This window comes from Aedes albopictus, chromosome 1 (assembly GCF_035046485.1).
Source record: "Aedes albopictus strain Foshan chromosome 1, AalbF5, whole genome shotgun sequence".
Lineage (NCBI taxonomy): Eukaryota > Metazoa > Arthropoda > Insecta > Diptera > Culicidae > Aedes > Aedes albopictus.
The window spans coordinates 59,644,214-59,788,392 of NC_085136.1; the positions used below are offsets into that span (position 1 = coordinate 59,644,214).

General features: G+C 40.9%; 4 protein-coding genes across 13 annotated transcripts in view; 1 reads left to right on the top strand and 3 right to left on the bottom strand.

Moving 5' to 3' along the window:
• The first annotated feature begins 754 nt into the window (after positions 1-754).
• Positions 755-32,016, top strand: LOC115269132 (syndetin). Its single transcript, XM_029877539.2, has 6 exons — positions 755-1,169; positions 1,250-1,555; positions 1,621-2,418; positions 18,882-20,333; positions 20,404-20,522; positions 31,381-32,016. The coding sequence occupies exons 1-6, from the start codon at positions 1,113-1,115 to the stop codon at positions 31,721-31,723; spliced, it is 3,075 nt and encodes a 1,024-aa protein (XP_029733399.2). The 5' UTR covers positions 755-1,112; the 3' UTR covers positions 31,724-32,016.
• Positions 32,017-32,034: 18 nt separating this feature from the next.
• LOC109427469 (doublesex- and mab-3-related transcription factor 2) lies at positions 32,035-72,818 on the bottom strand. The gene is made up of 2 exons (XM_019703022.3): positions 72,344-72,818; positions 32,035-32,387 (listed from the first exon to the last, which is right to left on the bottom strand). Exons 1-2 carry the CDS (start codon positions 72,816-72,818, stop codon positions 32,035-32,037), a joined length of 828 nt encoding a protein of 275 aa, XP_019558567.3.
• An 8,878-nt stretch (positions 72,819-81,696) lies between these two features.
• Positions 81,697-111,371, bottom strand: LOC109427532 (uncharacterized). The gene is made up of 8 exons (XM_019703085.3): positions 110,793-111,371; positions 109,787-110,093; positions 91,169-91,395; positions 89,841-91,112; positions 89,634-89,775; positions 89,443-89,569; positions 83,454-83,770; positions 81,697-83,391 (listed from the first exon to the last, which is right to left on the bottom strand). Exons 2-8 carry the CDS (start codon positions 109,955-109,957, stop codon positions 82,924-82,926), a joined length of 2,724 nt encoding a protein of 907 aa, XP_019558630.3. The 5' UTR covers positions 109,958-110,093; positions 110,793-111,371; the 3' UTR covers positions 81,697-82,923.
• A 9,352-nt stretch (positions 111,372-120,723) lies between these two features.
• Positions 120,724-144,179, bottom strand: part of LOC115253670 (troponin I) — a 25,482-nt gene continuing 2,026 nt past the window's right edge. Inside the window, exons 2-9 of one of the 10 annotated variants that reach the window (XM_029855619.2) lie at positions 131,314-131,488; positions 131,122-131,245; positions 127,962-128,062; positions 123,556-123,599; positions 123,344-123,485; positions 121,993-122,025; positions 121,377-121,448; positions 120,724-121,267 (exon numbers count right to left, since the gene is read on the bottom strand). In XM_029855619.2, coding sequence (XP_029711479.1) covers positions 121,425-121,448; positions 121,993-122,025; positions 123,344-123,485; positions 123,556-123,599; positions 127,962-128,062; positions 131,122-131,245; positions 131,314-131,457 — 612 coding nt within the window. In that variant the 5' untranslated portion in view covers positions 131,458-131,488 and the 3' untranslated portion in view covers positions 120,724-121,267; positions 121,377-121,424. Of the gene's footprint in view, positions 121,268-121,376; positions 121,449-121,531; positions 122,026-122,528; positions 122,942-123,343; positions 123,486-123,555; positions 123,600-127,961; positions 128,063-128,950; positions 129,052-129,847; positions 129,949-130,624; positions 130,726-131,121; positions 131,246-131,313; positions 131,489-144,179 lie in introns of those variants that run through there. The other 9 variants (XM_029855620.2, XM_019703086.3, XM_029855615.2 and 6 more) reach the window with 9 other exon arrangements.

Consider the following 144,179-nt stretch of genomic DNA (forward strand, 5'->3'; position numbering starts at 1 on the left):
GACTGAATATTAACACCAGACATGTTTTAAAGAAAGAATTACGTACTTACCTCTGAAAATATCCATCGAAATATCCATTATTCTGGCTGACCGATGGATTTCAGCGACACGCTCTCGTGCAAAACAATCGTCTTCTGTGCGCGCCATTGTGGTTCCTTGTTGTTTGGCTTGTTTTTAAGTTTTATGTACAGCAGGTTACTTATTATGCGGTTACACTTGGAATATATTCTAGTAATAGTATAAATCATATATCTTATAAGTATATATACATATATCTTATAAGTATATATACAATAAGTATATATACTTATAGATTTTATAACTTGCACATGAACGAGTGATTCTCTCTCTCGCCAGCAATCTATGTGGTTAGCGCACATACAATTTATCAGTCAATTAATTTGAGTGAATAGAGCTTGCTGACGTTCATTTACTTCTCTCTTTCAAGCATGCAGGCGGGATAGGATTTGTTTTCATCGGGAAACCTTTCCTGATGGCAACAAATCCTATTCCTCCTGCATGTTTGAAAGAGAAAGGTGAATAAACGTCAGCAAGCTCTTTAAAATCCATGGTATTTTTATCAGGGTTAACATTCATGATGCAAATTTCAACATGAGGTAGAATCATTTTCATTTTTTGTATCAGCTGCATACCTCCCTTCCGATTTCCAAGCCCACAGGGCACCCGAACAACGAGCTGTCAAATTTCGTCAACAAACACTCCTCCGCACTCTTTGCTTCGACTGGCCGATGCGCTGCGATGCATTCCGTGTGTGACCTTTCCCTTTTGTGCTCCCAGAAACTTCTTGTGTAAATTTTTTACTTCTGATGGTGGATTTTTTCGCTTTTGTGAAACCGCAACAAAAACATCAATTTGTCGATAATTCAATTCGTGACAACCGATTGGACGTTGGTGTTATTAGTGCTGTTCTGTGCGAGTAGTGATTAGCAGAGTGCGAAATGTCTTTCTAGCCAAGCGTAGTGGGTGGTGGTGGAGGTGATTCGTGATTCATGTCATCATCGTTCCGAAACGCGTAACTTTCTCTTCCGAGTTTGATCGATCCGCTGCGAGCAGCTGTGCAGAGCAGAAACCTGTGCTGAAGAGAACGAACAATGGATCGCAAAGTGGAAGAGATCAAGTACAAGGTGCTGGATCTGATCAACAAGAAGGTGAGTTTTTTTTCCATTGTTTTGGTGATAGGGAAGGGGGCGCGATTTACTAATGTGGCTTGTTTTTTCGATTCTTGCAGAAGGATGTGAAAATCCCCAAGATGGGCTTCACGGATTACTATGTGCAGCATAGTAGCGTGCAGCCCCAGCCGAAGCATTCCTCGGTTCCGGGGTCGGGTTCGTCCGGGCGGAACTCGGCCGCCTCCGGATCCAAGTATGATCAATTTTCCTTCTACGATGCGGCGGAGGATGAGCAGGATGGTGGAAAGGAGACTGTGGACGGAGGAAGCAAGGACTCGCATCGGCTGTCGGATCAGGAAATTCTCGAATCCACGGAAGCGATCTACTTCGATAGCGGCAGCAACACTGGCCTTCACGAGTTGAAGGTAAGTGATTCGATGTGGTCCGGTTGTGCTCAATAATAAAGCTTTTTTCTTTATACTTTTTGCAGAAACTTTCAGAAACCGATGAACTGCTGAATTGCCAGTGCATCGAAAAAGCGATGGGCACACTAAAGCAGCAACACAAGGTAATCTCTAAAAAAGTGCTTCAGCTGATTCTGGAACAACGTCCGGCATGCAGCGAAGAATTCCAACGAATCCAAGAAACTGAATCCCTACTCAGGGAAACGATTGCCAAATGCCGTACTACCAGGAGCCACTTGGATGGGTCCCGAAAGCTGTTGACCACCACGAATTTGGAAATTCTGGCCGCGTACAAGAAGCGCCAAACGCTGATCAATCTCCTCAAAACGCTGAACGCTCTAAAAAGCATGCGGTCGATCGATCAACGACTGCAGAAGCGTCTCTCGGAAGCCGACTACAGCGGAGCGATTTCCATCCTGTTGGAGAACAAGAATCTCTCGGAGCGATTCCAGCAGTACAACTGTATCGAGTCACTCTCGACGAAGCTCCAGGACACGCTAATGATGAGCGAAATCCAACTGGAGGCGGTCCTCAACGAAGTCCCGGTCGGGTTCGATGCCAAGAAGTACAGTAAGCTACAAGAAGCTTATAAACTGCTGGAGAAGCAGCTGATCGCCATGGATCAGCTGCATATGAACTTCATCTCGTCGATTCACACGGCGGCTTTTACCGTGCTGAAGCAGCACGCCGAGGCGAGTTTGGAGGAAAGCCGGCAGAAGCTGACGTTCGAGCAGATGTGCGAAAACGTTCCCTGTGAGGAGTACATCCACTGCTTGACGGATCTGTGCAGGGCGTTTTGGAAGATTCTGGTTTCGTACTATCAGGTGAGTTATGATGCTTTCGGGGGGTTTTCTTAAACAGTTTTTTCCTGTATTGCTCCCAGAGTCTCGCAAGGGATTTCTCCCGAAGTTTTTCATCTATTTTTTTTCAAGAATTTCCCGTGAGATGTCTCTTTGGGACTGCTAAAGTTGTTTCTCCCGAGAAATTTAATAAACGTTCTTGCTAGAAATCAGCAGTTTCATCAGAGATTTCTCTCGGAGTTTCTCCCGTTACTTCTCTTGATAGATTCCTGCTGTTGTTGCTCCCGGTGTGTCTCTCATAGTTTTTCAGGGTTTATTGTTTCCATGATTTATAATTTTGATTATTGAGTTGAGTGACTCGTCACGCGGGCAGTAGTTTATTAGCCGTATTCCCGGGATAATTATCCTAAACCAAGTGTTGCGACGGTATCGCGTGTATTTGGAGTGAAACTGGCAACTGTATTGTCCAATAGGAATTAATTAATTAGAATATTTAGTGTTAAGTTGTGCGTCGATTGACAGTTCGTTAGAGATTAAGAAACTATCATGTAAGTTATTCATAGGTACTAAAAATGAATTCTATTTAATATAGCATTGAAGCTGCCGTGAAATACGCTGCTTTCAGTATGTGTTTCCCTGATCCCGAAAAAACTCGCGCCAACAAACTTCAATGATGATAACTCATCAAAACAAAGAGGTCGGTATGGCTACCCGACTGGATACCCTCAAATAGCAGCTCGAGGAGTTGAAAGAGAGGAAAGCGCTTTGGCGAAAACAGTGCCAGGATGAAGAAAGACGCATGGCACTGGAATTCGAGCGCGAGCTTGCGGAGATGGATGAAAAGTTCTCCAAAGCGATGGAGAGAATTGAATTGGAGTACACGGTGAAAAAAGAGGCATTAATGTGCAAATATAGTGGGAAAGGTGTCCGAGTACAATCGACAACAGTAAGGTCCGATTCGTGCAACGACAAAACCCAATTACAGTTTGCCTGCTCCAATGCTCCAGCTCCAATGACAACGACATCCCAAATTAATTTCGTTGCTCCGCGAACGCAACTTACCCAGCCGCATTCAGCTGTATGTGATGACAACAATGGTACCCCGCACACGGTTCCCTTCGTATCGACGACGACGACGACCAACCGTTCTAACAGGAATCAATCAGCACACAGCGTGCGCCTATCTTCTGATCCAACAGAGATAGAAGTGAAACAATCGACGGTGAATATGAGAGAAGAATGTGCACCTGTGGAGAAGGCCCTCGTAGTCGTCGTCAGTGTTGAACGCAACGCTGTTTCTGAATGTATTGTTTTCGACCCCGGTGGAGCTGCTTTGTAAAGACTACCACACCGCCTGCATTGCACAGTGGTACAGAGAGATGTTATTGAGGAAATTTAATGCAAGAATTAAAATGTAGATTCTAAAAGTGATAAGATAGTTAGTTACCAGTTTCACTCGGTGAGTTCAGTACAGACAAACTGTTTTCGTGTGCAGGTGAAAAAACTATATTTTTTGCAGTGGTCTACCGTGCTGTAGTCTTTCGACACGTTGTCGGGGACCGATCCCTTCCCCAATAAGGATGCGGGTCCGTCAACCCGCCATGATGGAGAATTCGCCGGACCTCTTTTTCCTGAATGGGAAACTGAAACCACGGGCAACTAGTGATACTACGCATGGAAGCTGCGAAAGGGAGGCTTGTCCAACGCTCCTTTTCTCCTGCGAAAGTCAGTATAAGCCTACTTAGGAGTGAAACTAAACGGAGCATACCTCGAATCACGAGGAGCATCATACGCTTTAAAGCTACGAAATAAAAAGCTCATGTCGAAAAGCTGAAGAGGATGTCGAAACTCGCTGATGGATTTCCAGTTGCAGTGAAGCGCGCGTGTATTCTGATGAAGAGCTGGTCACTGAGCTGCAGTCCCAAGGTGTTAGCAGTTGCGTCGGATAACCCGGCGTGATGGAGACTACCATCAGCACACCAACCATCGTTCTTACCATTAACGGTACAACAACCGCTCCCGAAAGTATCTTCATAAGATGGATCCGATGCCATACCCGACCATTATATCCCTCGCTCATGCTCTGCTACTGCTGTTGACAGTTCGGACATACCCGTACCGCTGTTAAAAAACGTCCAACCCAACTTGCGGTCATTAATCTAGAATGCACGATCGACAGCGAACATCCGTGTACCGCTGCTGCCTTCTGTAATCGTTGCAATTCCACGAACCACGGCCTCTCAAGTCGACAATGTCCTACGTACATAAAGAAATAAGAAATTGAACATCTTCGGGTCGACATGGGAATTTCGTACCCAGCAGCCAAGCGGCAGTTCGAACTAAGGCACAACCCGCAATCAATGGCCTCCGTTGTGACTGCTAGCAACGCTCAGCGTTTCACTGAGCTTTCCACCAAGCAGGACAACGTCCTGCAGGAAATGAAGCACAAGAACGAAAGAATAGAAGCTCTACTGATAGGAATTCAGAACAAAGACGCTCACACCGAGAGACTGGAAGCAGCACTAAAACACCAACCGCAAGAAAGGATTACTCCAGCCAATGAGCACGGAACATTGAATGATCTCGTTCAGAAGATACGCTCCCTGGAAGCTGAGTTACCCAGAAAAGGTAAAGAAGTCGCAGTAATCAGAGACATTTACGTTCCCAAGAAACCCATTGATCTAAACTCACGTACTGGATGCCTTAATACGGTAAACTTGGAAGCCGTTGATCCACCCGATCGGAGTAAATCCTAGACAGCGAATAATATTTAAAAAAAATTGGTTCTAAAAAGAAGGTTGCCAAAACTACGCCACAAATGCTCCAAGAATTGCATCTTACCAACAACTGATACGGAAGATATGGACATGACGTTGGATTCGCAACCCGAATCAGATGACATCAAAATCCCCTTTGGAAATAATCCGATGCTAAACGCATCCGGTTACATATCAGATACTTAAACGACTCTGCCTGTCTAGTCTTCTAGAAGGTCCGGAAAGTGCCCTCTGTTATAAACAGCAAGATCTGATGCAACATTATACGATATACTCCAACTCCAAAAGGGTATTCCCATTCCTGCAGCAGTAGGCCTGTCCAGCTTTTCAAAAATGTTCTCTGATTCTCAAGTCCACCCCCATATTTTGATTGGCATCCTAAAAGAAGTAACTGGTCAAAATTTCAGCCAAATCCATTAAAATTAAGAGGTGCATCAAATCAATTTTGTGTTTTTCGACTATTTTTGAACTTCAAAAAATCATAACTACTCTAAAACATGTCAAAACTTAATTCTTTCGGCAGAAATTGAAAGCTATACTTGTTTGCTACAACTTCTCCGAACAACGTGTGCCAATAAAATTGAAGGAAACATGTGTAATTATCACATTTGTAATCAGAAAAACTTTAAAAAGTGGATTTAAAGAGATGCGCGCCAAAGCGTGATTGCACCCGAAAAGCTAGTTTTTAGGCCACATTTGACTTTCACGAATTTTAGTAATTTTTGCTCAACTCCTACAGCATTGGTGTCAAAGAAGCAAATAACCAAAAAACATTGGAGAATATGATGCCGTTTTGAAAAATCCAACTTATTAAGTATATTAGGGTGTTCCAGAACGAAATCTATCAAAAAATCAACTTTTTAAGGTTTTTCTGATTACAAATGTGATAATTACACATGTTTCCTTCAATTTTATTGGCACACGTTGTTCGGAGAAGTTGTAGCAGACAAGTATAGCTTTCAATTTCTGCCAAAAGAATTAAGTTTTGACATGTTTTAGAGTAGTTATGATTTTTTGAAGTTCAAAAATAGTCGAAAAACACAAAATTGATTTGATGCACCTCTTAATTTCAACGGATTTGGCTGAAATTTTGACCAGTTACTTCTTTTAGGATGCCAATCAAAATATGGGGGTGGACTTGAGAATCAGAGAACATTTTTGAAAAGCTGGACAGGCCTACTGCAGCAGGGCCTTCTGTCTTGCCTGATCTATTAGTGTCTGTCATACAAAGAGATGTCTCTGAAACAACAGTACGCGCTCACCAGTCGGAAGTCCATTACCACTCACCATCAGTTGGACAGACATCTTCAATCTCGTCTGGTCCTTCTCGTAACACGCTGCCTAACTTCTCTAGAAAATCACTGGCCATCCAGTGGAACGTAAATGGTTATTATAACGATCTAGAAGACCTTGAAATTCTTGTGAGAGAACATGAACCTATTATCTTGGTAATTCAAGAACCATACAGAATAAGTATTAGTGGAATCTAAACTGTAACCGAAACATCTACTACTCAACCGCGATCGGTGTTGAAATCGGTATGCATCACCATGTTCTTCAACTGACAACCGATTTATCTATAGTGGGAATCACACTTAGTTATCCCTTCTCCCTAACGGTTATATTGGGCTATCTTCTTAATGGAAATATTTCAGATTTAAAATCAAAACTCACGAACGCTGAAACCTAGATACATCAATCCTGATCATGTGGGATGTCAACGGCCATCTTCCTGAATCGGGAAGTAATACCTCCAATAGCAGGGGTTTACTAATACTGGAGATTGCAGAGGTCTGCATTAATGACATTCTCAACGACGGATCTCACTTCTTCACCAGAGGCAGACAAGTTCAGCTATTGACGTCAGCTTAGCTAGCGCATGTATAGTTAATCGACTTCTCTGGGCAACAGCTGAGGATCCAATGGGAAGTGATCATTACCCGATGACTATCCTAACCGATCAACAACCCCAAGCGATATTACGCCGTCCACGTTGGAAATATGAACAAGCAGATTGGCATCAATTCCAGGAATCAATAAATTCGAAAATTCTCGACCCAGCCGGATGCCGGACTAAAGGCTGTCAAGGAAGCTGCCACAGCTTCCATTTCGCGATCTTTAGGGAATCCTGGTCGGAGATCCCTCCTTTGGTGGTCTACTGCCATAAAAAAAACGATCAAAGAGCGACGAAAAGCGTTACGTGCCGCAAAACGTCTCCCAAATGAACATCCTGCTAAACAACAGGCCTCCAAAAGGAACCAATGCCGCCAACAAATACGCGACGCAAAGCTGAAAAGTCGGATGGATTTTTTGGAGGAGATCAATGCAAATCAAACCGCATCCGAAATCTGGAGCCGTGTTAATGCTTTAAACGGCAAACGGAGAGCGAAGGGAATGACTCTGCAGCTTCCCAGCGGGCCAACTCGAGATCCGCTTATTATAGCCAACGCCCTTGCCGACCACTTCGCTTCACTCTCGTCTCTCGGCCTCTACGAAACGGATTTTCTCAGGCGCAATCAAGTATCACTGAACAGTCTAAACCAACCAACTTGTAATCCCGGTAGAAACTAACCCTTCGTCCATAAATTCGCCGTTTCGAATGGCAGAACTAAACTTCGCCCTACGCCGTTGCAAGGGAAAATCGGCGGGCCCAGACGATCTTGGATACCCACTACTCCGACGCCTAACACCCGAATCTAAGGCGGTTTTTCTTGAACTATTTAACAAAATCTGGACTACGAACACTATACCTAAAACCTGGACCCATAGTCTCGTTGTGCCCATCCCAAAACACGGACGTACTGCTACAACACCCAGCGATTTTAGACCGATTTCCCTGACGTGCTGTGCCAGCAAAATTTTAGAGCGTATGGTGAACCGCCGATTAAGTCGCTTTTCAGAGGATAATCAACTTCTCGACCACCGACAACATGCCTTTCGTCCTGGGCATGGCACAGGAACCTATTTTGCGGGCCTAGGCGATGTTCTTCAAGACGCAATAGACGAAAACCTTCATGCTGATATTGCCTCACTAGATCTGGCGAAGGCATATAATATATAGCTAGTCTCTTAAATAAAGACAAATCAATCAATCAACAATATATATTTAACTGATTGGGGCCTGAGGAGCCACATTCTTTTCTTTTTGAAAAACCTTTTGTGCGGCAGGACTTTTGAAGTCATAATTGGTAATATGTAACTTACTTCTCCATCCGGACTGATGAAACATGCGTCCCACAGGGCTCCATGATTGCGGTTACCATCTTCTTGGTCTTCATGAATAGCATGATCAAAACGCTACCCAAGGAAATTTATGTCTTCGTTTATGCAGTTTATGTTATCGGCCGTACCTTGAAGTTCATTAGGCGAAAACTCCTGTCTTCGGTATCCAGATGGATTTAAGGCCCCTTAGCGTGTCATCGCAAAATGGCTTCTTCAAAATCATTGACCGAAATCAACTTTACACAACATTGCACCAATACATATTTGTAAAAAATCGACACTTATCTTATTCAATAAAATAATCAATTTCACGCGAGATATTCGGCATAAAAATGGAGGAGGTGGCAACCCTGCCTGTGAAAGTGTAGTGGATTTATCGTTCCTGATTTTTCATCAATTTTCGTATATTTTACGCGCGGTTAATTAGTAAATATTTGATAATTGAGTGCCCTAAGGGGGCTTCGTGTTAGTAATAGTGAAAATTTAGTGAAGGAACTGATTCCTGCCTCAAAATTCAGAGTTTTCTTTTGGCTCTTTTCATGCTCTCAACATTTTTTTTGTGGCGTGGAATGTTGTGCCATGATAGGGTGGTTGTGGTGGTAGATGAAATGTGATTTGAGTGTGCAAGTCTTGTGCAAGTATGTGTAGTGCTGGGCAGTAAAAAATGTAGCAGCAAGTGCGGGCGTCGTCGGCGGTCGGCAGCGTGTCAGAAATATGTTTCACTGTTCGTTGCGTCGAAGCAAAGTGAAGTGTTGCGTCGAGGATTACTATGCAACACTTTGGTTAAATGATGATACATGCTGCACACGTAGAAGTGTAGTAGTGAAGACGTGCTTAATGATGATGAAAAGATGCGTGACATGATAACTGCCACTGAAATAAGATGTTCCGCGTTTCGGTAAAAGGGACTGGAGTGACCAAAATAGTGAACGGCTTTGATTTGATCATCTAGAATCTAGACCGTGGGAAAGTTAGGGTGGTTAGCATAGTTTGGAACTGGTTCATCCTAAATTTCACGGGCGGCACGTTCTTATTAATGTTTTGTTGTATTCGTTGATGCGATTCATGTTCGTCGCCGTCGTCGTCGTTTTTGTCAAAAAAAAAAAAAAATGCGAAAGAAGAATGCGCGTGTATGTGAATGTGATTTTGGGATCAGAGATGCCAGTGAATCAAATTGTGGTATCATTGTCAGAGGTCAAGTGACGTGTGTTCTAATGATGACTGAATGCACGATGGAGGTGAGACGAGGAGCATGCCGAGCAAGCTTAGCTACGCTGTGAAGACGTTCCCATGCGGTGATGGTTGCGCTACCTTGGATGGATTCCGGTGAGAAAGTTCTGATTATCGTTATTTAATACAAAATATTGAACTAAATACGTGCCAGATTCGAAGACTATTTTTGAATCAGGAAGTGTGTTTGCATTATCATTATCCAATTGATAACGGTAATGCACACATGCGGGGCTTATTGTAAGTGAAAGTGACTTCTGAATGGACGTGTATCTCCAGCCATTCTGAAATGGGTCTCTGAATCTGCAATAGAGCTATCACCTTCTAACTCCCGGATTAAAGCTTTTTGCAGTAGTATCAAAATGATATTGCAGAAATCTTTCTTCCATAATATCACTGCCGGACAGTGGGTGTTAGTTGGATCACACACACACACACACACACAGATATTCGGCATAAAAATGTATTCACACTACTTCAAATACAAGCCTCTTTTCAAGTAATCACGATTACTAACACGATTACTAAGCATTATTTCACTCGAAAGTAGAATTTTTTAACGATTTGTTTCGACCGCACTAAAAATGTGGTTGGCGGTGTTTACCACACACCGCAGTACCAACGACGACGGCGGCAGCGCACAGTGCTGCGCCCCATAGACAAAAGTGAGAAAATCGACTTCAAAATTTTGTTTAATCTAGTATGCCATGCTGTTCATACATGCTTGAAGTATGTTGCTCGACCATTATAAGCTTGAAGATCGTGTTTATTATACCAAAAAACCTAGATTACCAAACAGTGTTTTCGTTGTCCAAAGAAAAATAATATTTTATAAAACAGATTCATCTTTGGCCTAGCTCAACATTATCAAACGTTTAAGTTTTCACTGAAAACCAAAATGGTGTCGGACTTACTATACCGCAGTGGGATACCCGGTAGTCATTAAACAAGACTTTCACAGGAATTTCGCTTTCCAGAAGAAGACACACCCGATATTTCTTTAATACTTTAATAATATACACTTTATTCAGTCCTTAACACGTAACTCGTAAAACATCTGCTCTTCGTTATCTTCCGATCACAACAACACAGCTTATCTCGCCAACATTTGACAGCTGACGAATCTATGAGGGGTTGGACACCTCTCTATAATAATCCTCCCAACCGCGAGGGGTTGTACACTACCTAATCTCCAACACTCCTCCTTAGGGTCAACACCTCGTTACCTCAACTACCTTACTCCTCCTGAATCTTAATGAAATATTCTGCTCCTCCTGACTGAAAGGTCATTCTAGTTTTCTAGCTCTTTTAGATAGAACATTGCTCCTCGCTTTTCACCCACTAGAACAATTCTGTCATCCTTGCAAATTTTACAGCCCTCAAGACCAAAAGTAACAGTAAAGCCCTCTTGAACCATTCGATCTACGGAAATGACATTTACAGCCAACCCGGGTACATATGCAACATTGCTCATCCTCACGCCAACTTGCTCGCCGTTTGCTCCACATCCCGAAAATTCACAGGATCCGTTAGCTTCTACCGATACCTTCGATCCATCAGCCAAGAAAACGTTACTCTTCCAAGATTCCACATTCTTCAGTCGTTGGACGTCTCCAGTCATATGCATCGTACTGCCGCTATCAATCAGCCAACCCGTTGCTTTGCCTTCTTTCATTGTTGATGTGAAGCAAACGTTGCGTGAATCACTTTCCCTCGGACGACGTCCAGAACTAGATGCTTCTCCATTCTCCATTCTCCATCTGTCTTCAGCAGCTTGTCGTCTAGCCAACTTTGGACAATCTCGTTTGAAATGCCCAATTTCGTGACAGTAGTAGCATTCCCGTTCAAAAGTTCTTACCTCTTGATTCCTCTCGCGTCGCTGCATTCCAGCTTTAAGCGCTTGGTCGTTCCAATCATCACGATTCTCGTTCATTTCGCACCGCCGTCGCCATTCATCCAGTAGCTTGCCTTTAACGTAGTCCAGCTTTAACTCGTTCTCCGGTCGACCCTCCAGTGTCGTTATCAGCGGATCGTAGGACGCGGGCAAACTCGACAACAAAATTGCCACGATCCAGTACTCCGCCAACTCGTCATCACCGTCAAATGCTTCGACATATCGTCTCCTTCTACCAACCTCAACGAGCACAGCTTCCTCAGGACATGAATTTTATTGCTCAGGGATCCACGCTCATGGTATCCTTTCAATTGCACCCACATTTCATTCGCCGTAGTCGCTCCCAGTACATGGGCCAACTGTCTGTCATCTAGCGCCAGCCCAATAACAACTCGAGCGGAAGCATCTTTAGTAACCCACGACGCAGTTGCATTTTCCGGCTTGGGATTGGTCACTATCTCCCACAATCCATCCTTCACCAACAACAGTTCTACACGAAACTTCCAGGTGGCCCAATTCGTATCATTCAATCGCTCTACACCTACTACCTTCGCTTCCGCCATTGTCACAATTCACACTCACGAAGTTTTTCACGTTAATTCAATTTTAAAATATTGTCACAATCACAAAACCGTTCTTCTTCTCCACGCTGGGACCATAACCTGTCGAAATTACTATACCGCAGTGGGATACTCGGTAGTCATTAAACAAGACTTTCACAGGAATTTCGCTTTCCAGAAGAAGACACACCCGATATTTCTTTAATACTTTAATAATATACACTTTATTCAGTCCTTAACACGTAACTCGTAAAACATCTGCTCTTCGTTATCTTCCGATCACAACAACACAGCTTATCTCGCCAACATTTGACAGCTGACGAATCTATGAGGGGTTGGACACCTCTCTATAATAATCCTCCCAACCGCGAGGGGTTGTACACTACCTAATCTCCAACAAATGGAAGGTCTACAACACATCAGAAGAATCTATTTTTTCATTTAGCAAGGCAACATGTTTTGATATTTGTGGAAATAAAATGTCATAATGTAAGTACTATATGGCGGAGAGGAAAAACGACCCCAAAATTCAAATTGATAAAACAAAAAATGACCTCAAAAGACCTCTCTAAATTTTTCACCATGTTTTCTTCATAGTGTCCGCTGAATACTAAATTCGACTCCAGCTGCTTTTGTTTGCTAATTTGTTAGTAATCGAGCTTTTTTCCGAGTGATGTATTTATAGTCGAAATCGAAGATATTTTTGATCAAGTGTTCTTTTCTGATCCATTCAAACGAAAAATGTATCAGTTTATATTGTTCCCTCGTTTCCTTATGAAACTGCTGATTTCTACGAAGAATTTGAGGGTAAACTTCAATGATTTCTTCAGTTTTAAAATATATAACTGGACAAGAAACGGTGATCTATATGTTTATACAGTTGTCTAAATTTCGTTCTAGGAAAAAAACAGCATGATTTGAATAAATTGGCGTATAAGACACTTAAGCGATTATGAATTATTCATAGGACATTTATACAAATTGTAGCTTTTATCAAGTTTGTAAACTTCACCGAAGACACTATTGAGGAAAAATGTATGGTATTGCAGACTACATCCCAAATTGGACTATCACACTTTTTTTGGTACGCCTAAAAAGTGTGATAAAAGTGCACGTTTGCCTCGGATCGTCTCGACGTCTTCGGTGCACTTATTTCTCCATTTACAAGGAATAAGTGCACCGAAGACCTCAACTCGATCCGACGTGGCCCTGCGCTGCAATCACACTTTGAAGGTGTGTGCACACTATTGTGTCAGTCCAATTTGGGGTGCAGTCAGCAATACGTTAGTTATGATTTTTGTCCTGCAGTTCCATACATCCGCAGCACTGTGCAGCGCGGTGTTGTCTTTTGGCGCGCACAATCATCGATCATTGCACGCAGTGATGTCGATCCTGCTGGCCAAAGCATCAATGAAATTGATCGAAATCAATTAAAAAATCCAGTCAAACGCATTGGTTATGCGTCATAAAATCAAAAATAATTTGTGGGGTGATTTTTTTTAACTTTTTTACCACAATTGTTAGTGAAATAAGCAAAGCATTATAATTTATGAAATCTTCACCAAGCGGTCCGCCAGCACTGCTGTTGCAGCAAACATAAACAGTGGGAGAGCGTACCAAAATAATTCGATCATTTCTAGCTTGTTACATAAAAAATCTAACATTTTTCGTGACATTTGGATATGTTTCCTTGTTATTCATTGAAGTAGAGTAGTTTACTGCTTGAGTTGCTTTCAAATGATTCATATTCTCGAAATGTTTACATTGGAGATACCGAGACAAAGAGGTGCTATTTTTATTTGTTTGTTTATGGAAATGGTATAGAAAGGCTACACAACTACTATCGTGCTTGATGATTGTTTGGAATAAGATTAAAATAAGAAGAGCAAAATTTGAGCTGACACGCTAAGGGGCCTTAACTTCGGAGAGCGTTTTAGTGACATCAAAAGAAACTGCGAAACACGATTGAACTTTTTTCATACTCTATCCAAACACACATACACACAGGAGCATCAATATAGACGTTCTCCTCAGAATACTTAAGGCTATCGTCAATAACCGTCTTTTCTATGGAATTGAAATATTTGGACTTACAACCAAGATATTCGGATAATCGCTGGGTTACTCCCATCCACCACAGCAGATGCGGCCTGCATAGAACTTGGTGTGCTTCCTTTTAGCCATCAGGGCAGTGGTGCGAAGTGTCAGTATCAACCGAGATTTAAAGCTGAAATTGAGAATGGTAACCACTCATTTTTCCATTTACTATCGGAATATCAATTGAATAGCCTCTGATCATTCAATTGACATCAGCTCCAGCCTCAGTCAAGGCACATATCATTCAATTGAGCCCCAGCTAGGAAGCATAAATGTGTGGTGTTGTAGGTTCAAAGCTTTTACCATCGTTGATGACGTCAAACCCGACATCAACCTATCATTCACCTATTTTTATTTTGGCCACCAAACCCAACTTAGACCTAATAGTTGATCAATGTTGGTCCAACAGTGGCCCAACATTCGATAAAAATTGACCCGACTTTGGCCCGACATTCGACATTTTTTCAGTCTGGCGGAATTTTGCGGGGTTTTTCGTGTTTCGAGTTAAGCTACTCATTCGAGTGACAATTTATTCAATTGACAAGGATTCGCTTCTCATTTGATAGGTGCTCTGATTGAATGAAATTGTTTTGAACATAACTATAAGGAAAGATGACTGAACAGATTGGTTAGTTAGTGTTCAAATGAATGAATTGAATTTTTGCAACACTGCATCAGGGTCCTGGAAACTATGCTGCAGAACCATTGGAATCCAATTGGTATCCAATGATTGGATACCTAAAAAAAACGACCCGTAATCAAAAGATAATCCTCAGGGAGGCAAACAGAGCCCTCACCAAACTGTCCCATCTAGAACTTAACCAGGTCCACTGGGTCGCAGCCAGAAGGTTGAACATGGAGAAGCACGTGAACGAAGTGGAGAAAGTATACGAGCATCTGTCTGTGGCAGGCCTAAAGCTGGACGAAATGCTGCAGGTACTGCAAAAAGCCAGGCCCAGGTAACATGCAGTGGGAGTGTGGGAAGCAAGCCATTGATCAAGAATCGGACACCAAGGGCGACCAGTAAACCGGAAGAACCCATCCAAAGATGAAGCGTGTTGATTCGAGAACTTGGCTTGACTTCTCCATTTCTTTCGAGATCGGCAATTTCTTGAGCGAAGCACTCCTTTTGTGATAACTATACTTGGTATAATAGAGCGTCTTCCCGTTCTGCAAGTGAAACCGGACCGTACCTCCTGGGAATCGATCCTCGTGTGAGCAGAGGATTGTGTTTGAAGCGCAGCAATATAGTGAACAATTCGGCCAGCAGTTCTTCACTTGTCGCAACCAGCTAGGACCTTTTTGCAGTAGATCGGCAGTCGAAATATCACGCGATAGGCCAAGTTTTCTCTTACAGGTGAACTAAAAGTACAGCGGAAGACAACTCTAACCGTGGAATTGTAAGCTGTATCCTCTTCTTCCCCATCTCTGTAAGTGGTGCGGCTCGTGACTTGGCTACTAGCAAGTTGGATGTGATTGTCCCTGTGTTAAGCTGATAGTAATCAGTCGTTATGTACGTTTCCTGGAAATGGAGGACAAAGTCGAAAACGAGGGTTCGACGCAACGGTCACCGTCATCGACGATGGTGGAGTACGAGTCAGTGCTTCTACAACCAGCTGTGAAAGATGAATCCGACGATGACGATGCCTCGGTTCAGGAGGAGTACGAGTCCGATTCTTCATCCTACGATTCGTCGTGCGAAGATGTGCTCGGTGACGGTGATTGCCTTGGCAACGGAGAAGAAGAGACGCCACTCCGGCGTTCAATTAGAAGCACGATGGGATAGAAACCAGTTTGATTCCGGGAGACCACGGGTAAGGCGCGCAAGCTTGTGACAGAATCGAGAAACTGTCCAGAGGCGGCACAGTGGCCTTCTGCAATTGATGAAGTAATCAAGTCGCTTAAGATAGATGCACGGTACCTGGAAGCTGACGAATCTGCCCGCTGATCGCAAACCCGTAGGCAGCAAGTGGATTTTCAAGCGCCAGGTCGACGAGAATGGAAACATTGTGCAGTACAAGGCCAGGCTGGTTGCGCAATGATTCACCTAGAAATTCGGGACAGACTTCGGCGAGGTGTTCGCCCCGGTAGGGTAAACAGGTAAACAGGTAACGTTTAGGGCATTGCTCACAGTGGCCAGTGCGAAGAACATGCTGGTGAAACATGCAGACGTCAAGGCGGCCTACCTCAACGGCTACCTGGATGAGACAGTCTATATGCGGCAATCTCCCGGCTACGAGGTGGGTGACAAGAGCTCCGTATGTTTGTTGCAGAAGAACCTGTACGGTCTCAAGCAAGCGGGGCACGTGTGGAACCGGAAATTTGATGGCGTCCTGAAGCAGCTAGGCTTGTACGTTCGACGACGAGGTAATTAGTTTACGTATCTGGTCGTGTATGTGGACGATGTGGTCATCGCTTGCCACACCGAAGAAGAGTACGCCGAACTGATGATAGCTCTAAACCGCAGCCCAACGGCGAAATCGTTGGGGCATTTCCTTGGCATACAAGTCCGACGCAGCGAGAAGCAGTTTTCCGTCAATCAACTAATGTACATCCAGAAGTTGTTGAAGCATTTTGGGTTGGCCGAAGCGAAGTCGTGGGAGATTCCTTTGGACCCTGGCCACCCGCAACAAAAGGAGGAGGAGAGTGATAAGCTGCTAGTACTCAAGCTTGATTGGTGGTTTGTTGTATGTGGCGGTGAACACCCCACCGGGCATCGCGGTCAACGTATCGATCCTTGGCCGATCAGTGAACAACCCGTTACGGAATGAATTGAATTGAACCCGCGGATTGAATGGAGGCGAAACGAATCCTCCGATACCTCAAGCCAGGACAAGCGAGCATGGAGGTCTACTTCGACGACGACTGAGCTGGTGTCTTTCGGTGGTGGACCAATCCACTGGACATCCCGGAAGCAAACATGTGTTCCGTTGAGCAGCACCGAATCGGAATTTGTTGCGCTCACCATGTGCTGCCAAGAGGTGTAGTAGATCGACCGGTTGCTGAGCGATTTCGACGCGTACGCAGCGAAGCCGATTCGTATCAACGATGACAATCAGTGTTGTATTAAGCAGCTGAAATCCGAGCGTTCTAATCTGAATGAATCGCCTAACAGTGTGCGCCTAGCTTCTGATCTAACAGAGATGGAAGCGAAACAATCGACGGTCGGTATGGTACGACTAGAATGTGCAGTGAAGAACGCCCTCGTCATCGTGAAATACAATTTTATCTGCGATTTGGTTGCATCTGGATTATGGAATCGTTAAAATAAAATATTGTTCGACGGAAGATGTTTTAGGTGACGCTCTGACGAAGCCTCTTGGCCCGGCTCAAACTTATACGGAAGATATGAGAAGAAGTTGGCCTGCAGAATATGCTTCTTGAGGGGGAGTGTTGAAGAAGGCACCACGCGATCTCTTAGATAAGGCGTCGATGATTGGTTTGTGAATTTTCAACACACAAAACGAATGCGCTCTCGCTAGGATGTACATATACAATAGATGCGTAATGTTTGAGATGGACAACCATTTCATCCGAAAGAAGTGCAATCTACTAAAAAGAACCTCAGAATGCTGTGTCGTCCGCAAAGCCAAGGAGCATGTGTGACCGTGTGTGACCGTGCACTGATGCCTTTCCCTACACGATATTCCTCTGCACGTTCCTTCGAGTGCAATATTGAACTAATTCAATCCAATTCAAGGTCATAAATGAGGTAGGTAGACAATTCGTCTACGATCCGAACACTATATTTTGGCCTATTCCAAGCACATACCACAGAAGAGTCACGGCTGCGCAAGATTTTGTTGCATTGAAGTTACTGTGACTTACTTTCAACACAACGCTGGAAGTAAGTCGCAGCAACCAAAACTGGCTTCACTGTGACTCTTTTGTAACATGTGTATCTTCAGCCTTTGACCCGTCAAACAATTTTGCCAAATACACCTTTTTTTCTATGTAATCAGGATTTTGAGGCTTATTTTGTATGAAAATAAGTTCGAATTCCCCTAGAAGCAATAAAACGGATGACGCGATCAGCATGACGGTTCGATTTGTCTCCGGTACTGCAATGAACTCGACAGTTATCAAACAACCCTAAAATGGCAATACAACGTTTGCCAGGGTTTCGAATCAAACCCATCAAATGTAAGCCGTTGACCTACAAAACAACTTTTATATCCTGAGATATAAAAGATACAAAATATACATACCAACTAACGCCGCCTATCGGTTGAATTCTGATTTACTAGGGCCACCTCGAGGTGGCCCTTGGCATCTCAAGTAAATTTGCTGAAAAGTTCATATAGATAGATCAGCAAGGTTTTTTGATATCCTTATTCACATTCAGCTGTTGCCATTTGCAATTTAATATATAAATAGTATGTTCTCCATAATGCAATATTCATTTTGTTCGCAAACCGAAGTTTATAAATGGCTAGAATAAGATCTATGTGAGTTAGTTTTCAGATTGTATTATACTTACAAGTTGAGTTTGATACCTATCAATTTCTCAAAATCCATCCACAGAAAACCATTCCTCAGAATTTTTTTTTTTTAAAGATTTTGCACATTTTTCTCCACCAAATTTTCTTTGGATTGAATTCTGGGAAATGGTTTTAGAACGAATGTTATTGAATTGACCACGAGGATCATGGCCAATAAATACGAAAATAAAAAATATCATTATTTCTCTTTCTCTTCCACCCTCAGGTTCGATGCTGGCATCAGAACCAGAAACTGTACGAAAAGGGACGCGAAGCGCAGCAACGAAAGGACTCCACCGATCGGCAGCAGCAGCAACAGCCGAACGAATCCTTCCACGAGGAATACATCCAGCAGAAGCTCGAAATGGGCCAGTTCCGGCTGTGGAACGACATTCAGTCGAAGATCTGCATCTTCATCAACAGCACCAAGCTGAGCACGCTGAAGTACGAGTACTTCATCCAAATCCTGGCGATCGTCCAGCGGTTGAAGAAGGTCGGAATCGAGTTTTGCGATGACCCCTCGGAGAAGCTGATGGAAAGCATGCAACGGCAGAGCGTGGAGTTCTTCCGGCGGTACCACGTGGCCTGTCTGGAGGAAATTGGGTTGTTTTTCGATCACGAGGTTTGGGTGCCAATTGGGAGTTTTACTGATGTGAGTCAACTCCAGGAGTACAAGAATTTCAAACATGCCCTGGTTAAGAATCAGAACGGAAACGCTCGGAATGGAGGGAGGTCCTCGAGTCAAGAAAGCAAATCCGTAGACCCTCTCGGGTTAGGGCAGTCCAACCTTCCGATGAATGGCACGTCATCCGCGCATTCGCAGGACGAGAGCTCCCTGTACGGATCCTGCGGCTACTTCCTCCGATTCACCGAGAAAAGTTCTCCCTTCGACGGTGGATTCGATTGCACCATGCTTGAAGAGGACATCCTGGCCGGAATCGCCGACGAATCATCCTACTACTACTCCGAGGATAGCAGCGACAACAACGAAGCCTATTTCGATCAGAACCCACAGCCCAAGCAGAAAGCTCCTCCGCCTGCGGCTACTACGACCATTCCCAACAATAGCAACATGACCGTGACGAACACGTCCCTAACCGTACTCCGTTGCATCGGTCGCTATCTCTACTTCTGCAAGCTGCTCCATTCGATCGCCCCGCACATCGTAATGTCCATGACGGAACTCCTCGACTTCTATCTTTACGCGGTCCACGACATATTCTCGCGGGACCTCCCCGTCCCCCGGGACAATCTCTACTCCCCATCGCTGAAGCGGATCCTCACTCGGATCCAGTCGACCACCGTGCCGAAACTCCGCAAGTGGCCCCTCTCGGACGAGATGATCCGCGAGGACCTGGCCAACGCGGACCTGATGTACGGACTCCAGAAGCGGATCATCGCCGCCGAAAGTTGCCTCACCTTGATGCAGCAGTTCCGCCTGATGGAAGAGTACTTAAGTGGCCTGTTGGGACAGTCGGACCCCGCGGCACAGGACCAGCTGCGTCGGTATTTGGCCGACACGGCAGAATGCATCGCGGACGTGCGGAAACCCGTCTACATGTGCGTTACGGCCCGGGTGGTGGACATCCAGAACGTGCTGCACGCCATGGGGAAGGTTAAGTGGGACATCAACCATGTGAATGTGCAGCACAGTTCCTACGTGGACACGATCAATCGGGTAAGTGGTGTAGTAGTTGTAACTGATGATTGATTTGGACAGAATGTTTGAAATTATGCACTATTTCCAGGGGGTGCAACACTTTGCCATGCGGCTGGAGGAAATATCCGGACAGCAAGCCAACAACATTCCAAAAGAAGCCCTCTGGGATTGCTTCGTACACGTGCTGACACATCTGCTGGTAGAAGGGTAAGTAACTCAGTTCAGTAATACAATTTTCACTATCTGTTCATTTAGTAGAGAGAAAGCTTCATTGAATGATGATAAGCTTAAAATCTACATTCGTAATAAAAAAAAAAAAAAACTTTCAATCAAAGGTATTGTAGAAATATAAAGAGATCTACGATTAGAAACGTCGGAAGTGAATCTTCTAGGGATTCCCCACTTGAGCAAATCTTCTTCACACTTCTTTTGACGGTATTCACAAAACGTTCAGCCTATCCGTTCGATTGCGAGTGGTATGGTGCCGTGCGGATGTTATGAATTCTAAGGATTCGCAGAAATTCCGAAATTCAAAACTGGTGAATTGTGTACCGTTGTCACTAATTATGGTCTCGTGAATTCCAAACGTAGTGAACATTATAGCACAGACAAACAGACGTCTCACTCTACTCACTTCCCATCGTTTCACTTTTAAACGGATTATTCAAATACGTTTGCTCACTACCTCCATCTACTCAGTAGATTTGCGTACCACAGCATAATTAGCATTGGGCGATTATGTTTGCGTGACGATGATTTTTATCGCATTTTCTTCCAAGTGACACGTCTGTTTGTCTGTGATTATATATAGTAGAGTAAACTCTACTATCTATACTTTTGTTTACTCTACTATCTATACTTTTGACTATCCGAAGAGCCCGTGGCCCATATCTCTATCGTTTATTACATCCTGTAGACAGGATAGAGATCTTGGGTAGCATCTTACTAGCGCGTTAGTCGGTGGTAATCGCGATTAGATATTTCGTGTGGGAATATCGTGGAGTAAGTTGAACAAATTGTGGGCGGCACGGGATCGAGACCGTTGAAAAGCTAGTGTTTGATTGAACATAAGCGAACTGTTACCTAGCTTAAAGTGCGAGTTAGTGCATGGTGCAGTGTTTTGGTGAAGTAGAACAGCTGCAATATTAGTGGTGCTAGAAGTACCGGATAAGTGCTCGAGAGTGTGCTATTGAATGCCTATTATCTACGGAGAATAATTTTCGTCGCGTCCGTTTCGTTGAGCGTTCTTTCGTCGGGGAACGACTCTGGCATCGTAGCGCCGTAGAAAGTTTCAACCGAATCGTATCGTGATAGTCTCATCACACGAGAACAGACAGTGAGAAACTGTGAGATCAGCTAATGGGATTTGCTCAACGACGAGCTGACCAGCAGAGTGAGAGTGATGTGATAATGAGACTGAAAGTGACCTATCATTTGAAGAAGCTTCAGGTCGCTTGAGTGTCGCTTGTGACACAGACCCGAGAGATTCGGGGAAGGTCAGAATCCCGAGAGCAAACGATTTATCGCCAAACGTAGCCGATCGAAGAAAGAAGCAATCTGTGAAGTTGAAGATGGAAGAGCAATACAGAGTCGAGATAGAAGCTCTTAAAGAGGAGCTTGCTCAGATTAAGTTGTCGACTCAAACTGCGTCGCAGGCCGTAGCCAGCCCAAGTAGTATGGGGAACACCACACGAATGCCTGATTTTCGCGAGTTGATCCGAAAGTTTCCTGCAGACATATGAGTGAATTCTATAGATTGCACTGGGGATGTGTATCAGTGGTCAAGTGCGGTTCGACTTCATTGTGCTCGGTTAAATCTCGATGGTTGTGCAAAGTTGTGGTTGGATAGCTGTCCAAGTGCGATGCGAGATTGGATAACCCAATATACTACCACAACTTGCTTTCGTCTCGTAAGTGGAAGACTGGATAAACTTTGGAAGAATACGTCTATGAAATGATGGCATTGGGACGGAGAGGTGGATTTGACGAAGAAACCGCGGTGACGTACATTACAAGTGGTCTCCGGCAATATGTGAAGCGGTCAGGGATGGCTCTCAGCAAAGTGTCTACGGTAGAACAGTTGCTTGACGAGTTGCGATGGTTTGACACAGTTGATACGGTGGCAGTTACCAAAGTAGCAAATACGACGCCAACTGTCTACACAGTGCTCAGCGAAAAGGTGAATCGTCAGCAGAAGTGTGCTTTCAGTGCAGTGTCACCAAGCGGGACATATCGCGCGCCGTTGTCCAAGAGTGATGTGCCATTTGTACAAAAGAGATGGACATATGAAAAATGAATATCCCAACGTTGGTCCTAAACGTGATGTGAAAGCTTCCACACCCCGACCGATTCGGGTTGTAGACCAGAAAAGTGCTTTCGTAAAGAATGTGTTAGTGGGCAGAGTATAGATGAGAGCGCTAGTGGATGCGGGTGGCAAGTTTCTACGATACAAGGAAAGTTTGCAAAGAACTTAGGTGAGGTAAAGCCCAGCCAAAAAGTGCTCCGTGGATTCGGGAAAAAGGAAATCAACGTGACCTCGAAAGTTTGCGCTGAGTTGCAGGTTGATGGGGTGTCCTTACCGGTGGAGTTGCAGGTCGTGCCAACCTGGATCCAAGACACTGGCGAATATATCATCAACAGTGATAGATTGGTGATGGTGAAACGCAAGGGGGATGTAAAGTTCGAATAAGAAGCGCCACAAAAACACTAACGACCCCCTCGTGAGCCTCGTCAACGAGATAGCGGTATAGAATCGGCGATTACAAGTAAGGACTGTTCATTTTATAAAGAGGACAACTTTGCAAGGCTATAAAAAGAAAACGCGTAGTTCAAATTTGAGCAGCCTTGGTTAGTTGTTCAGTACATTATATTAGCAGATAATAACCATAAATAAATTGGTTTAAAATTATTGAACTTCATAGAAATGTGGCAAAGTGTTTCGAGAGATCAATTTTTCAATTCCCAAAAACTAAAGATAAACACAAAATTTCTGTAAAACATCGGTGTATCGTTTTTAATTGCAAAAAAGTGTTTGCCATGCTGCAGCAGTTTGAGTGATACATATTCTGGCAAAATATAAACCTAATCGGAATAATGGTTGTTGAGATATTAAAGTTACAAATTGAACTCGATTTTCAGAATAAAATTTATTTGTTAAACAAAAATGTATAAAAATATTAAATTTTGAATGTTTTCAATGGATCTAGTCGAAAGTACTACCTAATAATGCAAATTCAAATGCAGAAAACCGCTTCTTGATAGCATTGTTGGCTTGGTTACTGTGCTTCATGGCAGTTACCGGAGATAAAACCGCTTCGTTCTATGAAGGTTCTTCTAAATAACGATGTACTCTATTGCCACAAAAGTTCAGCTTATTGGACGCAGTGGCTTAAATTCCCCAACAGGGGAGGAGAAAAAAAAAATTGCAAATACAACGTAACAATGATGTCGAAAATAAAAATTAACATGTAGGTAGTTATTTTCAAATAAGGTATATAATTACATAGGGTCAAACATTGCTGAAAATAAATAATAATAAGCTTCTCTAGAATCAAAAACTTGCATTTATGGAGCAAAAAGTATGCAATTTTTCATTATGGCCATCATTAAGTATTAAATTTATAATGAAGAATGTACTTTAACGCATATTTTTCTTCGGTATCATTTAGAATGCGATTCTCTTCTATACTGGACAAATTTTGAACTGATTCCGTAGTGTTATTGCATCACTGGACTTAAATAAGTATTTTTTATCAATTTCATTGATAACAAGGCAACTCACTATATCAAGCTGTATAATGCTTGGTGCATTATTACTGACCAACTATTACACTCTACCTTTAGAAGAATAGTATTAGATCCCAACACTTTGAAAGTTCATGAAAATTTTAAAGTTATGTATGTGGAAAGTTGTGTAGAATTTTGAGAAATGGGGTTTTATTGAGTTTTAACGAAAACCGCTTCAGTTCCATAACTAAGGACAATTTGTATAATGTTATATTTTTCCTACACTGTAGAATAGCTATGGAAATTTATGCAAAAAACCGATAATGATTTTATTGAAAAATAAAAAAGATATCACACAAATAAGGTGTCCTCTTTATAAAATGAACAGTCCTTATGTATGCGATATACATACATTGACTCGAAAGTGGAAGCGATAACCGAGGATCAGATGAAAATTAGTTTGATGAGTCCTATAATAGCCAAGTGGTGTTGGTACCGAAAAAGAACAACGAGTTTCGGATGGCTATTGGCTATCGGCTACTCAACTCCCGAACAATAAAAGACAAGTTCCCAATGCCCGATATTGAGTCGTGTCTCCAGAAGTTAGCGGGAGCAGATATGTTCATTACCGTAGATTTGTACAGTGGATATTACCGCGTTTTCAACAGTAGATGGTCACTATCGGTTCCTACGAATGCCGTTCGGCTTAGAAAAGCAGATGGTTATTATCGTGGCTTACATCGATGACTTGATCCTTTGGGGGGAAAGTGAAGAAGAGCTGCTATTCAAGTTTGATTGCTGGCGGCTTTGCGTAAAGAAGGTTTCACCTATAGATAGTAGAGTAAACATAGATCCGCGGACACCGATGACTAAAATGTTTCATGCGTGTATTGCGGAGATTCCACCTGTTTAGACTCCCGCGCGAAAATTAGTTGCGTGGATTTTTCTCGCGTGGGCCCACAGATATAAAAACAGACCACGTCCTGGTGAATATTTTACGCTGCGTTGTTAAGTACTCACTTGGTGATAGTTTTGCATTGTAAACAAACATTTATAATGCACCTACGCTGAAAATTATCCTAATAATTTATTTGCGTCGGAATCTATAAATATTCGCAACGGGCAATAAGTAGTAATTTTCAAAAGTGCGACGATTGAATATGACGTCATGTGCTCCATTGATGTTGTCCAATTCGTGACGTCATGCTCGTTTGGATACAGATTTTGACAGTTCGTTTGGATACAACGGATTCATCATCACGGATTTATGTTTACTCTACTATCTATAGTTTCACCATAAACCTGTAGAAAAGCTACTTTTTTATGCGCCGGGTTGAGGTTTTGGGATTTGAAGTCAGTGCTGAAGGTGTGCGTTTACCTCGAATGCCATGCGGAAGATTTGTGACGACTACGGAATAGACCACGTCCTGGTAGCGGTAGGAACTCCGAGAGGAAACGGTCAGGTGGAGCGGAGCAACCGTACCATTCTAACTGCCATTCGAACCATGGTGGAATCCGGAGATCGTAAATGGGATGAGCAAGTGAGAGCAGTACAGAGTGCCATTAACACGGCGCCGAATGCGACGACGGGAATCTCGCCAACGTCGTTGGTGTTCTCGTATCGGCCGAATGATATGGTACTAAACGAAATTGTGTCTGTGATAGCAGTGGAAGGCGAATGTCCTCAAGCGACAACCAATGAGCTATTTGAACGAGTCCAGCACGCTACGCAAGTGAGTCAAGCCCGACAGAAAAAGTACTTCGACGACCATCGGCGTGAAGCAGAACGATACCAGGTAAATGGTTTAGTGTTGGTTGTGAAGGACCACTTGTGCATGCCGCCGACAGGATGAGGCGATGGTCCACTGCACGAATTTATGCTGGCCTGCTTACTCTCCCAGAAAATTTGACGTTTGAGAGGTGCCGACACCGCTCAAACGTCAAATTTCGTGTGAGAGTAAGTAAGCCAGTATAAATTCGTGCAGTAATCCATAGTGTGCGATTGCCGATTTGGAGGACACTATTGGCAGCAGTGATGAAGAAAATTGAGTTGAATTTGTTATCAATAGTTTGTAAGGGTTACGATGGGGGCATCTGTGAATTCTGTGTGTCCGAATGTTATGTGTATACCAAATGGGAAGAACCCTCTGTGAATGTTTATAACACTTACACAATCACAATCCATCCAAAGATATTCTTTATATCTTTATAATTGAATATACCATTGTAGTCTCTAGCATACAAAATTGTATCCGGAATTATGTTAAACAGACTTATTAAGTTTGTTAATCACTTCCAACTAATTAGTTGGGCTTCCGGAGGAACCAGACCGACCTAAAGTTTATACGAATAAAGTGACTGGAATAACTCATACGGGGTAAACTCAAGGGGGTTTTCTTGTACGTTTACGCGGAGTGAAATGAAGTACGTTCTGCTTGTTCGATTGCACAGATTAAAAGAGACCTTCTTCAGGCTTGTTTATTGACAAGAGTCTTCAGGCAGCAGTGCTGCCAGTTTTCTGCTGGTTATAATTATTGGTGCTATAAAAGCTGAATACACGCTTACGTGTAACTGATCAAAATGTCTATGCAATATACATTAAGACTGAGGCCGATTGAGAAATCTTTCGTCGGCGAATATCAAGCATTGATTGATTGATTTGTCTTTATTAGAGAGACTTTCAGCCCTTGGCTGGTTCGTCTCTCGAATATCAAGCAGGTTTTTGTGAGGACCGATTAACGTCAAATCAAATGTTCACCCTGCGTCAGATTCTCGATAAATTTCTAGAGTACAACTTGCTAACCCATCATCTGTTTGATTTGATGATCAAACATGGTTCGTGGAATAGATGCACGGGTGTTTAGTATTGTGTTGTTCCTTGCTGCGCATATATCACTCCTGATGGGGTGAGTAAATATTACAGGGCTCTACCCCATTTGGCATAATGTCGTTTGGCATAAAAGCCATGTGACATAACGGTCATTTGGTATAATGGCCATTTGGCATAACAAGGATTATGCACATTCTTACTAAGAAGGCTGTTTTTCGCATTATGCCAAACGGCCTTATGCCAAATGACCTTTATGCCAAAAGGCGTTATGCCAAATGGCATTATGCCAAATGGGGTAGAGCTATATTGAAGCATAATCGTTCGCGTTCGCCATTATCTCGCGCGTAAACGAAAACAATAGATGTGTTTACGCACATAAGAGCGTCTGTACTGATCTGTCGGTATTTGATTAATTACTGGAGTGCCGGAAATGATAATCACTGGATAGTACGCGGTCTGTCTGAATGCTTGGTTTTATTGGTCGGAATAATCGGGTCTGATTTACACGGAACTATGTTGGACTGTCTGATTTACTGCACAAGTACTTAACTTAACACAGTAACTTGTATTTCGAGGACGGAACTATTACAATGGACGCAGGACTTGTAACACGATACGATATGGACGGATACTTCTATACAAAAACTATATTGATACTCTAATACTAATGGATTGATACTGATTTGGACTAGAACATGGCAGTGGTTAAATACTGTTTGGCTGACTAGTGAACCCTATGTCGCATTGTACTGTGTGATGAATGCGCTTATGTACATGATCTATTATTACTGATGGTTACAATTGCTACATTGTTGCATTTTACTGAGCGTACAGACAAACTTCTCTAATGCGGGTCAAAATCTAATTTCAAGCTTAAACAAGATATGTGGGTGCTTAGTCTTGTGTTGTTTCTTGTGAATGCATGTGGTTTGGATCATTGGTTTGTCGTATGTCGCGTTCAGTTCATTCCTGTGTGGAATGGGCTTGAAGCTTCTGCTCCCTAATGGAGTGGAGATGCGCGACAGGATTTCTTTTATAAGACATGTTTTCGTATAGAAAAGTGGTCGGTTGAGCGCGAAAGTTAGTGTTTTTGATCCATTATCAGATGACATCACCAACCATAGTTGAGTCCTAGAATGAAAATGTACCCTAGGGTAATTCATGTATTTTGGACAGGCTGAGGACAACGTTAGAAAAATCGTCCCCTAGCTCCCTTAGAAAACAATTTATTATTTTTCAAAGTTACTGATACGCTTAAAATATGATTGTACTTTGCATTCCTGGTAACAAAAACCTTAACGAAAGCATTTTAAGCTTAGAAAATCACACTTTCTTATCGCCTGTTAGAATTGCATTTTGGACACCGAATATATGTTTTGGACACCCTCAGTTATATATAATTTGGACAGGGCAATTATCTCAATGTTAAGCCATTAATACTGCTAAATCATGGAAATGGCATATATTAGCAAATATTTTCTTGCAAATAATCAAATTTCTCCGCTTAACAGACATCTATTTTGATAACTATTACAGTTTTTGTTAAAATCGAGGAAATATCTTCAGACCCACAGAATACGCCTCCAAGTATGCAATCGCACAGCATCCCCATGTAGTTCGTCAGATGACCAAAATATATCAACAGTAGAAAACATGCAATGTATTTTGGACACCTTCTATTTTAAGCGTCCTAGATGAATGTTAAGAGATTGGCTGCCTAATGCTTCTTTATTGAACATTTCTCATTGCAATAAGGCATTTAAATTCCTTACAATTATTATTTCAACGATTTTGGGGTGAATATTGTATGTGACTGTGAAGTGTACGTCGTCTTGCATACCTGTGCATTTGAGGGGTTTTAGGGAAATAATTTACATTTTCGATAATTTTGAAGTAAATTCGTAATTGATAAGCGTATTTTCAACGTAAGTCGTCAGAATAGGGTCTATTTGATCCAATTATCGATATTGAGAAGTATCTACTTTTATTAGCTCTCCGGAACAATACATACATCGCCGTGCATGTCCAAATTACATACATGTCCAAATTATATTTTTTACCCTACCCTACTATCAAAAATTCCTTCCTAAAACAATCTTGGAGACACTGAGATTTCCGGTCTTTATAACAACGGTTGCCTTACTAAACCCTTCCCTCCTCGATGACCGTAAGGATGTGACCAGCGCTGTTATTGGCATTAATAAAATTATTAGTTCTCGAACTGTGCCCATTGAGAATAGTAAGATAGTCCCAAGCCTAATCCGGATTGGTTCCTTGTGCAATTTTGATTGCTTTGGTCAATCACTGAGTAGCAACTACGAATTGTGCGGTCATGCTCATGCTTGTGTTCATGAAACTGATAAGACTAATTCGCACGACGTTTGGCGAATCTCAGCTTTAAATTACAAAAAGAATCATAGTTTTTTCTGCGTTCACGTTGTAACTTGCGAACACTCTCTGAGTTACTGATTTCTTACTTCTTCCGACGGTGTCAATCGGGATGAAGCCAGTAGGTGACGACAATAATGGGTATTATATGAGCTCACTACAAATGTTTCGCTCCTCAATGTTTCAAACTCCACGTTCTCATTTTTCATTTCTTGTTCCTTACTGCTTACTACTTACTTTTGGTCCTTCACTGCCCACTTCTCATTCCTCATTAATATTCACTTCCCTCTCCAGACTAATTCTCTTTTGTTGTATTATATTTTCAATGCTCACTCATGCTTACTTCTTACTCACTAATCCCTTACTCTGTACTGCTCACTCTTCATTCCTCACTTCTCACTCCTCGGTTCATCACACTCCTTACTCTTCAGTCTTCACTATCGATTCCTTACAGTTCACTTTTACCTTTTCACTGATTACTCACTGCTCCACACTTCATTGCTCATTCCTCACTGTTCACTCTACTTACTTCTTACTCTTCACGCTCACTCCACACTTCTCACTTGCCACTCATCTCTTTCTATTCCTCACTACTCACCTCTTACTCCTAAATCTTCATTGCTCACGCCTCACACCGCATTACTCATATCTCGCTCCTCACTCTTCATTGCTGGTATATAAAGCCTGTATCCGCAATAATCGGGACACAGAAATACAGCTGTAACTCTGCAATAGATATATTAAAATTGCTCAAATTTGGCCTAAGAATGTCTTCAGATGTGTTCATTTCACCAACAAAATTTAACTTGAATCGGTGCAGTACTTTGTGTTTAAGCAATGAAAGAGTAGAATGTGCTCCATTGAATTTTGTACAGCCCCTAGTTTTGCTTTTCAGCACTGTAACTTTTGAATATGGCAAAGGAAATGGCTGAAATTTTGAACACAAACCTCTCAATCTATATTTGTTGTATAGGCAAAATTTCAAAAAAATCGATGCACTATCAACAATTTTATAGTCGAAACATGTATTGGGACTGAACGTGATTTTAGCCCCTCAGACAGGAATTAGTCAGCACCATTTATTGTTTTGATTGTACTATTGAAAATACTATACCAATGATCATCAAATTTTGCAGGCATAATATACACATAATTAACTATCTTCTGTGAAAATTTCATGAAAATTGACAGAGGAATCCAAAAGTTATGGATAGGCAAACATCGCACATGAAAAACACGAAAAATTTTCACTAACACTCACCCCTATCAACACCAGTAGCTTTCAAACCAATTTATCAAAGTTGATGAAATTTTGCAAGAAAGTGTCTCTGTAAGTATCATAACTGCTAGCATAATTTCATAATTATCATCACAGAACTTCAAACTGTAGCGTAAAAGAACCATCTATTATGCAAATGAAAATTGGTCATGATTGTACAAAATGCTTAAGGCATTTTACGGCATCACCAGCATCGGCAGCCATGTTGGATACTTGGCTCGAAATTTCAAAGTGATAATTCTCAGCCAAGAAAGCGAATATTCATATGAAAAAGTATCATCCTATATGCTCACTCGCAGTGATTGTGATGATACTTTTTCAGCTGCGTTACTGCAAAATTATGAGTTTTTTATCACTTCAAAAACGCGAGGCAAACAATCATTGAAAATCAAAAAGTCAATGATTCGTTTGAAAACTCAGTGATGCATCATGACACCTTAACACCACGTTTTTTTGTTTGTCATCCACAGTTAAAAGTAATGCATCGATTTTTATGAAATTTGGCACAAACAATAAACATACACCAAAGAGTTCTCAGTCGATTATTTGGCCATTTTTACCGATTCATTACAGAGCTACAGCCGTACTTCTGTGTCCCGATTATTGCGGATACAGGCTTTACCAAGCTATGTTTTGGTATACCAAGGAGTTTGTGAACCAAACAAGGCTCTCATGTCGAAATTACTGTAGAATATTCGCTTATGTGGTTGCACGAGCTAATTTTGGTTCTACGTAAGTTTATATAAGAGCAACCTTGTGCACCACTTGATAGCCAGTAGTGCAATCTTTAGAGGCTAACGAAATGCAAACTAAAATCTGTAAACCACATCTTCCACTTTCAGTTTCTCCAACGCCAAGAAATGCTCCGCCGGCGGCCGAGCCCTGATGCAGCTGGACTTTACCCACTTCATCTCGATCCTGGAGATCATCTCCGGCGGCAAGTATCCGGACCACCGGGCCTACGTCGAGCAGTACATCAAGGCGTACTACCTGCCGAAGGACCTGCTGGAGGAGTGGCTCGTCGAGGGCCACCAGCGGGGCTACTCGGTGAAACACCTGACCGGACTGGTGCAGTGTGCCTGTAGCAGCGACAAAAAGCTACGCCAGAGGTTACTCACCCTGGTGGAGAACGGGGCCAATGGTGGCGGTGGTGGTGATAGTCAGGATCAGAACAAAGAATCTTAAAGTATTGTTTTTTCTAGGAGTTAGGTCTTCGAAATTGTTTCTCTCTCATTATCTGTGGTTTCCTTGACTTCCGTTCCATCCTTTAGGTAGACTTTATTTTATAAATATATCTTCGAAGGAATCTTCAAACACCGTACGATCTTTCAAAGAAAGACATTATCATGTTTAGAGCAATCTCTGTTTTTAATATTATTAATTTTATTTGAAATATATAAATCTCGGAGTTTATTTTTAACAGAACAAAGCTATGTACATTAAATAGTGAAAAATAAACTATACACATAACAAACAGACGTGCTAGCTTATTCGACTCATTTGACCCCTATGATGGATTCTATGGAAAAAGATAGTTTCGGTTTGTTGGTGGCGGGTGCAGGTGATGGCGACGGTGACGAAGACGACGTGGAAAGTGGCGGGGACTGTTCCATCAGGCCGCCAAAACTCCGCTGGGCAAACTCGAGAGGTGACAGGATCAGCGGTTTCAGCGGAAAGAAAGCCGCCGCCGCCGCAGGTGTGACGTAAACCGGAGGTGGTGGCACGGTCCGAGGGCTGGGAATTTCCATCAGAATCGGGGCACTCATCAGTCGGCTGTCGGCAAAGGCACGCCGCTTTCGGATCCGCTCCGTCAGGGGCGACTCGAACAATGAGGCAAATTTGCGGGAGTCTGTGGGAAAGGAAGAAAAGAAAAGCCGAGAAAGAAAATTTGTTAAACGATAATTAATACACTCCGCGTTGCGGGGCTTTGGCTAATTGGGGTGAAATTTTAGAGCGAGAGATGAAAGCTGTCATCTTGGGAAATCCGAAATGAAACAAACTGGGAGCGATCACGTGTCTCAATTATCCGCATGCCGCGCGGATCCCTCCATACAGAACTGTGGAACTATGGCATTTGAAATGGCCAAAAGTTGAGCAATGCGATCCTTCACAGTCTCAGGCTGAATTATTGACATTCAAAGCATATCTTAACCCTTTGGAGCCGGAGAGGTCATATATGACCCCAACATAGAAACGGCTGTATAAATTCATCCATTCGATAAAACATAATACTGTCTTCGCCAAAGTTGTTGCAAATTGAGTCGTCTATTTGGTAAATAGGGAATATTTGTATTTGGGCCTTCATTGATAACCTAGAACCTCCTGAACACCATGAAATTTGGAAAAACGAAATACTTGACATACCAGTTGTTCTAAAAGCTGAACTTGGATGTGGGTTACGTTTATATGTATTCATTTAGCCTTCGTCAAGAATATCAAAAGGTGGTTTATATTCTGGGATGTTATAGGTATTTCAAACTGTCCTATAGTGAAGTCCTTCAAATCTACAAGAATTATTTAATGCATTTTCGACACAAATAATAGCTTTGCATAACCAACTGAGATCCGTGAAGCTCTTGACATCTACAATGTCATTTATAGACGCTATTGGGATATTCCAGGTCAGCCAAACTACCTTGGAGTTCAGAACTTCAGGTCTACACTCTTAACAGTAGCCATATCTGTTATACTGAGTAACGTTACATAATCAACAACAGTTACTGGAGCAACCTAAAGTCTACTAGCTTATTATGAATCTTTGGGACATTAAGAAACGCCCAAACTGTTCTATAATGAAGTCCTTCCAATCTACAAGAAAAACTTCAGGTACTTTCGCCATAAATAGTTGTATTTCATAATTTTCTGGGATCCGCGAAGCTGTTGAAAACTCAAATGTCATATTTAGAGACACTACAGGGATATTCCAGGTTCAGGAGTTCAGGACTACTGGTCTACACTCGTAACAGTATCCATATATGTTATACTGAGTAACGCTGCATAATCAACCGCAGTTACTGGAGCAAACTGAAGTCTACTAGCATATTATAAACCTTTGGAACATTCAGGGTCATCCAAACTGTTCTATAATGAAGTCCTTCAAATCTACAAGAATAACCTTATTAATTTTCGCCGTAAATGATAATATTGCATAATCTGCTGGGATCCGCGAAGCTTCTGATATCTCAAATGTCATTCATAGACACTACAGGGGTTTTCCAGGTCAGCCAAACTACATTGGAGTTCAGGACTTCAGGTCTACACTCGTAACAACAGCCATATCTTCTATACTGAGTAACGTTGCATATTTATCCGTGGTTACTGGGCCAATCTGAAGTTTGCTTTTTTATTACAAACCATTGGGACATTCAGGTTCGTCCAAACTGTTCTATAATGAAGTCCTTCAAATCTATAAGAAAAACTTTATGTGTTTTCATCATAAATAATAGCATGGCATAATCTGCTGAGATCCGCGAAGCTCTTGAAATCTCAAATGTCGTTTAGAGACATTATGGGAATGTTCCAGGTTAGCCAAACTATCTTTGAGTTCTAAACATCAGGTCTGCTCTCGTAACATCAGCTATATCTGACATACTGAGTAACGTTTCATAATCAATCGCGGTGACTGGACCAACCTGAAGTCTATTATATATTATAATGAACCTTTGGGATATTGAGGGTTGTCCAAACTATCCTGAAGTACACTTCTGATTACAGCTTTTGCCACTACATTAAGTAGTGTTACATAATCCACTGTACTTACCAAAGTAGTTAGATGAACAATAAGCGCTCTCATATATTTCAGGGATGTTATGGGCTTCCTTACTGTTATGAAGCTATAAGTTGATAAAAACAACCACTTTAACTTTCAGAAGACCTACTTCACCTGATAGATTGCTAATCGTAGCTTTGTATAATGACAGAAGTTACCATTACACCCGTAGACTATAGGATCTATACTCAAGAACAGTTTTGATGACCAAGGATATCCCGACTGATCTAACACTGTCTATTGAACTTCCAGAAGACTTACTGGACATTATAGATTATAAGTCGTATCTTTGTATAATGAAAGATGTTGCCGTTACACCTGTAGACTTTAAGATCTTAACTCAAGAACTGTTTGGATGGCCAAGTATATTCCAACTAATCTGATACTGTCTATTGAACTTTCAGAAGGCTTACTGGACATGATAGATTACAAATCGTTGCTTTGTATAATGAAAGAAGTTACCGTTACACTCGTAGGCTTTAAGATCTAAATTCAAGAACTGTTTGGATGACCTAGGATATCCCGACTGATCTGATATTGTATATTAATCTTTCAGAAGACTTACTAGACCTGATAGATTACAAATCGTAGCTTTGTATGATGAAAGAAGTTACCGTTACACCCGTAGACTTTAGGATCTAAATTCAAGAAGAGTTTGCATGACCTAGGATATCCCGACTGACCTGATGCTATCCATTGAACTTTCAGAAGACTTACTGGACATGATTGATTACAAATCGTAGCTTTGTATAATGAAAGAAGTTATTGTTACACCCGTAGACTTTGAGATCTAAACTCAAGAATAGTTTGGATGACCTAGGATATCCAGAAAAAATATTCTGGATAATATTATACCGTTTTTATGCTATTGACCACCGAAACTACAGAAAAACATAGAAAAAACTCCATAATAACGCTTGGAAAAATTCCAACTTCAAAGGGTTAGTGTAGAGATGTTAGTTTCTTCAGGAATCAACTTGATAAACCATCAAGAATTTAATAATTCTGTTATGTTTGGCCATCAAATCGTCCATAGTGTGTGGCGTGAATCGATCCTGGATTTTTACTCAATTTAAAAATAAGAGATATAGAATCTTTGCAGGCCTTCATCAGTCGTCAGTCATCGCCATCGTGGATCGGAGCTCGAGAACCAGCTGGACCGCGTCAACAAGTCTCTTGCGCGCTTGACTCACTCAGTCTCTACCTACAGTATGTCTCGTCGATTGTCTGAATGGCAGTTGTTGTTTATTCAGAGCGTAGTATACAATATGCGTTTTTTTCCTCTCTCTATTAAGTTGTAGGCATTGATATGGAACAAAAACGAAGTCGGTAAGTATAAATGTCCAACCGTCAGTCAAACAAATATACATATTAATTTGGGATCGACTGGGACTTTTCCCCCTCTCTCTTTCTGAAGTTCTGTTTTCGTTTCCGTTGAAACGGTAGGTGTTAAGCAGTCGGTTTCAACTTTGTTCTACATACTTTCCCGCCATGGCTGGCTACTCTCCCAGTATGGGGTTCCGTTTATTTAAACGCAATTTTAACAGTTTTCTAGCTAAGTAGTTGTATTTCATTTGAAGATCGTGTTTCACCATATGGACTTATCTATTTTTGATCACAACGAATACACTTGTTTGCTGCTTGTGAAAATGATTTCAGCTATTTTTGGATTTTTAACGGGTCAGTTGACATTCTGATTATGGCTACGTCGTTTATGGCTGTTTTAGCAGTACTCCAGTACATTAGAACCTCTTTTTATGTAGTTTATTTTTATGCGCGTGAATTAAAAACGCGCCTTTTTTATACTCTGCATAAAAGATGAAGAGCTATTCACGGTAACTATGGCAATGGTGGTAACTAAGGGGTGTTTATACGGGAAAGCAAAGAGAGATTCCGGAGGCGTTTCATGGGTCCCAAGGAGTTTCAGCGTTTCAAGGGGTACCATGAGGTTTCAGGGGTTACCAGCAGGTCTTAGGGACGATTAAGAGGGTCTCATAATCATCACAGGGGGTTTCAGGAAAGTTCCAGGGGGCCTCGAGAGTGCTTCAGGGGCACCTCAAGGGTTCTAAGCTGGGTGTTTTAGGGGAGTTCCAGAAAGGGTCTCTGGGGCATTTCAGTTAGTTTCAGGGGTATTCCAAGAGGTTTCAGGGGGTACCAGAAGATTTCAGGGTAGATTCAAGGGGGTTTCAGGGGAACTTCAAGAGTATTTCAGGCGGTCCCATGAGGGATTGTGTGTCCCAGGGGGCATTTAGGGGATCTTAGGGGCGTTTAAGGGGATCTCAGGATCTTTTCATGGGGTCAGAGGCATCTCTGGGGATTTCAATGGACTCAAAGATCAACAGAGGCGTTTCTGTGGCGCTTCAGGTCTCAGGAATGTTTCAGGGGGTCTTATGTGGTACATGGAGCTCTCAATGGGTTTCAGGGGGTTCCAGGGAATCTCTGGGGCACTTCATACTATTGAAACGCTCTTGGCATCTTCGTAATCCACTTGAAATACCACTGAAATTCCTTGAAGCATTCCCAAAATGCCTCGAAATGCCCATGAAACCTCCATAATCCCATCAAAATGCCGTTAAAATCCCCGTAATTAATTTGAAATCCTCCTGAAGCCTTCCATTTTAAGAGGCTCCAGAAATCTTTTCAAACGCCCCTGAAAACTTCTTAAAACGCCTCTGACATGCTATGAAACGCCCATAAATCCTCTCGGAGTGTTATTTACACCTTTCTGAAACCCACTGAAATTTTCTGAAATGCCTTGAAGCTCCCCTCAAATCCCTTGTAAGGCTGTCGAGATCCACCCATTCCTGATTCGCCCTAAAATTTCCTTGAAACGTCCCTGGAATCCCTGTAATTCCATTAAAACGCCAACAAAACCTGTCGGAACGCCCTAAAAAGCTCCTGAAATTCCCTGAAACGCCTATGAAGCCCCTGGGAATTCCCCTTTTTTTGGGCTCTCTGTGAACTTTCTTGGGATCTTCTTGGCGCCATCTGAAACTCCTAGGAGCAAGACTTATTCCTTTCTTAAAGCCCTGGCTTAATTAAGGCACAAATCCATTCTCACACATGGTTAGTTTTGCACCCCTTGTCCTTGGTTAAAAAAGAGGCTCTAGTGTAGCTCCCCACAAGAATGAGATGTTGATATTTTTTAGGAGTGTCATTCATCAATTAGAATTGTAAATTTGTCTTCTGTGATGATTTCCAGATGCAACGACCAAGGAGACTGTGGTGTGCGTAAATGCCACGAGTAGCCATTACAATAGTGTTTTTTTTCTGCTCAACAGACACCCGAACAGGGAGGTCTAGGTAGTGTGGGGTTAAGGACCGATCCACTAAACAACATTCCCATAGCCGCCAAACCCTTCGTCTCTCCGGAACCACCAAGAAGGCATTACATCAGAGAAGGGCTAGTACACATCGCACCCTCAGGATTAGCTGCGTAACCTGCGACAACGTTCATCGATCATCGATGACACGCTTTGGGGAGTTCACCAAGGTAGCATGCTGGCACTTAGTCAGTTTCCCGAGTAATCCTTACCACTCCCTTTACAATCGCTACCAACACTACACAGCTACACAGCACAGAGAGAAAAGAGAGGTTACAGGGGAGTTTCTGGGATCCCGAGGGGGTTCAGCGTTTCTAGGGAGTCTTATGGTGCTTCAAGGGATACCAGAAGATCTCAGGGGTATAAGGGGGTTTCAGGGGCATTTCAAGAGGTTTCAGAGGGTACGATAAGATTTCTGGTTCGATTCAAGGGGGTCCCATTTCAGAGGGGCCCCATGGGGATTTAAGCAGTCTCTATGGCGCTGCAAGGGTCCCAGGGGGTTCAGGGTGTTCTATGGAGTCTCAGGGGGCGCCGGGGCTCCCAGGGGCATTTCTGGGGATTCTAATGGGTTTCAGAAGTCTCAGGGGCGCTTCAGGTCTCAGGAATATTTCAGAGGGTCTCATGGAGTTTCAGAGGGTATTTGGAGCACTTTATATTATTGAAACGTTCTTGAGTTACCCGTAATCTCTTTGAAATACGCATAAACTCCCTGAAACTTCTAAGAACTATTTAGATATTATGATATTTTTATATTTTGAAGCGCTTGAAGAGTAGGCATGAGAGTCCGTCACCTTGTCGCAGTCCCCGGCGAGATTCGAATGAACTGGATAGTTCACCCGAAACCCTTACGCAGTTTTGCACACCGCCCATCGTTGCTTTAATCAGTCTAGTCAGCTTCCCAGGAAAGCCGTTTTCGTCCATGATTCTCCATAGCTCTGCGCGGTCGATACTGTCGTATGCCGCTTTGAAGTCGATGAACAGGTGATGCGTTGGGACCTGGTATTCACGGCATTTCTGGAAGATTTGCCGTACGGTAAAGATCTGGTCCGTTGTCGACCGGCCATCGATGAAGCCAGCCTGATAACTTCCCACGAACTCACTCGTTTTGATGACAGACGTTGGAAGATGATCTGGAATAGCACTTTGTAGGCAGCATTCAAAATAGTGATCACCCTGAAGTTCTCACAATCCAAATGGTCGCCTTTCTTGTGAATGGAGCAGATTATCCCTTCCTTCCACTCCTCCGGTACCTGTTCGGTTTCCCAGATCCTGACTATCAGCCGATGCAGACAGGTGGGCAACTTTTCTGGGCCCCTCTTGATGAGTTCAGCTGCGATACCATCCTTACCAGCTGCTTTGTTGGTTTTGAGCTGGTGAATGGCATCCTTAACTTCCCTCAGCGTGGGAGTTGGTTCATTTCCGTCCTCCGCTGCACTGGCGTCGTCGTTTCTTCCGTTGCCGTGGGCTCCCGTGCCTACGTTCTCCACGCCGTTCAGGTGCTGATCGAAGTACTGCTTCCACCTTTCGATCACCTCACGTCCGTCCGTCAAGAGGCCTCCGTCATATTTCGGCTCGCGGCACGAAGCCGTTGCGGGATGCGTTGAGCTTCTGATAGCTTCTGATAGAGGCGGGTCTGCTGTTTCCGCTTCTGTTTGTAACGTTCCACGTTCTGTCGAGTCCCTTGCTGCAGCATTACCACCCTCGCTACGTTCTTCTCATCCAAAACCGTTCTGCACTCTTCGTCGAACCATTCGTTCCGTCGATTCCGTTTCACGTACCCGATGGTGCTCTCTGCTGCGTCGTTGATGGCTGCTTTCACTGTACTCCAGCAGTCCTCTAGAGGGCCTCATCGAGCTCGCCCTCGTCTGGCAACGCGGCTTCGAGATTCTACGCGAATGCTGAGGCGACATCCTACCCAAGTAATCAGTAAGCATTTCAAATAGCATTCCTTCAGCATTATAGTAGCCTTTACGACAAGGCGTTAAATGCTAATTAGCCGTATATGCGCCTATAGTGCTACCTCACAGCAGGTTTTGGCAAAATAACGGGCTGTCTTAGTGCTATCCCTTCAGGAACGTCGTGACGAAATGTCAAAGAAGCGTAACGCCTCGTCGAGCAAAAAAAAAACAAAAATAGATTGACGTCTGCTTCTCGTTCTCTCAGCCTGCTTCCCCGCTTCATCGTCCTTCCATATTCCAGCCGGTGCTAGGTGGTACTTTTTGCTGATTTTTGTAGTGATGTAGGTTTGAACTTACGATCCGGAGATTGATTAATCATATCTGCTTCGGATTCTGTTGCTCCTGATCCACGATGCTAAAGCTGTCCCGGTGGCGTGCGTTGATTTAATCGCCAATATAAAGAATGATTCGATAACAGCTTCAGATTCAACATCCAAAACTTGTTTTCATTGAGATATTTCATTGTGGTAGAGCATTACGATCCCTTCTTTTAAATATCTGTGGAATAAGATTGTTTCTTCCCTCTTTCAAACAATCCTATGATCCACCAAAGCATCCACCTATTCGGCACATATTTTCCGACGAAATGATAAATAATTGGTGATTTTTTTATGGACAAGTTCCCAATCCAATCCAGCTGCAGTAATGTTTTCTTTGATGCGTTTGGATGAGTAGGGGAAAATTAAGAAACAAATAAGATGCACAAATTTGTAAACAGAAGCATAGGCTCTGTAAGAGAGAGACAAAATGTGTTGCCAAATGCGTAACATATCTCCCAACCTTTTTGCTCCTAGCATTTAAAGAGCAGTTGAAAAGCATTCTGTATGCTCCCAAGTGAAACCACTTCAAGCAGTTGAAATGCTAATTAACAGCCGAAAGCTTTTGAGCAGCACAGCTTATGCTAACTCAAGGCAGCTATGCATTCGAACTGCTTATGTAGGGCAGCAAGCAGTTTAAATGCGTAATACGGGCTGATACACGGCTTATTCAAATGCTTAGTGGTTATCTGGGTAGGTTGTACCGTGGCGGTCGCCGGTACCGTACATTGTTGATGACGGAGAGTTTTGGGCGCAGTTTGACCATCACCAGATAGTGGTCGGAGTCGATGTTGGCGCCACGATAGGTCCTGACGTCGTTAATGTCGGAAAAGTGCCGTCCGTCAATCGGAACGTGGTCGATTTAAGATTCCGTCTGCTGTGGTGATCTCCATGTGTAACAATAAGGGAGGCTGTGTTGGAAAAAGATGCTACGTATGGCCATATTTTTGGAGGCGGCGAAATCAATGAGTCGTAGGTCGTTTTCGTTCGTCTGCTGGTGGGCGCTGAACTTACCAATCGTCGGTCTGAATTCCTCCTCCTGGCCTACTTAAGCGTTCAAATCTCCTATGATGATCTTGACGTCGTGGCTTGGGCAGCGATCGTAGTCGCGTTCGAGCTGAGCGTAAAATGCGTCCTTGTCATCATCAGTACTTCCGGAGTGTGGGCTGTGCACGTTTATTATGCTGAAGTTGAAGAATTGGCCTTTGATCCTCAATCTGCACATTCTTTCGTGGAAGCATGAGGTAGGAACTTGTGAGGACCAGAACAAAGACCAGAGCTATGTTGGACGCTCTCCTTATCGATTCACCGCTTTGCAGCCCTCCAGGAAATTCACCGGGAATCGTTTCAGGAGTTCTCCCGGGAATTCCATCAGGAGATCCACGGGAATCGCTCCAGAAGTTTCTTCGGAAATCCACCGGATACTGTTCCAGGATTTCCTCTGAGAATAGTTCCAGATGTTTTTCTGGAGTTCCATCGAGAATTTTTCCAGGAGTTTTCTGGAAATTCTTACAGAAAATTCTCCTGGAATTGCTCCAGAAGATCCACCAAAAATCGCTTCAGGAGTTACTCCAGAAAATTCCTCCAGGAGTTCCTCCAGGAATTGAAGAAGTTGTTCCAGGAATCGCTCTAGGAGTTCCTACGAGAAATGCTTCAGGAGTTGCACCTGGTATTGCTCTAAGATTTCCGCTAGAAATTGTTCCAGGAATTCCACCGAGAATGTTTCCAGGAGTTCAGCCGGGACTTCCCGTAAAAGTTCCAGAAATTCCAGAAAATGTTTAAATAATTGGGAATTCCCTCGGGGTTTCACCGGGAATCTACTCAAACGGAAATTCCTTCAGGAGTTCCACAGGGAATTTCTTTTGGAGTTCCATTGGGAACTCTTCCAGGAGTTCCCTCGAGAATTATTTCAGAAGTTCTACTGGGAATTCCTTTAAGAGTTCTACCGAGAATTACTCCAGAAGTTTCACCGGGAATTCCTCTAATAGCTCAATTAAGAATTTCTTCAGGAGTTCCACCGAGAGTTTCTTTAGGAGCACCTCCTGAAACAACTAACAATCATGGATCTTGTGGTGATCGGAATGTTCTCGGATCATTTCCGTAACTGAGTTTTCTTTCGAATTCAAAAAACTACCACGTTTTTCTTCGAAACACGTTTAATTATCACGAAAGCTAACCATTAGGCTGACATTTTTAGTTGAATCTTGACTAGATGCCTACTATGATTAACCTTTTTCTTCACCGACGATCTTTACAATTTCCATCTCTAGTCCTTGATTTATTTGCACATGTAGTTTATTGAACAGGAGTATATGCATCACATTTTATGTTTATCAACCCTCCCTGATCACAGTTCTGATAGTGATCAACATCACCCAATACTACGGTATCGAAAACATATCCTGCCACATTCTGAAAGGTTTAGCATTCAACTACACTGCCGTAATTCTGCAAAGTGACGTAAGCGCCATTCAAAATGTCGATATTTTTTGGCATATTATATATAATACTGGTGTAAAAATAACACTGCAGTATGCCTGCTGTATTAGAATGCAAGATCTAGTCGTAATCTATCATCTATGGAAAGAAACTTAGAGGATGAGCAAGAGTTTTATGCATAATAACCAAAAAATGGGCCAAAACCACCAATGTCGCTTACGTCACTTTGCAGAATTACGGCAGTACAGTATAGTTTGAACATTTCCTGAAACCAATAAAAGTAAAAACAAAAACAGACAAAGTGAAAGTCGCTCGACTAGACAGTTTGGCACCTCGTAAAAGTCACTCTTTCGGCCATCAGCCAGCAGCGGCATAGACGAAAAGGATACAGCGCAGCCCATAAACCGTTGTTGGCAGCATTGACTATGGTGACCGAAACACATATGGATCAGATCAAATTTCTCTAAGCGCATCCAGCAAAATGCAAAACTAATGCTCGGATAGCTTCTGGCTGATGAAGATGCACTGCACTGCACATACAACATGCACTCCCAAGTCATTTCGGCGTTCTTTTTCTATCTTCCACCAAGCAGCACAGACTAGTAGGTAAGAAGTCACATGAATGAATGTGTGTTATTCTAGGACCAACCGGGCTCGGTAACATGAAACTATGAAAATTTTCATTTTCCGCTGCAGGATCGGCGATCGGATTTCAGGATCGCCGGTCTCTCCTTCGCCCATCATCGGAGGTTGCACGGGTGTTAAACCGTCGTCGAAGCAATCCCGCGCCGCCAGACAGAGTGGCGCGGTGGCGGCGGATGCCCTTGTCGCATCCGAAAGATGGGCTTGAACTAATTGAGACAATTACTGTGAAATGGGAAAATTTTACGATCGTCATCCATTCTTTGGGAAATGGTCCACATCCACAGTAGTAACTGTTAGTCTAACCTAGATGTGCATCCCGCAAGAAACGACTTTTGATTCAAAATTTTCCATCTTTTGGCCTACTTTTCTCCACTTGATATGAAATGATCATCAAACGGCTCTGAAATCAAAACTGTTTGTAAACATTATGATTGAGATTTTCCGCTTCACTTCAATAAGCATCCACAACGCAACGATTGGAGGAAAATGTATTGTTCTTCTGTTCTAAATGCGGGCCATCATCAACGAGGAATCATTCCAATTTGTTGTTTTCCTGTTTTGCGGCGCTAATAAAAGTGTAACATTTGATATCTGGCTCGTTACCGCTAGCGTTGCTTCTTCCCCCAGTCCTAGTTTGGCGCCCGATTCATCAAGAGCATCCGCACCCACCCACGTGTCCATCAGCACTCTCCAGCGCAGAGTCAATCCAGCTTCCTCCGCCGGCCATGGGCATGAAGTGCGGTATGGAAACATTTGTTTCATTTTAATTAGTGGCTTTCTTTTCTTTTTTTCTTTTTTGGAGGGAAATGACCATCAAAGCGAGAATAAGAATCTGGGCGGTTTGATTTTGGATGATGGAGGCCCCCGGGGGGCCATAAAAATCAATCTGATTATTTTGTTTCTTGCTTGGGGCGAAGCGCGTGTCAATATACAACAATGATGCCATGCTTTCTGATATTGGCCATACGGTGCGGTTTTGATTTGCTGATTTCTGGAGGCTGCACTTGTTGTTGCTAATATTCTTACTTTCCACCGTTAAATTTCTGAACTAGGAAAAAATCTAGTACAGTATAGAATGTAATATTTATAGGGCCCCTATAGCCACAGCTGTGAAGGCGTGGGTATTTAGCATGGTGTCCGGCCATTTCGCCGAATGCCGTTTGGCCGAATGCCGTTTGGCTGAATTTTTATCTAAAAGATTTGGAGGCGTGGGCAAACTCTGAATAACATTCTAGCTGTCAATATGATCATCAGAAATATTTCCTTCTTTCAGTCATAGGCTATTCTTTCTTGTTTTACCATCAAGTGATTAGTTGTCGTTGAAACTGAGAATATTTTTGTCAGAGATTTTCCCTTCTTTGAATCATAGGCTATTCTTTCGAGTTATACTGATATAGGAAAAAGTAGCATGATCACTTAAGTTCATCATACCTTTTTCGGCCAAACAGCGTTCGGCCAAATGACCCGGAACCTTCAGCATAATCATGCTTAGGGTAACGGGTTTGAATCCGGTCAGTTCAGGAACATTTCGTAAAGGAAAGTTTCTTTGACTTTCTTGAGGATACAGTATCTTCTTTTTTTCTGGCCAACTAGCACCGTTTGGCGCCAGTTGTGTTTTACGTTGGCCTAGACCTAAGCTTAAAGCCTTAAATTCCGACGCCCAGGGAAACAGCCAAAACACCCTACATATTGAACCCATCAACACATGGGCCGGGACTTAGGCTTTACTTCCTATCTCAGAAAATCCCATCGGCGACGACGGGAATTGAACCCCGACCGACTGGGGTGAGGGGCAACCACGCTTACCACTACACCAGCGACGCCGACCAGTATTTTCTTGACTGCCATTAGCCTCTGCATACTTTGAGATTTTGACTTTTACTGCACTTTAGGAGCACTCTGTTCAAAATTCCTTTGAAAGTGAGCAGGACAACAAGAATTTTGCCAGCATATACAGGCTAATACGATATACATATGCAAAATGGTCATTGGCAGAGAGAAAGCCCTCAGTTAAACACTGTGGAAGTGTTCATAGAACACTAAGCTGAAAAGCCGACTTAGACGTCAAGAATAAGAAGGAAAAGAAGGAGACAACATACTGTAATAAATTTAAACTTTTCCATGTCAGGTTGGATTCAATCCGACGTCATAAAACCAGAGTTGCTCTCTGTCACTATCAATGGTAGATGAACCGCCGATTTTGACAGGCTGACTGCGATCCAAGTCAGCGTGTGCTCTGTTGAGTCACCGTCACTTTCTTTTTTCCATTACTACTGAACTGATTGCGATGGCGGGTTCCTAGATATCACTGATAGGCCTTTAAAATTCGTTTAAAAATCAAAATAAACACTTACCGTGATGAAATTTGAATATGTGGTACAGAATAACAAGTTTTGCATGTTAGTCATTAAAAATATTGAGTTTTGGCTTAAATCGCTAAAATGTCAGTTCAGTTGCTATGATAGTGCTCTGTAGTGCGTGTCAATACTTTCAAGTCGTTGCCGGTCACTATCGTTTTGATATTGATCGGCCTAGTGACGGTGGTGCAAAATCAGTAGTCCACTGACATGACTGATATTTCGCAGCTCTGCATAAAACAATATTCAACATCACAAATGGTTACAGAGCAGCGTTTCTCAAACAATGGGTCACGACTCACTGACAGGTCGAATCTACACAGGATCGGAGCAATCCAAACCTCAAATTGTCAGTTCTGTGACGAGGAGAGAGAAACAACAGAACACATCCTCTGCTATCCACTTATCCGCGAGCGGTAATGGCGGCGGCGGGCACAACCAACCGATTCAAATTTTGACGTTTCGTGGGGATCACAATCGGTTGGCTTCACCGATCGGTGGGTGAAGGGGTGAGGAGGGGAATGAAACTATTTTGACTTTCCCCCAAGAAACGTCAAATTCCGAACCGGTTGGATATGCCCGCCGCCGCCATTACCGATCGCGGATAAGTGGATTGCAGTGCACTCATCCATCGTAGGTTCAAAGTATGTACTCGACAAGCCTTTCTTAGCGCATGCTGACATATGGTTCTTATCCCCCAAGGACGTGATTGGCTTTATAAAGCTAGTCTCGCCAGAATGGGGGAATCACTTACCACAGACAAACAGACGTAATACTTCGAACAGTTTTCGATTCAAATCATGGTCACGGAAGCATGTTGGGGTTCGCCCAATGCTAAAAAGATTGAGTTTGGCCAACCATCAACTAGATGGCGGTAGCGGGCAAACGTCAAACTCGAACAAAAACGATGCAAGTGCCACGGATAGGCAGTTGGCCAACTCTAGATTTAAATAAGAGCGAAAGTAACATGATCGATTTCTCTTCATCGACTCTCTCTTCTTCAAATTAAGGTGACAAGAGGCAAGTATGATTGAACTTTTTGGTCATAAAACGCTAGGTCGTGATGCAATCTTGCGTCCAAACGTAATCAAGTTTATTGAAACTTATTTCTTGTCACATTAATTTGAAGAAAGGAGAGTCGATGAAGAAAAATCGATCATGTTACTTTCGCCTTTTGTCGATACCAAGGTATATCAGTGACAAACATGTTATTGAGATAACTTGCATACCATATAGCAAAAGGGTATAGGTAATAGTCCTAAAATCTGGACGCAGAGATCAAACGAGAGGAGGATAGATCGAAGACTTATTTTTTGTTTTTGGTGGGTCGCAAAGGTTTTCTAATGCACCTCGTAAGTATGTATAAGCCTTAGTTCCAAGTTTATTGAATACACAGCGTAACAAAAATTAACTTTTTGTCTGTCTCAAGCGCAAACTTATGTGTCTCTGAAGGATTTTGGGCCGCTGAATCCGAATCTGGGCTCAGATTTGCTCTAACACGCCACAACTTTGTGCTATACCTCAATTTATAGGGCAAAATATGCGATTTTGGGCTTTTTTGACAGCAAGCCATTAAGCAAGGAAATATTTTTTGAGGCAATCAAAAGGTTAATTGGTCAATAAACATCTAAATTAACGACTCATGCAAAATACTTCATTTTACCAAATCGAATTTGATAGTTTCAAGCGATTTATGTTAGGTACGATGTTTCCCATACAAGTCACCCTCCAAAAGTTGTATGCAAGTTTTCATACTAACATAAAATGCTTAAATCTATCAAATTTGATTAGGTAAAACGAAATATTTTGCATGAGTCGTTAATTTAGATGTTAATTGACCAATTAACCTTTTGATTGCTTAAAAATTATATTTCCTTGCTTAATGGCTTGCAGTCAAAAAAGCCCAAAATCGCATATTTTGCCCTATAAATTGAGGTATAGCTCAAAATTGTGACGTGTTAGAGCAAATCTGAGCCCGTTCAAGTTTGCTCTTGAGACAAAAAAATGTTGCGCTGTATAATCGGAGAACGTTTGAAGACAATAGAAGAATTGAAGAAGAAGCTATTCTATTACTTTCGGATGACCGATTGTGGAGAAGCGAAGCACTTCCTCGGAATGAAGATTACTTACGACAGCAAACAAGGACGAATGGAACTTTCTCAAGAGACCAGTATTAGAAAAATATTGAAGAAATTTTCCATGGATGATTGCAACCCTACCAGAACTCCAATGGAAAAGGGACTTCAATTAACTCAAGGTACGTCGGAACCAACTGAAGCACCGTATCGCGAATTACTGGGCAGTTTGATGTACGTGATGATGGCCACTCGTCCGGACATATGTTTTTCGGTGGGATATCTTGGACGTTACCAACAGCACCCGGATTATTCGCACTGGACAGCATTGAAACGGGTGGTACGATACCTAAAGGGCACCATGCGGACATCTTTGAAGTTCATTCGTGACGAGAAAACTGATCCATTAGTTGGCTTTGCTGATGCCGAATGGGCGACGGACCAGCAGGACAGGAAATCGGTGAGTGGTTATTAGGGTGCCAATGGAATGTATGGGAAAAATTTCACCATCGAATTTCGAAAACGGGTAGCGCTCAAAAGTTTCGTCTTCTTAAAAAAAAGTCACCATGCAAAATTTCAACTCAATCGGACTTCGTTAAGGGGTGACCCAAAGCGGTCAAAGTTTGGCTGTTTTGAAACACGAAAGAAGTCCCAAGGGATACATGAAAATTTCAAAATCGGATTTTTTTTTGATGCCAAATGTCTTAAAAGTGCATGAAACGTCGAGATCTGGTGTTATCTCAAAAAAAAAATTTTTGAGAAAAATTGACTTTTTACGACTTAGAAAATTTTTGAGTTGGGTAATGAAATGAATTTGAAATGGACGATTTGAATCAAATTGCTGAGATATTCATGGCAATAGTACTGATTGGTCTTATATCATTGGTCTTATATCATTGTTGGCAACTGCTAGCATGCTATATGATATATTTCGTTGGGGTGGTTCACCTATTTTGAATTAGGGTGGTCCTTTTTGTAGCAAAATAAAAAAATAAGATAATAGAATTAAAATATCTCTTATATTTTCGTAAGCCATTATAATTTCAATATTTCATTAGAGGGGTTTATTTATTTTCCATTAGGCCCGAGCAGAGGTGCATACCTTACAAATACCATGCGAAGAGCAACATGTGATCTAATACCTAAAATTGTTATTGCTGCCGCCTAATGAAGGGCATATCAAGGTATTGTAGTATTTAAGATAAATACCTTGATATGTTATTCCCTTGTTATTTTCTTCTGCTCGGGGGGTGATTCTTCGAGATGGAAATGAAGAAAAAAAATTTCCAAAATAAGTCTTAGTTCTTGTATTGTTTGAAATCACTATTCTTTATTTGCAACAATTTGTTATAATCTTGGGTTTCCATAACGTCGTTGGCGAAACGTGCTCCGATTATTGCTGCCTGAAGCTCTAGCCGCGGGATAAACACGAACCGCCATAGAGCTACCCGTGTCTTCGCGTCGATCAAGGCACATTCCACAACGCTATTCCTCTTCTAAACGAATCCGCGCTGATTCGTGGAGATACCTTGAAGGTAAATGTATCAGTGGAAGTACACCTAAACCTCGTTTTACGTCCACTATTGGCTTAGCGAAATAAAATTCTACTGCCAAAATAAGAATTAAAATAGACATTTTTATATTTTTGTACACTTCTCCTAATCACGAAGATGTTTTAAAAAATATAAAAATGTTAAGTTTGCTCATTTTCTTGGCAGTAGAATTTTTTGTCGCTAAGTCATGCATGGACGTAAAAAAGGACAAGGTATAGGGTAAGTGTACCAATTATGGCTATAGTACCATTTATTCGCCATAGTTGATTTTCACCCTTTAACGATAAAAAAAAATGTGAACAACAGATCACGTTCACAAAAGAAGGTTGCATTCATTTAAAGTCCACATTTTGCTCAAATTATGGTGGAAATAAATCATTTTCCTTAAAATTTCTGCTCCCTTGCTCCCTTTTTCGCCATAGTGTACCAATTATGGCTAATCCCATAAGAAATACATGCAAATAGGGCGAAAAGGAACCGAAGTTAAAAATGTAGCCATAACTGGGACAGGGTTCCTATCATTGGCACACGCCGTAATAAATACTAAAAGTAGTTTTGGCTCCGTTTTTATATTTTTCCTGTAAAGTATGGAAACTAAACTATCTTTTAACATATTGGTGACATTCGTTGCTCTTCGCGTTATTTTTGTACAAATAGTTTTCCTTAGGTAGTGCCATAATTGGTACAGGCACCCTACACCACGGCATGCCGAGTACTTTTTCCGTTCCCATTTCGCTGGACAAGTTCAAACTTTTCACGCCAGGTGGCGCTTCTAGCTCTCCCTCCAAGTACTCGTTGCGAATTGGAAAGCCAGTTCCGTATTTCGAACCCAGCTTGAGGGGTACAGGGTAGCTGAACAAAAGTTTCTTAAACTGAAGTTTGTTTAAAAGGGGTTTGTTCCACCCTTATTCAGCAAAATTTTTTGTTGGGCAAGGCATTCTTTCAGACATTCCTCTAGGAACTCCCCCAGGCATTTCCTCGGGAAATGCTTCTGGAATTCTACCTGAAATTTTTTAAGGACTTCTTCCAGGAATTTTTCCATGATTCCTTCAGGGATTTCTTCATAAATATCTCCAAAGATTCCTCCCAGAAATTCTCTAGGGTTCTTTAAGGAGTTTATCCAGGGGATTGTCGAGAAGTTCTTCCAGAGCTTTCTTCAGAAACTCATCCAAGAACTTCGCCAGAGATCTTGGATTTTTTTTGGATATTCCACTTGGGATTCATTTTAGAATTCCTCTAGGGATTCCTCCAGGAATTTCTCCAGGAATTTCTCCAGGTATTCCTCCAGGATCGATAGGATCGAATCCTACTCCCGACAAACTCGCAAAATGTGAGTATCACATTCGAAAGGGAAGTAAAGCGTGGGTCCCGAGGTGAACTAGCCTAGGGCTAAAATCTCGTCAATACAGATAAAAAAAATCTAGGAATGTTTCCAGGAGCTCATTCAAGATTTTCTCCAGGAATTCCTCCTGGAATCCATCTAGGAATTTCTCCAGAAATTTCTCCAGAAACTTCTCCAGGAATTTCTGCAGATTCCTCCAGGAGTTCCACCATAGATTTATCATATACTTTCTCCTGGTAATCATCCAGGATTTTCTTCAGGAAGGATCGTAGTGTGCTGTTACGGTGGCAGGTCGCAAATTTGTGCCTGGCACGAAATTTTTCACGTTTGCATTTTCCTTATTTTCAAGTGTAAGGAAGAATTACGAACTTTGTGTGATTCCGATCAACCCGGACCATTTCCGGGTGTGCTACTATGTCCGACGATTCGTGTTGCTACATCCTGAAGACGCGGCTAAAGGGCGAAAAATGGCAGAAGAGCTCCAACTGATCGTCATGGAGTGGGTCCAGCGGGCAAACGTCCGGTGGCTGGTCGTTACGCTGAACAATGCCAGGGCGTTGATTCCGACGCACTTCTTCCCGGTGAACGGGAAAGACAAGCGGTGCTTTTTCATCAAAATCTGGAAAATCGTTCTGGATGTGGATTGTCCTCGGGAGCAAATCATGTAAGTACGGTGGATCTGTCGGCTAGCCTTGCCGCGATAGTGGATAGAATCTTCTACCCGATCATCAGCAACCTGCGCAATCCGGAAGGCTGGCCGGACGTCATCAAGAAGGGCGTCGACAGCCACTTCCAGGACCAGCGGAGCATTATAACCAAGGTAGGTTGGCAAGTGGATCGCATCGCATGGTGCGCAAAATTTTTCAACAACTATCATCGTTTTTTGACGAGATTGGGGGATGCACGAATCGATTCACGGTTCGTGGCGAGATCGCATTAGATACTTCTGCCTATCGGCTAAATTTTAGTGTTTAGGGGAGGAACAGTGGGCAAAAAAGGTTTAAAGCATGACTTTAAAGATGACGTCGGTAAATACTCCAGATATGATTCACGAAAGGTCAAAAAACATGTCCTCAGATCTTATCACTTCCCCGTTTTCGTGCCTGTCTTTGTAACCGCCGAGTATTTGATAAATTTTATGTTTTCTTTTTAACCCATATCCGCCCAGCGTCCTATTTATAGGACAGATGCCCCGAACGCCCAGCGTCCTATAAATAGGACAGTCCTTTTGATGTGAATATCTCCAGAATTAGGCAAAATTTTAGAATACTTTCTTCAGAGAAGATGTTCTCCACACCCATACCTTGCTCATAGTGGACAATATAGTTTGTGAGTGGTTCACTAGGTGACGTAAACGATGCTGCAAAGATTACATACTGTCACGATCTATGAGCTTCATTTCCAATGCGAAAAAAAAATATATTTCCTTGGAATCTTGACAATAGTTAATAATTCATAGTTCATTTCTTCGGCAGAGTTGTATATGGAGGTGGTAGTAAGGGTATTGGAATTCAAGATGGCGGCTCAGGTTCCAAGATGGCGGTCAAAACTCCAGAATATATGCTCTTTAACGGCAATGCTGCTTCGAATACTATGCAATATGGGTATCTATCGATCGGGCTTCATATGTAGAGTTCAAAAATGAATATCTGACGCCATTTTGAAATCCAAGATGGTGGACCATGTCCAAGATGGCGGCCATGGAATGGTAGTTTGAGCAATAATACCATACAATATGGGTATCTATCGATCGGGCTTGATGAGTAGAAGTCAAAAATCGATATTTAACGCCATTTTGAAATCCAAGATGGCGGACCATGTCTAAGATGGCGGCCATGGAATGGTAGTTTGAGCAATGATACCATACAATATGGGTATCTATCGATCGGGCTTGATGAGTAGAAGTCAAAAATGAGTATCCGGCGCCATTTTGAAATTCAAGATGGCGGACCATATTCAAGATGGCGGCCACGGAATGGTAGTTTGAACTATGAAACTATGCAATATGGGTATCTATCGATCGGGCTTGAGGTGTAGAAGCCAAAAATCGATATTTGACGCCATTTTGAAATCCAAGATGGCGGGCCATATCCAAGATTGCGGCCACAGTATGGTAGTTTGAGCTATGGGACCATGTAATATGAGTATCTATCGATCGGGCTTCATGAGAATAACGGTAGAGGGTCATGGTAGATGGTAGGGTAGTGGGTTGGGTAAACGGTGGAGCAGACGGTCGGGTAGAGGGTTTGGATGAAGGATAGAGCAGAGGGAGTGGAGTAGAAGGTTAGGGTAGGGAATAGGGTAGACGGTAGGGAAGAGGGTAGGATATAGAGTAGGATTGAGGGTAGGAAAAAGGTTATGGTAGAGAGTAGGGTAGACAGTACGATTACGCACCGTAGGGTACGGAAATGGTTATGGTAGAGGATAGGGCAGATGGTAGGATTGAAAGTTATGATAGAAGGTTGAAATAGAGGGCAAAGAAGACAGTAAGGAAGAGGCTAGAGAGTAGGGTGAAGAATTAATATGAGATTAGATGAGCTGAGGTTTTTCGAGATACCTTCAGTAATTCTTTCCAGGATTTCTTCAGGCATTCCTTTCGGGAATCTTCCCACGTTTATTCCCGGGATGTCTTAAGCTTCCGAGATTGCTGTACGGATTGCTCCGGAGTTCTCTTCATGGATTTTTGCAGGGGTTGCTTTGGAAAATTCTGAAAGGATTCTTTAAGTTCTTCTTTTCTGAAGGAACTCAGGGCTGTGAATCCTTAAAGAATTCATCCCAAAAAAGATATGAAAAAATATAGATTTCTTCCGAGATTTTTATTAGGCAATGCTAGATCACAGAGGCATCTTCTATGGTTCTTGCAGGAATACCTGCTCAGGTTCTGGCCGGCATTCCTGTCATGATCTTTCTAAGGATTCCATCAGGTATTCTTTACGGGATTCCTTCAAGAATAACTTCAGGGATTTCTGCCAGAATTCCTTCAGAAAATCCTGAAAGGATTCTTTCAGAAAGTTTAACCACCATTCTTTCATGGATTTCTGTTGAAATTACTTCACAGATTCGTTTTAGTATACTTTCAAAGTGTTCTGAGTTAAAGTTCAAAGTTTCAGAGATTCCTACCAAGCTTTCAGCAGTGCTTCCCTTAGAATTCTGCCAGATCTGCCTCTCACAATTTCTTCAGTAAATCTTCTCATAGAACTCAATTACTTTATTATAAATTAGTATCTGTGTAAAATCTAACTTCTACAGTGCGTGTCGAGCGTTCGTGTCGTAGCTTCTAAAACCAACCCATTCGGTGTTGTTCAGCTGTTCGGGTGACCATGTGGCGGCTCTGACAGATGTGTGCAAAATCGTTGGTGAGTTACATCATGTTCGTTTTTCCACCTCTTTGCCTCTGGTGATAAGTTGATTGAGCATTCGTGGGGTGATAATTTGCATCATTGATAGTGAGTACTCTTTATTTGATTTGTTTAAAAAAATGAATTTGAGAAATGTTGAACGCTGCAGTCGAAATCACATTTAATTTACAAAGACCATGAATTGCATACTTTTAGGCGTTAATCGGGATATATTTCTGCCCCAATTTTAAAGTTCTTTTTCTATTATTTGTGAGTTGTTATCATCTCTCTCACTTGTTTAGAGCTGTATTGTATCTATACGGATCAGAATATAATGATAGCGTAGAAGTTGTGCTGAAATAGAGCTCGAGAAAATTATCAGATATTGAGGACCTATAATAAAGAATTTTTTTGGAACTACACCATAGACTTCCATTTTTTTCGTCAAATCATGCTTATTTTATTGAAACTTGATCTTTAAAAACAAATTTATTTAAAGATTTAAATTGTGGGACACTTTGGGCGTTAACGGGTTAATCGTTCCGCGTTCTGTGACGTCTCGTGCTGCAGCATTGCAGGCCGTCAAACTAATCGTTTCCCTATCTTCACACCATGTACGCTTCGTTGAAAACTGATTTACAGCGCTCCAGCAATCTTCCAAGAGACTTCATGAACCACACCAAAGCTATCAAGATATTGCGCAATGGCAACTTTGGCAGGCGTCGGTACCGTACAATTTACAACCCTCGATTCTAGACCAGGTTTTAACACCAATTATGTCAATTATGTCATCTCATAAAAAAACTCAAATATAAATGGGACCTAGACAAATATTTGTCGGAACAGGTCGACATAAATCCAAGGTTCATCATGATTTGCTTTATGTTGATGAGCAAATGCTCGACTTGTTTGGTTAAATATTTATCAAGTTGAATGCTTCTTTTGTCCGTTTTTGCCCGTTTTGGTTGGAAGAGTGGAGATGCCAACTTCCCTTTAAAACCATTATGCAGAAAATGGCGTACTCTTCTTCTTCACATTCATGGGAGCAGGCTAAAATATAAACGACTCATAGAAAATTCATCATTTTCCATACCAAAATCAGAAATTGCCAATAAAGAAGTAAGGGTGGGAGCAATAATAAACTATAAAATTTCCATAAACAAATCAAAAAGTGCATAAATAAATCAAAATTTCCCATAAATAATTGATTTTCGAGCAATAAAAAATGTCGGATTTTCCACAAATAATTCAAAAATTTCAATAAATAACTACATTTTTTCCTCCAGAAAAGTTTAAATTTTCCATAAATAAATCTGATTTTTCCATAAATAATTCAAAAATTCCCAATTGAAAAACATCAAAAAAGCAATTGAAAATTTAGCAATATAAACGAAACAATGTGTAAAGTAAAAGTTTCGGCCGAGCTGAGGAACACACAAGGAACTGAGGCGGCAGAAGGCCGCCGAAGTTTCCGAAATCCGACGCGCCGTAACTGCGTCGATTCGGATCTAGGCAATCCACAGATCCAAGAATTTGCCCGGTAGAATGCGAACAGAGATGTTATCCCTTTTTAAAGTCCGACGAGCGTTAGCGAGGTCGGACAGCAAGCGATTGTCTGTTAAATTGCACACATAGTTTCAGTCTTTCTAGCATAATAGTTCTGTGATGTTCGAAATTTTTTGTTGGAAAAAATGTAGTTTTTTATTGCAATTGTTGGTTTATTTGTGGAAATTCTGGCATTTTGTATTGCTCGAAAATCAATTATTTATGGGAAGTTTTGATTTATTTATGCGCTTTTTGATTTGTTTATGGAACTTTTATAGTTTATTATTGCTTCCACCCCTATTTATTTATTGGCAATTTTCTAATTATTTATGAAAACTTTTGAATTTATTATGGGGCGTTTAATTGGCTGCCATGGGAGCATCCTCCAATGCGGTGGCTATAATTTTATGATCTTGTTTTTTTTTTAATGAAGTTGAGTATAATTATAATTGATTGCTTATCAATAGTTCTGATATTGAAGCAAGTAGTGAGCATTAAAGTTTGCCAACTTAGTTAACAATCTTGTTTTTTAAACTATGGCATAATATACATCTAATTCCGTTTGTTTCGAGTTCGAAGAAACTCCATTATGCTGTAGAGCAAAAATCGGAAGTAGAGATTTGAATGGTATTTTATCACAAATGAACATTTACGTCATAAAAAGGGCATTATTTATTTAAGATTTGAAAAATTATTCCTAACACTTTCTGTTTCAGCGATAGAGGTAAATTATTTTATTGACGTATTTGTTGTGTTTTCGCCCTTTCCACCTCATCCAAATTCCAGCATAACTTAATCATACTAAATTCCAGACCATTCGAGTTCCAAAATCCTATTTCCTTTCTATTTACGAGAGCGTCGGTGAGTCGCTGGCATCTCGATAAATAGATATCATCCCTTCCAAGGGCGTAGCCAGCTTTTCGGCCAGGGGGGGGCGAGCACCCTTACACTGAAAACCACTTTGCAGTAACAAGGAGTTCAAATATTTCATCATTAAAAAAAAAATAAAAGTGAAGTATGAAATATGGGTGATTAACAGGAATGGTTCAATGGGAGAATCATAGATGATTATAATCCTGAGGAATTCCTCAAGATATTGATTCAGGAATTTCTTAACAAATGCCATCATGAATTTGAATTTATCCAGCAGTTTCTCCAGAAATTATTTTAATATTTTTCCAGGTTATTTTAATGTAGATATTCCAGCAGAAATTACCTTCGGAAAACTTGCAGTAATTCCGTTGGGAATACCTTCAGAAATTTCTTCAATAATTCCTCCTGAAGTTTTATTACGAATTTCACCATGCATTCTTTTGAGAATTTCCCCAGTAATTCTTTACGAATATCATTCTTAATTCCACCAGAAATCCGTTTGAGGAGCTCCAGAAAATACTTTGAGAATTTCTCCGGGAATTCTTTCAAAAATTCCAATCAAACTAAGATTCCTTTCCTTGAGGAATACCCTAAGAAATTTTTGGAGGAATTTCAACGAAAAATCCTTTAATGAATTCCATCGGAATTACCGGAAAAAAAATCTTTGAAAATTTCTAAAGGAATTCCTTCGGAAATTCCTGGAGGAATATCTTTGGAAGTTGCTAGAGGAATGCATTCGGAAATATTTAAAGGAATCAATTATAAAATAATTTCAGGAATTTATTTCAAAAACCTTGAGGAATTCCACCGAAAATTCCTTGACAAATTCTTCAGAAATTTCTTGAGGAATTCCTTCATTTCTAAAGCTCCTTGAGAAATTCCATAAGACATTCCTTCGAGAGTTCTTCTACGATTTCCTTTAGAAGATTCTTCGGGTATTCCTTGAGGAGTTTCTTTGAAATAGATTTAGCATATTCCTTGAGGAACTAATTCGGAGTTTTCGTGAGGAATTCTTCCAAAAATTCCTTGAGGAATACCTTCAAAAATTCTTGGAAGAATTCATCCGGAAATTTCTGTGAGAATTCCTTCCCAAATTACTGAAGCAATTCTTTCGAAAATATTGAAAAAAATCCACTAAAAGTCTCATGAAATATCCCTTCTGAAATTCTATAAGGAATTTCTTTAAAAATCTTTCAAAACTTCATTGATAAAATATTTCGGAAATTCCTGAAGAAATGCTTTTTGTGATTTTTTATTTCCTAGAGGAATTCATTCGGAAATTCTTTGAAGAATTCCTTTAAAAATGCCTTGATAAGGAAAATTCGAAAATTGTTAGAGGAGTTCGTCTGGAATTTTTTTTTTACATATGTATGAAATGTCTTATGGAATACCTTCGGAAATTTCGTGAGAAATTGTTTGATAAGTTCGTTGAGGGTTTTTTTCGTTTTTTTTTTATAAATCTTTACGAAATTCCTGAAGGAATTCCAGCGAAAGATCCTTGAAAAGTTTCTTCGGAAATTCCTCAAGAAATTCCTTCAAAAATGTATTGCGGAACTCCTACGAAAACTTGAGAAACTTCTTCAAGCATTCCTTCAGAAACACGTTCGGAAATTCCAGGAGAAAATCCTAAGGAACAACCGTCAAAAATTTTTGGAGGAATTCATTCGGAAATTTTTGGAGATATTTCAAGGCAAATCCATAAGAAATTTCTTTGGAAATTCCGGGAGGGATTTCTTTGGAAATTCGTAGAGGAATTCCTTCGGTAATTCAGGAGGAAATCTTTTGAAAATTCCAGGAGAAATTCCTTTGAAAATTCCTGGAGGAATTCCCTCGGAAATTCTTGGAGGAATTTCCTGGTGGAATTCCTTCGGACATTCATGAAAGAATTCCTTCGGAAATTCCGGCAGGAAATCCTTTGAAAATTTCAGGTGAAATTCCTTTGAAAATCCCTGGAGGAATTCCACCGGAAATTACTACAGGAATTTCCTCGTAAATTCCAGGAGGAATTCCTTCGGAAATTGCTGGAAGATTTCCTTCGGAAATTCCTGAAGGAATTCCTTCGGAAATTCCAGGAGGAATTCCTTCGGAAATTGCAGAAGGAATTTCTTTGAAAATTCCTGGAGGATCTCCTTCCTGGAAGATTTCCTCCGAAAATTTCTGAAGAAATTCATCCGGAAATTCATGGAGGAATTGCTCAGGAAATTCCTGGAGGAATTCCTTTGAAAATTCGTGGAGGAATTTCTTCAGAAATTCGTGAATGAATTCTTTCGGAAAATTTCTGGAGCAATTCCTTCGGAAATTCATGGAGGAACTCCTTCGGAAAATGCTTTAGGATTTCCTTCGCAAAATAACTGGAGGAATTCCTTCGGACATTCATGGAGGAATTCCTTCGGAAATTCCAGGAGGACATCCTTTAAAAATTCCAAGAGGAATTTCTTTGAAATTTCCTAGAAAATTTCTTCGGAAATTCTAGGAGGAATTTCTTCGGAAATTCTTGGAGGAATTTCTTCGGAAATTCTTGGAGGAATTTCTTCGGAAATGCGTAGAGGCATTCCGTCGGAAAATTTCTGGAGGAATTCCTTCGGAAATTCATGGAGGCATACCTTCGGAAAACTCTTTAGAAATTCCTTGGCAAAATTCCTGGAGGAATTTGTTCGGCAATTCAAGGAGGGATTTCTTCGGACATTTATGAAGGAATTCCTTCGGATATTCCAGGAGGAAATCCTTTGAAGATTCCAAGAGGAATTTCCTTGAAAATTCCTTCGGAAATTCCTCCTGAAATTTGTAGAGGAATTTTTCCGAAATTTCCTGGAGGAATTTCTCCGGAAGTTCCTGGAGGATTTCCCTCGGAAATTCCTGGAGAAATTGCCACGAAAATTCCTGGAGGAATTCTCTCGGAAATACATGGAGGAATTCATTCGGGAAAATCCTGAAGGAATTCCTTCGCAAAATTCCTGGTGGAATTACATCGGAAATTCATGGAGAAATTCCAGGAATTTCGAACAGAATTTCTCCTGGAATTTCTGATGGAATTCTTCCTGGAATTTCAAAAAAAAAATCTTCAGGAATTTACAAAAGAGTTTCTCCAGGAATTTCCGAAGGAATTTCCAAAGGAATTCCTCCAGGAATTTCCAATGGAATTCCTCCGGTAATTAAAAAAAAATCTCCAAGAATTTCCGAAGGAATGCATCCAAGAGATTCCGGAGGGATTTCTCCAGGAATTTTCGGAAAAATTCTCCTAAGAATTTCTGAAAGAATTCCTGCAGGAATTTCCAAAGGAATTCCTCCATGAATCTTCAAACGAATTCGTCCAGCAATTTCCGAAGGAATTCCTCCCGGAATTTCCGCAAGAATTCCTCCAGGAATTTTTGAAGGAATTCCTAACGGAATTTGAATTCCTCCATGAATTTTCGAGGGAATTCCTCTTGGAATTTCCAAAAATAAAATCCAAAAAGACTTTCCGAAAAAAATTCTCCAGGAATTTCCGAAGGAATTCGTCCAGTAATTTCCGAAGGAATTCCTCCAGGAATCATAAAAAGCATTCCTCTAAGAAGTTTAGAATGATTTTCTAAGGAAATTCCGAACGAATTCCTTCAGGAATTCTTCCAAGAATTTGCGAAGGGATTCCTCCAAGAATTTTGGAAGGAATTCCTTCTGGATTTTTTAAGAAATCCCTCCAGGATTTTTTGAAGGAATTGCTTCAGGAATTTCCGAAGCAATTCCTCCCGGAATTTCCGAAAGAATTTCTCCAGGAATTCCTTCTGGAATTTCCGAATGAATTCCTCCAGGAATCTCCAAAGGAATTTGTCCAGCAATTTCCGAAGCAATTCCTCCCGGAATTTCTGATAGAATTCCTCCAGAAATTTCCGAAAGTATTCATCCTAGATTTTTCGAAGGACCTCGCTAAGGAATTTTCGATTGAATTCCTCCAGTAATTTCTGAACGAAATCCTTCAGGAATTTCCGATAGAATTTCTCCAGAAATTTCCGAAGGAATTCTTCCAGGATTTTGCGAAGGGATTCCTCCAAGAATTTTGGAAGGAATTTCTCCCGGAGTTTCCAATGGAATTCGTCCAGCAATTTCCGATGGAATTCCTTCAGGAATTTCCGAAAGAACTCCTCCAGGAATTCCTAAAGGAATTTCTCCTGGAATTTCCGAATGAATTCCTCCGGGAATCTGCAAAGGAATTCGTCCAGCAATTTCCGAAGGAATTCATCCCGAAATTTCTGAAAGAATTATTCCAGGAATTTTTTGAAGGAATTCCTAATGGAATTTCCGAAGGAATTCCTCCCGGAATTTTCGAAAGAATTCCTTCAGGATTTTTGGAAGGAATTCTGCTAGGAATTTCCGACGGTATCCCTCCAGGAATTCCCAAAAAAAAATCTAAAAAGAATTTCCGAAGAAATTCCTCCAGGAATTTCCACAAGAATTCGTCCAGTAATTTCCGAAGGAATTCCTCCAGTAATTGCCGAAAAAATTATTGCAGGAATTTCCGAAGGAATTGCTCCTGGAATTTCCAATGAAATTCGTCGAGCAATTTCTGAAGGAATTCCTCCCGGAATTTACGAAAGAATTCCACCAGAAATTCCTAAAGGAATTCATCCTGGAATTCCAAAGGAAATCGTCCAGCAATTTCCGAAGGAATTCCTCTCGAAATTTCTGAAAGAATTCCTCCAGGAATTTCCGAAGGAATTCCTCCAGGAATTTCCGAAGGAATTCCTCCTGGAATTTCCGAAGGAATTCCTCCAGGAATTCCGCTAGGAATTTCCGAAGGAATTCCTGCAAGAATTTCCAAAAAAAAAAATCCAAAAAGTATTTCCGAAAAAAATCCTCCAGGACTTTCCGAAGGAATTCCTCCAGGAATTTTCAATGACATTCGTTCAGCAATTTCCGAAGGAATTCTCCAGGAATTTCCAAAAGTATTCCTCCAGGAAGTTTGGAATTATTTTGTCCAGGAATTTCGAAAGGAATTCACCAAAGCATTTCCTCACGAATTTCTCTATGGATTTCTGAAAGAATTCCTCCAGAAATCTCCGAAGGTATTCATCCAAGATTTTCCCAAGGAACTGCCCAAGGAATTTCCGAAGGGATTCCTCCAGGAATTTCTGAAGGAATTGCTTCAGGAATTTCCGAAGGAATCCTTCAGGAATTTCCGAAGGAATTTCTTCAGGAATTTCCAAAGGAATTCCTTCAGGAATTTCCGATGGAATTCTTTCAGGAATTTGCGAAGGGATTCCTCCAGGAATATTGGATGGAATTCCTTCAGGAATTTCCAAAGGAATTCCTCCATGTATTTCCGAAGGAATACCCTCAGGAATTTTCGAAGATATTCCTCCAAGAATTTCCGAAGGAATTCCTGCATACATTAAAAAAAATACGGGGATGCAGGAGAATTTTATTTTTACTAGTCAAAAGCAGCTCTGATCATCTAAGTTTTTGGGTAAAGTTAGAATATAGTTGCTCGATCAGGGGGGGGCCACGGCCCCCCCTGCCCCTCCCTGGCTACGCCCTTGATCCCTTCCCTATTACCCCTTCCCATCCACATAACGTGTTTCTTATCGTTTCAGAGAGCGATCAATGGCGCTTAAGCCTAGGCTTGTTAGCCAGGACACATGGTCCAAATGCCTGTGCCCCATCCCGGAAGCAAAAAGGAGTGACAAATTTCTTAGCTATGTTACTCCCAACGACGGTGTAAAAAAATCACTTACACTCACATCAACACATCTACATGATCCACTCAAATACACTTACACAATCTGAATCTTGCCGCATCACTCGCTTATAGTGAATCCCCAATCAACCCTTTCCAAATATCCAACTCCTTGACACTTATGGGGGTGTCGGTGAGTCGCTGACCTCTTGTAAAGTAGGTGTCATATCATCACATCCTTCCCTATCCTCGTAACGGAGAAGATGGGCGTGGCCGACAATGGAAGTTCTCATGTCTTTTTTACTTCAACCTCTGATTGGATAGCTGTTCCTTCCGAAATAGCATTCCATAAGCAATTAGAATAGGAGTATTTAAGTTTTAACATGACAACTTTCAGTATCTCTCTCTCTCTCTCTCTTCTTGGCGTGACGTCCTCATTGGGACAAAGCCTGCTTCTCAGCTTAGTGTTCTATGAGCACTTCCACAGTTATTAACTGAGAGCTTCCTCTGCCAATGACCATTTTGCATGTGTATATCGTGTGGCAGGCACGAAGATACTCTATGCCCAAGGAAGTCAAGGAAATTTCCTTTACGAAAAGATCCTGGACCGACCGGGAATCGAACCCGTCACCCTCAGCACGGTCATGCTGAATACCCGTGCGTTTACCGCCTCGGCTATGTGGGCCCTTAACTTTCAGTATACAATCTACGAATTACTCCGTTACAACGCAACGCAACGCAACGTAATCATCCAGGGTTTCCTTCGGGAATCCCTCCAGGCATTCTTTAAGGAGTTCCCCTAGGGATTTCTCCGACAATTCATCCAGGGATTCCTCGAGGAATTCATCCCGAGATTCCTCCAAGAGTTCTTCCATGGATTCCTCCAGGAATTTCTCCTGGAATTCCACCACGGATTCCTTCAATAATTTCTGCATGGATTCATCCAGACATTCAGACATTCCTTTGGTGACTCATCCGTGAATTTCTCCAGAGATTCCCATAGGGTTTGTCCATAACCACCCCCCCCCCCCCCCGCGTGGTCTTTCGTTCATACATTTTTTTTAAATTTGTATGGAGCGTGGTCTTCGCCCGAACCACCCCCTCGGACAACCCCCCCCCCTCCCAAGTTGACAACGTGGTTTATGGATGACCCCTTGTATCACTGACAAATCGCATCACTGGTCAATCGCCTGTGATGCGATTCGTGAATGATACAAGTGGTGTTGTGCAAAAGATTTTTCCATGTTTTCGAACATCTTTAATATTTATAGCTTTTCAACGACAATACACTAAATTGTATGAATTACGTGCGGAAATTCCTTCCTAATTATGATATTCAACAGCTGTTTCGCTCGCTATTTTTCATTCTTCGCCATTTACCATTCATTCATTCGCTTCCGATCCAAACGACGAACGAACAGCAACGAATAACAATGTGAAGCAACTTACGTATCGCATCCTACTGGAGATGGGGTTGCGTATTTGATCATGACACCTATTAAACGCATCTATCTCGAATCACTTCAGCAAAGAAGAGTGAATATGAATGGAATTAGGCCAATATACGGATCCTTGCTCCAGGAATTCAAGGGATTTCTTCAGAAATTCCTCCAGAGATGACTGCAGGAATTCCTCTTGTGATTCCTTCAGAAATTCTTCTCGGGAATGCTTGAAAAAATGCTCATGGGTTCCTTCGGAAATTAAAAAAAAAATCCCCTTTGGTAGGGATGCATCCAAGAATTTCACCACGCTGATTTGTGTAGAACAGGCGTGCGTTTTTTTGTCGTATTGTACAAAATACAACAGCTTGACTGCTGAAGAGTTAAATATAGTTTTCTGAATATAATGTAACAGACGTAATACTTAGAACAACTTTCTTTAAAAAACATCGTCACGAAAGTGTAACCGCCCAATGCTAAACGTACAGTGGTTGTCCGGGCCATCACTAGGTGGTGGTAGTGAACAAACGTTTAAGAAAAGTTAAAACTATGCCAGCGCGTTGCAAGTGATCAATTGACCAACTATCGAAAATTTGAATCAACTGTTAAAAAGGTGATCGATGAGAAGCGACCGGAGTGTGACGTCTGTTTCTCTGTGATGTTATCATATACAATTTCATAGTGTTGCGTTTAGCCATAAAAGCTAGCAACTATACATTTGATAAGGGTGCTTGCCCCTTGAATAAAAAGCTGGCTACGCCCTTGACAGCTGTTGCATTTCTTCGCAGTTCGGATCTACCTGGCGTCTTTGCATTCTTTGATACCGTTCTACATTCTGTCGAGCCTCAGGCTGCAGCATGACCGTCCTCGCTCTTCTCTTCCAAAATCTCTTTACACTCATCGTCAAACCAATCGTTCCTTTGGCTCCGTTCCACATACCCAACGTTGGTATTAGCTGTGTTGCTGATGGTTGCTTTTATCGTATTCCAGCTATCCTCGAGAGCCCAGACAACCAGTAATCATACAAGATGATGTACGGAGACGTGTCGTTCGTCAATCAGGACATATTCGATTTGAGATTCCACCTGCAGTGGTGAACTCCAGGTGTAACAATAGGGGATATTGAGCTAGAAGTAGGTGCTACGTCTTTGGCGCCATATGCAGCAATTGGCTTCTTTAACGGTGTTGAGATAATTCGATATTCTGAATCTGCATGCCAAACTAAGCCGAAATCCAAATTTTCATGAATTTTGGAGTCCGGGAACCTATTTAAAAATCAATTTGAAGTTTGTATGGGAGCGATTTGTCGAATCACCCCTCGTCGCAGTTTGTACGGGGCGGAGCTGTCAAACAGTTGCGCAGCTGTCAAAAGGTGATTTCAAAAAATCTCTTTGAAATTGATTTTAGGTACCAAAACAGAGTTCTAAAAATCTGAAAAAAATCATAGTGACTCAGAAAAAGGTGCTCTTTCGTATAAAAGCATAAAATCAACAAATTTTTCTAAATTTAAAAACCCAATTGTACATGCTGGGAACCTGAAGGATCGCGGTTAAAGTTTCTCCAGATTGGTAGAAATTGATATCTACCTGATAATGAGGCGTCCGATTTGATTGTGGTCTTTGGTGAAGTTGTAGCTAATAGAGTTGCCAAATGAAAACCGAGGCTAACTAACTCTCTAAGACATTTGGGAAAGTGTTACGGTCGATTGAATGAAAAGCATCGTTTTCCCATACTAATTTCCATACAAACTATGAAGGGCTTGTGCAGTCTCAATTTTTAATCAAATCAGCTCAAATTTTGGGATAAGCAATCACATGTTCTTACAAATAACGAAAAAAGGATATAAATTTACCTTTTTTAACGACCGGTTTCGGGTTTGTTGTCACCCATCATCAGGACGATGTCCAACTGATTACTAAGTAAAACTAATACAGCTTCATACTTGGAACAGTATACGTCAAACACGTTGGTGGTGGCTCATTTGATTTTTCGTTTCGTCAAGTGGAATAGTGTAGATGTTATTGGAGCTTCGTCTTCATTCATCAACGGCTGCTCCGCAGTCGCAATGTACATCGACTCCCATGCGTTGAGGTGTGAGACTTTCCTCACACACTTTTTCAGTTTAGCTTGATCCCAGTTTACTGAATGGTTTAGTTCTGTTGTGTGTGCTGCTACGCTCGAATCATGGGCCCTCTGATTTTCAACCGCGTTTCTGTGTTCCCTCAGACGTGTTTTGAATTTTCGTTGAGTTTGCCCAATGTAAACAGCTGGGCAGCTTTTACATGGAATTTCGTAGATTCCGGACAGATCTTTCTTGGGAACTTTATCCTTAAGGGAGCAAAGACGGTCCTTCAGAGTATTACTACTTTTATAAACTGTTTTAAATCCATGGTGTTTCAGAGTTTTCTGGATTGTGTTAGTCACCTTCGGGTAGAAGGGTAAGCTAACCCTTTGAAGCTCTTCGTGATCTGGTTGTAATGTAGTGGCGTGTTGTCTATGTCTCTTCCTCTCGTGTTTCCGTAATATTTTGTTAATGAAACCTTCGTCGTAACCATTCAATATAGCGGAATCGTGGATTTTTCTTTTCTCTTCCAAAAACTCGTTCCTTTCCATTGGAATATTATAGAGGCGGTGAGCCATTGAATGGTACGCGGCTTGCTTTTGGGAGCCAAAGTGATTAGAGTCTGAGGTAATATAGCGGTCAGTAGATATTGGTTTCCGATAGATGCCAAACTTCAACCTATTATCCTCATTCTTCGAAATTAACAAATCCAAGAACGGAAGTTTTCCCTCAACTTCCTTCTCAACGGTGAATTTGATTGTGCTATGTTTAGAGTTTAGTAATTCAAGGGTTTGGTTTAGGTAGCGTTCCTTCACAACAGCAAAAATGTCGTCTACATATCTACGCCACACTCGAGGGAAGAGTTTTTCTTTTTCCAGGTCTATTTCCAAGTCGCTCATGAAAACTTCAGCCAAAAGTGGCGAAAGTTTGCTTCCCATGCTCAATCCAAAGGTTTGCTTGTAAAATTTACCTCTAAAGGCGAAGTAGTTTTGGCTCATGCATACCTCTGCTACCGTGAGGTACGCCTCGATGTGATTCGGGGCTGCTCGTTTGCGTTCCAAATGTCTGCGTAAACTCCTAAGGGCCTCATCCACAGGCACATTCGGGAACAACGAAACAACGTCGAAAGACACGAGTATTTCGCCTCTTCGTACCTCAAAGTCCTTCAGCTGTTCCGAAAACTCTATAGAGTTTTTAACACTTTTTCCGTGGGTTACTGGATACCTTTTCATTTCATCCACCAACTATGCAGCCATTTTTTCCGTCGGAGTGCAAATGTTCGATGAGATGGGCCGCATTGCCACGGGATTCTTGTGGATCTTTGGCAAGCAGTACAATGATGCAACCTTTGGATTCGGGACGAGAAACTTTCTTTCTAACTTTTCTTCACCCATCAAAAGTGCAACTTTTTGTCGTGTACAATTAGCTTCCTCAATCAGGGCGTTGAGAGGATCCTTCGGCTTACCATTTTTGTACTTTCATTCAGTGTAGGGTCCCGAGTGGATCATATTCAGGACCTTGGAGTCGTAGTCTTCCTTGTTCATGATCACCACTGCGTTACCTTCCCGTCTGCCCGGGAGTAGACAACGTCGTGGGCACTTAGTTGTTTAATTGTGGATTCTATCTTAGAGATGGCTTGTTTCGAGTTGTCTTGTTTTTTTGCTGTTTTCAGAATGCAGCGTTCAACATCGCGACGAAGGGCGGACTTCGATGGAACATTTGTATACTGTATGGCACTGATTGAGGAAGCTAATTGTACACGACAAAAAGTTGCACTTTTGATGGGTGAAGAAAAGTTAGAAAGAAAGTTTCTCGTCCCGAATCCAAAGGTTGCATCATTGTACTGCTTGCCAAAGATCCACAAGAATCCCGTGGCGATGCGGCCCATCTCATCGAACATTTGCACTCCGACGGAAAAAATGGCTGCATGGTTGGTGGATGAAATGAAAAGGTATCCAGTAACCCACGGAAAAAGTGTTAAAAACTCTATAGAGTTTTCGGAACAGCTGAAGGACTTTGAGGTACGAAGAGGCGAAATACTCGTGTCTTTCGACGTTGTTTCGTTGTTCCCGAATGTGCCTGTGGATGAGGCCCTTAGGAGTTTACGCAGACATTTGGAACGCAAACGAGCAGCCCCGAATCACATCGAGGCGTACCTCACGGTAGCAGAGGTATGCATGAGCCAAAACTACTTCGCCTTTAGAGGTAAGTTTTACAAGCAAACCTTTGGATTGAGCATGGGAAGCAAACTTTCGCCACTTTTGGCTGAAGTTTTCATGAGCGACTTGGAAATAGACCTGGAAAAAGAAAAACTCTTCCCTCGAGTGTGGCGTAGATATGTAGACGACATTTTTGCTGTTGTGAAGGAACGCTACCTAAACCAAACCCTTGAATTACTAAACTCTAAACATAGCACAATCAAATTCACCGTTGAGAAGGAAGTTGAGGGAAAACTTCCGTTCTTGGATTTGTTAATTTCGAAGAATGAGGATAATAGGTTGAAGTTTGGCATCTATCGGAAACCAATATCTACTGACCGCTATATTACCTCAGACTCTAATCACTTTGGCTCCCAAAAGCAAGCCGCGTACCATTCAATGGCTCACCGCCTCTACAATATTCCAATGGAAAGGAACGAGTTTTTGGAAGAGAAAAGAAAAATCCACGATTCCGCTATATTGAATGGTTACGACGAAGGTTTCATTAACAAAATATTACGGAAACACGAGAGGAAGAGACATAGACAACACGCCACTACATTACAACCAGATCACGAAGAGCTTCAAAGGGTTAGCTTACCCTTCTACCCGAAGGTGACTAACACAATCCAGAAAACTCTGAAACACCATGGATTTAAAACAGTTTATAAAAGTAGTAATACTCTGAAGGACCGTCTTTGCTCCCTTAAGGATAAAGTTCCCAAGAAAGATCTGTCCGGAATCTACGAAATTCCATGTAAAAGCTGCCCAGCTGTTTACATTGGGCAAACTCAACGAAAATTCAAAACACGTCTGAGGGAACACAGAAACGCGGTTGAAAATCAGAGGGCCCATGATTCGAGCGTAGCAGCACACACAACAGAACTAAACCATTCAGTAAACTGGGATCAAGCTAAACTGAAAAAGTGTGTGAGGAAAGTCTCACACCTCAACGCATGGGAGTCGATGTACATTGCGACTGCGGAGCAGCCGTTGATGAATGAAGACGAAGCTCCAATAACATCTACACTATAGAGCTTGCTGACGTTTATTCACCTTTCTCTTTCAAACATGCAGGCGGAATAGAATTTGTTGTCATCAGGAAAGGTTTCCCGATGAAAACAAATCCTATCCCGCCTGCATGCTTGAAAGAGAGAGGTGAATAAACGTCAGCAAGCTCTATTCCACTTGACGAAACGAAAAATCAAATGAGCCACCACCAACGTGTTTGACGTATACTGTTCCAAGTATGAAGCTGTATTAGTTTTACTTAGTAATCAGTTGGACATCGTCCTGATGATGGGTGACAACAAACCCGAAACCGGTCGTTAAAAAAGGTAAATTTATATCCTTTTTTCGTTATTTGTAAGAACAAAAAGTGTTATGTCCTGTTTCCGCGTCGTGTCGTGTGATTGTGATATAGTTCTTACGTTGCACTAATCTCAAAAATATGAGTTTTGGGATAAGACATAGTTTTTGCTGTGGAATCTTTGTTACGAATCGAATTAACGGTGTGGAGCAAAAACGATTTTTGGATTACGGATTTTTCTTAGATCAAAACTTTTCATGCAACGCGTAGTACCTCTATAGCTAGATGAAAGAAGGGGTACGGACCCCCTCTTCCATCCTTCTCTTTCTAGTATTTGTTCAGAAATGTGAGTGAGAAAAAAGAATAATCTGGCTACGCCGTCGGAAAACTTCCCAAGAGGTAGCACTAGAATGTGAATCTTCCATCTTGAAACTCCCCAGAGTCCTGAAATTCCTCTTGAGATTCCTCCAGTAATGCTTGCTGGGAATTCTTCATGTGATTTCTCCGGGGATTCCTAAAAGGATTGATCCATACATTCTTGTAGACGTTTTTATGGGATTCTTCCTGGAGTTCCTCCAAAAATTTCAGCTTTTCATCCTGGAATTCCCCTAGATTCTTCAGAACTTCCTGCTGAGATTTCTCCGGGAAATTCCAGTTGCTACAGGAATTTCTGTTGGGATTTTACTAAGAGTTTTTTATGAGGTTCTTAAAATAATTCTGTTATAATTTCTTCAGAAATTCTGCTGGTATTCTTCCAGGAACGCCTCTTGTAATTTCTCTACAGATTTCTAAAAAGGTTGCAGAGCGTTTCTTCAGGGATTCCTCAAGCACGTCCAGCTGTGATTTCTCATGAAATTCGTGCAGCATGATAACTCATTCGGAAATTTCTCTAGATATTCCATCATCTTTTTTATCGAGGAAGATCTCCAGATTTCTCCAGGAACTTCTCCGGAGACTGATCCCGAAATTCCACTTGTGATTCCTACTGTAATTCTTCTAGAGAATTCTCCCGGAATCGCTTCGGGAATCCTTTCAGGAAATTCGCTGGGATAGCACCAGGAACCAGTCATGGGGTCTCCAGTTAGCCTAGTGGTTTAGGTCATGGATCGCCAATCCGGAGACGGCGGGTTCGATTCCCGTTCCGGTCGAGAAAATTTTCTCGACTCCCAGGGCATAGTGTATCATTGTAGGGTATTGTACCATTTGGGCAGATGTACCTATTTTGGGCACTTGCCACTATAACTAAGTCAATTTCAAACCGATTGATTTGAATTTTTGTACAGAGTTGGATACTGTACGTCACGTGCCTAATTCTGTACAAAATGTCAATTCAATTGGTTTGAAATTGACTTAGTTATAGCGGCAAGTGCCCAAAATAGGTACACCTGCCCAAATGGTACAAGACCCTACTTGCCTCACAATATACAAATTCATGGAATGGCAAGCAAAGGAAGCCATTCAATTAATAACTGTGGAAGTGCTAAAAGAACACTAATTTGAAAAGAGGTATGCAAAGATCCAGTGAGAACGTCGAAAAGAAGAAGAAGAAGTAGTAGTAGAAGAAGAAGAAGAAGAAGAAGTAGAAGAAGAAGAAGAAGAAGTAGTAGTAGTAGTAGTAGTAGTAGAAGAAGAAGAAGAAGAAGAAGAAGAAGAAGAAGAAGAAGAAGAAGGCGAAGAAGTAGAAGAAGAAGAAGGCGCACCTGGAACTCCAAGGAGATTGTTTCAGAAATTCAATCGAGAATTTTTAAGAATTCGTTCAAGAATCTCTCTAAGGATTTCCTGAGGATTCCTTATAGGGATTAGTCAGGGATTTCTAATGCGACTCTTCCAGTGATCCATCAAAGAATTCCTTAATTGTTTTACCAGGTATTGCTATAGATATTTTTCCAGGGATTTATCTAAGAATGAAATCTTTAGAAATTTCACCAGTTGTTTTTATGAAGATTCCTGCAACGATTCCGAAGATTTTTATCCAAAAAATACAAGAGGAAATCCAGAGATTTATTCTGTAGTGATGCGTCAAGAAATTCATTATGACATTGCTCTAGGAAGTGGTTCAAGGATTTTTTAGGGATATTTTAGAAATTTCCCTTGAGGTTTTCTTCAAAGAATTTCACATTGTTGTGATAAGAGTGCTTTTCCATTACTGGTGTCACCAATCTTAGTATCCCGTGACATCTGATCAGCTTCCGCTGCCGTCTTCTATTATATCACTCTGGATTTAAAACTCACAAACTGTCATAAATGTTACAATTATTATAAATTCCGAGATTTTTTCGGGACAACTTCATTCAACTTTGATGCCAATAGTTCAATAGTTCCCCCCCCTCTCGCCCATCTTGCGTATTCTCTCATATACTCAGCGAAGTAAACTACCGAAATTCATCAAAATACCTTATGAAATTTAGCCATAACCTTGGCCATAACTGTAAAGTATGGATGCCATAAGAATACCTTATGAAAATTGAACATGCTTATTAGGCTGACACAAATTTCGATTTTCTCTAATGTCACCCCCCCCCCTCTCTGAAAATTTTTGTCGGAATTCGACATTTTGGGGGGGGGGGGGGCACAAATAAATTGTTTAGGAAATTTAAAAATTTTAAAGTGAAATTAGAGTCGTCGAGAAAATTTCTTAACAAATCCGATGAGTTTGACGATTTTGCCTAATGGTTTGGGTAATTTTTCATGAAATACGCTTATTATTTATCATCCACCCCCTTGACGAGTCAACGAGCAAAGTGACAAAAGAAGAAAATGAGATTTGTTCCGGCCTTATGACCTAATTACATAAGATAAACTTACGAAAAGAGCAGAAAAATCACAAAATGATGCAGACTGGAATCGATCCATGAACTTCGAGATCACTGAGCTCGTGCCCAACCCACGCGGCTATCGACGCTTGAAAATATCGTGTTGCTAAATGTGTATAAAAGCCAAACTGTGAGTCGATTCTGCGTCATAGACCGCAGAAAATTGTAAAAATTGTTCTAGCCGTTATGAATTGTTTAAAGGCCATTTAATAAGTTAGACCTTAGGGGCCATACACAAATTACGTCACGCTTTTAGGGGGGAGGGGGAGTTTTGCAGAGCGTGACGACCCTTTCAAAAAATTTGAGGTCCCATACAAAAAGTGTGACATAGGGGGGAGGGGGGTGGTTGAAAAACGTAGATTTTTGCGTGACATAATTCGGCACCAACATTTCAAAAGGGCGTAACTGCATTTATAACCAATGCCTTCTTACAAAGCTGTGGAGCGTATCCCATCCCTCTCGAGCAATCCACTAGCACAAATAGAAAGATAAAATCCTCCTCTTTCGATTAATGGATGTGAATTGCGTGAGATGAATGAAATACGACCCACAGCTCTGTGAGAAGGCATTGGTTGCAAAAGCAGTTACGCCCTTTTGAAATGTTGGTGTCGAATTTGTGTATCACCCCTTATGATAATCTTAGGCTTATTTGCCTGAGTGTACCTAATACATGCCATTGCTTGTCGCACTTTCAGAGACTCCCCTTTCCTTTTGAAGGCTATGTCATTTGTTATGCCTAACATATTTTGCTTGCACTTTACGTTAGATTTCTTCACAAAGTATAAAAGGTAATAACCTACCGTAAATCATGTTCCTGCTAGCCATTTTGGACCGTTGCACACCTTTCAGCTGCTGACTGTAGATCTGCTTCTGTATGATCAACTCCTCCATGTTCAACACTTTCCCGCCACTTGACACCGTCAGTGCCGTCGATTCACTTCCCGATCCTGCTCCCCCACCCAACACAGTCTGCTGCTGTTGTTGCTGCTGCTGCTGCCGTCGCAGTGCCACCTGTGCGGCCATAATCCTTTGCCGTTGAACCACCAGCAAACAGCTCTGACAGCAGCACTCCCTCCACCGGCACAACTTCTTATGGCCCCGAAGACACGAAATGACACCATGGTTCCGACAGCGGGCACACTTTGGCGTTCGCAGGTGCTGCCGCACCGTCGTCGTTGTCGTCGCGGAGGAGGACGAAGACGGTTCCGGTGAACTACCATCGTCGTTGTCGTCGTCACGATTCCCGAAATCCAACTCGCGACGAAGGCGATCCATCAAATGTTATTGTACGAGATTAGTTTAGTTGGGTGAAAATGCGAGAACAAATCGTATCAACACCGGAAACACAACCGCGCGGTAAGACGAGATGAGGATTATTGAAATCGCGCGTGGCAGGCCGCTTTGGATTGCTACAGTTTGGTGAAAGCTTGGGTGAAAGCGCGCACAGCATCGTCACGCAAGACGGGAGCGTCGAAGCCGTGAGTGCGTGCGGGAGAGGCAGAAAAATGCTGTCAGTTTCGAACGACGGCGACGTCGGCGAGAGCGACGACGGTGCGTGCGATTGGTTGATCGCAGTGTGCTTTGCTTTGAGTCGTGGGTGATGGGGGGCGGTTCCTAGGTTGCGTCGAATGTGCGAAGCCGGGCTGTGATTGGCAATAAAAGTGCAATGGCGATGGCGATTTTTTAGAAACAGTGGCAGGAAAAAAGAATTTCAGAGTACTTTATTATATCAAATCCTTAGGAAAACGGTATGTAGGTGTAATATTTGTTGTTGTAATGTGATTTTTGTTCTTGTTTAATAATGTTTGCGACAGTTTGAAGATGGAAGATTGTGGACGAGTATGAATATGAGAAATATAACAGTGAACAACAGTGTTGTGAGATTGATTCAACAATAAGGATATAACATAGGTATTATATGGGATTATTTTATATGAATAGGGCAGAGATTTTCGATTAAACAGATACTATTTTGGATGATTAGCCCTTTAGTTGGATATCTGTAGTTCATGAGGACTTTACTTGGTAGATTAGACGACTACTAGTAGGCCGGGAGGCACGGTAATGGCTGGGTATGCTGCGCAATTCAGATCCCATTGTGATCCACTAGCCTCTTCCCAGCAACTCCTATCCCTACCTCCACGCGGTACCGGCCGGAAACTATGAGCAACCTTAGGGACATTGGCGTATCTAGGATTTTTTCCTAGGGGGTGCCTTGGGGGTGCCAGTTTCAGTAGCTTCTACGTTATTTTGCTATTTTCTTAAAAGGAAATACCGATCCACCCTCAATTTCTTAGTATAATGATACACTGCGTCGCGGGAAAAAATAGAATAAATTTAAACGCGCTATATTAAAAAACAGCTTTTTTGGTAAACCCAATCATTGTACAGATGTGAGGTTTGGAAACTTGATATCTTGATTGCGTGTAATACATGCAATTTGTATTTTGGAAATTGTTTTGCAATTTATTTCAATTAAGACTTCTTTTGCAAATCTCTCAGTAATTTCTTTGGATTTGGAAAATTTCTTCGGTAATATCTTTAGATCCCCTTCGGCAATTTCTTTAAGAATTTATTTGGTAATATGTTTAGAAATTGATACTTAACACCTCTCACGCATCTTTTGAAAATTGTACCGGCGATAACTTGAATTTTTTTTTCGCCAATTCCATTACGAGTTTATTTGGCTTTAATCTCATTAGCAAATCCTATGAAATGTTTTCTCGGAAGTTCCTTCGCCAATTTTTTAGTAGTCTTTCAAGCATTGTTTTGTTAATGTCAGCAATTCTATTGATATTTTCTTTTTAAAATTCTTTTAGTAAAGCCTTTGGTAATTCATTCGACAATGACTCTGGAAACTTCCTCGCATTTTTTTTGGAAATGTCTTCGGCAAATCATTCTACTTTTTTTGTGATTTTCGACGTTTTTGGACATTTATTATCTATGCTATTCGGTATTCCTTCGAAAACTTCTTCGGAAATTCTTTTATAAATCGCTTCTATAATTTCAATAAAAATTCTTTAGAAAATTTCTTCTAGATTTCTTCAGTTATTATTTCAGGCATTTCTGCAGCAGATAGTTTTGGAATACCTTCGGCAATTCCGATATTACTTGCATTGAAAATTTGTTTGGGAATTTTATAGGGCAATTTCCTTGAAAATTTTGGAAACTTCGATTATTACTTTGAGAACTTCTTTGGCAATTCCTTTGAAAATTGATTCGACAAATTTCTTAAAGAATTCCTTCAAGAATTTATTTGAAAAAAAAAACAACTGTGGTGGTTCTTAAAAAATTCTGTCACGGTGATACTACGACAATTACTTTTGGAATTCTTTCAAAATTTTATTCAGGAACAAGGTACATCCTGGTAAGCGGAATCGAACACGACCAGTTCCGCCTGGGTGGTGGAGGAATTCGTCTATCTCGGATCCTTACTGACGGCTGACAACAATGTGAGTCGTGAAATTCGAAGGCACATCATCAGCGAAAGTCGGGCCTACAACGGGCTTCAGAAGAAGCAGCGGTCTAAAAAGATTCACCCACGCGCCAAATGCACCATGTACAAAACGCAGTGGTCCTCCACTAACACGAGATATGGACCATGCTCGAGGGGGACCTGCAAGCACTCGGAGTGTTCGAGCGACGCGTGTTAAGGACGATCTTCGGCGATGTGCAAGAGAACGGTGTGTGGCAGGGAAGGATGAACGACGAGCTCGCTTCACTTTACGGCAAACCCAGCTTCCAGAAGGTTGCCAAATCCGGAAGCATACGATGGGCAGGGCATGTTGCAAGAATGTCGGAAAACAACCCAGCAAAGTTGGTGTTCGTGACGGATCCAGTTGGCACAAGAAGGCGTTGAGCGCAGAGAACACGATGGGCGAATCTGGTGGAGCGTGACTTGTCGAGCATCGGGCGTGACCGAGGATGAAGAACGGCAGCCACGAACCGTGTATTATGGAGAAATATTGTTGATTCAGTTTTATCTTGAACTAGCTGTTCCGGCAAACTTTGTCTTGCCGTCTTGTGGTGATTTGACAACTGTTGGGCACAGCACTCTAGATTGATTTCATTTCAATCGAGTTGATTTCCTTCCCAGCTCATGGAAAATCTGTACTTCATCAATTTGGTTACTTTTCTAGTTGATTTTCGTAACTTTTTGTACATATAAACACAGCCACCACGAATACGAACCGAACCGTTCAAGGGTCATGCTGATCGGTTCATGCGTTCTTGAGTTTTGTTGCCTCAAAGGAACTTCAAACTCATTTTTATATATATAGATTCCTGGTTTCGGATAATTCTTTGAGAATTTCTTCGATTTTTTTTGTGAATGTTTGTAAATTTTTTTTATAGAATATATTTCGGCAAATTATTTTAAGATTGGATTCAGCCAATTTTTGAAAAAAAGCCTTAATATTTTTTTCACGAATTCCACCGGTGATTCTTATATAAATTCCTTTGCAACTACTTTGAAAGTTCTAAGGTAATTTTGACAGAAATTTTTCTAGTAATTTCTTTGGGAATTTTTCGTGAATTTCATAGGATTTTCTTCAAGCAAGCCCATCTTAGAATTTCTAGATTTCCAATTTAGCAATTTTTGGAAGCAATGGATAAAAATAGAGTTAAATGATAAATAATTGCAAAAGTAATCACGATAAAATTGCCTGAGAAATTTGAAAAACAACTGAAAAAAAAAATTCTGAAATAATTTCAGAGTAATAACCATTGAAATTATAAAAAAAATCCAAAGAAATTAAATTCCAATGAAACTAACGCAGAAATTAAAGAAAAAACTTGCTGAAGAAACTCGCAAAGAAATGGCCATACTGCGGTCTAGCGAACACGGAGTCGTGGGTTCGAATCCCACCCATCTCTCAATTTGACAATCAGCAATATTCTGTGCCTTCTAATTAATAACAAGTTTTCCCCGTAAATCTCTATAGAATTTCACTAGAGTTTTTTTTCTAGTAATACCTGGAAGTCCTGGATGAATCCATGAAGAAATCTCTGGAAGAATCACCGAAGGGATTTTTAGAAAAAATCCCAGGGAGATTTTCCGGAACTTCTCTAGTACACGGTGTGTTTTAAGAGCAACTTTAAAACAAAAAAATAAGTAAGTCTGAAATTTTGCCCAATGATACTTTGGGCCATTCCCTTCAATTTTCTGGGTCGGTGGAAAACATCCATCGGGGGGTCTAGAACAAATTTTTTTAAAGGTTTTTCATGTTAAAACTGTTAAAAGCGCATATAGTTAATTATTGCATCTCCTACAAATAGTCACAACTGTTTTGTCTTTGAAGATAGAACCATAAAATTTTCAGGCGTTCCGAAGTAGTATGCGTAGATGACTGTGTGAAAATTTCATTGAAATATGTTGAATGGTTTCCAAATAATAGCAAAACTATCAAACGCATTCTAAAATACTAAGCTTAGTATCAAAAGTCCAACAAAATATCAATATTTTTTATATATTAATACACGAACAATATTGAATTCTAAGCACCTTGAGTCATTTCATTATGGCGGTACTGTGAATACTTGTTTTTCAAATGATGAACAGATACATAGTCAAATACATGAAAGGAAAACACACACACTGCCACTGTGTAGCTTTTCACTAAAGTATTAATTATTTATTTCAAGAACGTGGTTTTGCGTATACATGTTCACAAGTACAAGTATGCCTTTATTACGAATCCTATAATAAACACAATTATCATGATTGCTGAGCATGTCGGCCTCCCTAAAAAATATATTGTATATATTTGAATGTTATTTGGTAAGCCAAGAAAAGCACTCGAGGATTGGGAAATATCTCTGTTTTGGGGAAAAGTACAGAAACTAAATTATTTTGGAATTAATGTTTACAATCTGAAAATTAAATAGTATTTCACCTTTGTCATAGAATAAAAACAAGTTAACTCTGTTAAAGACCTCATAATAACATTGAAGTTGTGGGTAACCACTGTCTTGAAGAACACAATAACGAGAACTTAGTTCAAACCAGAACTCAGTTGGGCAATATTCGATCAAGGACAACTTTACGGTACTAAACATAGTTTTCGGATTATTCCACGATATTTGACATAGCTGTTGGACCTAAACTTAAGTTTGTCTTTGAATTTGATAGCAATACGATACTTATTGCTTATGCCACCATTTACTAACAAATAACTGATAATTAGTAATTAAAGAAGAGTTGAAAGAACGGAGTACTTATTGAAAATGTTTCTACATTAAGCATGAAAATTAGGTTGTTTAACATGAAGCCAAGGAAAAACAATTTGATAACAATGATTTAAATAGTCTTCTCGATTTGCATATGATGTCTCAAAAATATTTTCTGTGTAATTTGAAACCTCCAAGCATGAGGAAGAGTGATTGATCATTGTTAGGGCGTCGTTTACTAGTAGAATATTTTCAACATAAAACTATATGTTTCTAAAAAATAACAGTTTTTTTTGTAATCCAAATTAATGCGCCACGCTCTCTAAAGACTTTCGCTTGCAATTTGATACTTAGATAATACTTTAATCATTAAAAAAAATAAAAAAAGAACATGTATACACAAAACCACGTTCTTGAAATAAATAATTAATACTTTAGTGCATAGGTTCCCAAACTTTCAGGGTTCGCGACCCCCTATTGCCAGCAGACGTACTGCAGACGTACTTGTCGCGACCCACCATAGAAATTTCCTCATTTGGTGTCTGTTACAGTAAAAAATTCTACTGTCCCTCGCGACCCCCTGGTTGAAGGCTGGCGACCCCCCTGGGGGGTCGCGACCCACAGTTTGGGAAACTATGCTTTAGTGAAAAGCTACATAATGGCAGTGTGTGTGTTTTCCTTTCATGTATTTGACTGTGTATCTGTTCATCATTTGAAAAACAAGTTTTCACAGTACCGCCATCATAATGAAATGACTCAAGGTGCTTAGAATTAAATATTGTTTATGTATTAATATATAAAAAATATAGATATTTTGTAGGACTTTAGCTACTAAGCTTAGTATTTTAGAATGTGTTTGATAGTTTTGCTATTATTTGAAAACCATTCAACATATTTCAATGAAATTTTCACACAGTCATCTACGCATACTACTTCGATACGCCTGAAAATTTTATGGTTCTATCTTCAAAGACAAAAAAGTTGTGACTATTTGTAGGAGATGCAATAATTAACAATATGCGCTTTTAACAGTTTTTGCATGAAAAACCTTCAAAAAAAATTTTTTTGTTCTAGACCCCCCGATGGATGTTTTCCATCGACCCAGCAAATTGAAGGGAATGGCTCAAAGTATCATTGGGCAAAATTTCAGACTTACTTATTTTTTTATTATAAAATTGTTCTACACAACACACCGTGACGAGAGTTTATGATCGGAACTCAATTCTGTGAACAAATATTGTGAAATAATAACTACACATAAATTTACCTAAATCCTGATTCGAACTCGAGACCCGTCGATTGCCAGCAGCATGCCTTCCTATCTGCGCCATCCTAGAGATGATGAATTGCAGCGCTCAAATCAAAACATAAACTTCCCGTGGTTTTATAATGATCAGATTTCAACTTCTATTCAGTAATAGAGAATTAGCCCAGACATTATGGTTAACGACTGAAAAGCAGTTTAATACAGCTGTTGTTCAGTGAAAAACACGTGTTTTTTATCATGTACTCTGAGTCAAAGTATGACGAAACGAAAGTGCTTATTTGACTTGAGGAAAACACATTATACAGATACATGTGCTAATTTTTACATGAACTTAACAAGAAGCATAAAAAAGTCTTGTTAAACTATGTAGTAAAGGAATTACTGCGTGTCGAATAAAAATCTTATTGAACGCTGAAAAAGTGTTTAAAATTATCATTGTTAATACCAATACGAAAAGTTGAACATTGGCTACCTTTTCAATTGATATAGCATTTGTACAGTAATGTGCACAGCATTATTTTAGTTCAGCTATAATTACTATTATACAGCAACAATTCAGCATGCATGCTTGTTTGCGGCTGGCGATTGTTAGTTGGGAATCCCTGTCGCAGTTTCTGAAGAAACCTCAGGAGGAGTCCTGGATGCAATTCTAAGAAGAATTCCTAAACAATCCCTAAACAAGTCCTGGATTAATTCCGGGAGGAGTCCCTGAGAGAATTCTAGGAGGAATTCCTAAAGATATCATAAAAAGAGTTCCTGGAGGAATTCTTGGGAGATTTTTTAAAATAGTACCTGGAGTTATTTCTGAAACAATCACAGAAGGAATTCCCGAATGAATCACTGGAGGATTTCTTGGAAGAATTCCTGAAGAAACCCCATAAGGAATCCCGAGACCAATCCCATGAGGATTTTTTTAGGAAATCCTAGGAGGGCTTTCTTAACGAACTCCGGGAAATTCCTGCATAAATACTTCGAATAGTTCGAGATGGAATTATTGAAGAAAATTTAGCAGAATTTTTGAAAGATACGGAGAAATCCCTGAAGAAATCTTTGAAAGAATACCTGCATAAATAGCTGAAGGAATACTTGAAATAAATCATTGGAACAACCACTGGAGGAAGCTCTACAGATATCCCTGGAAAATTCCCGGAGTAATGTCTGATGAAATCGCTAGAGGAATTCTTGAAGAAATCTCTGGAGGAATCTATCTTGTTACAATTCTGAAGCAATCGTGGGAGAAATTCCTGAACCATTTTTTGGAACAAGCCCTGAAACAATCACTATCGGAACCCCACAGACGACCATGCAGGAATTCAGGGAGGAGAAATTTCCGGAGAAGTCCTGAAGGAATCCCTGGATAAGTTCCTGAAGAATAACATGGAGAAATTTCTGAAGGCGATTGTGGAGGAACTCATTAAGAAATCTCAGATTATTTTTGCTCTTTGCAAAACATTAGTTTGAATTAGGCAACGTCCGCAAATTACGTAACGCTCTAGGGGAAGGGGGGAGTACGGCCGAGCGTAGGGGAGAGGGGGGTCGAATAATGTCAATTTTAGCGTTACGTAATAAATGGATGCTTCCTTATATAGTAATGAAAATTCTTGCATTTTAAGTCACTATACTCGATAGCAGCATATGATTCTAGAAAGTCCTTCTCATTCCCTACCGAGACCGGTTCCGGTATATCAGGAAAATTTAACATGTGTAACGCCTCTGAAACCCACAGAAAACCTTCTGAAGCTTTCTGAAATCTCTTCGAAAACACCCTAAAACCTCCTCGGACTCCATGTAACACATCTGAGACCCTCAGAAATCCCCGAAAACTCCTACTTAACGCTTGCGTAACGCTGAAACTAATCCAAAATCCTCTGGAGCTTTCTGAAATGCCTTCGGAATCCCCTTATAACCCCATCGGATGCCATGTAACGCACCTGAGCCCCTAGAAACCCCCGAAAACGCCTACGTAACGCTTGCGTAACGCCTCTGAAACACGCCTTAAATCCTCTGAAGCTTCCTGAAATGCTTTCGAAAACCCGTCGAACATCATGTAACGCACCTCCGAAGGGCCTCCTTCGAAATCTCCCAAAAATGCCCTTGAAGTCCCCATGCAACGCCTCTGACCGTCCCTCCTGAAACCCCTTTTAAAGCCCTCTGAAAGCCCGCCACTCCAGGCCACTCGCCCTTCTTAAGGATAGACTTGTTAGAATCCCAAAATAGCCGCCACAATGGCCGACTTTAGGACCTACTCACGATTTCGAGGGCACAAATCTCTTCATAAACAAAACCAGCGCACCTGATCTTTTTATTTCAAGCTTATTACAAGTGAGCAAGAACAGAATAATGAAATTCACTGTTGTTTGAAGCTTGCTTCTTGAGATTTGTGCGTCTGAAGTTCTTATGCACTGTTGAAACGGGATTTCAAGACGTTTGTCCTTAAACTTCTTTGCAATCTTCAAATCCATTTAGGTAATAAACTGAATCCATTTAGGCTGTTCCGACTCATTACATAAATGGAGGTTGGGGTGTTATTAAGTCAGTGTTTTAATGAGGAAACTTAGTTCACGAGAACTGGTCTAGCTTTCGGACATTTGAAATGGGACCAAGGGGCTTTCCAGGAAGTTCCTAGAGAGCTCAAAAAGGGGGTTGTTTTGGGGTTTTTTTGAAGATGTTCCGACAGGTTTCACTTCCGTTTCAATGGGATTACGGCTGAAATCCCTATTATCCCATTGAAACGACATTTCAATAGTATTACGGGGATTTCGAGGACATTTCAAGTGGCTTTAGGGCAAGCATTATGGTCGATTCAGGGGAGGAGTCTCAGGAGTCGTTAAAGGGCGTTTAAGGAGTTTCAGGAGCGATTCAACGATTCAGAGGGCTATCAGGGGCCTATTTTATAGGGATTACGGGGATACCAGGAGCGTTTGAATAGTATAAAGCGTCCTAGAGATCCCCTGAAACCCTGAAGACCCCCCCAAAGCACCCCTGAAACCTCTCTGAAACCCTCCCTCTTGGGACTCCCTGAAACGGCCCTGAGACCCCCCACTAACTTCCCTAACGCCATTGAGATTCCCTGATTTGATTGATTTATCTTTATTTGAGAGACTTTCAGCCCTTGGCTGGTTCATCTCTATTGAGATTCCCTAAAATACATTTTCATTACAAGTACGGAAACATAGAGATGACTCTTTTCATTGAGAGTGTGTGTAGGTAGTACCCACTAACGAGCCTGGATAAAACAAAGAGAAGAAACGTCAAAATTGGAACAGTCCATTTGCTGTCATCTCCATAGTTCCAATCGAGCAGGAGACCTGTCAAAACGACAAGGATTCGCCACTTTGGTATACTCGAGACAAGTGCCAACTAGGTGCACATTCGGTAGTTTGGAGTTCATATGAACTGCAGATATCCAAAACAGACTGTTTTTACCGGCTTTCTGTAAGAGGGTTACATGAAGTAGAGAAAACAAATAACGATTCAATAACTAAGCCGATCTTTGCTGAATTCTATTTCCATTGATAAAAGTTAACAGTTCTGTTAGAATAGTGTTGTCATTGTGTGTTGTTCTTGTTGTTATTTTTGCAAATTTGTCGTTTACTTACGACGAGAAGAGCTATAGTAGTAGATTTTCCCTAAACGTTTCGAGACAACGCTCTAGATCGTATCTGTTGTTAGTGCTAACGTAAGTACTGTTTATTACTTCATCATTAATGTATTGTATATATAACTTTGGCGACGATGAAAATACGGTATATACGAAATTTATCCCTTATCTAACGATTTGTTTTACTTATAATACTTCTCTTTTGTTATTCTTCAACAGCTTTTAGCTATAACTTTATCATTGTAGGTAAGTGTTTCAATTTATTACTGTATTACCATTATTATCATAAACAGTAACGCCTATTTAGATCGCCTACTGCGATTGCCCTGCTCCGATTATTATCTCTATCCACTGTCCTGCTCCTGCTCCGACTCGCCCGACAACTTCCTGCGCTTCCGCTCGGAAGTGGTCTTTAGCGCGTGCCACATGGTCACCGGCTTCCGCAGTGTGGTCAACATCTGGTGCCAGTGCCGCAGCCCCTTCCCCGTGGTGCCACTGCCCACGATAACGTGCCCAATCGAGACCAGCTTCGTACTGGGCTTACGGTTCAAGCTGCTACCGCTACTACTGTTGGTACTATTGTCATACAGGTTTATCAGATTGTTGCTATTGTTGTTGTTGTTGATAAGATTGGTACTGCCGCTGCTATCCCGGTTGGTCATTTGCACTACCGACAGGCGGATCTGGACCGAGTTCAGCATGTACGGCGGAACACTGAAGATGATCGCCTCGTTGTAGATGGGTGATCGTTCTCCTCGTTTGACGGAAGTTTTCTTCTTCGAAACTTTCTTGTCGTTCTTCAGCAGGTACACCTGGAATTCGGAAAGTGATCGTTAGCAGCCCAATGATCCTACCCAGTACTTCTTCGTCTCACCTTCACAAAGATACTCTCGCTGGAATCTACCTCCATCATCGGGCTATCATCGGCCATCGGTTCACCACCCTCATCGATAGCATTTTGCTGCACTAACTGCTGTTGTTGCTGCCCTCTAATTGGTCGGTTGGTCCGGGTTTTGAGGTTAAGGTTACGGGCCTTGACGACTACCACCGTAAGCCGTTCCGCCGTCGGTAGATAACTGAGGGAGAACATCAACTCGCCCAGTTGGGTCTTTTTGTGGCTGGAGTCCACCAGTTTGAGCCACGTCGTCATCGGCCGGCTGATGTTCTCGTTGATTTGCATCTCGCATTCACCTGAAATGGGCAAATTATTGTTCAACTACTTACACCAGCGTTTTTCAAACTATGGGTCGTGACCCACTGATGGGTCGCGGGCTGATTATTGGAGGGTCGCAAAGGCTTGGGCGATATTGTTAAAAATGTCCTTATTAAATTATGTCAAATGATATTGCTAGCAATTTTCTTATTTACAAATACTTCTTTTGTGGCGTTATAGGAAATTCTCTAGGGATTCACTTAGGGTTGACCCCACGAGTTCTTTCAGTGATTCCTTCGAAAATTCCTTCGAGGGTTTTCTACTACACTAAACAAAAAAAATCTTCATGGATTACTCTACAGGCCATCCTCCAGAAATTTCTTCACAATTCCTTAGTTCGGGGATATCTCCAGAAGATCCTTGAAGAGATACTGTTGGCGATCCTACAGTTATTTCTCATGAAGTTCCTCTTCAGAATTTCTTTAGTAATTCCTCCAGGAGTTCCGTCTCTAAATGTTTATTTTGAGTTTTTCCAACGTTTTCTAGTGAGATTTTCCAAAAGTTACTTCAGGAATTCTCAATAGTTTATTTTAGGGGTTTTTCCAGGAGTACGTTCAAGAATTATTCGATGAGTTTTTTTTTTTTCAGAGATGCCTTAACGAATTCCTTCAGGAATTTTTTCAGGAGTTATTTCAGAGGTTCTCTCTGAAGATCCTACAGACATTCTTCAAGGATTTCCATTAGTAGTTTCTTCTGGAGTTTTAAAAGACAATTACACCGTCTTCGACCTTTCGGCCTCTACAGACTGAACATATACTAACATTAGACAACGGGCAACACATCCCGAGCAGAAGAGCATACCTTATAAATACCATGCGAAGAGCAACATGTGCTCTAATACCTAAAATTGTTATTACTGCGTTATTCTACGAAATGTTATAAGAACATCACAATAACAGTTGGAGGTATTTGAGCATAGTTTGGTATTGATGTAGTATTTGTTGGTTTAGCAGTGAAAATAACCGAAGAACAAGATTTGCTATTACATCATCAAGTCATCGAACAAATGAAACATTTAATAACAAGAAATGTTATTAATTTGTTATTCAATAACTTAGGGATGCCAAATACAGCACTTGAAATTTTAAGTATGCATTCATTATTGAAAGAACAAGATTTGTTATTTTGTAGGTGTTATTTATACAAAATTTTGGTATTCGTTTTTGTTATTTTGACTCTTATTATCAACTAATGAAGGGCATATCAAGGTATGGTGGTATTTAAGATAAATACCTTGATACGTTATTCACTTGTTATTCTCTTCTGCTCGGGATATAACGCACCCAGTGGCCCAATGGAGAATTTTCCGTTCGACGAAAAGTTTTACCCGACTGGAGCGGGAATCGAACCCACACTCCGAGGCTTACGAGACACCTGAACGACTGACGCCGCTAACCGCTCGGCCACAAAGTTTTCAGGGAGTCCTTTGGGAGTTACTTCAAGGGTTTCTTCATTCATTAATTTAGTTCGACATCAAATTCATGATTACTCTGAATCAACAATTTGCCGCCATAATACTCGATTTGCAGCTGCAGCTCTCCAACGTCGGTCACGCCCAACGCTCGCCAGATCACGCTCCACCTGGTCCGCCCATCGTGCTCTCTGTGCTCCACTCCTCCTTGTACCAACCGGATGGTTAGCATACACAAACTTTGCAGGGTTGTTGTCCGGCATTCTTGCAACATGCCCTGCCCACCGTATCCTTCCGGCTTTGGCCACCTTCTGGATGCTGGGTTCGCCGTAAAATGCAGCGAGTTCGTGAATCATCCTTCTCCGCCACACACCGTTCTCCTGCATACCGTCGAAGATCGTTCTTAGCACGCGTCGCTTGAAAATTCCGAGTGCTTGTAGGTTCTTCTCGAGCATGGTCCATGTCTCGTGTCCGTAGAGGATCACCGGTCTTATTAGCGTTTTGTACATGGTGCATTTGGTGCGTGGGTGAATCTTTTTCGACCGCAGTTTCTTCTGGAGCCCGTAGTAGGCCCGACTTCCACTGATGATGTGCCTCCGAATTTCACGGCTCACGTTATTGTCAGCCGTTAGTAAGGATCCGAGGTAGACGAATTCCTCCGCCACCTCGAAAGCAACCCCGTCTATCGTAACATTGCTACCCAGACGGATCCGGTCGTGTTCGGTTCCGCCTACCAGTATGTACTTTGTTTTTGAGGCATTCACCACCAGTCCGACCTTTGCTGCTTCGCGTTTCAGGTTGGTGTACAGCTCTGCCACCGTTCCAAATGTTCTGGCAATAATATCCATGTCGTCCGCAAAGCACACAAATTGACCGGATTTTGTGAAAATCGTTACTCGGCTGTTGATCCCGGCTCGTCGCATCACACCTTCCAGAGCGATATTGAAGAGTAGGCATGAGAGTCCGTCACCTTATCGCAGTCCCCGGCGAGATTCGAATGAACTGGATATTCACCCGAAACCCTTACGCAGTTTTGCACACCGTCCATCGTTTCTTCAATCAGTCTAGTCAGCTTCCCAGGAAAGCCGTTTTCGTCCATGATACTCCATAGCTCTGCGCGGTCGATACTATCGTATGCCGCTTTGAAGTCGATGAACAGGTGGTGCGTTGGGACCTGGTATTCACGGCATTTCTGGAGGATTTGCCGTACGGTAAAGATCTGGTCCGTTATCGACCGGCCATCGATGAAGCCGGCTTGATAACTTCCCACGAACTCATTTGTTTTAGATGACAGACGGCGGAAGATGATCTGGGATAGCACTTTGTAGGCAGCATACAAAATAGTGATCGCCCTGAAGTTCTCACATTCCAAATGGTCGCCTTTCTTGTGAATGGGGCAGATTACCCCTTCCTTCCACTCCTCCGGTAGCTGTTCGGTTTCCCAGATCCTGACTATCAGCCGATGCAGACAGGTAGCCAACTTTTCTGGGCCCATCTTGATGAGTTCAGCTGCGATACCATCCTTACCACCTACTTTGTTGGTTTTGAGCTGGTGAATGGCATCCTTAACTTCCCTCAGCGTGGGAGTTGGTTCATTTCCGTCCTCCGCTGCACTGGCGTCGTCGTTCCTTCCGTTGCCGTGGGCTCCCGTGCCTACGTTCTCCACGCCGTTCAGGTACTGATCGAAGTGCTGCTTCCATCTTTCCATCCCCTCACGTCCGTCCGTCAAGAGGCCTCCGTCTTTATCCCTGCATATTTCGGCTCGCGGCACGAAGCCGTTGCGGGATGCGTTGAGCTTCTGATAAAACTTCCGTGTTTCATGGGAACGGCACAGCAGTTCCATTTCTTCACACTCCGCTTCTTCCAGGCGGCGCTTTTTCTCCCGAAAGAGGCGGGTCTGCTGTTTCCGCTTCTGTTTATAACGTTCCACGTTCTGTCGAGTCCCTTGCTGCAGCATTACCGCCCTCGCTGCGTTCATCTCCTCCAAAACCGTTCAGCACTTTTCGTCGAACCATTCGTTCCGTCGATTTCGTTCCACGTACCCGATGATGCTCTCTGCTGCGTCGTTGATGGCTGCTTTCACTGTATTCCAGCAGTCCTCTAGAGGGGCCTCATCGAGCTCGCCCTCGTCTGGCAACGCGGCTTCGAGATTCTGCGCGTATGCTGAGGCGACATCCGGTTGCTTCAGTCGCTCTAGGTTGTACCGTGGCGGTCGCCGGTACCGTACATTGTTGATGACGGAGAGTTTTGGGCGCAGTTTAACCATCACCAGATAGTGGTCAGAGTCGATGTTGGCGCCTATTGGCGATAGGTCCTGACTTCGATAATGTCGGAGAAGTTCCGTACGTCAATCAGAACGTGGTCGATTTGAGATTCCATCTGCTGTGGTGATCTCTAGGTGTAACGATAAGGGAGGCTGTGTTGGAAAAAGGTGCTACGAATGGCCATATTTTTGGAGGCGGCGAAATCAATGAGTCGTAGGCCGTTTTCGTTCGTTTGCTGGTGGGCACTGAACTTACCAATCGTCGGTCTGAATTCCTCCTTATGGCCTACCTGAGCGTTTAAATCTCCTATGATGATCTTGACGTCGTGGCTTGGGCAGCGATCGTACTCGCGTTCGAGCTGCGCGTAAAATGCGTCCTTGTCATCATCAGTACTTCCGGAGTGTGGGCTGTGCACGTTTATTATGCTGAAGTTGAAGAATCGGCCCTTGATCCTCAACCTGCACATTCTTTCGTCGATCGGCCACCAACCGATCACGCGCCTCTGCATATCACCCATCACGATGAAAGCTGTTCCCAGCTCGCGTGTGTTGCCGCAGCTCTGGTAGATGGTATGATTACCTCTAAATGTTCGCACCATGGATCCTGTCCAACACACCTCCTGCAGCGCTACGATGCCGAACCCGCGGTCCTTCAGTAGATCGGCGAGTATGCGGGTGCTCCCAATGAAGTTGAGAGATCGGCAGTTCCACGTGCCGAGTTGCCAATCGCAAATCCTTTTTGTTCGCTGGGGTCGTTGCCGTTGGTATCGGTTCGTATTATTCTGTTGCTGATTTTCCGTTACAATGGTTTTTTACGGCTGGCTCGTAGGGCCTGACACCAACCCCTTACTTTCCGGAGGACCATAGTGCACAGTTGAGCTTAGAGTCCTTCCCTGGCACTCGGACGTAGATCAGCCGCCCCTAACATGGGGATCAGGCGCTGTTGTGAGCCGCTCCTCGTGGAGAACAGACGCTCAGGGTTTTTAACTATATGCAAAATAAAGTTGGTAAACTCAGTTTTATTCAAAAACTGGAAGTCACCAAAACACCAGTAGTAAGGACTAAATACTATAAAGCCTTGAACTACCAGAACACATACTCCAAAATTGAAAAATAGGACGACACTAGATTTCGGTTTGGTAGATCTATCACCGCAACGCAACCCAAAAAGGCGCTCTACCGTAGCGTGGGGCTCCGATAAAGATCGAGCATCTTTTAAACCCCCTCAACCATTCATCCCTCAGCACGCACACTTAAAATAAAGTACCGTATTCAGCTGTTCTATTTTCGGTAAAAGTTGAGATTACCGAATGTTCAGCAGCATAATACCGAAGTTCGTCAAAAAATTACCGAACTTTCGGTAAACTCTACTGAATCATTGGTAATGTTTGCCGAACGTTCGGTAAAAAATGCCGAACTTCGGTAAAACTGTGCTGAACTTCGGTAATCCGAACTTTTACCGAAAATTGAACAGTCGAACAAATGACTCTGAAATAAATGTGCGGGTCGCCTGACACCTTGGATTGGGGTTACCTGTTTGGTGGACTTTTACCCCCGGAACAGGTGGTGGTCCGTAGTGATATTCTAAGCCGGCATCTACACGGGCCATGTGAAGGGCTTAGCCTCGCCACTACCACTATCTCCTGTTTGATTTGTTGTTTATTAGATTGCGCGAGTTGCACGAGAAAGGAGGTCCACTACGCCAGAGCCCTGCATTAACGCGGTAAGGGACAGCTTACTGTGGGAAGTGCCCAGGTACCCCACAGGAACCGTTTTCAATCGAGCATCTGTTTCACCCCCTCGATCACTCATTCCTCGGCACGGGTCGCTTGACACTTTGTATTGGGGTTAGTAGTCCTTCATATGCTACTTCATATGGGATAATGCATACGTCTTTTAAACCTTCCAAGATTCTACCTTATCTATTTGTGCCTTTCGTAAGTAACCCTTGAAGTTTAAAGTATGATTATACTTGCCAATTAGGGTTTGCTCCGTCGCACTCGTATGATACACATGGAACCAAAGTGATCGTCGAATACTCTTATGGGTGATCCAAAAACTAAAAGTTTCCTGATAACTAGGATAGTTGGAGGCCTTGCACACCTGAAAACGAAAGTTCCTTCGTGAAACTTCAAAGAAAAACAATCATTGACCACGGTCAACCTACCTTAGTTTGTAGCACCTTGCTCTCATCAGGTACGATAAACACCTTCACAAACGTATCCATATCAACGCCCGGAGGACCAACCAGCTGTTTCGCTTCCTGTATTGTCACCAGCAGCTCCATGCCTTCGATTGTCGTACTGGATCTGGAATGGTTCGTTTACTTCAGTACAAATCTCCCTAACCAAGGTTATTATCAACGCTCCCATACTTATCATACTGCAATCCCACGCAAAGATACCCGGTAATCGCCTGGATCGGTTCCAGATCGCTGAAGATCACCGACGACTGTGACGCCACGGATTCGCTGGAGGTCGACGGCATCACCGATCGTAGCCGATCGGCTGAACTGGCGCTGTTGAATGCCGTCGCACCGACCATCGCTGGCATCCCACCAGGTCCAGCCACTTCCGAATCGTACGCGTCCCTCCCCAGCGAATACCGCTCGAGGAACGACTCCGATACGGTCTTCTGTAGGACCGATTCGCCTCCAAATGGGTTCTGCTGTGCTGTTCCGTAGTATCGACCCAGGTCTTTGTAGGATGAGTTCTTCACCAGGGGTGGAGGCGGAGGTGAGGTACCGCTGCTGGCGCCTAGGCCTTGGTCAGTTTCTCCGGCGACGATGGCGAAGCTCTTGATCAGTTTCCGTTCGCTGAACTCCGTCTCCGAGAAGGATCGATTCCGGAGGATATGTTTGATGCTGTTGGACACCGTCGGTATCCGGATGTTGTCGACTACGTCCGTTCGTGGAGAATCTTGGTACTTGCTGTGGTCTGGTCGGACAGTTGGTAGGTTCGGTGGACATGACGGAGGAGGGGATATTCGAGGTGGCATTGGATGGGAAGTGGGTTCCAGAAGTTTCGGAGAAATGAGAGGGGACGTGGATGAGGATGAAGAGGGTCCAGTGATCCGTGTTGGAGGAGGTTGGGGGCGAGCTGAAGCAGGTGGAGTTGGTTCGCCATCCTGGGATGGACCAAGGGTGTTGTTGAACTGTTGATAGATGTTCAGCAGGACTTGATTGCTCTCGATGAGACGGGACATTTTGCGGAGGTTTTCCATTTTGGAGAGACGTTTCTCCGCCCTTCGCAGGGGGTCTTCATCGGCGAAGACCGACTGAACCGTAGCGGGTTCGAAGTTGAAAATGCATTCCTCTTCGGGCTTTCGGGTGTCCGTGAAGGACAGGAAAGGATTGTTGGCGGATCGGATGAGCCGCTGGAGGAACGGTGGTTCAGGGGGTTGTTCCAGTGGTGGAGGGGGAGGAGGTAGCGATGGGGGTGGTACAAGGGGATCGCTTTCCTCTTTGAGGGGTGGTTCGTTGAGGAAGGGATTGGTGCAGATGTGGGGTTCGTTGTGGAAGCGCTTTTCTCGGGGTGAGCTTAGTACTGGCAGTGGAAATGATATCGGGGCCGAGTGTTGCTTACGTGGGACGGGACGCGGTATTGGGGATATGATTATTGCTCCGGTTGGAGGCTTGGGCTCCGATCTGAAAAATGTAGACTTGTGTAAAATGTTCACCATAGAATTTGAAAACCAACTTACGTTTGCTTATGGATTGCTTTTTCTCGGGTCAGTTTAGGTTCCTTGGGAGAGGGTGCTGGTCTCAGTGGTTGGGGAGGTATTTCCGCTTCTTCGGTTGATGATGTGCGCCACGGTGGGACGGTTAGACCAGATCCTTGGCCGTACTGAGGTTTGTAGTCACGGTCCACGGAGTCGAAGCGTTGGAAGCTTCCCGTTGAGCCGAGATAGATCTCCGAGCCGGAATGCATCTGAGAATATATTCAATCGATTAGTAAATGGTTTTGAGCTGAATTTTTTTTATGACTATATTTAAGATCTGCATGCAAAAGGCTTTTAAATCTACAGTGTGATCATCTAATGCTCTATGGCAACGATCGGTACTCGCAATGCGCGATAGATCGTGTTGATTATATAAGTCTTAACTCCAGGATAGTTTGGATACATTGGCGGAGGCAAAGGGGGGCGAAGGGGGGCACTTGACCCCCGTAACTCTAAATTTCCGTTCAAATTTCACTAGATACGCCAAAAAATGTTTCAGAAAAATTAACAAAATAAATAACAAAATTTTGGCGCCAGCAAATTTCACTGGATACGCCAAAAAATGTTTCAGAAAAATTAACAAAATAAATAGAATCATTTCGGCGCCAGCAAATTTCACTAGATACGCCAAAAAATGTTTCAGAAAAATTCACTTCACTTCACTGAACTGAACTGAAGATATTTATATATAGGGTCTCAGACGTTCTTTGAACTTATTCTGGTAAGGCATGTTTCTCTAGCGATAGCATGATCGCTTTTGCATAGGGTAATAGCAGTTTCACTGTTTCGCGTTGGCATTTGATTGAGAACACTATGTAGATATTTTTGTCATTTATCAACGCCTTTAAACAATCTGCTCTAAAACTGCTTTTTGAGTATTTTTTTCAAAGAATGGCCACTTATTCTCGGTAGATCAAGCATAGTAAAATCCAAATACGTCCCTGAATCTCTTAGCGAAGCGTGTTTTACGAATTGAAAGCAATTTTGTGAATTGGAACAGAAACCCCCATACACTGATAAATGCCTAAAAGTATGCAATGCCCTTGGATTTTCATCTAGTTTAAACTGTTGCGTTCAAAATGTGTTACAAAATCCAATCAATCAGAACTTATTAACTTGATAGCTAAATTCACCGAGTTTTAATCAGTACTTCGCAAACGTACATAAGTATACAGCGAAAAATGAAATTATCTGGACAGGCAACATTTTCTCATTAAAAAAAAACTGGTCAACTATTTGTTACTTTTCATTAAGTGCATCAAAAAATCACAAATTTGTACTGTAAGTTGATCATCTAGTTCACGGGTTCCCAACCGGTGGTTCGCGGCCCCCTGGGGGCCGTGAAGCCAGTCTAGGGGGGCCGCGATGTTACCAAAAAACTGTTAAATTTTTATTCTATTTTGTGTAAATTATACCAATTTTTAATTTTGTATACCGCCATCCCCAAAAGGCACAACTTGAACAACAAATGTTCAGTATAAAACGTCTTCTGAAGAAAAAATTTTCGGCTGCGCCGCTATTTTTCAGCTTCAACTCAAATTGAATATTCATGACATAATTTTTACGAAATGTGAGTGTCGAATGAAAAAAAGTATCATTGATCGTCGAAAAAAAAACTCGGTTTCGTTCATTTAAATCATATTGTTTTACTTCAAAAAAATTTGATTGGGCCGCAGATGTTTTGACAATTCTTAAAGGGTCGCCACCTCAAAAAGGTTGGGAAGATTTTGAAGTAAATTCTTAATTTTTAATCGTGTCTTCAACTTAAATCAATAGAAAGGATCTGATTGATCCAATTATCGATATTTAGAAGAATGTGTTCTTTTTAGTTCTTCGGAACAAGACATAAAGCACAGTGCCTGTCCAAATTACATACATATCCATTGTCAAAATTATATTTTTACCCTATTCCTCCAAGACATCCTCCTGGAATTTTTAAGAAATTCTTTCAAAGTTTGCTTCAGAAATTAGTACCTGTATTACTTCAGAAACTTCTGAAGGAATTCTTTCAGGGATTCTATTAAAGTATCCTCCAGCTATTTTTCTCCAAGATTATTTCGATTAATTCTTGTTGGAATTCCTCAAGGGGTTTCTCAAGGAATTCCTTCAGTTATTCCGTTCCGGCAGACATTTCTTTACAGTTTCTTGTAGGATTACACCTAGAAATTCCATCTAAATCTCTAGAGATTTCTGCAGGAGACCGTTCACAGATTCTTTCAGCGATTCCTGTATGAATTTTTCTATGGAGATTTTTTTTCTCCAGAGATTCTTTCAGGTATTCGGGTGGGTCGGGATGGTTGGGGGGTGGATTGATACCATCAAGAATTGCTCCAGAGATTCCCTCAGGCATTTCTTCCAAAATTCCTCCACGAGTTATATTTCTAGCAGTTCCTCGAGGGATTTCTCCAAAGTTTCTTTAGGTATTCATACAAAGACTGCTTCATAAATTCATTTTTGAATTTATTCAGACCTTTCTTCAGGAAATCTTCAGGAGTTTTTACAGGGCTTTATTCCTTGGCATTTGTTCAAGGAATATTTCTAGGAGTAGCTGCAGAGGGTTCTTCAGTTCTTCCAGGCATTTTTTAGAGTTTCCTTCAAAATATTCTTTACCTTCAGAAATTTTCATAGCGATTCCTTGAAGAATTCCACTAGAGCTTTTGTGTTCAAAAATTTCAGCAGGATTTTCACACATATCTAGAGAAATTGTACAAGAAATTCTTCAAAACATTTCTCCTGAGGTATTTCCACAAGTTCTTTCAGGATTTACTTCAGAAATTTCTTCAGAAATCCATAAAAAATTTCCTTTTTGGAGGAAACTCCTCCAGAAATTCCTTAAGAAATATCTTCAGAAATTTCTTCATAAACTCCACCAAGAGTGTTTCCTTGGAATTATTTCCAGAATCCCTCCAGAAGTTTATCATGACTTTTTTTAGGAACTCCTTTAATGATATCTCAGGGAATTCCTTCAGGTCCCCCAATGATTATTTCAGGAATTTTTGTCCTTTCATATTTTTTTTTCTAAAACTTCTTCTAGGTATCCACAGGTATCTTCTGGAGTTCTTTCATGGATTCAGAAAATCCTTAAGCGGGATTCCTTAAGAAATTCTAACTCCTCCAGTATTTTTTTGTGAAATTTCTGGATGAACAGCTGAAAAAACATCTCTGGAAATTCCTGAAGGAATTTCTCAAGGATATGCTAAAGGAACTCTTGGAGGAATTTCCGCAGGATTTTTAAAGGTATTTCTAGGAGAATTTTACGAAGAAAAATCCAAGGAACAACTTTTACTGATATTCCTAAAGAAATCCTTAAAAAACTGAAAGAGTCTCTGGAGATATTTCCGAAAAAAAATCCCTGAAGAAATTTCAAAAGGAATCCATGGAGGAATTACTAAGAGAATGCATGAAGTAATTTTTGAAAAAATGTCCAGTCTAATTCCAGTAAAAATCCCTGAAGGTTTTTGAAGGAATTCCAGGAAAAGTCCTGAATGAATCTCAGGAGGAATATCTGAGGGAAATTTCTGAAGGAATAACAAGGAAAACTTCCTGGAAAACGCTTGGTGGAACTCCAAGAAGAATTTATTGAGAGACTCTAGAAGAGTTCGTGAATAAATCCTTCAATAGAGTACCAGGAGGATTTTTTTTAATATTCCTGGAGAAAGCCGAAAAATCTCATGAAAAATTTCCAATTGAATTTCTGTTGAAATGGCAAGTAAATATTTCTGGAAATTTTCTGAATCCGTGGAAAATTTTCTAAAGGTATCCTTGGAGGAAACGCTGGAAGAATTTCAGAAGAAATATACAGAGGAATACTGGAACGCAAAAATCTCTGTATGAATTTCTGCAGGAATCCCTGGATCAATTCCCGCTAGAATCACTGGAGTTAATGATGCAAGAATCTCTGCGGGAATTCTTGTTCGTTTTTCTGGATGAACCCCTGAAGTAATTTCTGGAGACTTTACTGCGGATGTTTCCAATGGAATCCTTGGGGAAATTCCCGAGGAAATCTCTGGAGGAGTTCGTGAAGAAATCCTGTATGAGTTCCTGTAGGAATCACCGGAATATTTTCTGAAACAATCTTTAAAAGAACTTTAGAATGCGAAGATGAACCAGCATAGGGCTGGAATTCTCAATAATAAAAAAAAATTAAACTTCTGGATTCGCTGGACAAACTTCTGATTCCTTCAGAGGGATTTTCTAAAGGATTTTCTAAAGTCTTCTATCTGAAGTAATCCCAGGCGAAGTTTCAGAAGGAATCCATGGGAAATTTCCTAAACAAATTCTTGGATAAATTTCTGAAGAAATTTTTAAGGGCATATCTGAAGGGCATATCTGGAGAAATTTCTTAATGAATCCATTCAGCTAGAACAATTTTTGAAAGGGTCCTTTGATTTTTTATGAATGAATCCTGGAGTAATTTCTGAAGATATCCATAGTGCAATTTTGTAAGGAATCTATAGAAGGTGTTCTAAAAAAATCTCTGGAGAGATTTCTGAAAGAATCCCTGGAAAAAATTCTAAAGGAAACTTTGGTGGAAATGTATTATGAATCTCGGGAAAAAAAATAAAGGGAACTCAGAAGGATGTTCTGAAGAAATTCTTCGTGAAATTTCTGGAGGAATTCTGAACTTTGGAATTTCTGAAAGAAATTACTTGAACTATGTTTGAAGTAATCCGTGGATGATTGTCCGAAAAAATCTCAGGAGAGATTTTTAAAAGAATCCATGGAGCATTTTTTTGGAAGCTTATGGAGCTCTGGAGGAATTTCTGTAGCAGTTCATGGATGATTTTTTAAAAGAATCCCCGGAGAACCTTCTGAAGGAATCCGTGCAAGATTTTTTGAAAGAAATCATTAGAGGATTTTCTAGAGCAATCCATGGAAAAATTTCGAATGGTATCCATGGTAGGATTTATGGCAGAGTTCTTTGTTTTTTTAGTTCTTAATTTTTGGATGAATCTTTTGGGAATTTCAGAGAAATTTCTGAATGAATTTATGTATTTACTAAAGGAATTCCTGAAATAATTCTTAAAGAAATTCTCAGAGAAATCTCAAAAGGAATCCCTGGCATAATTTCCTATGATTTCATGGAATACTTTCTAAAGGAATCACTGGAGGAATTTCTGAAGAAAACCATGCAAAATTTTCAGAAGGAGTCAAAGAAGGAATTTTTGAAGAAATTCGTGAATGGTTTTCTAAATGAATCCTTCGAGAAATTTCTGGAGAAAGCTCTCGAAAAATTTCTGAAGGAATTCTGATGAAGTTTATGGAGGTTTTTTTTTCTAAAATAAACCGTTAAGAATTTTTTGCAGTTTCCAATTGAATTTCCAAAGAAATTTCCGAATGATTGCTTAATAGATTTCATGGAACCATTATTGAAGGAATCCCAGAAAGCATTTTCAAAGGAATTCGTGAGGGAATTTCTGAAGAAATATCTAGATGAAAGGGCCCATATAGCCGAGGCGGTAAACGCACGGGTATTCAGCATGACCATGCTGAGGGTGACGGGTTCGATTCCCGGTCGGTCCAGGATCTTTTCGTAAAGGAAATTTCCTTGACTTCCTTGGGCATAGAGTATCTTCGTGCCTGCCACACGATATACACATGCAAAATGGTCATTGGCAGAGGAAGCTCTCAGTTAATAACTGTGGAAGTGCTCATAGAACACTAAGCTGAGAAGCAGGCTTTGTCCCGGTGAGGACGTTACGCCAAGAAGAGGAAGAGGAGAGGATCTAGATGAATTTATGAAGGCATCGGAGGACGAATTTTTGAAATAAACTCAGGGAGTAGTCCCAATATCACAGAGATTTTCGTTTTGCAAATATGAGGGCGCAAAAATTATCAATTATCAAATAGGCGATTTTCTTATATTCAGGAGAAGCAATTTCCAATATCATAAAGAATATACTTTAACGTATGGAGGCACAAAAGTTGTAATATTTATTCACATCAAAATTACTCAAAGTGTGTGAGGGCGTAGTATAGTTCGAAAAATCATTTTATTAAATTCAAGAAGGCGGAATAAAATGTTTCTTCATACTGGAAAAAAGATTTTTCTTACAATATGGGCAAAATAAAGCAAAATATTTTGAAAAATGACCGTGTAACTTTTCCTAAATTTATGAGGGCGCTCAAAATTTCGAGAAAATTCACAGCTCTTCCAAAATCACAAAGGATTTTTTTCTTTCCCAAATGGGGGCGCAAAAAAAAATATCAAAAAGGAAATTTTTCTCATGTGGACACAGAATTATCAATCAAATAGGCGATTAGCTTGCAGCAACAAGAAGGGAAGAAACATTCATTAAAAAAAAGTATAGGCGGCTTTCTAACATTGAATAGGAAGTAGGTAAGGTATAGTGATAATATTGATAATGATAAATGGAGAAGTTGCTCCACAATGGCTTTTTATGTTTATAAGAGAACAAACGAAATATATCTTGAGTTAAATTATGTTTGGACGACAGGATTGGTTAACATTTTACAAGAAGCATATTTTCATTCTTGGCTATTTTTTTTTATTTTTCTTAAGAGCTGGTTACTCAGTGATTAGCTTGGTGTAAACTCTATGACACCACTGGTAATGCAAACCATGTTTGTTTCTTATATACTAAATTGTGTACATCAGGGGTATCCGGATTATTTTAGAATTGGAATCTCCACCCAAAAATAGTCGAAATCCAAAATTTTATAATTTTCGGAGTCTGGGAAGTATTTTTAAAATGCATTTAACGTTTGTATGGAGAAAATTTTTTGTTCGGGCTGAACTATCATTTTATTGATTAAACTGTCATTCTATCCACAGAAATTAAAATTGTTTTGTTAATTTAACCATCAAAACAAAGGTATTGGAACTCAATAAAATTACGTTATACTCAGAAAAATGAGCTCTTTCGATATGGCAATATAGAAAATAGCAATATGTTATTCACTAAACAACCCAATTGCCAGTTGCATATTGAAATATGAAATCTTCTGAATGCACTGATATGAAACATTGTTGAATATAATAAAAAATATTTTAGTGACGCGATCGAAAATAACATTAATTTGGAAAGTTTCGAAACTTGGTTTAATATCAACAAATGCCAGTCTATTAAAACGCAAAAATATGATATTGCAAAATGTTTACTGTTTACGCAAAATAGTCTATGAAACTTTTGATCAACATTATAGCACACAGAGATTAATTTTTGGATATGTAAAAAAAAACAAGTCGGAATGTTAAACGTCTTAAGTAAGCGCCACCATGATGCGATAGTATTAAAAAAGCACAATTTGTACCAACTAATGACTATGACCAACATTGTGCCACCGCCAAATTATGAACCGAATTCCTTTGCACACTTATGTGTAAAGTGTCGAAAATAAATTACCTAACTAACTAACTTTCCCATGATTTAAGCTCTTCTAATATGTCTCTTGCCGCCAAATTACTATAACACTGGATACGCCAAATAATCGCTGCCCCCCCATTATCAGGATCCTGGCTCCGCTACTGTTTGGATATCGTAGAACATCCAAACAAAACGAAAACAGCTGTCCGCTTATGTCTTGCGGCTTTAAATGTATTCTGACATAATTGTCCCATATTTTTTTCAACAACGAAAGTCATGAAGGTTAACAACTTCACAGTAAATTTCCGAAAAATGCCCCGTATTTCGACACCTCACCAAAAAGGGGAGGGTGCTTGGGGATGTCTGCCGGTACATCTGATAGTACAACCACAGACAAACAGACGTAACACTTACAAAATTTCCATCGACCACGCTTTTAACGATCATTTTAAATTTTCATAGTTGAGGCTTTCACAACCAGAGGCGCGCGCATCGTTTTTCTATGTGTTTGACATTTCACACTAGCGCCTTCTGTTAACGATATGGCACAACACAGTGTTTCGTGCAACTTTTCCACCAGGTGATGGTAGTGTGAACTGGGCGATGGATTTCCATGAAAATCGTTCAAGGTGTTACGTCTGTTTGTCTGTGGTACAACTGCTGTCCTTGGTGTATACAAAATTACAGCGTATTTTTATTGTTTAAAAATTTTTAATTTTAATGTTTGAAACATTTATGGACTGTCCAAAATTTTCAATTTTTCGTACTTAACTTACGAACCAATTGTAGAAGACAGGTTCATAAACCACGGAGACCAAGATTTGGTCCCCAAGATTCCCCTGGTAGACTTGTTTAAACAAAAAAATTGAAATTTGTATGGAGCGTAGACTTTGGTGAGAACAAGATATTTCTGTTTCCGATAAAATATTCTTACGGAAATTCCTCAGAGAATATATTCCCGGCCATTTATTTGAAAATTGTTTTGCAATTTGTTTGTCAATTTAGATTGCTTTTGGAATTCCCTTAGTATTTATTTGGAGGCAAATTTCTTCGGCAATTGCTTTCGGCATTTTTTTGATAATTTCTCCGGTAATATGTTTGGAATTTGTCACAAAACATTTTATGAAATTCTCATCGGTAACTACTTTGGAGACTTTTTCGGCAATTGCTTCAGGAGATTATTTGACATTTTTTTTTCTGGAGTTATACATTTCCTTTGTAGGTTTCTTAAGCAAATCTTTTAGAGACCTATTTAGTTATTATTTTGAGAACTCCTTCGGCAATTCCTTTAAGAGTTACTTCGCAAAAAAAAAAATAATAAAAAAAATTGGGCAATCATTACAGAATCCTTTCGAACATTCTTTCAGACTTTACTTGGAAATTTAGTTCTAAAATTCCTTGAGAAATTTCTTTGATGGTTTCTTCAACAATTTCTTTTAAAATTTCTCGGGCATGGTCTTTGAAAATCGTTCGGTAATTCCTGAAGAAACTCTTCTAAAAATTGTTATGAAAATTTCTTCCAATACTTCTTCGGCATATTGTTTAAGAATTCCTTCAATTTTTTTGTAAATACTTTCGGAAATTTAGAAATTTAGAAATTGGATTTGACCATTTTTTTTTTTTTTGAAAAGTGTTTATCTTCAGGAATTCATTTGGAAATTCTTATAGGAATATCTTTAGCAACTGTTTGGAAATTTTTTAGGCAATTTTGATAGAAGCTTATCTGCCAATAGGCTTAGAAATTTCTCAGGAAGTTTAACTGAAATTTCTTATGGTTTCCGTTGGAGAATCCCTTCGAGAATTCCATTGCAAATGGGCTCTACAATTCCATTTTTATATTTCTTTGACTACTCTTTTGGAAATCGCATATTTTTTGAGTAAGCCCATTTGAGAATTTCTGAATTTTTAAAGAAATTGTTGGAGAAATCGTCAAAAAAGGTGAAACAGTTCTCAAAGAATATACCGAAGGAATTGTGAAATGAATTTCAAGCTTAAAATCTGAAGAAGTTTTTGATATGCTCAGCTCAAAATCGACAAATCTCGCGTTACATTTGGAAAGGGCCTATCTCTAAAATGTGAACAAATCGATTTTGATACCATTCCATAGCATCCCCTAACAGTAACCTGGTAACCTACTGTGCAAAGATCACCCACCTAATCGTTAACCTTATCAGAATAAACCCCACTTTCAAAACGGCCTATCCCTGTTTTTTCCCAATCATTCATAAGCCCGTGCTCCAAATGGGCCAATAACGGTAAAATTTTGTTTACATTGGTAGGCCATCTCTCTCAAAAAGGGCCGAGCCTTGATTCGATGTCAACAACGGACTCACTTGGGGGGAGGGCGAACCACGTTAACAAAATTTCAGAAAGACTCACAAAAAGGCCGACCCCGGGTGAAACATTTCAAATTAGCTTAACCTTCGCGTACCCAACATCTATTTTGGATGATCTTTAATCAGCTATGAAAAAGGCATTTCCCAACCGATTTTTTTTAAAGTCAATGGCATTCGGTCCAGATTTGTCCAAATTTTCAAGGACCATACGGAACCGGTTCACCCATCCGTTCCGGAGTTATACCAGATTCCGGTGGGGTCATGACCGGTCAAAAATTGACACATGAATGCATTTTTTTTATGTGTATCCTCCGCTCACCCCCACACCAAAGAGCTCACACAGAGAGCCCTCTGGTAATGAACACTTACTAAAATAATATACAAAATAAACGCGGAGATATTAAGCAACAAAAACAAATAGTGTGAATTCCCAGTGGAACTTTGTTCCTTTGAAGGGATTCACATATTAAACTAAATTTAAAAAAAAATAAACGAACTAATAAACTATAAACAATGTGATAATGGTTGTGGCTTTTTACATGAACTCTAATGTTATAACTACAAATCAAATAAAAAAGCAGGCAAAAAAACTAGCAGGAGTCAGAAAAAATCCACGCATTTATGAAAAGAAATGGTTGACACTCTAAACGATGTATTCGGTTACATTCCGTAGTAAATGTTGCTTCAGCTTGCTTTTGAAGAGTCTTGTACTTGTAATACCTTTTATACTGATAGGAAGTGAATTAAACTTTTAAGGACCATAGTTTGAGATGTAGACTAGACCCAAGTTCGTGTTCGCTCTGTTTCTCAAAAGTTCATGTGCATGTCTTGTGGTACGAAGATTAGCTCTGTTTGGAAATGCGATGTTGTGACGAAAGTTACGATTATTCAAAATATTGTGAACAAACATAATTGTTTGAGAATCACGTAAACCAAGAATTGGAATAATTTTATGACCCAAATAAGTGTAAAGCGTGTTTGTCGGAAATAAGGGGGGTAAATTGAAAATAACTTTTATACATCTATTCTGTACACTTGGATTTTTTTTGATTTTTGATTTAGCAGCGTGGCCCCACACTATGATTAGATACTGTAAGATAGAATGTATGCAAGCATAGTAAAATTTCAGTAATGCTTCTTTATGCACGAAGGACCGAACTCTTTTCATTAAACCACACAATGTTGAAACTTTTTTAGAAACTTGTTTTATGTGAGTATCCCAAGAAAGAAAAGAATCTAAGTGTAATCCCAAATATTTGAAAGATGAAACTTTTTCAACGTGAACATTATTGATGCATGGATCAGGGTGGTGTGGTATCAGTTTACGCAATGAACGGAAAATCATATATTTTGTAATTCAAATAACTCAACGTACATATGTACAGATGGGTAAATTATTGGTTAAATTGGGAAAAAATCCACAGCTCAGGTGAGATTTGAACTCACGACCCTTATTCGCTAGACAAGTGCTTTACCAACTAAGCCAATCAATGACCCGGCAACTTAGTTGTCATAAGGTTCAATTCTAATCTCATCGATCTATATCATCTTCCCCTAAACCGCAAATATAACCATCTCTGTTGTACATATGTACGAAGAGCGAAAGCGATTTGTTTATTGTTTGAAACTGTTTGCCTATCGTACAGGCAACGCTTCCTCAACCACTTGTAGAGGAAGAACAATGCTACCTGGAAGGCGATCAAACGCGTTTGATGCTAATGGAAAAGTTAAGTCAAAAGTTTTTCAAAGCTTATTATATAAGGCATAAATGGTCAAAATTTCATTGCATTCGGTTCATTGAATTCGGAGATATGACAGCTCAAAGGTGGCTATCGGATAATTATAACTTTTCCTAGAATCTTTATAACTTCATGCAGAATAGTCCGACCTTTTTCAAATTTTGTCCACCGATACACAACTAGTTGATCAACTTACAGTGAAAATTTATGAATATTTGATGCACTTTTTGAAAAGATACAGCTATTTGAAATTTTTTTAAGAAGGGAAAATTTTGCCTGTCCCGATTATTTTGTCTATCCCCTGTATTGCTGAAATTTCCGAGAAGTTTGAAGTGGAATTTCCTTTTGATTGTGCTGCAAATTTTGCGAAGTCGAAAGAGAGTTTCTAGGGGATCCCTACTGCAATCTCTGGAGTATTTGATGTTCTATGACCAAAAAGAATGAACACTTAACAAAAACTTGTTCTAGCGCGACAGCTAGGGAAGGATCTGGCGACCTCCCAGAAAAATTTCCACAAAGCTCTTAAATCAAAGAGGAAATTCAAGAGGTAATTCTAATAAGAATATGTTGAAGAAATTTCAGTGGGAATCCATGATAAGTTCCTGAGAGAATTTTTGACTTAATTTCATTTAAAATTTTCTATTAAATATCTTGAAAATCTTTAGCGTAAAACCCGGACAAATTTTTGGTCAGGAATCTAACGATTTGTCATGGACTCACCCTTATTTCAGTAAGCAAATCTCTCAACTCAAGAAATTCGGACTGAATCTCTTCAAAATAATCTGCCTTAAATTCAAGCTACATGTCCTCTAAAAATGTTTCAACACTTTTGGTGTTCTCGGATTTGAATAACTTGTAATCTCTCTTAGTAAAATCAAACTAAAGAGATCCAAAAATACTTATAAATAAAAAAAAAAACAATTATTTCTTCGAAGAATTCTGTTGGAGGAATTGCTCAAATAAAAATAAATGTCAATCAGTTTTTCAGGAAAATATTGAAATTCCATAAATAGCTTTACAAATAGTTGCAGTGCCTACTTCAGTTCTTAGAACAAAAATCAAATCGAGAGGAGTAGCTTGCACTACTCTTTTAATTGCTTCACATTTTTTTCGTGAGGTGAAATTTTGTGGGGGCCCTTAAAATGTGGGCCCTGCCCCCCCTCTTCCACTGCTCCCACGAAAGTAGTCAAAGCGACCAAATCAAAGCAAATTAATCGTGCGACACCCCCAAACTTCATGATTTGTCGAAACATGAAGGAAAATAGCCATTCTAGGCTGAAATGGCCCCTTGGAAACAACCTCACTACACCGGATATGTTCTAGATGGCATCCGGGAAGTTTTGGAAACGAATAGGGTGATACAGGTCGGATACCATTATCCGGAGTCGGTGTAGTGTCGAAGCTTTATTCGAATGATAGTGTTATTCTACTTAGAATATTCTGACTGAGGATATTTCTGGAAATTTTTGGATGAGATCCTACAGACTCATTGTGAAATTCTTGTCACATTGATTATAAGATTTTGACAAATTCCTAAACTTCAGCGAAGTCCTGCGATGATCCTTGTATAATAATTTCCGTGGTTTATGAAAGACGATTTTTCAATACCATTCCCGATTTTCTGGACAAATATATGCCAAAAATCCCTATAATATCATTCAAAGCTTCACTTCCATAACATGGGCATACAATCAGGTTTTTTTTACGCGGGGGATACGTACCGCGTAAAAATAAAACTCAGATCAAAATTCAAAAAACCGCGTAAAAATCATTTCTCGACGAATCATGCAAAAATAAGACGATGATTTTTTTTGTATGGAGTTGCAAAAAAGACCTGACTGTATTTCCGACAAGGTTTTGAGTGAATTTCTTCTTGGTTTTGTGGACAACTCATGAAATTGGAAGCAGGTTTCTTTGAAATCATTGCAACGTTTTCAATGGAATTCCTGGAAAACTGATTTCAAGAACATTTATAGATCCTTTCTCATGGTCATACGCAATACTTCTAGTTGGATTGCTTCTAGATTTTTAACTTAGTTTTTGAAGATGCATTCCTTGTAGTATGTTTGGTGCTATGAAGTTTTGAATTAAAATTTTAGAAGTGTAACTGAAGGAATGGCATGATAACCCAAGTAACAATTTAAATTCCATTTAGATTTGTTTACTTTTATGGAAGCTTTATCATAGCATGAAGAATTCATGAAACATTTATAGTTGTTTTTATCAAGAGAAAATAATCTCCGTTCGTATGCGGTTTTTAAGTTTTCTTCAAGTTAATTTTGAAAACTCCGCATAAAACAACTTGATTCCCTAAGGCATTTGATCTTATTATGAGTTTGAAGACGTATTTGAAGTTATTTTCAACACATAACATCAACAAACTTTATTAAAAGTATATGCTTCGTTTATTCAAGTACAATTCATCTGAGTTATTCTCCTTTAAAAACTTCTTAAAGCTTTCAATTCTTGAGCTAGAGCCACTAGTCTGGAACAAGAACTAAGCGGAGTAATAAAATCTTATTAATTCAATTAATAAAGTATGCAATAAATTGGCTTTCTTATGCAAATATAAACACTCAAACATTTTTGCTCACTGTTAATTTAGCCGTTTTGGTGCTCAAAAGTAATCATATCGACGAAATATTCATTTTATAGCCAATCAAAAATGCGAGTAGCTTGCTGAGGTCGTCCAACCTTCAGCCAGTTACTCACACAGGCCACAGCAGCTTGAATCGAAACTAAAATGGGTACTTACTGTGACTCTTCTCGTGCGTATGCTAAATAGTGTGTAATATGTACTAGTAAGTTTTAGAAATGCACTTATTAAATAGACGAAATTATAATAGAATTGGCAGTTCCTGAAGCAAAATGCACAGAAATAACTTTCTAGCTCCAAAAAGGTAAACAAACAATTGTCAAAGGCTGTTACTCTTGAATGAAACGAATAAGTTTCATTTAAGACGAACAAATCTGCCTTAAGATCATCACTAGTAAAAACAATCTTCAATAAATGCTGTAGATTTCATGCAAGGTGACTTGGTTCCATCATTGTTTTGAGGTGGTTTGGATTAAAGGTAATAACAATTGATGGCGGCTACATGAGTTTTGTTCGCCTGGAACGGCAACCATGTTTAGAAAGAATTGAAAAAGTGGCGTAGCCTTTTGTTTTTACAGGAAATTTATGTCTTCGTATATTAATGAATGATATTATTTTTGAGGCGCTTCGTTATTTTCATATGTTTTGGGTGGCATATCAACGACAAAGTGGGTATGGCACGGAAAATTTTGATTCCCTGTCATCAATGATCTGTCAGGCAATTTTGATGCATTAGCCATTTCAATTTGATGAAAATTAATTCGCAGTTCAATTAACATTTCATCCATGAAACAAAACTAGTTCGCATCTGCATAAAGCTGAGGTAAAAGATTTCATTTATCATGCACTATTAGCATTTTTGAGAAAGACAGCTAAAAGATCAACATGCTTCAAGCTATTCTTGTTAAAGTTTTATGAAGTTCTTATAACCAATCATCAGTGTTAGTACATAAATACAACTAGTTTCAAAGCAGTCTTCAAAACCAGTCTTGAAGATCTCCTGAAGAGTGGGCCAGATTAGTCTTATGGATAGTTTATACCTATTTTATCTCGAATTTGCAGAACAAAGAGCTTTATAGCTAAGTTTTATTATTCAATCTTAGAAATTACTTCAGGATTGCCACAAAAGTATAATTGTTACTTGGGAATATCCTGGAGAATACCCAGCTGGCATTTTTGGGGAAACATGAAGTAGAATTTGTGGAGTCTTTTGAAAAATCGCTGAAGTATTTTTTAAGAAGTTCCTGACGCAACTCTTGGAGACATCCGCAGAGAAATGCCAAGAGGAACTGTTGGAGGAATCCAAGGAAAAGTCTGTGGAGAAATCCTCTTGCAATTCCTTTACCAAATTTTGATGGGATTTCTCTAGAAGGGTTCCTGTACAAATCTTGACTGTAATTCCACCAAGGATTCCAATAGAAAATCCCTTTGTGATTTCTGCAGAGATTCCTTTTGGAATTCCTCTTGGAATATCAGCTCAAATTCCTACTAAGATTTTTCTTACTTCATATTGAGAATTGTTGTTGGAATTTATCGAACAATATCGGCTGAGATTTCTTCAGTACTTGCACTTAGGAGTCCACCACGAATTCCTGGATGATAACCAGCAGGAATTGATTGAGGAATTCCAACAAGACTAACTGGTGAATTCTACCAGAAATTCTTGAATATTCCTTGAGTATTCCTTGAGTAATTCCAGCAAGAAATCTTGAAGGAATCTCAAGTGGATTTCCGGCAGGAATTACTGGATAAACACTAAGAAAAGTTTCGGGAAGAATACTCGTAGAAATCCCTGAAGGATTCAAAGGAAATTTTGAATATTAAATAAAAATATCTAGAGTAATCACAGCAGAAATTTTTGTACGAAGGGATCTCAGCTGTAATTGAATGGGGTCTTCCAGCAGTAATTTCTGGAGAAGTATTATAATTTTTCCAGGAATTGCTCTGAAATTCCTTCTATGATTTCTACAGGAATTTCTCCAGAGAGTCGTTTTTAGGTTTTCTTCATATTGAGATACAGGCTCTGCTTCACTTGGAGCGTTATATCAATAAAAATAACCGTTCAGGTCTCTAGGAACGCACTGGAACGCCTTAAATCGCCTGAAAAACTCAAATAACCTTCCCTGAGACTCCAGTAAACTTCACTTAAACTGAAGTCGTGAGCGAGCTGTGAAGGCAACTTTCCACAGCGTGAATGTAATTTAAATTCACCGCGTGGAGAGTTGCCTTCACAGCCCGCTCACGTCTTTGGTATACGTTTGCGACCCCAATGTTATTCGGCAAGCTTTCAGATAAAACTACAATTTAACCTTGTAGTTCATCCATACATTATTTTTCGATAGCATGCTTCTGAACTGAGATAATAGCAAATGAATGTAAATCTTTGCAAATGAATGGTCGCACTCTTGATTGACCCAGTCAACACACGATCGCATATGATGTTCAATAGGATGCTAAAGTGGAGGCGATATGCATATACTTTACACGCGGTTAAGGTTGAAGGATTCGTCATTGATATTATCGTCACCATTGAAATTTCGAAAGCAGTTTTCTCGTGCACAACACAAATATTCATTATGAAAATGTATTCACTGCATTCCATTTTCCATCTGATACGCGGTGAATACATTTTCATAACGAACATTTGTGTTTTGAACGAGAAAACTGCTTTTTGAATTTCAATGATTACGATGATATCAATGACGAATCCTTCAACCTTAAATGGGAGCAGGTACGCATGGCCTCCACTAAAGCGTTCTATTCAACATCATATAAGACTTCGTGTTAGCTGGGGATTCTGTTTTTAGATCATAATTTTCGATGTTCCAGAGGGTTAAAAAATGTTTCTGATGTAATTTTGTACATTTTTTAAAAATTCTTGAAAATTCTATTAGGTGCGCAACTAAGTTCTCGCTGTTTTTTGGTGAAAAAGAAACTTATTATGAAAACTGTAGAGAATGAGATTGATAGTGATGTTAAAAAAATAATGTTTAGGATGGCAACTATGAAAGGAACACAAAGTATGGATAGTTAGAACAATTAGCAGGCGGTGATTTTCAGCAGAGAAAATAATAGACAGTTTTGTGACAGAAATTGTAGGAGATAGACGGAGAAAATACATTTTGAAAAGATTCAAGAAAAGCGTTCTCTTTTTCAATCCGGACGCAAACCCTCCCCCAGAATAATTGATTCCGCCGTATTTCGTGATAATCCACTGGGTCACGACAAAAACAAAGGTTACAAACGAATTATTCAAAGTTTTGCCCATCATTAGCTACGACTTTTTCCCATCTTTCTGGTAGAACGTGAATATCATTTCGATAGAACTGTTCGTCTTTTGATGCTATCCAGGAATCAAACCATTTTTAGATGTCATCATATGAGTGGAACAGCTGAAAAGTGAGATTATGTGCCATCGAACGGAACAAGTAATAATCGGACGGTGCAATATCAGGAGAATATGGCGGGTGGGGTAGGACTTCCCATTGGAGCGTTTCCAAGTAGGTTTTCACGGGTTTCGCAACGTGAGGTCGAGCGTTGTCATGCTGAAGAATCACCTTTTCGTGTCTGTGCTCGTATTGTGGTCTTTTTTCGTGCAGTGCTCGGCTCAATCGGATCAATTGAGTTCGATACCGTTCCCCGGTAATGGTTTCGTTTGGTTTCAACAGCTCATAATAAATAACACCAACTTGGTCCCACCAAATACACAGCATAACCTTCGAAGCGTGAATATTCGATCTTGGCGACGATGTTGAGGCATGCCCGGGCAGTCCCCATGCATGTTTCCGTTTTTGGTTACTGTGATGAATCCATTTTTCATCACCTGTTACAACGCGATGTAGAAAACTCTTCCTTTTTTGCCGCTGGAGCAGTAGTTCACAGACGAAAAAACGACGCTCAACATCTCTTGGCTTCAGATCGTAAGGCACCCAAGTTCCTTGCTTTTGAACCATTCCTAAAGCATGCAATCGCTTAGAAACGGCTTGGCGGGAAACTCCTAATCCTGAACCAAGCTCATTTTGCGTTTGACACGGATCCTCATCGAGCAATGCCTCCAATTCAAAGTCTTCGAAGTTTTTCGGCCTTCCTTCACGTGGACGATCATCAACACTAAAATCACCATTTTTGAAGCAACGAAACCAATCACGACACGTTGTTTCACTCAGAGCAGCATCACCGTACACTTTCTGGAGCTCTCGATGTGCTTCAGCCGCCGTTTTCTTCGAATGGAAGAAGAAAATCAACACTTCCCGCAAATGACGATTATTTGGCACGAATCCAGACATCTTCAATCGCTGATTTGACTGATTTGACAAAGCGCTTCGTTTACCATATGTCTGAGCTTGGTTTATGACGCTTGAGAAATACAACATTCAACCAGCACTTACTACTGGCGCCATCTTTTGCTAAACAGCGGGAACTTAGTTGCGCACCTAATATTAAAACTGCTTCTTGAAAGATTTCTTGAAGAATATCTCAACACTCTCAAGAAGTAAAGAACGGTTGAGACGTTTGAAATAATAAAGAATTTGTAGTCGTGATGACTACACATCATGTGAAGTAGTTTTGGCATGTAACCTCTCAACCACTTACCCACTTACCAGATATCCATTTGCGTTGTACAGCCTCATTTTGGACAGGTTGAGTTTATCCTCCCGATTGGACAGAAACCAGGCAATGTCGTACGGCTGAACCAATCGACACAGCAGCATCAGCACAATCAGCAACGTCCCCATCAAAGCCAGGCAGGCAATAAGCACACCGGCATCCATAGTGTGTCGTTTCCGGGAGGGGTTCGAATCTAACCAAACGCACCAACTTCAACGGGTTGCTCCTAACTGCAATCTAAATGCGCCTCTGCTCTGAAGGGGGAACAATGCTGCAACAATTCCTCGTTTGCTATCAATTCTACCGCAGCGACGACGACGACGACAACGACAGCAGACGACCGGAAAAAGGAAAGAATCATCATTAGCAAAAAACATCGCTACAGGTGGTTGAGCGAATGGCACTCAACGAAGCGAACGAATCAACCCCACCCCACTCCATGGTCCGCCATTGTGCAAACGACACGTTCCATTTCCCGATGTCTACATCCAGGCGCTTTAACTCGATTTCCATCAAAATTCTATCCTTATCTCGGCTTCTGCTACCGGCGGTGGTGGCGGCAGTGGGATTGATTGACACTGAATAGGAGTTAATCAGGAAGCCTCTCTCTTATCACGTCACATTTGTTGATCTCTGTTGATTCCCATCCCCGACAACGACGACGAGCCCCACATGGAACGACGGCGGTGTACGGAGAGAGGATTCGTTTTTGCAGCCATCAAGGCTAAAACAGTGAAACCACGTCCAGGTGGCGCGCGGTGGGTGGGTCCCGAAGGCGGGGTCTTTTTGCTTGATTCGTTTTCCCAGCATTGGAGAGGGCACAGCTTTTTTCAATAGGCGTTCTGCGAATTCCATCACTGGTGTCGTGCATGTTGCCTACTGTCAGGCAAGAGTGGTGAGAGTTCCGGGGTAGAACCGAAGGTGGGGTTCGTTGCTTCGCTTCGCAAAGGGTTATGAATATGGGAAAAATCACTTCATCAAGCACTTGTTAAACCCTACCTGCAAAGTTTCATCCTTGACTCGCGTTTTTTTCTCTGGTTGTGTTGTTCCTCCTTATCGATGTGATCCATGCAAAAACAACAAACCAGCAATCGATTTCTGGGGTTTTTTGCTGGGCTTCATGAGCTTCGATCCTTGATTGATAGTAACTTGGTGCACGAAAAATCACTATGTGCCTTGAAGTGGAAGATAATTCCAAAAACACTTTACGCCTAAAACATGCGGAAACTACGGAAAAGTAGATTTTTCCGTCTTATCCCTTAACAGTAGCGATTGATCTTGGTACAATTTTCTTCTCCACAAATCTAACATTTACGCCTAAATTTCTGTGACACTATCAACACCGTTGCACGGTTTAACTACTGCACTGTAAAACTAGTGTAAAATTAAGCTACAATTTAGAAGATTTTGTATGATTTTTGACAGTTTTGTCTTGTAAAAGTGGAAACAACAGCCATCGTTCGGAAAATCTCATGGAAGAGTTGGTTTTGCCAGAGACTTTTCTTCTCGGCTGCCTGCCGATATGCAACAACTCGCTCGGATTCCTCTTGACGAGTGGTTCCGATTCTGCGCACTTGGTCGTTTTTGGTTTTGGTGGAATTTTGAAAAGATTTGAAATCTGGGTGTTTGTTCATAGAATTCTAAAACATCGGTTTTTAAGTTATTTCGAGAAACATTTAAGAAAATCCATCATTTTTCCTGCAATTCTTTTCCAACACGCAGAAGGTAACGCAGGTCACCCCACACCTCCCGAGTTTTGTTTTGGTTTTTTATGGCCGCACTCCGGATACCGCACGTTACCTGATAGCGGGCGTTATGCGCGGAATTTCCACTCCCGGAGTAACCTGTTCCGCGTGGTCCCCCAATTTTCGATAGTGTTCGTGAACACGCGGTCCAGCACAGCGATGCGATGTGAAGGAATGCGAACCGCCGCACCGTGCGGGAAAAGCGAACCGTCAAAAACGGGAACGCCAATAATCGAAGGAGCCATAGACACCACGGCCAAGAATGGAGATGTTAGGGTAGGCTTCGTGCTTTTGGGAATGAAGCTTACGCGTTACTATCATCCGGTCATACGAGGGGTTGTGTTGTCAGTTATGGCGCCGAGCTTTTTGTGTGAAGGATAGGGTTTGCGATAAAGTTGAAAATAACCGCTCGTGACCATGTTAAGTTTTGTAGTTTATGCAACAAGGTGCAGAATGAAGATTTTTACTGCACGAGTGCTGTGAAAATCGAATTCTGCACCGTGTTGCGTACAACGTTTTTTTTTTGTAATTTCATAAATTACCGCTAGAGGAAAGTTTTTAACAAAACTTATTCATCATACTGCACACTGATGTTAACAGCCATGTAAGAGAAAGTCTGATCATAGCAGGTTATAATGTGCAGTTGTCGCAATTTTTCAAAACTGATTCCAGAAAGCATCAAGAAGTTGATCAAAACTGAAAACAATGTTGTAATGATTTATTACGCAACGCAAATCAGTGCTGTAATGGACCATTACAGCACTTCCTAATTTGGTGTGGGAAAGTAGGCTTTTTCCTGGCAGATTTGCGTGAGGAAAAAATGCCTACCCAACTAACATTTTCGCTGCATAAGAGTTTTTTGACCTTTCATCCAAAGGCGTTTGCTCCATAAGCTCTTATGCAGCTACTTTTGTTAGGAGGGTATTACGATGAGAAATTGCAAAAAATTGAATCTACACTGGAAGACGGCTTGCGGTAATGACCAACATAAAAATGCTTTTAAATTTACCATGGCAAAACGTGATCATCGAGTCATAAACGCTTCTAGGGTGCGTTTTGTTTCCTCTCATATAAACGGTTCGATAGCCGAGTGGTAGCATGCGAGCCAGGTGATCTCAAGGTTCTTGGTTCGAATCCGGTTGCCAACAGAAACTTTTTTAAATTGTAAATCAAGTCCATGGTAAAATTGAAAACATTAATCTGTTGAAATGAAACGAAATCAGTCTGCACAGATTTAGTGGTGTTGTGTATTTAAATTGACCCTCAGAATAGTAATTTCAACCGCAAGCCGTCTTTCAGTGTATGTGACGGTGAACAGTGGTGTCATCGTGGTTACTCCAAGTTACTCACTGAGTAACCAGCTCTTCAGTTCAAAAAAAAAAAAAATTTTTTTTCAGGATGCAAAATATAATAAAATACCAATTTTGGTTATTTTGGGTGCACACTGTTAACGCCCTGACCACATCAATTTTAGTGAATATGGATTTTTAAACAATTCGACATTCTGGACCGCCCCCTCGGGTGAAGATGTTTCGGACGTTTGCCAAAAAGGCTGTTCCGCGGTGAGTATCAAGCCCAATCCCTATTCAATCGAATTAGCGATTGATGCTAGAAAAAGTTGTCACCGTTAGCCATTCGGGGATACATGAAATTACCAATAAGCTCAATATTTACTAGCCAAAAAACCAGACTCACAACGACCATTGGCGAGCTGGAATGTTTCTTCAACCAGCGGTTCCGCGACACATTCGTGGGAAGTGGCAATCCGAAGAACCAGGGCAAAAAGAATATGCTGGATGTGTCCATCGACGCCAAACGCGCGATAGCGACCCGTGCCAAACAGCTGCACAACTATCTCATGCAGGCCTAGGGGGCGAACTGCTGAGCAGCACCTGCGAATGCAAGAAAGCCAAATGGTACATCAATAAAGAGCTGGCGGAAATCGTAACTGATCAGCCGAACCAAAGGGCCGCGCGGTGGGTGAGGTGGATCGGTACTACCAGATCACGAAGGAAAACAAATGCGTCGTGTGTGGCGCGACGGAATCCAGAATTCGGAAGAATGTGGTGCTATGGTGGCACTTTCCTTGTGAGTATTACAATTATGGTTGAAATCAATTTTCCAATTTTATTTTGGGATGTGTTAAAAACTCGACCGTTGTTTCTATTCTTCAACAGAGGTGGGAAATGTCACTGAGTTTCATGAAAAAAAAATGTATGAGATTTTTAAATTTCGAAGACTTCCACTGTAGATTTCCATCCGTTTACATCACCAATCCATAGTGTTGGTTGGTTGGTCATGGAAAATCATTGATGTCGTCGATAAATATTTCTGGTTGGGGACAGAGAAATTAGAAAATAACAAAATGACATTTCCCATCCCTTTATTGACTCAAGATGAAGTAGTGTGATTGATTTCAAAATGTGGGTTTAGCGTTACAATTTAAAATTAACAGGTGGGGTGGTGGGTTTACCCAGCATCTCCTGCTGGGATTCCTCCAGGATCCCGCTGAAAATTTCTTCAGGAATACATTCTGGGACTCCGAGAATTTATTTCACAGTTCTCCAGCAATTTTTTTCCGGGATTCTTCATGGATCATATCCGGGATTCCTCTAGGAACGTGCAATTATTTCCGAGAAGCCTCTAAACATTTCGTCTGAGATTCTTCCAGAAATTCTTCCTGAGATTCCTCCAAGATTCTTTCTGGGATTCCACAGGATTTCTGGCATTCCATTCAGGGATTTCTCGAAGAGTTTCTTTTTTTGTTTTTATTTATGTGTATTTTAACATAACCCTAATTCTACACTTTAAACCCAAGAGTTCCTTCTGAAATACTTCCAGAACTTCCAAGAATCCTCGAGGAATTCGTTCAGAGATTCCTCCAGGATTTTGCTTCGTGTTTGATACTAGAATCCCCTCTGAGATTTCCCTAAAAATTCTTTCTGGGATTCCTCCATTAGCTCCGGAATACCTCTAGGAATACCTTCCCGTAAAGGAACACTTGGATCAGTCCTAGAAGGTACTTCTGGAGAAATTCTAGAAAGAGCTTCTCGAGGAATATCTGAAGAAGGGAACTCATGGAGGAATTCTAGAAGAAAATTCTATAGGAATGTGAGAAGGAATCCATTTGGGAATCCCAAATGTAGCTTCTGGTCTCTCTCTCAGAAAAAAAATCTGGAGGAATGTCAGGAAGGACTCCGGATGGAATCATCTGGAGCTCCTGGGGAAATCTATAGGAGGTATCTTAAAAAATCCCATTAGAAGGTCCGAAGAAACTGCTCGAAGAAGTCCAGAAGGACCTCTTGAAAGAATTTTAAAGTGAACTCTTGAAGTAATATCAGAAGGTACAGCATTGGAATGAAAAAGGTAAACATTTTCGGACTTCAAAACATAAAAGTTATTATTAGTGGTCTCCAGCTTTGGAATCTTACTTACCTTACCGGTCAGGCTAAGGCCGGGGTGGCCTTTGCTGTACATAGTAGCCGCCTCCATTCCACTCGGTCCATGGCTGTTTGTCTCCAGTTCCGCACTCTGCGTAGGGTCCGCAGATCGTCCTCCACTTGGTCGACCCACCTAGCTCGCTGCGCTCCACGTCTTCTTGTACCGGTCGGATGACTCTCGAGAACCATTTTAATCGGGTTGCTATCCGACATCCTGATGACGTGACCCGCCCACCGTAGCCTCCCGATTTTCGCGATATGGACGATGGTTGGTTCTCTCAGCAGCTGATGCAGCTCGTTGTTCATTCGCCTTCCCCAAGTCCCGTTTTCCGTCTGTTAAGTGGCCGCAGAGAGGAAGTCCCCGTAGCGGTGCTATCATGGCGTCGGTCTACTGGGTTGAATCCGAGAACGCGGTTGGAAAGGGGTCCCCGGCAAGGGTCGGGGCAGGTGGAGACCATGCTGTCAGCTACCTTCTGGTGCAGCTGATAGGGCCTGGAGGGTAGTTATACCTTTGCCTTCAGCAGGTCAGATCGGGTTGCACGTGGGCATCAGTTCTTGATGTCTGCCAAGCAGTTGGGCGCGGGCGGGGTTGACCCTGCCCGCCTTCCGAGGACAAAGGGAGTGGCGAGGACCACTCGGGAAACTGGCTAAGCGCCAGCATGTTACCGTGATGGACTCTCCAGAGCGAGTCATCGATGTTCGTTGCTGCTAGGCTACGCAGCTAACCTTGAAGGTGCGATGTGCGCTAGCCCCTTTCTAAAGCAATACCTTCTTGGTGGTTCCGGAGAGACGTAGGGTTTGGCGACCGTAGAAATGTGTTTAGTGGTACGAGGAGAGAGTAGTCCTGGCTTTTACTATTGATGTAGAAAACGGCCTCAGCCCCATACTACCCTATCCTTGATGTTTGCAGATTATCTCCCTATGGTTTAGAAGGAAAACAAAAAAAGTCCCGTCTTCCATCCGCACTCCGCCGTAGATGGTACGTAACACCTTCCGTTCGAAAACTCCAAGGGCGCGTTGGTCCTCTGCACGTCGGGTCCATGTTTCGTGACCATATAGGACTACCGGTCTAATCAGCGTTTTGTAGATAGTTAACTTCATGTTACGGCGAACTTTATTCGATCGTAGAGCTCTGCGGAGTTCAAAGCAAGCACGATTTCCTGCCACAATGCGCCTCTGAATTTCTCTGCTGGTGTCGTTGTCGGCGGTCACCAGTGAGCCCGAGTACACGAATTCTTCAACCGCCTCAGTTTCATTACCGTCGATATAAATTCGGGGTGGCGGGCGCGGTGATTCCTCCCTAGAGCCCTTTGCCATCATGTACTTTGTCTTCGACACATTAATGACTAATCCGATTCACTCTTTAGTCGGATGTACGTTTCCGCCATCGTCACAAATTTGCGAGCTATAATATCAATATCATCAGCGAAACCAAGCAGCTCAACGGACTTCGTGAAAATCGTCCCACTTGTGTTTATCCCCGCGCTCTTATTACACCTTCTAACGCAATGTTGAACAGCTAGCACGAAAGACCACACCTTGCCGTAACCCTCTGCGGGATTCGAAGAGACTCGAGAGTGTCCCTGATACTCGAACTACGAACATCACTCGATCCAACGTCGCCGTGATCAATCGTATCAGTTTATCCAGGAATCCGTATTCGTGCATAATCTGCCATAGCTGTTCTCGATCGATTGTATCATACGCCGATTTGAAATCGATGAACAAGTGATGTGTGGGCACGTTGTATTCGCGGCATTTCTGCAACACCTGGCAGATGGCGAACATCTGGTCCGTTGTAGCGCGTTCACCCATGAATCCAGCCTGATATTGCCCCACCACCGAACTCTCTTGCAATCGGTGATAGACGGCGGCATAAAATTTGAGAGAGTACCTTGTAGGCAGTGTTCAGTAGTGTGATCGCGCGGTAGTTCCCGCAATTCAACTTGTCGCCCTTTTTTGTGGATGGGACACACGAGACCTTCCATCCACTCCTCCGGTAATTTTTCCTCCTCCCAAATCTTGGTAATGACCCAGTGCAGTGCACTCACCAATGCTTCTCCACCGTGTTTTAGTAAATCGCTTGGTAGTTGATCTGCTCCAGTTGCTTTGTTGTTTATCAAACGACTAAGCTCCTCTTCAATCTATTGGAGGTTAGGGACTGGAAGTCTTTCGTCCTGCGCGCGTACTCCTAGATCTGTTACCGCGCCACCTTCGGTGCTTGCAACGTCGCCATTGAGGTGCTCATCGTAATGCTGCCGCCAACTCTCGACCACCTCACGCTCGCTCGTGAGAATATTTCCGTGATTATATCGGTACATGTCGGCTTGTGGCACAAAGCCAGGTAAAACGAGGTAGTTTGTGCAAAAGTGACAACAAGGAGAATCAATGCACGAGGTTCGTTGAAAAAGTGCGTTTGAAAAAAAGGGTGCCGAATCGACCTTCGTATCAAGTGGGCAATAAAACTCTTGACTATTGCGCAAACATGATCCATTTTCCTGCTTTATTGCTCATCAGTGGGACTTGTTACTGCGACTTCATTCTTTTCAAGGTCTTTGTAATACTTTTTCACAATGATACATCACTTTTCAAACTATAAATAGTATATTTCAAACTCTTCACCAACTATTCCATATAGTACTAGCACAGCTGCAAAGGCTTTGTTATCCTCATGCCTTGAAACGAGTAAAAGCATACTTCGAGGCGGTACTTAGTAACACCTGCGCACGATGCACTTCAGGTGGCGCAGCTTCATGGAAACTCCATAATTCCATTGGTCCAATAAATGGCAGGCACAGTCCACTAGCAACCACAAACCATCAGCCCCCCCTTCTCCCGGAGAATAATTTCACATAAATATTTTACACTTTCAGGTTCAAACTGTTGGTAGATTCCGGATGCGACCCAAAAGGAATTTCAGATTGTTAACAGGAGAAAATTACACACGAAGTTACTTAGTTAACAACTTGATTTAATGAACGTAAACGAGTATAAAAAGTAGAGTGTACACGCGGTAGCGGGCAACGAACGAATGCTGATGGGCGCTAGGGATGCCAGATGATTATTTTTTTTTTCAAAAATCTCTATCCCATACAAAATTTGGGAGAAAAAACTGTATCCCATACAAAAATGAAATGCCCCCTCTAGCTCAAAAATCTGTATTTTATATAAAACAAAATCTGTACGGATGTTCAAAAATCTGTTTATTACAGATAAATCTGTATATATGACATCCCTGATGGGCGCACAACGCAAGGCTGTAGGGGTGCGCACGCGGACGTTAGTGATAGGGTTGCGCAGAAGATACAATGGTTGCATTTATTGTTAGAGGTGAGCATTGCACCCTCCAACACACACAATTCAATAACTCTGATGAAAAACTTTCACCGGAAGGCGCAGCACCACCAGTTAAATTTCTTTATTTCGTTCGTTCGCGAAACTCATGTACAGCCAACTGCGCGCGTAGCCTGCTGCGATCCTCCAAAATTGCTTGGTTTTAGAGCCTAAATCTCATCAAATAGTCGCCATATTGAATTTTGGGCCGCCATATTGGATATTAACCTGCATGTTTTTAGACTCCGGACGATTACCCAGAATGTAATTTACTGGAAACCCGTTCACCGGAATATACCAGTTACCAGAATATACCATTTACCGGAAAAGTATTTACTGGAATTGCATGTCCAGAAAAAAAAATATTCCTGACTAGATGGGAAAATCAAAATTGTTGTAAATACGTCACGGTTCTGGGGGGGGGGGGGGGGGGGGGGATTGGTTGTTTGTGAAGGTGTGACACGCAATGTATTAAGTAGAGGAAAAACCCGTACGAAGGGGGGGGGGGGTCGAATATTCCCAATTTTAGCGTGACGTACTTAATGAATGCTCCCTTTGTTGTGTTATTTTATTACAATGGTTTTTGTAACAACGGTTATTATAAAAGGCCTTTCCGAAAAATGGTTTTCTGGGAAATTAATTATTTCATAAAATGTCTTTCAGGGAAATTGGGTATCGTGATTTCGGGTGAAATTGATCAGCGTGAGGGCCATTTTTATTTGTTAAAAATAACGCTTTAAACTTAAAACAATTTGTAGAAAATGACCATCATCTGGCATCTGTTGTTGAATGATGAGTCTACATGTTTTTCAGCCAATTAGTCACATATTTCTGTATATAATTCAATATTTTCCGAAACTGCCTGCCAGGCGAACTTCAAAGACACTTTCAAACTTTTAGAGGAATTTCTGGTGCAGTTTTCAGAGGAATTTTCGGTAAAATTTTAAGAGGAATTTTAGGTGGAGCTCCCAAAGAAGTTTCCGGTGGAACTGCTTGAGGGATTCCTGTTGGAACTTCGAAAATAATTTCCAGTAGAGTTTTCACGAAAATTGACGGTGGAACTTCTGATTTTCAGTGTACTCTCACAGGAATTCCCGGTGAAGCTGCTACAAGAATACTACGCCCGGAACTGATAAACATTTCCAATGTTTGTGATCCATAATCACAGATTGAGGAACCACTAAATCTGACAACATCGACATTCGATATATTCTTGGTAAGGCTCTTTGACCTCGCCCTTAGGAAATTTGTATGACCCGTCATCCGTTACCTTTCCACCGATGAACCGACGTGATAGTGGTGTTTCAAAACTGCAATTCCTAGAGATATCCCGGAAGGAATCTCTGAATGAATTCCAGAAGGTATAAATTTCCGAAGGAACTCATGGAGCAATCTCGGAAGAAGTTCCTGGAGAATCCAGAAGCACTTTCTGAAAGACTAGCGGTAGTAGATCCTTGAAGGAATTCCGGAAGAACTTCATGGAGGAATACTAGAGAGAATTCCTGTAGAAATCCCAGGGGGTATACCTCCAGGGAACCTGAAGGAATCTCGAAAAAAAATCTGAAGATATTCGTGAAGGAATCCAAGAACATATTCTGGAATAAGTCCCGGAAGGAATTCCTGAATTTCTGGAGGAATGTCTTTCTGGATTAATCTTAGAAACAGTTCCTGGAGAAATCATAGACGGAACTCTTGGACAATTATGGGATGGAGTTCCTGGAGGAATCCCGGAAGGAGTCCCTTAAAGATTTTCGGAATAAACACCTGTGTGAAACCCAGAATGGATACCTACTGTGTAACAGCGCTTGGAAAATGTTAGGCCCTAAACGGTTAAAACACTACATGGCGACCGTCACAATACACCACATAATCAAAACCTCGATCAAAGCAGTCCATTGACAGTCGCCAATACTCATATTGGAGAGCAAAGGAAGCGTGGAATCCGGGTGAACACGTTCATTTGTGATGTCATCTTTCAAGCCCAAATCGTACATTGAATTGATTTGATTTTGTACGGGGTTTTCACATTCACTGGCTTTGCTTTGTTTTAATTCCCATAATGATATAATCATTGATAGAGTTGAATCAGTCTTCAGGTTTTGGAGAGCCTTAACTGAAGTTGACTTCATATGGATAGATTGTTATTCCAATGGAATAAAATTTCGCAAAATAATCGGTACTCCATAAGAAAGGTGTAATAACCTCAGAGACGAGTAGTTGCTTAAGCTAAACATCGTCTAAGGGTCGTTTGTTCCACTTTTATACAGCGAAAATGTTTGTTGGGAATACACATAGAACACACAAAGCTAACCCAATAACGATATAATCAAACTCATATGGTTGCTATACACTTTTCTCGACACTAAAAAAGAAACGATTTCTATGAACAACACTGAAAGAAAACTACCAGCATTTTCTTTATATTACAAAATAAAAGTTTTACTGAAAAAGTGTACAGTACTAGAAACCTCAACAAAATTGGAACATTACAGAGAGTGAGAGACTGCCAACAACAACGCGGGAGACATGTTCGTCTTTGCATATCTTAGCCTAGTTTTCTTCACATGAGATGATGGTACTACAAACTAAACTAAAATCCGTATTCTTAGTTCGATTTATTTCCCTAATTGTGTACATCTCCACAGTCAGCGGTGTAAAGTCATTATATTATAAAGAAACTATTATCAAGGGGTTTTGCCCTATGGGATGTTGGGCCAAGAAATGTTCCAGAGTTGTCCGGCAGAGCAGCAATAGCAAGAGTTCGTTCGGGTTCGGGTCGTCCGGGATCCTCCTCCCTCCCGCCTTCAGGCGGGGGTGCGGGCGGGTAGTTGAAGACAAGCGTGGTCAGTCCAAATCGATCGAGTGGGGATTTTTTTGGGTTGGATTTTATAAAAAAAGAGGTGAAGTGTGAATGCTTTTGATTTGGATTTTCTCAGTGGTTTTCAGCCGAGCCCTCCTGCAATAAACCGGGAAATCGTGGTTTTAGTTCGAAATAGGTGTGGAGATGCCGTAGACACTGAGCTAAAAAAGCTAATTGGAGTTGAGCGAAGGGGTGGGACACTTACTCAAGATCGATGCGGGAGGGAAGCGGTTTTCCAACGATGAGTCAAGACTTAGGCGGCAGCCTCCTCCTCCTCCTGAGAATGAGCGGGGAGGAACAAGTTTGAATGGTTGGGTTTCGAAGAAATCGACACTGACACAAAACACGACCAACAAAGCGTTTAGTTCACAGAATGATTTTTACTCGTTCCAAAATACACGTTTATTTTGAAGTCATAAATACATAGAGAAATATGGGAGGTTTTTTTTTTGTTCGACGACAGAGCGATAATAACACTAGACTGGCGCAGGGTTGATATCTAGTGACACCTCTGGTGGAGATTTCAGGAAGGGATTGGACATTTTTTTTGGGTAGATTAGGGACAGAAACAGTGTTAGGGGAGGGATTGGACTCCTTCTTTTCTTGTCGATTTCTCGTTCAACTCCACGGATCCGGCTACGGTTGACAATTGTACATACATATATGTGTTGCCTTCTTTTTTATTTAATATTTTTTTTAGATTAAAAAACAGACAAATAAAGATGAGTGCTTATGGATTTTAAGTGGTGGTAAGGACGAAGGTTTAGAATTAACGCACAGGAGATGCCTTATGCCTCGGCATCGACCGCTTCGGCCGTTACCTTGTCGCCCTTCTTGGACCAATCGGGTTTCTTCTGCTCGCGGGGAGAAAGTAAAAGAAAGGAAAAAGAAAGAAGAAATGTATCAGTTTTGTACAGTTCTCGTAAAGTTTGAACAGGAATGAGCAAATTTGTGTGTGAGTAAAATGCTGAAGGGTTTAAGTTGGATCGTCTTGTAGGGTGGGACTCGAAGCCGTGCTGATACTCGATCTAATCGATGGCTGCGCAGTCAAAATCTTCACGTGCTGTCACATTTGATTGGTGATATGGAAAAATGGCAACACTGCGTAGATAGATCAGTGGTGCCAAAACTTCGGTTTTTGAATCAGTTTAGATTTTTGCTGCGCAGCATCGATGGTTCCATACTCTACCTGTGAAGTGCTCTACTAAGACATACAATTGAAAACTGTGGTACGTAATGTTTTCGTTTTGCAATTGCAATTCACTCATTCAAGCGTAGCAGAGAGAAAGATTCTCAGGGAAGGGGTTCGTCACGGAAATGTCAATCCATTCAAAAGTCTAAAACTGACGTTGTTTACCTATTTCCACAACAAACACATGACTGGCTTTTCTGTTTCTGGGCGAATGTTACACCACTCAGTTCCGCGGAACTGACGGGCAGATACAAAACTCGTTTTCTTTTAATCTACTGAATCATACCAACGCAGTTGTTCCGTACCACGATGTTTTTATTTGCGAATTTAACGATTAGTTACTCTCTGCATAACTGCTGGTAGCGGCGGATCTAGCAGCAAATCAAGAGCATTTGCCCATTATTTGTTGCTTCTTTTGTTGTTGTTGTTAAAATTAACAATAATTGTCGAAACTAATAAATAGACACATATGGTTTGCAGTTAATTTTAAATATACACAAAAAATGGTAATTAAAAGAAAAGTGGTTTTGTAGTCCCCTCTACTTCTTCTGCCAGTCAGCCTTCTCCGATTTCTTAGCCTGCGGAGTAACAGAGAGAGAGAAAGAATGGTTTCGAGAAACGAAAACACGGTTAATGAACGTCGGTCGTTCAACTAGCCAGGCGTCTCGTCAAAAATCAACCCGTTGAGAACGCGTGGTATCTAGGGGGCGGCGGCCATTGCTGTTTCAAAAATGTCATCACAGCAGGCCTCTTGATGGCTGCTGGCAACTCGGCGGTTGCCACAAAACAGAACAAAAAACTTCAGTGCGCGGGTTGCTTGGATCGTTTGACGGATGTCAAAATCGAACCAGCAGCACCACCGTCAATGTCGGTACACTGAGACAAAAAGTCCCGTGCGGGTTCCGGTTTGTTGTGCTTCAAAAATCTGCGTTGCACCTTTCGCAAAAAGTGAGGAATTTGAGTGTGAGTGGCGAACTTACCTCCTTATCTTCCTCTTCCAGGGTGAATTCCTTCTTTTTGACAACCTTGAGCTGGTTGCGGAAGTTGAATTCGGCGGCCTTCTTCTGCAGCTTGGCGAATTTGTTCTCGTACTTGGAGACCTTCTTCAGCGTGGGCTTGACGCTGCGAGGGATAGAGATAAATGGGTTAGAACAGGGGTACACTGGGACAAAAGCGCACGGTGAAAACTTACAATTTACCGCGAAGGTCGTTGACTTGGGCGTTCAGGTCGGAAATCTAGTTGGTGATGAGAGTCCGGGCGAGGTAGCGGGATAGAAAACGAGAACAATTAAAAAGGGCGAACGATGATCTTTTCTGGGGGTTGATGTTTATGGGAAAACATTAAGAGGGAAAAACTAGTTTGAAATTTATACAGTGAGTAGTGGAAAATACAAGTATCGGAAATGTACAAGTGTTAGACAAGTGGTATTGGACTACTACTAGAAGACACAGCATTCGGAGTGAATTGTCACTCAAAAGTTAGATTAGGTTCCTTTTTATTTTATAGGAAGGTAGTTAGAGTAGTAGTTATCTTAGAATCTACATTAGTAACAGTGTTAATTGTGGTGAGTCGTGTTTTTTCGTGAAAGCTGGCAAAGTAGGGCCACCGGAAAGGGGAAAAACCCCGCAAATCACAGGTGCAGAAGGTCCAATCAACGGAACACCGTTCCGCCTTCCGGTGAACTACACTGGCGTGTTAGGTAAACAAGATAAATTTTACTTCAGTGTGTGTATTCTACGTGTTTTTAACTCAGTGTTGAATAAAAACAATGAAAGGAAAAACGAAAAAATACAAAACATCTACTACATTGACACTTTTTTTTATTGACGGATTGGTTGATTCGAATTTGGAATTTGGTAGTTGGTCGAACGGAGTAGCGTCACTTTCACGGGTGGGAAAGAGATGCCACAACAAGGTTGGAACAGTGAAAGAGACAGAGATAGAGTACAACAACAAATACACGGCCCGCGCGATGTTGATAAACAATTATTATTCAGCGTGGAGACAAATTGACGTTTATCGCAACAAGACACAGGACTGATTGCAATCAGGGTTCGGGATTTGTTTACACTGTTGTTTGTTTTGTCCGGAAAATTTGACAGTTACTAGGGTAACAAATCGACAAGGATTTTTGAGTGTTCAACTTGACGTTGTATGGAAAGGCACTTTTAGCTTGGTTTCGATGGATTTAGAATTTGTTGACTGATTTAGTTCCCGGAATGAACAATTGGTTATTTATAATTCTTTCTTAGTACGCAAAAAGGTGTGTGTACAATTTGACAGAAAAACAAAATGAGAAAGAGATAGTCGTCTTGTGAAGGTACTGCACAGTATGGCACATAAAGTGATTTCAATCGTTTTCTCAAGATATTAGCTAGATTTACTCAAATGAAATCCAAACAGAAAAGGACTCGAATGGGCTTGACACAGAACAAGTTTTCCCTAGCGGGTCGCATGTCAAATAACACATAACAACATTCAGATGTGACGGGTCTCGGGGTGTTGGTTAGTACACTGTAAAATGAAATTATAAAAGAAATCACAAAAACCACGTGCAAAACTGGGCTATTTTAGTTTTGTTTCGAGGTTTCCACTGGACGGATTTCACTTCGGAATGACAGAAGGAAAAGGGGAGAAGAGAAGCGAGAAACAAAAATGAAAACAGTAATGAACAGATAATAAACAAAACGAACGTTAGATAACGAGAGGGGTTATGTTTTGGACAACACGGTGGGAAACGTTTTGACATAATCTTTTATCGGCGGCAACATTGCAGTAACTGTCAAATTCCTGACGGTGGATCGTTCGAAATTTACTGTTTTGACAGCTGCGGTCGCTTTGGATGTGGATCGGATGATAGGAACAAGGGTCAAATAGATGAAATGATGATAGGTGACGGCGGCGGCGAAAAACGGTTACAGTTCTCATGTTTTGTGCCATACTGTCTCTAGACTTTCAGTTGATTTTCTTTTCTGTCACTAGTTGGTCAACAATATTAATAAACAAAACTAAGTAGCAAGCTATAGGCTGAATTAGGGCTGAACACCGATTGAAACGATCGTTTCCTAACGACGGAATAGAGGTTACATTACCGGGGGAGAAACACGCGCGGGCAAATCGTAGAGATAAATTAGTCTTTGTTCTAGCCGGAAACATTCTGACAGCTTTCTAAAAGTGTTTGTATTTTTCTCCGTTTTTCCTGTCACTTGTGGAAGGTATTTCCATTTGATTGCTTTGCGGCCATCTTTTCATTTAGAGGTGTCAAAAATTGTGTTGCTGTTGTCACAGTTACGGCAATGTTGCCGCCCACATGCGCTTGTAGGAAGCCACGTGGTCCTTTCGAGAAAAGAAGTGGCATGTGCGAAAAGTGTAGTTGTAATGTGAGTTTAAAATTCATTTTTACTTCACTGTATGATACAATGGTTTGAAAAAAGAGCTTGTTTTACACGATTCACAACGGCTTGTTCGATTGCAAGAGTTTGGTTAGTACATAGGACAGAAAGGATAGACTGAAAGTGAGAACGAAGAATGACATGCAATTAGTTGACAGATGCAAAGCAGGCCATGACAGTTAAGTGCGCGATTGCCTACGACCCGATGCAGATTGCTAGGGAATTTTAAACAGTTTTGGGCGCACTGGCAGAGCTGTGAAACCGTTTTCGCGCAATTGCAATGCTCCTATAGCGCTACATATTTACAGCTACTCTACGGTAGGTACCATTCCACGAATCGTTCGACACGTCACTGGTGCGTCTGTTGGAAGTAGGAGGCCATGAAACAGTACCTGTCGAGCTACGCTTACTGTACACGTTAAAACCATGTTGCAAAACTTAGAGAAAAATCCTATGCAACTACGGTGTTAGTAAACAAGGTTCGAGGGGGAGGGGGTGGCAATGTTTGTCGCATTTATGTGTAACTATTTGACATTTGTCTTTGACGGAAAGCGGCTGTCAACTGGGGGGAAAACGCGATTTTACACCGAAACGTCATTCAAAAGTTGACAAACGATGCATCAAGCCGACTGGTTTGCTTGCTCCAGGTTCAAACTGTCAAAACGAACCACACCGTTCATCTTCTGTCAAACCTGTCGACCGCTGATGCATCGCAGCCTACTTTTGTCGAATGACCGTCAAAAAGATCGACTTCGCGGATTGGTTTTCTAGTGGTTTATTTTTCTGTTTGTGTGCGTGTGTCACACGGTACGAAAAAGACGATAATTGGTGTCAGTCGATTAGTCAGAAACGAAAACTCCAATTCAAAACATCTCGATTTGATGGTGGTGGTAATGGATTGATCTTGGCTTCACTTCCGATCCGGCCTGAGTGCTATCGGCGTTGTATATTTGAGAGCGTTTGAATAGAAGCGAAACAACTGGACTGCGCATCGGGCAATCGCAACTTCCGGATCGAATTTGACTAATTTGACGTTCGCGCAGGGCAGTGTTTACTAAAATTGAATTCATTTCAGCAGTGCCATTTAGAGCGATACACGAGTTCACTTGACTGATGTTTGAGCGGTGCTGTTTTTATCAGGGCGGCCATGAACACGAGTTCATTTTTCGTAAACACGGAGCTTCTCAAACGTCAAAATAATGAACTCGTGTAGAGGTTCATTCTACCATGAACTCATTGTTGTCAGCGTTATAACGTAAGATGCATCCGAATTTGACTTCCTAGCTGCATGAATAACAGTTCTTGCGTAACATTTGAAAAGGATCTATCTACATTGCGTAAACAAACATGTTTCTGTCTGTATAGGGCCTATCTGCATCCACCCACGCACGTCAACACACTTATCGGAAAGAGCAGTCTTCAAGCTCTCTGTTAAAGGTGTAAATGTGCGTGTGTGGATGCAGATAAGTCTCACAGAGGCAGAAACATGTTTGTTTACTATAAGTGTAGACCCTTTTCAAATGTTACGCTACAGTTCACTGCTTGTGAAAAACGAGTGAATACGTGAATTGCTCTATGTGGTCTCGTTTGACATTTGAATGGACTAATGTACGTGTTTACTCCTTTGACTTTTAGGTGAAGCCGTGTCATCTAGGTGGCCATGACAATGAGTTCATTTTCCGTAAACAAGGCACCACTCAAATCAGTACAAAGTTCGATGGGCGAGGCATATTGAAACCGCGGGTTGCTGCGATGCCAGTCTTGTTTTCTCGCTTTACGTGTCATTGTCCGCTTTTTTGCAAGTTCCCAAAAAAAACCGACTTGCAACGGACGCGATCTTTAAAACTTTCTAGACGGGAGTGATCGTCAACGTTTTTTTTACTTCTATTCAATGTTTGTTTTGTTTTAGTGAAATGCCAACGAGAAAACCAAGTGGTGATGAGGGGTCGATTAGAAACTATTTACTGGTTGTTGTTGTTGTTGTTGTTTTTTGTGGTTGTTTGTTTGGTAACGAAGTGATACGCAAACTTTGGACACAATAAAATGTTTGGAACGATTAATGTCTGAACTCGAGACGTCAAAAACAAAACTAGGAAAACGAACAAAATGAAAACGGAAAACTAAAGACAACAGAACAAAAAAAAAACGAACTTCAGATGAGTATAAATAAGAAACAGATTATTATGTGGATATGTTCGGCAGTACCTCCCAATCTCTTTTCCGGACTTCGAATTCCAAATCCCATTTTTGGCCTTCACATGTATACATACGGTCGAAATATTCTTTAACAATGTCTCTCAACACGTCTGCGAATGGGAAAACGAATGTGCAACACGGTCAATTCAAGTTTGTCTTTGATTTTTAATTATTTTTATTTATTTTTTTGACTGTGACATAGAGAGATAGCTTATGTGTGTGAGAGAGAAGGAGAGCGAGAGCGATATAGAGAGAGAGAGACGAGAACGTGGAATATCAAAGAGGAATGTCAAAAGTGAACGAATCGCGTGAACACGTGGATTGGTGCTGATTGTTGTTCGAAGACTTTCGATCAAACGTTTCGATTGGAAAGTTACTTTCAAGTTTGTACACTTTGAGTGATCAGATAAATGGCGATTTGGGGCGAGTTGTTTCAAGGGGGAGTTTACTTTCAAATCATTCTGCGCCAGAGCTGGACCTGATCTGGAATGAGTCATGAGTCTGCGATTACGAAATGACACGATCGGTGGCGGCCATGTTTGCGGACGGTTCGAATTCCGACACGAACATCTCTTGGTTATCTTTCTTCAGCATATTTTTCATTTTTTTGCATCTGGGTGTAGTTTGATTGTATTTTGTATTTTTTTGTTTTCTTTTCTTTGGCTTAGGTTCTAGCGAGAGGTTAATCCAAAAAAAAATATGTTCGAGAATAAAAAATAGCAAAACAAAAATCTGCTCGTTTTAGGGGTAGTATTTGTTTCAGTGTGTTCTGTGTCAATGCCGATTGTACAGGGTTGGACTCTGTTCGGGCTCTGATTGTGGGCAGTTGGTGAACAAAAACAAAAAACGGGTGTCAATGTAAACAAAAAATGAACGGTTGATCAATGTGTTTGTGTATATGTGGCGTTTGTTTCGTTTTGTTTTTTTTTTTTGTTTGGTTTTAATATTTTGTATGGCAAACTCGTAAAAATTTTGACAAGTCTTGTGGAAAATTTTACCTCAAACTGTTTTAATTTTTCCCCTCTTTCTAAATCGTACTTGTCACCTTCCAAAAGAAACATCCTATTCCAATATTCGCGGACAATAGTTTGAAGCTCGGCTAGTGGATAAATACACGGAGGGTTTGAATCATTGGTAAGTAAATTCGTGGTCAAAAATCTGTTGACAGGTGGATCAAAAATGAATTTTGGAATGTGGTAGTAGATTCTGTTTTGGATTTGGATCTGTTTTGATCGATGATTCAAAGTTTGGTAGCTTTTTTCCTCAGAGTGCGCCCTCTGTTGGTGGAACTTGGTTATTGAAGTTTGTGTTCGGGATCGACGTGTATGATGTGTGCGTGTGTTTGTGTGGCGGCAGAAGTGTTCAGGGCCGGATTTCGCGCTAGGGTCGTTTGGGAGGAATGTTACCCAATCAAAAATTGGTGTTTTAGAGACACAAAAATCGAAGCAAATCCGGTTGGTTTAAGTTCGGTGTTTATCAAGAGACAAAAGTTCGTAGCAAGGCCTGGCACAAATGATTAATGAAGCTGCTGGGTCAATTCAGAGATTCAGCAACAGATAGTAGACAGAGTGAAAAAGAGGAGCTAGAAGAGGAGGAGCAGGAGGAAGAGTGAGAAACTTCGTTATTAGCGCACGTGAGAAGCAGCGGCGCAACGGCAAGCGCTCTGAGGCGGCGGCGGCAGTTACGGCGGCTACTGTCAGACATTCTCTTGTTTCAGTTTTAGACGGCGGCAGTGTTTATATGGTGAATACTCGTTTCATCTATCAGTGTGTATCAGTAGTACTGGTGTGAATGTTTAGGAGGCGTTACTCTTCTCGTACTCAAGACCATATAAATGTGCCGTAGGCAAAACGATTCGCAATGGTAGAAACAAAAACAAAAAAATCGATTCTTGCCTCGAGGTCCTTCCTAGCCACTTCATACTCATAATCAATCTTTTCCGCTTCCAGGGTACAAATTCTTTTGTGGTATTCTTTGCATATGTGCTTCACACTTGCTACAAAAACAGAAAGGGGGAAATTTTGACAACAATTTTAGACGGTTCCCAATTTTCCGCAGGCAATAAGCGTTCGCTACCACTACAGAAGCCTATCGCTTTTGCTCAGTTGATTGATCGATTGATTCAAGCCGGATGGTTGGGGAATTGATTAGCACCTATCGACCTCAGAACCTTAATAAAACTCCTTCTCCTAAAAAGTTACTCTTGATCCTATCGGTTTAGTAACAACAATTACACAACATCAAAAAACAAATAGGCAGATGACAAAAATAAAGAACGTTAGCAATCCAGGGTGGTGTTTCGTTTCAGTGTAGCCACTGAACGAGGGGTCGCCCCATGGTGGATTGTCGTCATCCGATAACAAAACACAAAAAGTAGATCGGGCAAGGCGGTGGTTACTAGATCTGGAAATTTTTCTTCCACAAAAAAAACTGAGGAAATCAAGCTGAGGATTACGGAATTAGAAACAGAAACAGACAGTAGAGAGAAGAGCTTTCTGATTTCATAGAAGAACAGTTAGGGGTCGTAGATAGTTTCTCCTACAACACTTGTAGAGTCGTTGAACAGAGATAACAAAAAAAAAAAGAACAGAGTGACAGTGACAGTGAGTTTCAGAGAGAGACAGAGAGAAAGACAGAAAGAGTGTGGTTTTGTTGTAGTAATGCTGCTATACCTCGAAATCTTTCCTCTTCACTACATATTCAAGGTCAAACTTCTCCTCTTCCAGGGCATTGATTCTGGCGTGATAGTCGCGGAGGACTTTCCTGATTTGCTCTGAGTTGGTGGTTTTGGGCGGTGGTGGAGGGGAATGGCGGTGGGGTAATGTAGAAAGTGTGTAACATATTTTTATGCGAGATTTGGATGTGTGCATTTTTATTTTTGCCATGTGACGTGAGAAATGGAATGAGATTCAAAATGAACTGGTGATTCTTTTCAGTGTGTACACTATGGTCAAAATGGCGGAAAGAGATGGCTTTGAATGAGACAGAAATAATGATGCATGTTTCATTTCCCTGAGCGGAAAGCTCCCGAAACGTGAGCTAACCGGAAAATTCTATCAGCAACTCGGTAAATTGAACTACTATTTTTGGGGGGTGCGAGTTTTTCGAATTATGGCTAAAAATATGGCTACGGATTTTTTTTTAGAATGGGCGACATGATCAACAATACCTTCGTTGGCATCTTCGATGTTCTTGGGCTTGCCGCATCGCTCCTCGATGATGCGCCTACGTTCCGCTGCTTTACGCTCCTGTTCTTTCTTCAGTTCTTCGGCGGCTTTCTTACGCAACAACAACTGTTTTCGTGTGGAATGAATCCATTAGTTCGGTAAAAAGAATTCACAGCCAACTGTGCGCCACTCACCCTGAGTTTCTTCTTTCTTTCTGGAGTCATGAAACCCTTCTTGGCCTTCTTTGCCTTGGAGGCCTCCTCCATACGCTTGCGCACCTCAGCACGCTTGCGCTCGATTTCGGCCTGTTTGGCCTTCTTTGCCTCATCATCAGCCATGGTTGTTGTTGGGTGGTGTTAGGAGCTAAGTCTGTGACGAAAAAAAGAAAAAATAAAGTTAATACTAGATTCCGAGGTATGAATGGTTCGGTTTTCTTGCTTAGGTTCCGTTTCTGCAATGCTGCTGCTGCTGTTGCTGGTAGTGGTGATGCTAGTGGTGCTGAAATCTTGCAAAATTTTCTCAAACCTTCCTAACAAACATGTTAATGAGAAGTTTTTGGCACAGCCCTGAGCCATTACACACTAAACAGCAACTTCATTCTTTGTTCATATGCATCCCAAGAAACAGAGATAGCTGAATAACAGTGAATAACAGTTTCTTATGCCTAAGTTTGCTTAAGAAATGTTTGTTCAACTCTTATACAGCTACAATGTATGTTGGGATAATCTTAGTCACTCTTTGGTTTAGTTTGGTTATACTATTTAGCTATCCCTGCATCGTATTGCCTGTTCGGAGGCATGAAAGTATTCAAAAAATTAGTTCTTTTCACCCAACTTCGGGATATAGCGTGCTTCAAGCTAAATTAAGTTGATTTGTGTTTCAAACACTTACTGGTACACAGCGAAAACTGAAAAATTGCTGCGAAGAATCTCCAAGATTGTTGTCATGGATCCATCGTAGAACTACCAATAGTTTGCCATGAACTTCAAGAGTCTGTTCAGAATTTTGGAAAGAATCCAAAGGATACATGATCCAACGATGAGTGTCAAGTGTAACACACAGTCAAGAGAGATGGGATTGTGAAAAAGGTGTGTTTACGGTGTGGCTTCGGGATCAGTTTGGCTTTCTATTCCGCAGAATTGTTACTTGTTCTGTGGGTTAGTTGGTTAAAGCGCCGGTCTAGCGAATACGGAGTCGTGGGTTCGAATCCCACCAGAACGCGATTTTGTTTTACAAATTTCATCTCTCAGTTCTTCAATTTGCAACATGCCGAGTTTCGCCAGTATGTTTCAGACATACCAGCAAATCTGGTAAATGCCAGGAAAGGACAATATCCATCATTGTACAAGTGTATGTACCTGAGAATAGAGATGCCCTATACATCTATGATTTTGGAGAACGGATGATTTGGTATAAGAAAAACTTGTGTGGCTAAACCAGTTCTACAAAAAAGTCACAGAAAGACTGCCTTCGAAACATACCAATTAATGATGACATTTATCTTAAAAATTAGAGATACAGTGTTTTTTTCCTTGGCTTTCTTGTAGAACTGGTATGACTACACAAGTTTTTTCATATACCATATTTTCAAGTTCAGCTTCCTAAATGAGCCGTATGTGATTGAATCTAGATTTGTCGAAATTACATTTTCAGCACTGATTATAACACTCAACTATACGGAGCAATCGACGACATGCCATCATGCCCTATCAATTGTAATACATTTCCGATACACAGCAACGATTGATAATGGCAATATTAGTAGACAATTCTATCATTTTTCTGGATTCTTCCAAGAGATGGCTGTTTGATATCTGTGGCCCGATATCTGTGGCCCGTCTACATAACATCCAGTGCCTTGATGTCCTGGTATCAATAACTTGTTTATATGCGATATTACGTCCAAAAGCTTGGATGTGGCTTCTCTTTTGGTTAGGACTTTGTAGCGCATCTGCCCTGCATGTTTGGACGTTATGCCACGGAAAAGTGCATCATTGTATGGGATGAGTATCGTACCATAACCGATCGCGTTTGCTATTGTCTCGCACGAAACCGAAAGCAACAGATGCGCAGGTGCTTAGTATTATGTCGTTGTTCTTTCTCACCTTCAGTTCATTCCTGCGTAGAATGGACTACAAGTTTTTACTCCCCAATGGGGTGAAGACGCGCAGTAGGGTTTCTTTTATTACATGTTCTCATATAGAAAAGTGATCGGTTGTGTATGAAAGTTAGTGTTTATTGGTCCATTGTCAGATTCAATGTTGCAAATTTTCACCTCAGGAGTGCTGATAACGACTTTTCAATTGGGTTTTTATCACTTACGATTGAACTATGCACTGCTAATCGATGACCAGATGCAAAGAGCTGCCAAAACGAGCATGATGTAACTCGCAAACGATTTTGAACACATCTGACAATGCCACCGCACGCGCGCCCGAATAGTCTATTTTACGAAACGACAACAGTGTTGATATTGATATTAACACTCACGGGCTTGGGCGCAACCTCCTGTCAAACTTTCATTCATGAAATGAGCGATCAGCTGATCCGAAACGTCTCGTAAAATGGCTCATAGCCGAACACCTAATGGGTTGTTTAAAGAGGCTACCTTAACACGCACACATATGCAACATTCGCATATACCAACACTATACTAATAAAAGTTTTCGGCCGACGTTGCTTCGTGATAAGCTCATCGACATCATCGAAAGCGATCAAAAGAAAGGCTTAGCTCAACAGCGTAAAGGAATTGCCAACAAGGCTGATCAGTGTCGCCCAGCCATGATCGCATATACTTTTGTATAGGATGCTAAGTGGAGGCCATATGCGTACACTTTACACGCGGTTAAATGGAAACAAGTACACATATGGCCTCCACTTTAGCATCCTATTCTACATCATATACGACTTCGTGTTGGCTGGGGATTCTGTTCGAGTGCAATTCGTACGAGTGGTGGGTTTGGCAAAACGAAAGAGGATGAAAACGTATTGGTTGGCGCATGAAAATAGCATCATATCGCGAATGTTTTCATTAAATGGTAAGCTTGGTCAGAGCACATCACTTACCATAGGTAACTCCTAGATTGACAATGTACCTAACCCTACTAATAAAAAATCCTTCCCAAGCCAATCGTGGAGACACTGAGATTTTCGGTCTCTATAACAACGGTTGTCTTACTAACATAGAGCTTGCTGACGTTTATTCACCTCTCTCTTTCAAGCATGCAGGCGGGATAGGATTTGTTTTCATCGGGAAACCTTTCCTGATGACAACAAATCCTATTCCGCCTGCATGTTTGAAAGAGAAAGGTGAATAAACGTCAGCAAGCTCTATTCCCTTCCCTTCTCGGTTACCGTAAGGATGTGTTCAGCACCGTTATTGACATTACTTAAATTGGGAGTTCTCGAACTGTGCTCATGGAGAACGGTATGCTATTTTCAAGCCCTATTCATTGGTTCTTTGTACAATATCGATTGCTTTGGTCAATCACGAAATAACAACTATGAATTGTGCGGTCATCTATGCTCATGCATATGCTCATACAATGCCACGGAAAAGTGCAACATAGAGTCCAGAAGCATTATGGCTTCGGACACTACATATGATACTACTTTGTGGGGTTTCAGTCACCGTAGAGTTTTGTTTTATATCTTTGGTTTGTTGATACTACGCCCCTAGACTAGACTAAACTAGTAAAGTTGGTTCTTCACACTACATTGTTTTTAGATTCAGCACCCAAAACTGGCTAAATGCATTATTTACCTTGAAATGTGTATTTTTATGTTTTGAAATACACCATAATAAACGACATGGAATTATGACTCGTTTGCCCGTAACATAACCACAACATTTGGAGATTAAAAGGAAAAATTATGGCATGATACCATGCCATAAATACCTTGAATCATGACGATAATGTATGAAACCATAAGCCTTATTCGCGAAAGTAGTAGTTGTCATTTATGCTTTCAGTTTCAGTTAAAGCAGTGAATGAGTGATGATATCATGCCACATGTTCTCTAAAATCATGACGAAATTTATCACATAAATCATAAGCCTTATTTATTTTTTTTTTTGTTTTTTTTTTTGTATTTGTGAATTCTAACTTGATGCTAATTCTTCACACTTATTTATTAATATTGTGCTTGTTATTTACGCTTTCTTGATGGTTCTTTCCTATAGTTATATAATATAATATAATATAATATACCGAATCTAATTGCCATTTGTTTTTGGTGATTCTTAAATCTAATCACTCCTTTTATATTTAATAGTGCGAAAGGAATTGATATCCACAAAATAGTGATTGGAGTTAGGCGTCTCCGTGGGGAATAAAAAAAAATCGTTTCTGGGATGTATCAATTTTGCATATAACACAAACACACTGCTGTAGAAATTTTGAACTCAACTAGATTCTCTTGTCACGCTAAGGTTCTGAAAACTCAACACAACATACATCTAGTTGATCGTTAGTTTGGACTTAAGTTTTTAAAACTTAAAGAACATTTTGTTGTCGTACCGCGAAACACCGCCGATCAGAGAGAGGATGAAAATATAATAGCTTCACAGGTTTATGTAACAATTAGAAAGCTCGCACCCGTTTGTTTGATTTCATGACGCTGTTTATGGTTTTATGATTCTGAGTCATAATATTTGATAAACAAAAACAAGTATAATATTTTGGACATTCAAACTATTATTTTATGAAAAGGGTTGATGACACAGTCTACCGTGACGTTACATCGTTTTGATGTCTTGACAGTCAGATCATAAATACGACCGTAAATCTTTAATATATTTCCTCATTCAGATTCCTTGTAAAATTTACCATAACTTTGATGTTTTGTACATTTTGTTATCATTAGAAAGGTTTGTACATTATGGGAATGCGTATCGCTACGTTACAATGTTGTAACTTTAGCTGTTCCCATCCGTCCTAGGCGTTTATATTTCAATTTATTTATGTATATTTATATCGGTAACAGAGGAAAATTAGTTCTCTCTGTTACTAGTCACCCGCGAGACTCCTACACCAAAGGCAAGACACGTTGATCACCTTTGGCATGGTGGTTCAAAACATGTGTGACCATACTCCACTTTTCAAATGCTGCATTTTGCCTCACGATTTTGAGAGCACAAATCTGGAGATCCGTTAAACGATATACTGATAACTGATAAATAATAAAATTTGTGCTCTTGAAGTTTTGAACGAATTGAAAGGCCATTGTGACGGCCATCTTTGGTTTCTAACAACCTTGTCCTTCAGCGAAATCGTACATCTAGGTAGCCCAGTTCCTCAGCAGTAGAACACTGCATGATATTCTCAATTTAGTTTAAAATCGGAGTTAGTAAACCTGGTTCGCTATACAGCGTACCACTTCCGAAGTTAGGTCCGACGCACGGATCTGGAGAAAAATCCAACTTCGCTAGTCCAAAATTCCGATTTTCAACTGCACGGAGAATATTCTCTCTTTCAACTCTCTTTCTTTTTCACTCTTACAGAAATTTAGTAAACAATAAGACCTAGAAACGTCAAAATCTCACACAAAATTAAATCAATGCAGACCCTCATAAGGCAATCTGGCGTTCATCATCTTTCTCTCTCAAGCAGCAGCAGAAGATAGCAATTTTTTGTTTAATGTTTTCATAGGGAAACGTTTCCCTAAGAAAACAAACCTATGCCCCTCGGGAGCCAAAAAGAGAAAGGTGATTAAACGTCAGATAGCCTTATAGTAGGTGAACAAGATTGCAGCTTAGCTGCTCTGGGCACTGTAGATACAACGGTTTGCTACGATCGATCTAGATCAGTGAAAAGAATTGTCGGACAAAAGACGCACAAAACAAGCAACACAGAAGGCGCAGCGATTACTCTTTATTAGAGATGGGTAACTCACTCGCGAATCGACTCAAAGAATCGATTCGCGAAACCGAGTGAATGAGCCATGACTCTTTTCAAAAGAGTCACGATTCGCTGATGTTCATAACGATTGCGAAAAGTGTTAGTATGACTACGCACTTCATGATGATTCGATGCAGAACATTGCAAACTTTGACAATTAATTTTGTTTCCATACTACTATATTATATGACCGGCTCGCACCAGCGATTCGATTCTTCGGAGAAATTAACGAAAACCTACGAAGCCTGTATTTCACTACGTTATGCTCAGACGTTTGTGCAAATCGTCAATATACATACCATGCAAGTGAATTTTGTACGAAAAGAAGTTGTCTCACATCGAAACTATTCATTATAGTGTGTGTAAATTTTCATACTCGCACCAATACACTCTTACACTTTTACACAAAGGTACCACCTTAGCTCACCAGGCGGCGGTGCCGTCGGTGACGCTATCCGTTAGTATGGGAAAATAACAGAGTTGCATGTCTTTTTGATAAAGTAATCTTCGCTACAATCAAGACTGTCGTTAGATCGTTTTGCAGTCTTTGGCATATATTTTCTGCACATTGAAGGCTAAGTATATTTTATTGACATTGATTCCAGCTAAATTTGAGCGCCTTATGAGAAAAAACCAAAAACGTAAGCTTTCCCATACTACCAAATCCCATGTAAACTAACATACGCAATACACGAATTTTGCACAGTTAGATTGTATGCTTAATGACAAGATTGTTAGAGTACAACGATGGCCGCCTTTCATTCTACTCAATATTTCTGAAGCACAAATCTTGAAATCCATCAAACAAATTGATCTAAATATGCTACTCGTTACTTGTTTAATCGCAAAGAACACCGAGTATAGCATTTTCAGATCAATGCACTTGCCGATTCTTCGGTTTGTGCTCGAGAAAGTTCGAGGAAAAATGCGTTATTTTGAAAGTAAACGCTGGTGATCTTCACCTTTGAGGGAATGAAAAAAACTTGATGACTCACCCATTATACATGCACTCATCTGGGCGTTTTTGGTGATGATAAATCTCAAGGGCCATTCAAAAACATTTATTTTTGGGAAAAGGAGTCTGATCAAAGTTAACGCTTCATAGACATTCAAAGTCCTGCGATTAGTATCATATCGGTGTAACTGCAATAATTGATTTCTCTTTATTGGTTTTCACTTCGTCAACAATTTGGCCATCCATTCTTTTTTTATTCAAATGGGATAACTTGCAACACATTTTGACTTTGAAGCAATATCATTGATAATCTAAACATTTGAAACACACTGCAAAGCATCGTGTACACTAATTACCACGAGTAGAATACTATGCAGTACTTGATTTACCAAAATACTCTCTCTCTCTTCTCTCTTCTTGGCGTAACGTCCTCCCGGGACAAAGCCTGCTTCTCAGCTTAGTGTTTTATGAGCACTTCCACAGTTATTAATCGAGAGCTTCCTCTGCCAATGACCATTTTGCATGTGTATATCGTGTGGCAGGCACGAAGATACTCTATGGGGCTGTCCATAAACCACGTGGTCATGAGGGGTGGTTGGTTCGGCCAATGACCATTTTGTATGAACAAATAAAAAAATTTGTATGGACTAATGACCAAGGCCCCCCCCCCTTGAAAAGTCCCAAAAAAATGACCACGTGGTTTATGGACAGCCCCTATGCCCAAGGAAGTCAAGGAAATTTCCTTAACGAAAAGATCCTGGACCGACCGGGAATCGAACCCGTCACCCTCAGCATGGTCATGCTGAATACCCGTGCGTTTACCGCCTCGGCTATATGGGCCCTACCAAAATACGTTGCCACTTAATCCGGAGGTGCGAAATACATGGTTGTTGCAAGTTACTGCATCTGTGGGGTAACTTGCAACACGTGCCATGAAGCTAAGTTAGCTACCTCTAAACTGCACTAACATTCTAGTGCTTGGTCATATTATGAGTTTTCTATGTAATGCATGAAAAATACATTGTACTCTACCCCGTAACGTGGGTAGATCACCTTAGAATGGTGCGTTGCGGTGTAAGATCTACCAAATCAAATTTTGATCTTGATATTTACCGTATTTTTAAATATTCCAAGATCAAAGTTTGATGCTCTTTCCCTTGTGTTTTGTAGTATTTGTGTTTCAATGTACTGCTAATTAACATTTTATTTCAGCAGGATTCAGGTAAATGTATCGTACGATATAAATATTTTTTTTAAAATATGTAACTGTGGCGAGCGTATCAGCAATATGTAGCTTATATTAACATCGTACGTCAAATATTATTTTATATTTCAGATTATCAACCGAAGAATCTAGTAATTCAACCAAATGCCAACAAGATGACGGATGAATTGGGCAGACAACTGATTCGAAGCAGTCTAACAATGGTGTGCCTGAAAGTTAACCAAGCGTATCCTTTGGAGTTTACCCTTCCACTAACAACACCCAAATTCCCGTGACACCTAGGCCTGAGAGATCGTAGAGTTGTCTACATTTTTCATAGGTGTCCAAAACTAACCATCCTTTCCCATTCCTCAGCAGCCGCAAGGACGTGGCCAGGACAGTGCTCGACCATTGGAGGATTGCGTCAGTCTTGTCTAAGAGTCAGAAATTAGTCCCAAATCTTTGTGCTTTGGTTCGGACGGGAAGGAGGCAACCCTCATAACAGCGGTCTAGGACTGTACCACCTACGAATTTGTGCGACTCGCTTAATGCTAATGCTAATGCTCATGCTAATGCTGCTAAAAGAAGTTGTCTCACATCGAAAATTGACATTTTCTTCAAATCCCGGAAATGAGTTACTGAATCGATCAAAAGAGTCGACTCTTTTTTTTTAGAGTGAGTCGGTAGCGATTCACTCTCAAAATTGAATCAGTTTTCCCATCTCTACTTTTTATCCCAACCGGTAACAGATAATGACATGATGTCAAATATTTTTGTTGCAGACAAAACGGAAGCTGAATTTGTTGCGACCTTTTCATTTCGTGAATAATTGAACAGGGTTGAAGTGTTTACCGACTCGAAGATATCGCTCGAAAATTACAATGCAAGACCTAAAAAAAAACTCGTGATGTGCGATCTTTATACTATTCTGTTCATTTGGGGCAAACTTATGTCGCATTGGCTGGATTGTCGCAACAAATGCAGGTTGCGACATTGTCACTATTGTTGCGCGATGGTTGAATTTTGATTCACTGATCTAAATACCTTCACTTGATTCATGCCATGCTACTGATAGCAGCCTACAACGTTACAATCACAGTATTCCAAGCAGACGCGTTTGGGACGAGGATAGCGTAGCATAGTCAAAAGCCTCCTAAATATTCACGCTGCCAGTGAGCCAACTATAAAGCAGGGCATATAATCCAAAAGATATACCGGAGAAGTCAGATCAGAAGTAAAGTTCTTCACAAGTAGATTGTGCGACGTTTAAAAGGTGGAATGCTAGCAATCGTTAGAAAACTATCCAAGATCATCATGTTGATGCTCCGGATTTGTGTCTAAAATATGCGTATTGTGAAATTGTTCTTAGTAGGTATACATTTATTTCTTCCTTAGCATGGGCGTCGTATCCCAATACAAACTTGCCACAAACTGATTTCCTCAGAGTGTATTTTCACGCATTTCATGAGTCCCACCAGATCAACATTAGAAACGTGGTGTTTTAGATTCATTCAATTAGTTCAGATCAAGAACGTTGAATTTTGAGCCTACATCCCTAATAACTAAACTAAATATGCTGTATTTTACGTACACTAAGTACAACATGTTTTCGTTCACTGGTGTGAGCGTGATAAGGAGTGTGGAGTAATTATAAAGGGTGATACGGTCAAAATTTGGTCACACAATTTTTTTCATAACTTAAGACTGCGTACACCAAAACAGCTAATTTTTGGACCAGTAATGCTACATTATATGTAGCTTATACCATAAAATTTTCATCAAAATCGATTGAGTATTGGTTGATATATAGATAAAACCATCGACCTACCTTTTTAAAATTTTGTACAAAGGCGCTCCATAGTAAATTTTCGGAAATTTAAGGTCAGTAAAGCACAATTTTGATTATAGAACTACCAATACTGCTCCGATTTTTATCAAAATTTTACAGCATAGTACTATTATGAAAATATGTTCTTAGTAAAATTTTGAGCCATTTTGTATGAATACTTTAAAAGTTGTAGCAGTTTGAATATGAAAAAAACTGACCGGGTGCCACCTAAGCAAATATAACTTTTTAACTGCTGCATCAAATTGAATGAAATTTTTACACAACATTTCGATATGCATACTTCACATGCAGAAAAATTTTCATTGAAATCGGTTAAGTATCTCTGGCTCTATAAATAAAACAGTAAAAATGTGTGAATCCTCCTTGCTCAAAATTTTAAAATTGCAGATCTTAGGGTTCAACCATATCTCCGCAAATACTAGACCGATTTTGATGAAAATTTTATGGTACAAGCTACATATAATGTACCATTACTGATCCAAAAATCAGATGTTTTGGTGTACGCAATCTAAAGTTATGAAAAAAAAATGGTGTGACCAAAATTTGACTTGACTTGACAAGATTTGACAAAATTTGACCACCTAAACAAATATAACTTTGTAACGGCTGGATTAAATTGAATGAAATTTTTACGCAACATTTTGATATGTATACTTTACATACAGAAAATTTTTCATTGAAATTGGTTCAGTATTTCTGGCTCTATAAATAAAAGAGTAAAAATGTGTTCTTATTTTTTAATCCTCTTTGTACAAAATTTTAAAATTGCAGTTTTCAGGATTCACAATATCTCCGCAAATACTAAACCGATTTTGATGAAAATTTTATGGTATAAGCTACATATAATATACCATTACTGGTCAAAAAATCAGCTGTTTTGGTGCACGCAATCTCAAGTTATGAAACAAATTTTGACCGTATCACCCTTTAGAGATCCTTGTTGCACAATAGTTATTGATTGTTACAACACGAGTTCAAGCCTACCAAACACCGTATCTAACAAAATCCATGAACGGAGAAAATCAAAAGGGAAGTTCGCTGTTCCCATAGCAACTCATACATTGAGCATTTCGGAAACGTGAAAAATCCGGGTATTTTTTTCAAATCATCCCCAATGGAGAATGATACAAATAGTTCTCAACGAAATTCAGAGCCTCATATGAAAATCTCTTTTTAGTTTACATATGTTACATACGGTGTTTGTTAAAGTTAGGCTTGAGTTGTTCATTTATCCAACGGGGCTTGCCTAGTTGGATAAATACGACGAGTGCTGTAAAAATGAGTTTTGCAACGAGTTGCATACAGCATTTTTGGAAAAGCGCTGTTTGCAGTTCAGAAGGAATTTTTCGGCCTATCTTGATGCATGGGAAATTCCTTGCCTGAATCGCCCAAGAAACCGTTTTTCTTCGATCACAGTACGCAGTTGCGAAGAAATGACAGTTCAAATGGCAGTCACCGTGGAAAGTTTCTGCCAGGAATCGGTCAAGAAGTTTCTTGAGCGAATCCTTTCAAACAGCAAACTAGGCTAAAAATATCTAGTGAATTGTTCTATTATGCTAGGCCACGAAATTTGGATCAAGTAAGCCGTGTGATAACATGCTATGCCCGTCAAAGTTTTCCAAGCTCTTGGCGTGGAAACTTAAGTTGATTATCAAATAATTGCATTATGGTTCATAATGCAACCGCAATATGTTGCATTTTGAATTGTTTGGCATAGTGTGACAAAGTAGGACGTTATTGTACTGAAACGGTGAGTATTAAACGTGATTTTTAGTGCCGAGTTGCAAGAAATACTTAAAAATTCAAATATGCTGTAAAACTGTTGAACAGAATCGCAATTGAATTTCATTTCCGTCAGCCTTGTGATGAATTATAACTATGAATTTACCAACTAAACTATGAAAGACCTCAATGAAGGTCCCAAAATTACATCAGAACAGCTAGAAAAACACATTTTTGCATAATTCTACCACAACATAACGAAATAGTTACAATTTTTATTGACGAGTAATTGACCAATTAAAGAGTCGAACCCATACAGGTTTGCTTGGGTTCCTGCGCAGAGAAAAACCTGCTGCGAACTTTTGCCCCGCATTACTCTACGTGTCGCTGGCCGTACACAATCTAGCGCGATGGAATTTCAGGCTCGAATTAGGGTGCGCCCTGAAGAGGTTTGGGAATTTCGTCAGGTTTTTGACGTAAGTTTGAGTGTTCTTGTCAAACAATTATGCGGCATTTGTAGATGATTTTGCCAAATATGCTTATTGTTTATTCACCTTGAGTTTTATAAGAAATGCTTCAACTACAATCACCAAGAAACATTTCAAAGTGCATGTGAACCCTTGAAACCTGAACTACTTCTGGAGAATTTTCAAAGATGTATCCAGAATAAAACTCGCTTTTCTTCAACAAAGAAAATCAAAAAGAGTTTCCACATGATGGATAAATCTCAAGATTGAATGGTCATACTGTTCCTGAACTCTATAATGTTTCCCTAAACTTCTAATTTGTTTTAATCACTGTGTGATAGACTAGCTTATGCTAAAATTCAATTCACGAAAATAAAAAGATAAAAAAAGTTTCAATGTCTTAATTCAGATATAAATTTTCTTCTTTCGAAATGTTCTATGAGATTATTTTGTTTTGTTGTTTATTCTTTCTGGGCATGCACCAATGCACTATGAGCTGAAAAAATCCATTCTTAAACGTTCAAGTCTCCTATTACTTCTTATTCTGAACATAAACTCACCGTATTTAGTATAATACCTTGAAAACAGGAGAAAAAACATTGACATTTTTTGTTTTTGTATGAAAAAGAAGGCACATTTAGCTTTTACTTGAGACCCATTTTGAAATTTACTGTCATAGGGTATTTACCGAAGACACATTTTCACCAAAAAAAAAGAATGCATACAGCAAAATAGTTTCCGAGGTTGATGCAAAGTTTTTCTGCGTTTTTTTCTGCAATTTTCACGTAAATTATGCTTAAAATCATTATATTTCATTAGTAGTGAATGCTTTCTTTTTATTAAAATGTGCATCAAGTATACATGAGTTCAAAAATCAGCCTCTAGAAGTAAAATCTGGCTTTAGAAAGCATATTTCGCATCTGTAGTTCACTCTCAATGTAATTTTGAAATTGAAATTGAAAT

Coding starts and splice junctions, on each gene's coding strand:
- LOC109427532 (XM_019703085.3), bottom strand. CDS start 109,957: ATGGATGCCGGTGTGCTTATTGCCTGCCTGGCTTTGATGGGGACGTTG. Junction 91,396..109,786: donor ACAACGCAAATGGATATCTG/GTAAGTGGGTAA, acceptor ATATATTCTCAG/ATGCATTCCGGCTCGGAGAT. Junction 91,113..91,168: donor AAAGCAATCCATAAGCAAAC/GTAAGTTGGTTT, acceptor TACATTTTTCAG/ATCGGAGCCCAAGCCTCCAA.
- LOC115269132 (XM_029877539.2), top strand. CDS start 1,113: ATGGATCGCAAAGTGGAAGAGATCAAGTACAAGGTGCTGGATCTGATC. Junction 1,170..1,249: donor TGGATCTGATCAACAAGAAG/GTGAGTTTTTTT, acceptor CGATTCTTGCAG/AAGGATGTGAAAATCCCCAA. Junction 20,523..31,380: donor ACACATCTGCTGGTAGAAGG/GTAAGTAACTCA, acceptor TTCCACTTTCAG/TTTCTCCAACGCCAAGAAAT.
- LOC109427469 (XM_019703022.3), bottom strand. CDS start 72,818: ATGGATCGCCTTCGTCGCGAGTTGGATTTCGGGAATCGTGACGACGAC. Junction 32,388..72,343: donor TAGCAGGAACATGATTTACG/GTAGGTTATTAC, acceptor CCTTTCCCACAG/ACTCCCGCAAATTTGCCTCA.